Source organism: Gasterosteus aculeatus, chromosome 3 (genome assembly GCF_964276395.1).
Source record: "Gasterosteus aculeatus chromosome 3, fGasAcu3.hap1.1, whole genome shotgun sequence".
In the NCBI taxonomy this organism is placed as follows: domain Eukaryota; kingdom Metazoa; phylum Chordata; class Actinopteri; order Perciformes; family Gasterosteidae; genus Gasterosteus; species Gasterosteus aculeatus.
The window spans coordinates 1998363-2142541 of NC_135690.1; the positions used below are offsets into that span (position 1 = coordinate 1998363).

Below are 144179 nucleotides of genomic sequence, written 5' to 3' on the forward strand. Positions count from 1 at the left end.
CCGTAGGCCGCAGCCCCTCAGATGATGCGCAGCCCACTTGCTAGAAAGTGCTCGGCGAGTTCTCGAACCGGCAGAGATCCTCGCTGCGGGCAGCTTCACTCAGCAAATAGCTGTTGATATAGTACCGAGAGGGACAACATTATGGGATATATTGGTTTGGCTGTTTAATGTACTTTTGAGAACTGAGGTAACTATTTTGATTTGAAGTAAACTATGGTTCTATATTCAAAATGTTTCTGGTATTTTAAATGTAGTATTTTAACTATGAATGCATAATACCATCTGTAAAAGCATTCTAAGAACCACATGTTTAATTCAGTAAAAGTAAATGTATATTTGCCTATTAGGAGAAGTCACCCACACATCATTCACTCACTAATCGGCATATGTGAAAAGTAAGACGTGAAAAGAAAATGTCCCTCTCTCTTATCTGCCTACAACAAATGACTGCTGGCCACGCCGCCCTTCCCATCTGCTGCGCCGCACGCGTGTGTGTGTGTGTGTGTTTTCCCTTTTGTATTGCTTGCACTGTGTGTTAATGAGACACGAGATGAAGCCAAACCTATTCATCTCAATCCCATTGTTCAAAGCGCAACGTCTGAAGACTGCAGAGCTTCAGAGCTGCCAGGAACCCAGCGGACCCCCCGCTCACCTACTCGATCACTCTCCATGCAAAGGTTTAATTGGTGGGAGTGCGCGATTGAGAACGAGACAAGGAGACCGATTTAATTGGTGAACGTAGGGAAAGACGCCTCCTCCTTCTCTCGTCTACCCGCACGCGGAAACAGCGTTCATCAAGGAGGGGAGACGAGAACAAAAAAGATAAATTCGGCTCGTTCTCTCGGCACGTTGAGTTAAAAATGGCAGCCTGTCAGATAAGAAGGAAGAAGGTTGGGGACAAAAGAATGGGGAGGCCGGAGAGCGAAAAACACAAGCACCAATAGAGATAAGGAGGAGGGTGGCTGAGAGGAAGATGCCAAGGTTGATGTGGGAATAGGACGGATCAGACAAAAGAGGAGGACGTGGAAAAGCAGAAATGAGATGCACACTCGGGCAATAAAGACGCAAAGGTGCATGAAAGGAGGAGACTGGGGCGTCGTCGTGGGCAACCTGCATCCTTCATCCTCTAGCCCTCGTTTTTCCCTCCTGCTCGCTCTGCTACTTTCTCTCTAAATCCCCGTCAAACACACCGTGGATCTGCCTGTCACTCTCTACAAGATAAGCCCCGCCCCTTTTTATCAGGAGGTTATCACGGGGGGTGATGCCTAATTACTGAGCTGTCAATGATCTTCTTATATGATTTAAAAGGAGTGTGTATGGTTTGTGTGTATGCAGGGAACACCTCTAAGGTCTTTTCATTCAATTTTGCGTTGGAAGTTTAACTAAAAGTTAAAGTCCAGATGTGAAGGTAAAAGTCCACGCCAGCGTCAGTTTCACCACAGACGAAAGAGAAAACAAGTTCAGAGGCGGGACTTCTGCCTCCTCTCCTCAGAGGGCTGTGGGTCACTACCTGACGATGCCCCCGAGTCATGATGTAACTCAAGGAAACTGATTTTCCAAATAGAAGGTCATCTGTTTTCTATTATGCACTGAAATGAGGTTACATCGTGTCAACGCTTCTGCTACCGTGTCAGAGGATCAGATATTGACTCAAAAAAGGGTGATGTAAGGTGTGGAAACTGCCGTCCTGATGCTGCTGTTTAAAGTATCAAGGCAGGAACTATAATCAAGGCTTGTTTAAAGTCGTGCAGGACTTGGATGGCGTGATGTAATGTGCAGCAAAACCTGTGTGGTCTTGCTGATCAAGGGCTCGAACGCTTTTGAGGCTGTAATTCACTGTGACTAAACATGGATAAGTGTCCCACTGCTCCTCTCACTCAGGCCTCAAGGATTACTGACGCGGGGATTTAAAAACGACCACATTAATGTAAAAAGCTAAAAAACAAAGACTATAAATAACAATGATCCTGTTGCAATTCTGAGCGAAGGACCTCCGTACACGTACCTTTCTTCTAAAGTTTATATTTGTGTCTCTGTCTGGCAGCCATGGACTCGCCCCTGAACCTGACGGCCAGTGAAGTGAATCACCGCAGCGCTCTCATCTCCTGGCAACCGCCCATCGCAGAAATCGACAACTACATGCTAACCTACAGGTCTACCGACGGCAGCCGGAAGGTATGCAGCCCACACGGCTAAATACATCTATATATATGCATGTGTGTGTGTGTGTGTGTGTGTGTGTGTACGGTAATTCCATTATCACAGTTGTTTCTGCAGCCAAAATGTGTTTCCTTATCTCCATCTTCCCAGATCCTGCTGAAAATTCATGCTAACAAACATGTGCCAAGGAGATAAGATGCACTTTTCCACAGACCTGAATTGTGCAGATATGGAGGCAGATACTGAAACGTCTTCTTGATGTCTGCAAAAAGAAAATGTTCATTGTGATAGAGAAAATGAATACGGAAACACAACTCTATGACAAACGCTTTCAATGTGTTCCCGTTCAATCAAGTGATCCCTTAATATGGAGCGCACAAGCATTTTGGGACACGCAAACCCAAAGATTTAAACACACACACACACGGGAAGTGCGCAATGAAACTGCCTGTCTGATAGAGGTTTTACATAATGTGTCTCAGCAGAGACATTGCTTTTTATATTCTACTTTTTGATGTGACTGAGCTGCGGCAATAAGGCACGCATCATGCCTTTTTCCACCATTTCCCATGATGCATTGCAAAAGACTTCATCGATGCACACAGACTGTACCCATTAGTATCGAGTCACGATGTGATAAAGGAACAGTCTAAAAACACGCACACATCTGTACGCTGTGATGCTGGACCTCATGTGTCCCACACACACACAACCTGCAGTGTGGTTGACCATTGGGTGTCACTCATGCACAATGAATACAACAGTTATGTGTCCAATCGTCCCCTTTTCATTTCAATTGATCCAAGTGCAAACACAGTAACATTAAATCATTTATATAACATTTCTAGGACGCTGCATAAATGTGGATGTTAAGTGAAACAGAAATGTTTTTCTCTCCTTCAGCATACGTATCTGCATAACTGCAGAATTTCAATCTGTGCGCAACAGGGAGAATATTTGCATTTGATGCTGTTTGGTTTCATTTGGACCTTTTTAGCAATTACAACAACACACAGCTAATCCAAAGGCTTCATTTCACACCATATGAGCAGTAACTCTGTGCAGCGTTTGACACAAAGAAGAGCCACGGGCTTTACACATCCACACTCATTCGCTTTTGTCGCTCCAACTTCAAAAAATGCATTTAGCTTAAATCTAACAAACAAGGACAGATGTCTTTGGTCACTGAGCGACCAAACAAACTGCATCAAATGAAGCACATGGCGAAGCATGAAGAGTTAACCAGACATGTAATATCAGTCCCTTTAGATTTGGGCTTTGTGCTCTGCACGAGTACTGTTGGCTCACAGCTCCAAACAACGGTTTCTAAGATACGTTTTCTTCTCATAATATATGTACAACAATTTATATTCAAAAATATGAACTATGAGTTTCAAACATTTTTGAACACAAAATTGATTGAGATTCCATGTCACTGCTTTTAATTAAGTTCTTTCGCTAACAATTGCACACAGTAGTTTCGTTCGAATTGAATGCCTTGAAATCTGGAGGATCTCGCAAATCCAGTTGGAATTGGAAATACAATTAATTTCTCTTTGATCGTGTTCCTTTGGATCCAAATCTCCAAATCTCATTACTGTGAGCTGCCTCAACGTGTGCATATTTGAATAATGTTGCTGCAGAAGTAATTAGTCATATCCCTCATTATTGCTCAGAGCAAATATGATTGCTGGTGGTGGAAGATTGAGGTACTCATTTTCCGCTGGTTTTGCTCACTTGAGGTCTGTCGTCGGCGACAATATGTAGTTAACTCGGCTCTAATCTATCCACATATGGGCGATCCTCACAGATGTTCAGCCAGCTTCCCCTCTTACAGAGATAATAGACTTTTGTAAATTACACACATTAGCTCCAAGATGAATTTCCTATCTGAGTAACATTTACTTACCAGTTTGTGAATGCATCCATCACGGTTAGTTATGTCCGTGCCTGGAGCAATAAAGGTGTCTCCATTCAATGCTCAGACGGATAAATGCACCTCCAGCAAACATCCTGCCACTCACACCCGATCACTAGCAAGCGTATGAAGATATGCATTATAAAACAGGGTCCTTTCACTTTTGCAATATGGATCCTCGTCTTGACCCTGAAAACCTGGTGGGAATATGTGAGGTCCTCTGAGACAGAGAGACGCAGTTTACCAGCTGCAGCCACACTTAATTCACATAAATACATTGCCTAGAAATGTGTGTTTTGTACACGCTGAATATTTCATTTTCACTTTCTCATTTGAATGTCTATGCAATTTCAGGTGTAACACACACATGCACCAAAACACACAAATAGGCAAGTTCCTATTTGACGAATTGATCTTCTGTGGATTTATGTCTCATCCAAAGACTGAGGTCACAGAAAATACTCAGTCACACGTCTCGGCTTCCTGAGACCGGGTCAGTGAACCGCAAATTTAAAATAAACCGAGGGGAGTGGCTGTGACTTTGCAACCACAAACAGAAATGTTTGTTTCCTGTTTGCTTAGCAACTTCACGGCTTGGCTGTCGGATAAGAGTATTGTATCTCGCATCCCCTGACGAGTCGGCCACACTTGCCGTGTATTTCCGATGGCTCAGTTCATTTGCACATGCGACAACGTAGGCGGCCCTACTTGGAAAGAGAAACTCACTGCTGAGGTCCTTTTTATTTCTGTGTCATGCCAAACACACAGCAGTACAAAACACCACTATTCTCACGGCACAAACGCACATCAGTTCAAATAAACCAAACCAAATAAACCAAACACTAAACATAATTAAATAATATTGCTTTAACTGAACTGAAGATCTATTCAATTATTATTAGTGAAGAAACCGCTTTAAATGAATAAACTGTGCAGCATTTTTTGTGCAGTGTTATTATTTGCAAAATTGTCCTCGAAATGTGTAGAGGTATATTTTTTACTCTACAACTTCATCATTGCAGTTTTAAGATGAAGGTCATGTCATTTTTCCAGCCCCTCTACATCCACCCCACTTGTTGCCAGTGTGATGTGTTGTTGTGCGACGTGGTTTTCCTGAGCAACAATAGCTTGAAGGTTTCTGTGTTGCCGCAGGTCTTTTGAAAACTCACAAGCTCACTCTATTTTATCAGCGATAATTCGTTTTCCCCCCCTGAGGTTCATCCTGGTTACACATTAAATTAAATTTAAAAAATGTAAATTTATAAGAGCAATTTGTTCATATTGACTCTTTTAAGAGGCATGGGTGTGAATTTGTCGGTGTGCGTGCGCACTAGGAGCTGATCCTGGATGCGGAGGACACGTGGATTCGACTGGAGGGGCTGGCGGAGACCGCGGAGTACACCGTCAACCTGCAGGCTGCCAGGGGACTGGACACCAGCGCGGTGGTCTCCACCACCTTCACCACAGGTACGGCACGCACGACGCATTTGGATCCTTTCATTTGTGTTTGGAAAGAGATTCTTAAAGGGTTAGTCCCCCCCCCCCCCCCCCCTCTTTGCTTCACATTCACATTACTGACAACAAAACAAAGTTGTGCACAATAATGGGCCCTCAAAGTCAAGCACACTTTCCATCCCCCGTCCCCGTAGCGTGTTGAGGCAGACTGCTGCGGGGCGGCTGTCCACAATCCTTGAGGTACACAAGGTGCTCTAATCTCAAGTGTGTAATTAGATGGCGGATACGTCACTCACACAAGGGTTAGGGAGCGCCGCGAAGACGCTAATCACCTCGGATCTCATCTATAAAACATTGCAAAGGATTGTATAAACACAAGAATCAGCGGGGAAATGTGCCCACATGGATCAGCCTCAACGCCACATGAAGCGGCCAAAGCAGGAAGCAGGATGCAGGAAGTGAACCTGCGGACCAATCGTTCTTTACGAGGGGAAACTACTGGGAGGAAGATCAAAAAAAGGAATTTTCTGACAATCAAGGGGCTTGTGGGAGAGGTGGCCTCTGAATTCTATTAGAAGACGCTATCCAGTGTTGTCTTGGATTCCCATAGCTGTGTACCCCCCCCTCCCCCCGATGAAATGCTGAGTTGAACTTGATTCAAGAGTTGAGGTAGTTTCTATCTTCTATAATTGAAAGCTGATGGGTCCCATTTTACGTCACACATATGCGTCTTTGCATTATAATATAAAGTGCTGCAGTTCAACACACCTGTCACCCGACACCACATCATTTCAAACTGTATCCACGCATTTCACAGAAATCTCCCCGAACGGAAGTATTTGCATCAATCTAAGGGCAAAAAAAACAAAAGAACAGATCATGACTGGTCCTTCTCCACCTCCCCAGGGAGCCGTCTGTTTGCAACACCTCAGAATTGTGCCCAGCACCTGCTGAACGGAGAGGCGCTGAGCGGCGTCTACACCATTTACATCAACAGAGACGCCAGCCAGGGTGTGCAGGTGTATTGTGACATGACCACGGACGAAGGAGGCTGGATTGTAAGTCACTGTTGGGATGACGCTTTCTTTAACCAGCACATTTCTCATGATTGTAACTGTGTCTGTTCTGAGAATTTAGAATTTTCTCAGCTATTTTAGTCAATATCTGCGTTGTATCTTCATGATCTTGAGACGTCGTCGTGTTTTGGTGCGCAGGTATTTCAGCGTCGTCAGAACGGCCTCACAGACTTCTCCAGGAAGTGGAGCGACTATCGGGTCGGCTTCGGGAACCTGGAGGACGAATTCTGGCTCGGTAAGAGTTAAGATGAAGGTAGTTTCTCTTCTGAACCAAATACTTATTAATCCGTAGGTTTATTGGGAAATTCAGGGAGGGTCAGTTTTGCTTCTGCCTCATTTCAACTCCTTGTAAATATATTTCAGCTGCATTTTATGGGCTGCAGGCTGATATTCTGCTGCAACCTGGTAATCTGTTCTGTTTTGTGAAGGCTGTTTCACCCTTTTCATCCTCGTCACAATCGATAGAGGGTCGTAGCTTCCTCGTGCTTTCAATTGCTGTATCTTTTTTTATTTTTTATGGAGAGACAAGATGTTTCCAATACCAGCAGCGCAGGCTTTCTTGTAGAAGCGTGCCAGTAGATCTCCAGTTTTCTCATTTCAACCCCAGACTTCAAAAAAGGTCTATCCGATTCATTGCGGTATCCTCTGAAAGATGCTCCCTCCCTGGAATGACTCGCTAATTGTTTCTCGCGTCGCTCTGATTCAAAGACAAAACAGCAATCTCACTGTTATGATATCAGTTTCCCCTCCCCAAAATCTCATTAGGAAGAAAATAATTATATTCATTAGAAAATGTGTAAATGAGTCATGTTTCTTCATGGGCCAGTTTCGGAGTTAATGTGTTGGTGCAGATGAACCAAGGAAACCATGACATGAATATTTCAGGACCTTGAGAAGACTGATTTGCTAACTTTTTGAATAGAGAAATTAAAGAACAACACGGGGGGGGGGGGGTTATGTCATTGTATTATAACCACATCATAACATCTTACTTTGCATCTGACACATATTGGATCATAACACAAGAACGCTGTGTAAACCATTAGACTAAGCTCACTGTAATAAGCGGATTTTACATCCAACACCGTTTGCACATCTGTTGAGTGCAAACGGTGTTAAGCGCTGCCCCACAGGGCAGAGAAGGGATCCCGCTTTACCATAACGGGATAAAAAGGTTGGCTTTCTTTCTGCTGGTATACATTAATCATTGGTGTGCGGAGGAGGCAAAGCCCCTTATTGTATGTTAACGCCACACAGACCATACAGGAGAAGGTATATTCTATATGCAGTGAGCTATAAACTGAAAGGCAGTATTTTAGTGAGGCATCGCGGGTCAGCGTCTCGATTTATATCGGCTCTTTCCATATAATAAAATCCACGACATCTAGGACGTCCAAGCATATCTGGTTCAGCGAGTACAACATTTCATCTGACCCATTTCCATTGCAGCTGAATCAGCGATAACCCCCCCCTCACTGTTCTTGATGAGTACTGGTCTAGAGTACTAGTACTTCTTTCTCTGGGGTCTTTTTTTTTACTTTTCAGGGCCTTCTAGGTTGCACTCGGCCCCTCGTCTTTCTTCTACCCCGCACAGCACCGCGTCCTCTCAGTGCAGGAAAGCAGGTTAATGTAACCCCGGGGTGTGGAGCATCACAAGCTGCTCTCTGCTTCTGTGAGAGCTTCTCCTCGGGGTGCCAGATCATAGATAACATGCCAACAGGGAACACGCTAGTCTCAGAGGACGGACGCGTCAGTCTGTTGGTCTAGTGCTTGTACAGTTATACTTTTACCATTAATAACTGCTACATTCCTTTCAATTATCCCAGATTGCCCCGGACTAGTTCCACGAAGCTGAAGCAGCTAAATGGAGTTTCATTTTGGTATTTACGGGTCAAAAGGTCTTCTGTTAAAAAGACTTCTCATTAATTGCCTGATTTCATCAGAGTGCGGCAGAAGCATATTTAATTATGTGTCCTTTGCACACAAAAAAAGGCACATCCGTCTGGTTTCACAGTAGCCGAAGGATGTTAAGGAAGGAAAGGTTGTGCAAGACAACTAATACAATCACTTCCCTCATTTTCAGACTGCCGTTCTATTTCTATTCAGCGCTGTCAGCTTGTAATGATGAAGTTTTCGACACTGACAAACTTCCCAAACTGTTTTGTTTTTACACAAAGAAACCCGTTTCTAGCACATTCTGAGCCAAAGAATATTTGTTGACCCTAAAAAAAGGTTTACGATAACGGAATATGTCACTATTATTATTTTGCACCCATTCATTTTAGTTTGTAGTTGCAGAACAGAAAATATTTAATCTAAAAAAAAAAGAAAAAATAACTGCAGGTCTATCATCCATTAAGTGGTTTCCATTTGGAACAGATTACTATTCTCTGCAAAATGTGCCACAAAAGCTTTGTTGGTAAAGAGAACCGCAGCAGCTCATCACTCAAGCACCAGAAAAACACAGTGGCTCCCAACATTGTTTTGTGGTTCATATACAGTTGCAATCAAAATTATTCAACCCCCCATTGCACATTCGGTTTATTGGCAGAATATACAATTTCTCAGCTGTTTGCAATAAACAAATTACACAAGAATTGTTTAAGTAGTTTAATGAAACTAATATTACAAAAGGTTTTATCCAAATTCAACACAAAATGCTACTTTTAATGACTTTAATGAATTTACTGCAGTAAAGTCTCAAAGTGATGACTTCATGCCGAGCATCTTCAGTACTTGGTAGAGCAGCCTTTTGCTGTTATGACCTGCTGCAAACGTGATGCATAGCCAGACAGCAGCTTCTGACAGCGTTCCTGAGGAATCTGAGCCCATTCCTCGTGGGCAACGGCCTCCAGTTCAGTAATATTCTTTGGTGTGTGTTTTGTAACCGGCTTCTTCAAATCCCACCAGAGATTTTTGATGGGGTTCTGTGACGGCCACTCTAGAATCTTCCATTTCTTCTTCTGAATCTAAGCCTTGGTGGACTTTGACGTGTGCTTGGGATCATTGTCCTGTTGGAGGGTCCAATGACGCCCAAGTTTCAGCTTCATCACAGACGGCAAGCCGTTTTTTCCTAAGATTTCCTGATATTTGACTGAGTCCATCGTGGCCTCCACACGCTGCAGGTTTCCAGAGCATCACTGAGCCACCGCCATGCTTCACTGTAGGCAGCATATGCTTCATTCTTCTTCCTCCAGACATAGCGCTGATCCATAGGCCCGAATAGTTCCAGTTTTGTCTCATCGCTCCACAGAACAGAATTCCAAAACACTTTCAGCACTTTTCTTGTGCTGTTGGGTCAGTAGTGGTGTGCGTCTTGGAGTCCGGGCATGGAACCCTTCAGTGTTTAGTATGCGCCTTACTGTGCCAACTGAAACCTCAGCGCCTGCTGCCACCAAGTCTTGCTGCAGGTGTTTTGCAGTCACTCGAGGGTTTTTGACCAGTTGCCTCCTCAGGAATCTGGTGGCAGCCGCTGATAGCTTCCTCTTTCTGCCACGTCCAGGTAGCGTAGCCACCTTCAACTTTCAACTTGCCAACTATGCTTCCAACTGTATTTCTAGGGACATTCATTGCGTTTGCATCCTTTTCCTTGTTTGTGCAAGGCAATGATCTCTTCTCTGAACTTTTTGGACAATTCTTTTGACTTAGACATATTTCTAACATGCAATAAAACGTCACTCTGAACAAACCCGGAGCCAGACCAGGTGTTTATGTGTTCTATCTCAAGCACACGTGAACTAATTAGTAACCTTGATTAGTTGCACCCGTTGTGCTTGATACAGGGAGCTGAATCATTTCAAAGGCTGCTCTACTAAGCACTGAAGATGATGTCACGAAGGGGTTGAATCATTTTGAGACTGCAGTAAATTCATTAAAGTCATTAAAAGTAGCATTTTGTGTTGAATTTGGATAAAACCTTTGTAATATTAGTTTCTTTATTACAATTCTTGTGTAATTTGTTTTTGCAAACAACTGAGAAATTGTATATTTTGCAAATAAACCTAATGTGCAATAGGGGGGTTGAATAATTTAGATTGCAACTGTATACTGGTCTGTCAATAATGAAAATGAATAAATGAATATTAAATTATAGATAAGAGCTTGAAGGGATGTGGAATCACCAAATGAAAGCCATCGCGTTCGTCTACCAGCTCGGTTCCCCCGGCAGACCCCTGAACACTTTGGATACTACCACCGTTTTGAATGTGTCGTCTCTTCAAATGTCTTTTAGACTCTTGAATATCTGCGCAGCTTTGTTTTGTCCTGTCACCATTCATATCGTTTCTATATCTTAACCATTTGCAGTTGAACCGTTTTTAAAATGTATTTTCCCTAAATAAAGTAACTCGTGTTAGTTGGTGGCTGCAGTGTGAGAACACTCGTCCTTCAGTCCTCTTTCCATGGATTAGGTCATAGCCGATGGCGCTAACCACTGCCTCCGCACACATAACGGCAGTATATCCGAGCATGGAACCATAAACGGCGACATTAAATCCACTCTAACTGAAAAGAAGAGGCACTTGACTGGTCAGCACTAAAGAATATGGAAATGAAGCTTTCATTACTATGTGTTATAGTTGTGAAAACGGCCGTTTTTATTGCAGCTCAAGGGCAATCCGTTCTCCCTTCTCACTGACCTCGGCCAGTTTCCCGGCTGAACACAATGTCAGTTTGATGATATAATAACAGGGAGAGACCAGGGTGTCTGTGTGGGGATACGCCACCATTTGGCCCATACTTTTTTTTTGATTTTGCTTCTGTGTGTGTGAGAGAGAAAGGCTCGTAGTAAAATGTGACGGTAATACTGCTTGTTAATAGTGAAAGAGCGCAATAGTGTGTCGAAATGCATTTTTAATGGCTGCAGTTTAGAACGGAGCAGTCTGGTCCCATAAAATGAAAAGTGTGATTATGTGCTGATGAAACAGCAATATTATACAACGGTAATTCGAGATGACTGAGTGTGAAACACAGCTTTGTTACAACCGTTGCTTTTCCTCTGTCACCTTAAGTGCCTTCAGGTCTTTACGTGGATTTTATGTATCCTGGTTACTGGTTGCTTCCCTGCTCCCTCGGATTTCTACTTTCTACTCCTTATCAGTGCAGAGGAGGATTCAGATTGTCTTTCTCCTGTTTGGTACATGTGATGCTTCTGCTGGAGGTTAAGCAGAGAGAGAGAGAGACTCTTTTTGCAATCTGATAGCGACGGCAGTTCCGACCGCTCAGGTCGGTGTGGGGGGGTCTTATCGGCCGGCGTTGTTCAAACCAGCCTCACGTCTGCTGCCTTGGAGATAGAGAGCGAAGCGGCGCATCGCCGTGGCATTTGCAGAAGGGCCGGTGGTGGTGACTCTTGACAATTTCAGTCATGGTCATCCACGACAGCCAGCTGACAAAGACGTCCAACCAAGAGCTTTGACCTACAAAGCACACACTGTCTTATCAGTGTGGGGTTGCTAAAGTTTGCCATTTCTTCAATCACAATAGGGAGCGTGGGACATACTTGATATGCTCATACCTTCGGTTCTTAAATACAGCAGCAATACGAAGTGTGTTTTATCTCCCCAGGTCTGGACAACATCCAGAGGATTGCTTCTCAGGGCCGCTACGAGCTGAGAATTGACATGAAGGACGGACAGGAGTCGGTCTACGCCAACTATGACAAGTTCTCCATTGGAGATGCAAAAAATCACTACAAGCTACGGCTGGGAGAGTACAATGGCACCGCTGGTACGTGATGCATTACTTACATACTCCATTGTTTTGTATTTCACTCGGCTTTGGGGACGATGTCCTCGTGATGAACCCAAGGACATCAACATGCAAAGCCTTTCGCAGTATAAATGGCTTTCTGAAATAGACAATACACATTATATGATTTAATATGGCAAACGGGGTTCTCTCCCATCCCCCCCATCTTTTTATCATGGCGTCTGAACCTTCCCTCTGCGCTGCTCCACGGTCCCTCTTCTGTCCCCCTCCGTCTGTCAACAGGCCCATATGCCAGAATTACCTGTCATCCCCTCGTGTTTGTAATTATAATTTCTAAATCCAGAGAGCCTGTAGCAGGAGCCCCCCCCCCCCCCCCCCCCGCTCCTCCTCTGATATTCATCCGCCTCCCCGGCCGCTTCTGCCCCCTCATCACGCCGTTATTACGTTATTAACCGCGGCCACATGTAGGCGTCCCCCCCCGCGTGTGGCGATGTTTAAGGCTCTGCGTCCGTCGTCCTCTCTGTCTCCAGGTGACTCTCTGAGCTACCACCAGGGCCGGCCCTTCTCCACCAAGGACAGAGACAACGACATCGCCGTCACCAACTGCGCCTCGTCTTACAAAGGAGCGTGGTGGTACAAGAACTGCCACAGGGCCAACCTCAACGGCAAATACGGAGAGTCCAGACACAGCCAGGTCAGTGACCCGACGAATACACCAGCTCCATCAAGTGACCGAATTACAAAATAACATTATTACCGTAACCGTGACTTATTGTGCTTCTAAACCTGGGAGCTAAACTTCATCCCAGGTCTCAAAGAAAGTGTCTGTGTCAAAAAAGTTTTTTTTCCGATAGCGACCTGGCAGCTCACTTTTGCCTTTTTCATCCTCCAGGCCAGGCCAATATTTTTGGTTCAATTTGTCACGGTTGTGATATATTCTTATCTTAAATTCCAGCCGCCACCCTTTCAGAAATAAGTGAGAAAGTCTTTGGTTTTCACATTATTCAACGGCGTGTCGTCAAGTCACCTCACGCTGAATCTTCCACAGGAAGCAATTCATTGGTAGAAAGTTGTTCCATTGGAATTGGCTGACGCCCATTTATGGGGATTATTCAAAGTTTCGTTTCTGGACCAGACGCATTGAGTTCAATTGTGTTATAATGCAACGTTTGTGGTTCACCACACCAGCGTGGTTTTGGTGAACCAGGAGGAAACTCTGATGTTGTCTCCAAACCTCACGACACCACATCCAATCTGCCTCACTGCCCTCTGGGTGCAGCCTTTGACTCACTGCTGTCAATTGAACGGTGGCATTTTGGCATTCACCAAAATCCAAACACATTATGAATTGCAGCAGTGTGATTATTAAAGTTTATTAACGCTCCTCTGAAAGGTTACTCGCCGCAGACATCCAGCTCCGCACTCGTTACACTGATTAGCCTGATGGAGGAGCCGCACTGAAAGGTCGAAAATAAGGACCTGTAATGCTGCACCACTTTATCACTTTTAATCAAGTCTGAGGAGATGATGCATCTCAGTCTTGACTGATAAAAAGTGCCCGCATCATCTGTTGGGAACGACTCTCTTATCCAAACACTCCAGTTATATATATATATATATATATATATATATATATACTCCTATGACAGACAGGTGTGCGAGCAGCATGTGTCTTGACTATACTGGCACGCCGCGCTCGCACACTGACAGGTGTGCTTCTTTTGCACGCCGCGCGTTAGGTGGGAGCAAGTGTTGAGGGCTTGTCCGGCGCTTTTCCTCCAGCGCGCGATGTCGCTCTCCCCCGGCCTCTCGCGCTGCAAAGGCCTGATTAAGGGAGCGGAGGTGTTGTGCGGAGCCGCGATTAGGCTCGAGCCGCACAGAGAGCCCCGGGCGCTTCGCTCCGGCGCTCTCTGTGCGCGACACCGTCTTCTTTGTTGTCTGAGGACATGAAACGAGAACAGGTGTGAGCGGAGATGGAAGCGTAATGACACGCTCAGAGAAATGGCCTCTCGGTGTAAAGCTGCAAATGGGGAGAATTTGGCGGTGGCCGGGTTTAGCGGGGATGGAGGGAGGCCGCGATGACACTAAATTCATGATTGTGTTGCCTCTCAAGTCGGGATTATAACGGCTTCCCTCGGTCGTAATTAAAATATGCTTAACTGAATAACAACACTTCTATCGTCAGTCTCTGCATTTGCTTTTATGCCGTCTGTCTCTGATGCCCGTTCCTTGCCTTGTTGGTTCAAGGAGCTTCTGAAATCACACTTTTCCACTCTTACAGGGGATTAACTGGTACCACTGGAAAGGCCACGAGTTCTCTATTCCTTCTGTGGAGATGAAGATGAGGCCGTTCAACTTCCGCAGCATCAGCAGCAAGAGGAGGCGGTCCGCCCCTGTGTAAACACCCCGCCTCCTCCCGACCACCCAGGCTCCTGGGTAAATGGAGTTCGGACTGATGTTTGCCGATGTCTCTGCTCACTGTGTGCACCACTGAAGTGCTCTTCGATGCATTCGAGTGTTGCTGCAAAGAAACCGCGCGGTTATAAGCGAAAAGCTACTAATATTTTATTAATATTCGGTTGTACAAAAGAAAAAAGGAAATCTCATGACTATTGATGTACTACCAACACGTAGAAACCGTTGACGTGATCGTGGAATATGAGAGAGGGCGAAACGGTGTCCGAACTCTGTTTATCACGGCCTCAGCCAGGCTTTAGCTGTGTTTTCCTGCTGTACTTCTACCCAAACGATAGAGGACAATGTATGTAATTTATGAAACACTTTGAATGACAATGGTTCCATTTGCCGTAAAAAAAAGAGAAAAAAAATAGGAAAGGCAAAGCAAGAAGCTTTTGCTTTCTTTAAGTCTGTGATTTGCCGTTCCTGGAATGCAAGGAAATGCCTCAGAAATGCCCTTAATACTAAGATTATTTTAACCCTTTTGAAAAAATCAAAACACTTTTAACAAAAATATACTGTAAATGCCCTTAAAACCCTTAAGTGTAAGATAAATATATATTTTTATAGCTGATATTGTGAAAGATTCATCTATTTAATATAATTTGATGCATCGGTGTTTGAGCCTCTATTAAGTTAATCTAATCGTATAACATGATAACCCCCATGGACATAAGAGATAAGAATAATATCAAAAACTAAACTGAACATCCAGGATTAGTAGCAGGCAGTGCACCGGCAACAGCTTCATTACCATGTATTTAGTTTATTTATTTCATCTCTGTCTGTGTTACTGTTGACTACAGCATCCTTTGTGTTAATAAAGCAAAAGGATTTTTTTATGTTAAACTATTATTATTATTGATACCAACACTGAGAGAATTTGCACTACAAGTGGAAACACCGCAAAGCTATTCTGGTTCAAGTTATTTTTTTTTTAGTTCTTGGGCATTAAGATATTATTTCCTTGACCTTTTAGATGCTCCGATGCCTGCAGAGATGATGCAGACAGATGAAACATTTGAAGCTGAGGGAGGCCATTTAATTTCAGCATTACAGGGGAAAGATTCCACGATAACCTTTCAGCATATATTGTAATTCAAGCAGTACTTTAAGACTTAAGACTTTTTCTGAAAAAGACCAAAAAACACAATGATTTAAAATGCTGATTAAACCACGCTCCCCCTGCAGCTCCCCCTCTTATTTCTAAACTGTTGAATAGCGGAAACAAGAATTCTGGTGAACCTTTACTGTCGCTGCAAAGCTAGAGAGACTATTAGCAGTATCTACATCGTCTGAAACGCTTTCTTTTAGTCCATCTTCTTTATTCGGGGGTTGCTATGGAGTGCAGGTTGTCGCCACTGTTGCTGCAGGATAGGCCACTCGACGCTTTCCTCCGTAGGGACGTTCGCTTAAATCTGTATGCGCATAAACAGCCAATAGGATTTTGTATCTGAAACCTGTTATTATGGAGTTTTTTTCCCCAATGGTGCCATACATATTTCGGATACCCCAACTTTAACCAAAGATCTGCATAGTAAAGACTCACCCTGCAGTTTGAAAACTTGCCAGTTTGCTTTTTCAGATCTTCACTTTCCAGGGACTCCCGTGTCCCTTGCTGTTATTTCATGCAATGTTACTTCTATGCAAAAGAAAGTTGGGTGGACTTTAGCTTGGCGTCTCTCCCACTGGTTGCATGAAAGAAACTTAACAAAGACAGCAGAAGAGTCCGTGGAGTGGAGCCGAGTTCTTCTTCTGAACTCTTCTTTCACTTGCTTGGCTATTTAGGGTTCCCCAGTGAAACCACAGAAACAGCAGATCTGGCACCGAAAGTATTGCTTTTAGTGGGGTGGGTGCGATCTGCAGCATGCCCACCAAGCGTTTTGTTTTCATTCAGTGTTCACATTGTCACACAAAGCGTGCGGTCCATTACAGTCCTCGGGAAAGCAATGTAACCAATCCTGCAAGCGACATTTAGTTTTATTTAAACGTTCAATAATCTAATTTAAACAGCTGGAAATCTTACTCTTAAGGAGACTTTGTCAGGAAATCTGGCTTGTATCTGCATATTTTCAACTTTGCCCTCTATTAACTACTAATATACTCACATAGAAATAGAGTTGAAGACTTTTGATGTGTTACCCCTATTAGATGCAAACTAATTGGGTCTGCCCTCTGAAACATTTCCCTTTTAACTTCTTTTAACCATTTTTATGTTGAAGGTTGAATCGATCCCACTGCATGTTGACGAAATCACGATCAAGAGTCTAATAGTGAATAACACAAGTCATAAGAACAATTTAGTAGTGACACATTTTCTTTGCTGATCCGGGTAAAAGGTTCTCTTGAAATAGTTTGTACGGTAGCGTATGTAGATAATAGAGATTCATTAAGCATCCAAGCTGCATTGTACCCGCATGGGTAGACTAAAAGCAACATGACCTAAAATGTAATCTAGAAGAAAACGGTTTAAACGTGTGACCTTTCCCAGGTCTGATTTACGGTTTACTGTCAAGGTGACTGTTTCAGAGCCTCTCATGCAATCCATCTCCCACAGTGATTTATCGTAGAATAGTGAATTCTCCAAGTACTTATTTCATTAACTATTTAGATGAAGTTTGCCTCTGTGCATTTTGTAACAATGGACAAAGGTCACAAAGCTTTGCAGAAAAGTAACAGAATGTTGTTTTTATTTAGGGATTTATCTCATGGCAAACTATAAGATACTCTTATTAGAAGTGTTTTACATATATTTTTTTCCTTTTTCCTCGTTTATTACCTTTATCCTGTCAATCAATGGGAAACCCACTAAGGGAAATTGTTTGGTTCAAGTTGCATTACTATGGACAATTTAAATGATTTGTTTGGAGGGATTGTTTGAAAGGAGAATTTCCTCCATCTTTTTATTTTCTTACAGGAAACTAGTTCCTGCTAATTTAATTTATTCTACTTTATTAATTCTCCAATCATTTTTACTGATGCATCATTGTGTAAAAACACAATTAACTATGGTCCCCTGTAATTTCAAAGCGAACATGCTTTATTTCATGGGTTTACTTTTAAATGTGAATTAACTGATATACCAGCCTGCATGGGCATATCTGTTATATAAGCCAGACACTGAAACTGCATTGAATTAAAATCTTGCCATGAACATGTTGATAAAATCTTGACTGTGAGAAGTTCATTATGCTGAAACTAAGGAATTATTGCTGGATAGCCTTGGATATTACTGTCAAATGAAGCTCTAGTTTGACTTAAACATGTACTATATAGTTCCTTTTTTAATACATTTTCTACATATTAATAAAATATTCAAATCGTCCGATTTGGGCTTTTGCGTTTCTTCTTTGTATTTGAGTGTGTTCGTTACTCACAATTAAGGATCCTGCTCTGCACTCAAATTCTACGGCAGCTTATAATTCTGAATATCTTGTCAGACACCAGATGTCCTCAACTTTTCAACGTTTCTTCACCTCTAATTGGAGGCTATTAAAAACTGAGGTTTGGCCGGCAGCAGGGGTGAGTGAGAGCGCAGCCATCGAGGTCTGCCAGTGAGAAAAACCACACATGATAATTGATTTTTGAAGACTTGCCCACACACATTAAGTCACTTCCGTTTGGGTCAGACAAATCTTTGGTACATTATTGACTCAAAACTAAAACTTTGGGGAAAGGGGAAGCTGTCCTATTTCCACATTAACAAACAACACATCGTCCTTATTTCATCGAGCTTTTATCAGTTTGGCCTTCTCTTTTTGTCTCGTGGTCTTTGAAGAACAGAAACTCTCGTCTCGTCCTTAAATGATTGGTGAGTCATGGTTTATTCCAGAGCGCCTGTGAACCAGCCAGACACAGAATAATCGGCTCCATTTCAAAGGGCCGTGAGCTGCAGCGTCTTCCTGCAGACGGAGAAGGTATGTAGTGCCACGCATCACTCGTGTGAACAAATTATAGCAACAGTACAAAGATGCTATAGAAGCCGTTTATGTGCATTTACTTTATTTAATCGTTACTTTACGTTGAGCCTCGGGTGCTTTTGTCGTGTTTGTCACGTTGTGGATGGATGCCTCACCTTCTACTGCGAACCAGGTCTACCTACTAACCTAAAAAGACAATGTTCTTTATGCAAGAGCCCAAATTGAAGTGGATTAGAGCTTTAAGAATGATGAGCAAGATTTGAATTGGGAATAACACCTACTGGCTAAGTGAACGATAAACGGACTGTACTTGTAAAGTGCTTTTCTAGCCTTCCGGCCACTCAAAGCGCTTTAACACTTGACTTCATCACTCTCATATTCACACGTTGAGAGGAGCTGTCAAACACAGCGCATTCACGCAGTCACAGCTACAGATGCAATGTTGGGGTCAAATGTCTCGCCCAAGAGCACACTGACGGGTTAGCAGGGCCCGCGGTTGCACCAACAACCCTCTGATTGGAGAAACAGCTCTCCACTCTGAGCAGGAGGAGCGGGTGTGAGGTTAGCGTTTACACGCCGTCTGTGGGAAAAGCATCCGTGCTGACCGAGATCCTCATGGATTAACAATAGACTCCACAATCGAAGGAATTTTACACCAAATAGAAACCGAATTAGGTTGGTTTTCACCCGCAGGGTAAATGGAGTGTGTACGTGAGCACAATGTTGCACTGTCAGGAAAAAGAAACGTGCTCATACGTGGGGGAAAGTTAAGGTTGAGTTGCTGCTTCACTAATTAGACTGTTCACTAGAAAAGTTTCCATGAGAACATGAAGTTAGCTTATGTGTGTGAAAGTGGCTGGATTCAAACTGTCAAAGAATTACTTCCTAACGTCTATTCCTAACCACTATCCCTTGAGCTGTGTGGAAAACGGCAGGGGGACGAGGAAACATCGTTAGGAGAATTCACGAGGATGTAGGAAAGGAAACCGCGTTGTTTAGGGAATCCGACTCCGCTTTCACTGAGCTACGTAGTTAAGATTTAACGTCACTGACCGTTTCTCTGCTTATGGACAACAAAGAGCATCTTAGATTCCTTTGTCCGTGTGTTAGATTAAGGAGTTCTGCACACAAGATACAAAAACAGGTTCAAAGTATCACTTTATTAACAAGGTTGCACTATAAATGAGTTATGCTACTTGGTTACTTACATTAGATAAGCTTCTCCGTCATAATCGTTATTTTTCGTGAACGTCCAAATGATAAGTCACTTTTTAAATATTGCAAATGATCTTCTTTCCTTTCTTATGGTTCCTATGCTAAAGGAGCTAAGTGGCGAAGCGTTGAATCCAGCAGCTGTGTTCGGTGTTATTGCAGCAGAGAAGACTTTAACTGTAAAGTTGTTGTAAATGTAGTCTAACCCCAAAGTGAGCATCAGCTCCAACCCTAGACACAAAACAAAGCCATAAGTCAAGATTAAACAATGCTAATTATAACAGTATGACAGTATTGTTATGTAACCACCGGTAGGTACGGTGGGGCGGTTATCGTCCCGTAGGGATATTAATTATGACCCACAGATGACCAGTGTAAACAGACCAAAGCAACAATATTTATTTTCTTAAAATATCAAAAAGGTAACAATTCATTTTAATAATTCCCATCAGCTCTGGGAATGTCGTCAAAGAAGAAAATAAGTTTTAATAAACAAATTCAATTCTATTGGTGCCGTAGGCTGCAGCGGGCTAAGAAGGGAAAAGAGGGGGGACAAACTCTAGGACAAGGCCCTCACTCCCTCCAGCGCCGCATCCACACTCACGCAAAACAATGTAAATCAAAAACCAAAAACATGCAACTAAGAAAAAGGGGAGGAGAAAGTGAGGCCCAGTCCAACCAGCCCCACCACCATCCGGGTAGCCACGCCGCTGCCTGCCCCACGCACTCCTAAACACAAACAAATACAGTGTAGAAATTTCTGGGGGACAAATCATGATTTGTTCAAGACACAGAAAAACTAGCACAGCGTGATCCAACTGAACAGCAACAAAACAAAACCAAGCAAAACAGCAGCGCGTCACGGCCTGGGCTGCATTCTCTCCACCTGGGTCGGCTCCCACCCGATTTGGGCCTCCTTGAGGCACTGGGTCTGGGGCAAAAACCAGAGCGTCACTGAGGGAAAGTTTGTTCTTTCTAAAACACGGGTAAAAAAACTACGTACTAGCTCCAAACGGGTTGTCAAAACCAGACTCCGACACAGGAAGACATAGGGTGGCCATTCGTCCGGCTTTTAAATGCCCCGGCCGGCTGGACACTCATTTCTCCTCCTTTTGAGAAAATAACTGAAAAGGTCCGCCTTTTGACACATTACCTCGTTAGTCAAATAAGTAATTTCATTGGTTACATTTTCGGGGGGTGCTACCGGGCTGTGTCATCATTTCACAGTGTGAAAGGACAAACTACTACTGTATCCCACTGCTCATTTTAACAGACAGGACAGCTCTCACCTCACATGCTCAGCTCTGTGCGCGCGGCTGCCGTCAGAATGTCATACAGCTCAAAATAATTGAATTAGCATAAAAAATATTATTAGACCTATGTGCTCTGAATTGGGAGGGCACGTTGTCATGAGCTGTATCTTGTATATTTTTTATTAGCTATGTGGTATGTGTATGCACCTTTATGTAATCTGGTGGAAAAACATAGTAAAATTTAAAACCGGATCATACCAAACAAATATCTGCTTGCGTGTCCCCGTGTATGCAAAGTGTCCTCCTTTTTGACGTGAAGCAAATGGACACCCTAGTAAGACAGCATGGTCCTGTAGAGTCGTAAAATGGAGCCTTTATACCCAGACTAATTGGCGAACCAGGAAGTGGGAGGGGCTTAAACCTATGGTATCACGTGAGGGACATTTCCTCACTGGCTACAGTTCCATTAAACATATCATTAATTTGAGCATCTCTACTCATTCATGCACACTATGAACACACATTGTAGCCTCTGAACTGACTGCAAAAATATTTACTTACAAAACCCTGTTTCAGCAGTTTTGAGATTCATTGTTTAATTAAGGCATATTCTAATTATTCATTAATTATCCTTTCAAAAGTCCAGTCAGCAGATATTACTTGGTAAATAAATGAGGGCTTCGTGAATACATTAGAGTGAGACATAAATAAATGAGCAACACAGCACTCGTGGCGTAAAGGTCAGAGAGATGAGCTCGTGGTCAGACTTTGATAAAACACATGCAAAGATACGTCACAAAAGCAAATTTCACCTGTGTGTGAGCAGGCGTTCATTCCACATGATGCCAGCGGAAACACTGCAGTGAAAAGCGCTGATGGCGGCCAAACAGCTACGCAAACCACCAGAGGAGCCAAACCTCGGCTACGGCGTGAAGGAGAACCGTCGACAAACCAATGCGAGAAAGATACGTTAAAAGTAAAAGGACTGTACTTGTATAGTAAATGGACTGTACTTGTTTAGCGCTTTTCTAGTCTTCTGACCACTCAAAGCGCTTTAACACTACATGACATCATTCACCCATTCACACCCATTTATACCCTGATGACAGGAGAACCACACACAGTGACACCTGCCCATCAGTAACTAACATCCACACACTGTAGTCGCAGCTACAGGAGCAGTGTTGGGTTAAGCGTCTTGCCCAAGGACACATCGACATGCGGGTTAGCCGGGCCTGGGATGGAACCGACAACCCTCTGATCGGAGGACGACCGTGCTCCCCACTGCACAGTCGCCCACGGCCAGGTGAATTGTGTCGTTGTGTAAGTGCTCAACCTGCATCGCTGAAAGATTCTGAAGGAAATCCACAGGCTTTGCCGACTAAAAAGTCCCCTGCTCCGCACATTCCAGCTGTGTACTTTTTTCCTCTGTGCTAGAGCACTTTACCTCACGCTGCAGGGACCCTAACTGTTCCCTGATAAAAGACAAATGTTTCTCCTGCTACCTGTTCAGAAAATTTAATACTTACTTACTTTCTTTAATAGTTTTTTATGTATTATTGAATTGTGCGCATTAATCGCTGTTAATCACGTAATTAATTGATTAAACGTATTCTTGTGTCTTTGCACAGCACTAATATCATATAATTATTGTTATTCATATACAAAATATTATTCTGTACTTTTACTTCAGAAGGATTATAAATGCTTAATGTGATTCTTACTGGTACCGGGTGCAATGGTGACTATAGTATGTGTAACGTCTCGTTAGCCTCATGTATCTGACCGTGTGTGTGTGTGTGTGTGTGTGTGTTTGTCTTTCCCCTGATTGCACTCTGCATACCCACCTGCCCCCCGGCCGCCTCCAACTGCCTCATCACCCCACCCATATAGTTGTAGATTGTCGTTGTTCTTCTCTGTATGTGCCAATCCCACATGTCTCTTTAATCGGGTCCAGCGTACATCCAGGACATGGTCAAACCCGACATCCCAACCCGCACTCTCCGCTCTGCATCTGCAACACTGCTCGTCCCTCCCTCACTGAGAGCAAAACACTCGACTAGGTCTCGACTCTTTGCTGTCCTTGCACCGAAATGGTGGAACGAGCTCTCTGAAGACACCAGGACCGCAGAGAGCCTTCACATCTTCCGCCGCAAACTAAAGACACACCTCTTCCGACTCTACCTCGACTAAAAGACTAACAAATTGTAGCACTTAAATTGTACTTGTAACGTCACTCATCTATAGCAAATTGTAAATTGGCTTATTTGAGGAAATTGCACTTTCTTGTTTCTTGTTCTCCTGAGTTTGTACCCTATGGTTGAATGCACTTATTGTACGTCGCTTTGGATAAAAGCGTCCGCTAAATGACATGTAATGTAATGTAATGTAATGTAATGTAATGACGCAGGACTCCCTGTCAAAGTCGAGGCATTGATCTATGCCAATATAGTGGCCGAGATTCACTCAATAAAACATTTCAACGCAGTTAACGCAGGTTTGTTTGTACTACCGGTGTGTGTGTGTGTGTGTGTGTGTTGACCCCCGACCCCCCCACTTTACTCACCACTAAGTTAGCTGCTGGGCTTCTTCCATCTCAACAGCGACCCTGCGCGGCGTGCGGTCTGCAGAGGGAAAACGTCTTCAAACGCAGCCGTCAAATGACGGGGATTTGAGAACACAGCGAAGTGCACGAGCACAGCGGGAAGAGATGCTAGTTCAACATTCTCCACCTGGTGGAATTCTGCCTAATTCTGCCTCTCAGATCACCTCAGTGCCACATGTGCTTATTAAAAAGGTTTCGAATGATGTGTGCGTAGAGAGACGTAACGGGTCACAGTTCAGCCAGAGGGCCCAGCAACATGCAGTAATTAACCCTCATTGTGTTAATAATCCTGTGACAGGACCCCATCGTTTTGTAAAGATAAGCTTTTACAGCCTTGATGAGTCTGTGATTCTTTCTATTTGATAGTCCCATACTTTTTGTCTCTTGGATATAAGACTTCTCTCCCATATGCATCTAACTTGGGGCCTGGCCAGAATATATGTGTGTGATTGACAGCATCTTCTGCCAGACCAAGTTGGCTCCTATTTCTGGAGTTCTAAAGAATCGGGTAATTACTTTCTATTTAAACTCCCTCTAAGTGTTTGAGTTTGAAACTATAGGTGTGCCTCTGTGCACATTTCCTCCCAGGTAATTTCCGCCTCCCATCTCCGCTTAATTGTAGGCAATTATGTAGATGTTCAACGGCTAACTTATTGTTTTCTTATCTTCTTTAACCATCTGTATTTCTATTAAAAACCTTCCGATTGGGCGCACGATTTACAAACTTTTGCCACTCTTTGTCGTTAGAAAAGTTCTCAACTATTGGAAGAAATCTGTTTTAGGCAGATTAAAATCCTTTTTCAGCTGCTCAAACGTCTTGAGTTTGTCCTCATTAAATAGCTGGTGGAGGTAAATCAGTCCCACATCGGATCACTTTCTAAAGCCAGCAGTGTCACGATTGTTAGGTGAGAAGGTCTTGGTAGATCCAATGCTGGTTAATAATGAGATTCATTTTGGAAGTTCAAAACCTGACTGTGTTTCTTAGTCCACTGGTAGTTATTTTATGGGTCCATCCGAGCTGACGGATGACTGCAAACGTCTCTGGTTACCCGGCGGTTCTTTTGGGGTTTCGTGGAGACAATGTACACAACGGGTTCGGCAATCAATCTTTATTCGCAATGTGCCGGCAGTAATCGCACTTCCGGTGTCCAAACTCTTCGTCTGTCCTTTTGCTCGTCGCCTGCCGGATCTCCACTACTGCCAATGAAACAAGGAAACAAACAATCCATTCAATAGAATGCAGCTGAGACCAATTACACCTCCACCTGGACCCGTTCCCCCGAGCCGCTCCCCGACTGTCCCCGCTGCAGCCGAGCCCAACCACGCACCACCACCTCTTATCAAAGGTTTCATTTGTGCAGGCAAGAAGTAATATTTTAAGTTTGTACGTTTAAGACCTCCAAGGTTTTAGGTCTAATTTTAGGACGCTTTTTTTTTCCACATCTGAAAAACAAACCTTTTAATCGCGATTAAAACTGCACTATTCTGTGAATGTTTTATCAAAATTTACCAAAATTACTGCAATTAATTGCAATTGTATGCATACTATTTCGGAACTTGACACGTATGGACGTACTATACTAGACCTTGTCTTTGGTGCACGTTGACTTTGTTTTGACTACAGTATAATCTCACGTTTAATCATTGTGTGACGGCTCATTCCATTCATTTTGAAAATTGTGGTTTCATTACTCATGTTTACCCTCTGCTCACATTTCAATGAAGTGAATGTGCATTTTGTGTTGCTAAACTCAATTTAAAATCATTATTAATCGCTGTTCTCTCCTCACTGAAGCTATCTAGTGATGCCTCCACATCTCCACAGTATTGCGCGTGTAGCTGCTGAAGGGCTGCAGCTGATGAAAAGCGACGTTGTGAGCCATCGCCAGCCTTCCATGAGTCTCTTTACATCCCAGTGAACCCAGAACGCTAACAGGCCCTGGCAGTCCTCTGAATACCACGGAGGGGCAACGCAGATCTCCCAGTCAGAGCCGCCGTGTGATAGGGTTGTAAACACCGGGGCTTAATTGGGAAACTGGCCGGTGAACAGCTTGATTTTCATCAAGCAATTATTGATACTCAAAGCCCCATGAGCTGCAGGCTGAGAGCCTGCAGCTCATGGATCACCGAGGCACCGAGATTTAACTCTTCACAACCTCGGCAGAGTCGAATGCAAGTTAAGACTGACATGCTGGTTGTGCATCACGTTCTATACCTAATCTCTTTTTTCTGCTTGTCCAAATAAACAATTTGGACAATTTTCATGGACTATTTTGGAATTGTCTCCTGCACGAACATCAAGCAATCCTGGTATTTCTGATGAGGCTCAATCTGTTTTTATTCCTCTTTGTGGAAGTTTGCGTTTGTACAATTTATAATTTAGGGCAGAACCAATTGTTTCCACAGTTACCATTACCTGTCATTTCAAGCCGTGTGTTTTTCTCTAACTAGTCCTCATGCTGTTTTAATCGGCTCACAGGTGACTCATATTAGTTGATAAGTCACATTAACATAGTTGCTAAGTTAACACATTTGCTATCCCACTTGATTGCTCACATTGATCCAAAACATAGAAAATGGATATATAATAATAATCATAGTGTTAAAGTTATAAGTTACCCGTGGACAATCTTTCCATTTACTTCTCGGTTACTGCTGGTTACTAGTACACTCTGAATTGAGTGATTTACATAATAAACAAATGTGTTTTTTTTCTGCACTTTTTGTGAGAGTTTTCTCCAATTTGTTTTCCCTGCTCCCAAGAAATCCCCTTATGTTTTCTAGTCATGGCCCAATATGAAATGGCGTTTTTGCCAGTGTGCCATCCCCCTTTAACAACCCCGGTCTGCATCAGCTGAACGACACAAAAGAGCCCGAGAGCCATTCAGACATGAGATGACACACATACAGAACAAAAGTGTCTCTCAGGGCTGCAGTGACCTGAGGGACAAGCAGGCCGAGTGCCTGTTCTTTGTCAAAGCGCATGCTACACGCTCAAGACTCTGGATAGCAATTTTGTGCAGTAGTCCCAGCACTGCAGTGGGATTATAGATGGGAGATCCGGTAAGAAAGTAAGATCTCATTTTGCTAAAAGTGTGCACACAGTTTGAAATCAATGTCAATTGATTTATGCAATTTGAAATACATGAGTTTCAGGAACATCCGTCAAAAAAAAAAAGGCTTATCTCATCACCTTAACTCCAGTTACACAAACTGCAACTCTTAAAATGTTTTATGTGTAGTCGAGGCTGTTTTATGCATGTTAAAGGGTCACATAATTTAGGTTTCAAAATGTCTGTCAGTGAATGAAAAAGAAAATGACTATTTCCATACAAACAGGGGAAAGATTAGACATGTTCCCCTTTTCAGTGCACATGTATTTTAGAATGTGGAGTGCAGACCCTTTGTGAACTAACACAACCCAGTCAACTTCTGTTTTCCGCCTGTATCAGAAAAGGCTTGATTCATTAAACCGTTCAGAGGTGATTCCTCGTTCTGTCACATTGTAACTCAACAGAATACACCAACTCCCCTGAGAATCTCGACCGACGCCTCGGAAACTACCTTTGTGATGGTGCACAATGATTCTTTAGCGCAAGGAGGGAAATAAAATGGTGACATTGAGTCAACAGTATAAGAAAAAGAAAATATTTTATTAAACATTAAAGCATGTGAAAACTAAAATACAAGTAGGAGGCCGAAAATAAGCAAATAAGCATGTTATATATATATATACAGTATATAGCTGGGAGACTACTGAACAAAATAATACTGTGACACAGTGAGGTGATTAATGCAAGCAAAAGATTTCAATATTTTTCCATAATATTCGTTCCTGTAGCTACACATTTAAATCAAGACTGTGTTTTAGTCTGAATTATTATTTAAAACAGGGAACGGACAGTTGAGTGTTAAAGGAGATCCGTGCTACATAATAATTGGTGTGTGATTATCTTTAACAGACAGACTGCTGTCTCCTACCACCAGAAATGTCTCTTACGAGGCAGACGGTGACCGTACGTGACCACGGATTACCCAAGATGCACTTCCTTGTTTTGTTTTTTTAGACTTTTCTGTGAGTGTTTAAGTCATTTTTCGGTTTCCTATTTAGTTCCCTCAAATTGAAAAAGTCTGGCTAGCATGAGTGACTCCCCCCCACACAGCGGCCCTTTCAGCTTCTTCTGAGTTTGGAAGTACTGGCGAAAAAGAGGAATTTAAAAATTCCTCATTGACTCAAATTTAAGTACCATGGAAAAATACCTTCTTGCTGCGAGCATACCGATGTTGCCTTTATTCATTTAACACACTACACCAAAGTTCTGCTGTTCACAAACCAACAAAGACGTATTTAAAGTAGAATCTATCCCCAGAACACAGAATGTTTCATAAGAGAACTATGCCAAGATTATTACGTACTTCGCTGTGGAAATCGCTCAGAGTGACTTCATTACAGGAATGTGCAATTAAGTGCTCTGGTAAAAAGCCTTTTGTAAAAAGGTTTACGCACCAACCGATAGCTCTTCAATGAGAGCAAGAAGCAATGCCTTATATAGACTAATCATTGCTGTGTTCTTGCTTTCTGCCTGTTTAGACAGCGCTGGGCCCAAACATTTCACAGGGCTGAATCACACAAGGCTTGCCTGCAGGGGAAACTGCTTTTATTAGCAGCCTATTTCTGGACCCTTGTCAGATTCCGATACATACCAACCCTTTAGTCACTTTTCATTAGCGCTCACATTCAAGAAGTCACTGAGGCCACCATGTTAGCTTCATACACACTCGTATTTCAGTGTGTGTTGGCAGAACCAGTAGGTCGTGGTGATTTGTAGTGGCCTTTTGCACAGTCCACTAATTCTACAAGGCTTATTTTCATGCCACTGCTAATGTCACAGTCACTTTTCTGCTACGATGATTGTATGATCAGTGATCCAGTGTGAGCTCGCTGGCCTTTCCTGCAATTAGTTCAGCTACAGACCCGAGTCAGAGAAAGGGGTGTATTGTTAAAGCTCCCCCTCATAGGCGAGCACGACTTAGAATAAGGTTTCTATGAACCAGATGGAGGTCCCATTATAGCGCAGGTTTCCATGGAGGAAATGGGACGCATGTGAGGGTCACTGTTGTGTAATTTAAGTGTACGGTATACTTACAGAAAAGGGGAAATATAATAGGGTCCTTATAACGAAAGAACAAAATGTAGTCAGACCTAAAAAGCCCCATCATTGCATAATATGCAACAGTTTTTTTTGTTTTTTTAGATGAATGCTCACATCTTCTCACAGTAGAAATTCGATAAAACCTTTAGAATGATCCTTGCAGGTATCGATGAGTTGAATCCCATTTATCGCTGGTGCTCTGCTGGTTCTCTCCTCCCTGCTGGTAATGGAAGGGGAGGGACTCTGCTTTTCTTGGCCTCCGCTGCAGCCACCCGGTCAACATCATCTCCTGACTTAACTAGGCCATTAGCATGGCTAGCTTGCTAGCTAGGTAACGTAGCTTTGTTACATGCACAAACGTAATGTTGTCTGAACATATGTGTTTTCACGAGCAATGCAAAGGATTTTGAATTTTAAACAGGATCGACACATTTTTTTGATGGTTGCCATTGACTACTGCAAATATTTATTTCCCTAAATAAGGGTCCAATGGCTCAACATTCTATTCGTTTCTACGTGCAGTTGTGTATAAAAAAAAAAAGCAGCAGGTGTAATATATAGGGACACCAATTTAATATAAACTCCTGGAAAGACAAATTCCCATGGAGGAATGTGCTGCTTACGCTGAGGTCATTAATCAAACGTTGCTTGAGGTGACTGGACAGCGTAGCGCCTCAGCAGCGGCTGCGGTATAACTTCACGACAGGGCGCTACACGCCCCGCCGGTCCGACTGCGCCCTCCGCGCTCCGTGGGCGGGGGCGGGGGGGGGTTTCTGTTTGGCTAAGATGGCTCAGACACACCTGCACACATGGTGGAACTTGTCTCAGCAATTTTAATGAGACTAAATTGTAGCTGCGGTAGATGAGTAACAAATAGATTTAGGAAACATTAATTTCTTAATAGTAATCGTGTCATATCCCCGAAAAAATGTGAAAGAAACATGAGAGAAAATGAAACATTAAAAGGAATGTGTGACGTGCTCATATGCAGGCCAACATTAACCACTTTATAATTTAATATACGGACGTTGTGAGTAGACCACAGTATTCGAGTCACTGCACCCCCCCCCCCCCCCCCCCCTTTCAACACAGGAGAGTAAATAGACTTATAGACATGCTATTTAATGTTAGCAGAACACTTTTTTTCTTTATTTCTTACTTGAAAGAAAATCCTCTTTTGCTCGAGTGAACTAAAAGGGCGCTGAATGACCACCAGGCACAGCAACTGTGTGTGTCTGTGTGTGTGTGAACAGTTCACGTCACCTCACTCTTTCACATCTCTGGTACACCTGGTACACACACACACACACACACACACACACTCGTTAACAGCTTTCGTTTCTCCTTTTAATCTCTATTCTGGGACTCTGAGCTGGGTGGGGTTTTTGTTGCTGTAATTTTGTGTTGTTTGGTGCAGCTTTGCCTTCAACTTCAGATCAGCCTTTCTTTTATTATCCTAACATGGGGACTTTGTTTGGAGACACGTTTTATAAAGGCTTCTCGTGCTTCCATTTCGGGTTCAGCCTCCCCAAATATCCCTCGCCGTCTGACATCATTCGCTGCTCGTGTGAGTAACCCAGTAAAGCGACCGCAAGAAGCCAGTTTCCCATGCAGGAAGCACATAAGCAAAGACAGAGGGCCCATTCTTACACAAAGTGGGCAGGGTGCAGTGACGTTGTGACCAAAACACACACACTCACGGAGGAGGAGGAGGAGGAGGAGGAGGAGGAGGAGGAGGAGGAGGAGGAGGAGGAGGAGGAGGAGGAGGAGGAGGAGGAGGAGGAGGAGGGGAAACAAGCTCAGAGAGGGAAACAGGAACAGAAAGTAGAAGACATGTCAAGATGTCTGGGTGAGGGGACCAGAAATGAAAAGAAAGGAGCAGAAGCCAGATGCCAAAACAGAGACAACAGAAGTTTGAGCAGCTCACTGGATTAGACAAGAGGGGCGAGCTGACCTGCCACTTCACATGTGCCTGTGGGGTAAGTTGCCACTTTCAAAGACATCTCGAGTGGCAGCAGCTTGAAATCGTTTGAGACTGTTACAGTGGTTTGTATGAGCTGTGGACGCTTTTTTGTTGTTTGACCAGTGGAAAAACAGAGGTGAAAATGTTGCTGCTGTGGCTGTCTCGTAATGAAAAAGTGTTTTTTTTTGGCAGTAGTTAGATTCGACAGGATGCTTGACAAGTTCTGAAGATAAGCTGATGTATTTTCTCCCGCATTTGAGGGCTGCATAGTGTCACCACAACATCCTGTTCGCATTTTATTTTTAAAACAAATTATCGATTCAAATTTCGCTACATAAACGTTTCTGCATCTCTACATTCGCTCCATCAATCATTCCCCTCAAGTCTTTTTTTTTTTAACTCAAACGTTTAGCTGGTTTTGGTTTCCTCCCCCTGCTATTTACTGTAAGAATGTCCTCAACTTTTCACACAAGTCTGAACCGCCATGGGCTTGCAGACTTGCTGGCTGTGGAGAACTGACTGTCAGCAGGCCTGAAGCTACTCGAGCAAGACAGCTGCACTAGATAGCTGATGTTTTCTGCGAAAACACAGCACGGCTTTAACAGTTGGCAGGTGACTGACCCAAGTCAAACCGAAGGCGTCCAAGTGCGGTATTAATACAGACTGGTGACGGATCTGCTCTGACTGTGTGCTCGGGGCGATTCATTAAAGATTCCCGCATTGCCTTCTGTCACAATTTAGTCTTTTAGGTCGCACATGTTCACAAAGAAGCAGCAGGGGCCTAACTGAGTGCAATCAGAACAGTATTCTCAGCCCCTTCCTGGCTTTGTGTGACCCAGAAGTGGCCGTTTTCCTGTATATGAATGGCTCAGGAGAAAGTCAAATACCTGAGCAGAATCTTAGAATGGAATGTCATTGAGATGAAATGAGAGAAATGTGTTTTTTCGATACACGTTTGTCCATCGAAATGCTAAACCACAAACTAAACTGCTGCTCACAACTGCATGTTTATTGTAGAAACCCTCTGTTCTTCTCACACTACTAAAAATAGCCTGCCGAGAAAGAGATGTAATACATGAGGTCAGTTTGAAGTTTGAACACGTCAGTGTTAAACTGCCTGAGCAGCCAAATATTTTATTTTATTCCATTAAACATTTTTATTTATCATTAATTATTTATTTATATTTATTAATTATTCTTTTTATTCTTTTTGCTTTCTTTGTATTTCAGCTAATAATAATATTATAACATTAGACGTAAGATCGTTTTAAACGAACCCCAGAACAATCTTCAAACCTGCCCTTGGCTGTATTTATCGCACCACATGGAGACCGGTGGATTCCACACAATGGCCTCACCTCTGACGCCTCGTTAGTCACCTTTTCTATTGCTGCATCACACCTCGCAGCTTCCGTCAACGGTTCTTCTGCTCATCCCCGCAAAATCACGACAACGTGTATCGACGTGGCCGAGACCTCAGTGGAGTTTATAGACACGTTGACCTCCGCGACTCATCCGTGGGAGAAAAGGTATTGACTTCTTGTGGAATACGGGGATACCGGTGATTATTTGCATTTTTCGAAACTTTCTTTTACTAGCTAATTTGTTTACTTGGGTCACTCATCACACGTTTCTGCCGATTTTCTGAGAAGAGTCAACGAGTAACGAGTAAGTCCACGTAGACTACTTCTCGCATGGAGGAGATGCTTATCTGCAAAGCTCCAGTAAAACATTCAACCACTTTGCAATTTTGAAGTTGCAGGTTCGGCGTCATTTCCTGTTCATATGAAACCACAAGTATGTTGGTTACTTGCGTACTAGATGTAAAACAATACATATCAGTATACAGTGAGTGTGTAGGAAAACATGATTATCCGCTTTCTGATCGTCTTCTTCATCTTATGACCTCTCAGGGTTGCTTTGCATGTAAAAGGCAGCAAACAAAATGGGTTCGAAGAAAACTGACATACACATTGCAGCAAGTGCAGCTTCAAAATAGGAGATTTATCTGTGACATTTGTCTCGCTGGACTCTTGTCCACCGAGCTGTGAGAACTCGGCTTCCTGTTGAGCAAATGAACAGGAGGGAAGTTAACAGGAAGTGTGCGGGTGAAGCAATTGAACACATGAGACGCATCGCACGGCGACCGTCACGCCAAATCGATCAACGTGCAGGTGCATCTCTCGCTCTTTCTCTTTTTCTCTGCCGGGGAAGCGGCCAAATGTGAGATGAAAATCTTTCCTCCCTTCTGCATCTAGAATACAAAGAAGCTCAGCGGCCGATGGCTGCAGGGAATCCGACGTACTTCCGTCAAGTGGCGTCTGAAATCGTTTGAAAAAAACTAAAAAAAGTTCTCTAACTGTTTAAAGAAATACGTTGCCTGAAGGCCTCAGACAGCGGGACGGTTTTAGAGAGAAAAGAGAAGCGTATTTCTTTCTGAGACTGCTCCACCACTTGAAGCGCTGCCCCGTGGTTCGTCCTCCAGGAGAGCTATTAGGAGGAGACTTAATCCGAGGCCAGAAAGAAAATGTTACATTCATGAAGGTGTGGGCCAGACCTCCTCCAATGGGAGCCATTAGTTGGGTCTATTCAGATGAATCTCCAGCAGCAGGTCCCTCCGCATCAAACCTCTCTCCCTTCTCTTAGTTTCACCGACGCTCTCCGTCTCAGCGGGACTCTAAGAAAGATTGGTTACCGCTCGTCCTGTCCTCCCTCAGACACAATCTACCTCCTCCTCCTTCCTTTTGCCCTCTGTCTTTCTCTGTGGGATTTTAAGAGCGATCTGCCCTCTGTGCTGAAGTCCTCTTCTGCAGTATTAATGAAGGGAAAGACGAAAAGCTGAAGCTGACGCTGATATGATGGGGAGAGCAGGAGGGGAGACATTTAAGGTCGGGGACACAACCACAGGGAGAAGAAAGGGAGACGGAGGCGGAGCTGCTTCTGGAAACCACATCTTTGTCCTTGTTTACGTTTCTCTTTCTTTTCTTCCACAGACGGACGCATTATTCAACCACGTCTCTGCTAAATTAAGCAAAAAGCAAAAGGGCGAGAAGACAAGAGAAAGACTCCAGAAGACAAAGAGAAAGAAAACTGTCAAAGTTATTCCCAAAACTTTGAGGATTTTGTCTTTTTCACCCAGCATCAAGACCACCACGACTGGACGATTTCAAAGAAAATCCTGTCGTAACGAATGAATCGCTCGGTATTTGTTTGAATAATGCGTTGGCTTTGTAAGCAGCAAGCAGGGAGGCTCACGTGAAGTCACCCCGCGTGCTTCCAGTGTTTCCATTTAACATAAACAACACAAGCCTGGGTGCACACGCCGGCCTCATCACACAGCGCCACAGACTCTGATCGCTCGAAGAGGAAAAGAGAAGCACGCGAAAGTTCAACCTCACGTCGCCAGAAATATCTGCAGTGACAGATCTTGGGTCGGTGAGGTTTTGTCGAGAATAAAACGTCATTATTCATAAGTTGAGATCTGAAGGCAGAATCTTAATTAGCAGATGTATATCCTGCTGTCGAGTCGGCACATTTACTGAATTGCAGACTTCACAGCCGTGTAAAGGACTTACTTTCACTTCAATTAAAAGGAGTCGGCGCTCCATATCGCAAAGCCATGGGTGGGGGAACGGACAGCATCCAGGATTTCTTCCAACTACTTTGGGGCTTTGCGACAGAAAAACACAACCAGGGGGTGTACAACACCGTCTGCCTTGTGCTCCTCTTAACTCTTCCCCTACTCGTCCTCCTCACTACTTTGGTGGTGTGCTGCCACTGCTGCTGCTGTCGCCAAGCCAACAGCTGCTGCTGCTGCTGCTGCTGCTGCAAAGGCGCCATGGCAACCACGCGGTCAGAAACGAAGAAGAGAAAGAATTCTGCCGAGGATTTGTGGATCTCTGTCAAGAATGGGCCGATGACCCCTGACATGGTCGCCCTGCCATTGGTGTAGGAATTCCCTTTTTTTCGTACTATTTCTGGTCCCGGTTGGCGCAGTGGTGCAGTGATGGAGCATCGCCGACGTTTGAAGCTCAATGTAGCCTGGACTCAAAGGACATTGTTAAAACCAACCGAAGGACCTCACATTTTTAGCTGAAATGTGGAAGCAGTGTACAGATTGTTGTCATGGTGTGTTCATAATGCTGGAGAATGTTTACAACGTTTTGTTTTTGCTTTTAAGTGTCTGGTACATAAAAGAAGAAATATGCGGAGGCATAGACGTACCTGCGAGAGTGTGTGTGTGTGTGTGTGAGTAGGTTAGAGACAAAGAGTGTGTGTGAGGGAGAAGTACAGTGTTATTGAGAGGCCATTTGTTCTTAGTGCTCCCATGTGAAATTCACTGTGTCTGTACTTGAGAGAGAGAGAGACTATTTAAGGTGAGCCCGGCGTTCAGAGGGCTGTAATACTGCCTGCTTTCCCATCCAAGAGTCTCTCCTCTAAAAAGCTAATGATGCTGAACAAGTTTTGAAGAGACTGATTTTTTTTCAACCTTCCTAAATTCATACGTGATATGATGGAGTTTAAGCCATATGAGAGAAAGTTTTACTGTTTTTTTTAAATGTCACAGGATTCAGGTCAAACACGCTTTAAATGCACAAGACACAGTGTAACAAGAAAAACACAAAAGTAAAACTCAAATTGGCAGATATTTAATGCACTGAGACAACAACCATAGGCCATAATGTTTTAGGGGCTCTTACTATGTAAGGATTATACATAATACAACAATTTGCTATTAACATTACCATTAAACAATAGTGAAAGCAAAAAAACGCATGCTTTTTCAGTGTGATCCTAAATGTTCTGATGGACATTTCCTATTATTTCATCACTGTATGTAAATATATATTTTTGTTGAGTTGTTAATTTCACATGTAAATTGTTGGTAGATTTATTTAGGATTAAACTATATATACTGTATATCATATCATGGAGCACGTGACCACATGACTTTATTTCTGAAATTGTCCCTAAAGATTTTTTAATTCTTAAATGTTTGAACAGCACTGGCCCAGATGTGTTTAGATCAATCATGTCTGTACATTTAGCTGCATCTAATTAGATGAATTTGAAAAATTCAAACTGTTAAAATATGTGAATATACCTAAAAAAAATCTACTGCCAAAATAATAGCTATTTCTGACATTACACAACACATATTTGAATTAAGGAACGAGAAATTCCTGAAATAATTTGGGCTTCAAGTGAATTTCGCCTGATGGGTGATATTCTTTTTGAAGTGTATGACATCTCAAAGCCCAATTAAGCAGCAGCGTCTCAGCAGCATCATCGTGTTCAGGCAATAGCGCACACTGACACTAAGTTGATGTTCTTGCTCTCAAGGCGCTGCTGGGAAAACCGGCGCCAACTCATTTCATTACAGCTCAGACACAAACATCCCCGTGTGGAAAAGGGAGTTGCTCTCCCCCCCTCTCCCTCTCCCTCCCCCTCGCGCTTGATGTTCAGAGAGTGAAACAGTATTTGTTGAGATTGATTGGAAAGCTTGCCCTGCAAAATAAAAGCCCTGGTAAGCTGCAGTCTGGAGAAATGACATCATAGACATCAGAGGTCGACTGATCGCGTCACTGTGGTTCACATTTTGTTTATGGAGATTCTATTCATTGCTACAGACCGTGACAGGCCGTCTTAGAGTTAACGATACAAAGAAGCTACGGATAGAGGACAGGTACGATTGGGAAAATGACAGGGAGATAAATTCAGTCATTTTTTTATTTTTGTGGAATCTCATCTTTCTGTTTCTGGTCGGTGAGTTTTTTTAGTTTTGACAGAGTAATTATCTTTGTGTGTGAACATGTCATGTACTGTATTACACAGGTCTGTTCATTCATGGTTGGCTGCTAAGACACAACATAACGTGCTCACAAAAATGCTGTTTCCACCCAATACAGCACAATTAATTTTGAGCATACAGGAACAAAGCTCTTGGTCATTTTTGCCGACTTTTAACACTAAAATGTGATCGACTGTCTAAATTTGAAGGGGACAAAGGGGGCAGCAACAACAAAGAGCTGTATTTCTTTGTAGCACATCCACATACAGCATGACATCTGCCTAAAATAGTCCCTTTTACGCCACTTTTACTACAGCAAATTATGGAAATGAGAAGATAAAAGCTAGGGAGTAAGATTTCTTATGTTATAAACCGTGGAAATAAACAAAACCGAAAGCTGCAGAGGCAATGCAATTAATTAATGCACTTCTGCCTCTGGTGATCTCCACAAACATGTCGTTTTAATCATATCTCCGATGGCCTTAGCGGAGGAACCTTTGAAGCAAGTAATCAGTTTGGCTTGAGGAGCACTTATGCTCAGATGTGATGCATCTCATGGCTCCTCACTCTCGACCTGCGAGGCATATTTGTGTAAGTATAGCTTAACAGCACGTTAGTTACTTTCTTTAATACCTGCAGTATGAAAACAATATTTCCCGACCTGCCATCGTTTCTCTGTTGTATCCAACTCCCTGACAAATCGTTCTTCATCACTGATGTGCTTCGCCAATTAGGTGTGACGGGCTCAACACAACAATCAGTGTGTTGCCAGCGTATTTAACACCTTCGGTTAAGTGGTTCCCCAATATGGTCGAGTACTCAACCCAGATGACATCTGCTGGTACCCCCGTTGGCACATCTGTGACTGAGCATGAGAAGATGTCGCATGTCGCTTAAACCACGACGCTCCGCCGGCCGTCGATCAATTTGCTGTGAGAGAATAATTTAAGTAAAAAGCCACAACGCTACGCACAAATTCTCCCTCCGACACAATCCCAAACCTAAAACGTGTCTTCTAAGGCTGCGTGAAGATGTTCTACGCAGGGAGGAAAAGACTGGGCTATTAGAACATTGTACTGAAATAACAGTGTGCGTATATTGGTAAAGCAATGGAGAATGAAGCAACGAAAGTCTTTTTAATGACTTGATTTCACTGTCAGTGGCCGTTGGGGGAAATGGAGTGTTCACCAGTTCTTCCAGTTCCCTCCTCGCAGAGTCATGCGTCTTTTTGTTTAGTCTAGTTTTTGTTTAGATTCAAGGTTTCTGATCAACAAAAGCTTCAGAGCTTTTACCGTTTTTTTCACCTACAATCAGTGTTGGGCAAGTTACTGAAAATGAGTATTCAGTTACAGTTACTAGTTACTTCTTTTAAAGGTAATTGAATTACTTACCAGTTACCGTGTATCAAAAGTAATTAGTTACTCTGGAAAGTAACTTTTAAGTAATTTTTTTGTCTGCTTTTTAAATGTAATGAATATAAATAGTACTGAACAGTCAAACACAACAAACATATTTTTTAGACCTATTTATTGTAATCAACAGGCCTGAAAATCAAGCAATAGTACAAAAGTCCTTTTTAATACTTAACTTAATACAAAATAACAGTTTGAGGCATTTGCCTGTAAAATGGAGCCCTGGTTGTTTGCGTGGAGCGGCGCCAGCAGTGTGGCACATTGGATCGAGCACTCAGTGCTCGATTGTGTTTGACTGTCACTACGACGGAGTTCTGTGATTGACTGTTCATGCCTGCCGGTTGTGTGATTTGCGCGCCAGTAAATGACCTAACTTGTACTGCGTCCTCGTCTCCGTGCATTTGTATCGATTTAGATAACCCACGTATAGGATACGACTGTGACAGTGATCATACATGTAGCATAAAGCCGCAACATGCAGCATCCTGCGCTCTATTGTCATGAGCGATAATTTATTTTTAAAAAATACTTCGTTAAATGCTCGTTACCGCTAAAAGTAGTGGAGTTACTCCGAACACTGCCTACAATGTAAAATGTGGCTGCAACGAGAAGCTACATGAATAACCGGAATGGCTAGTGAGACTTATTGTTGCGCTGTGTTTAGTCGCTTATTTTCTGCCATAATGAAAAGAAATCCAGGTTAAAAAGAATCTCACTATAAAGTAGCCTTTGGCGTCTCTTTATTTGTTGTGTTGTCATTTGCTTTTTGAAAAACAGGGCCTCAAAATCTCCTCTCTCCCTCTGTGCGTCTCGTCTATCTGGTCCGTGCTTCTGTCTTTCCATTGACAGCTCACCCCTCACCCCTCACCCCCCCTCCTCCCACCTTACAACAAACACTCCCTTGTTTCAACATCACCAAGTTCTCGTATGGAAAAAGCCCTCCCACTGGACCCAAGGTGTAGGTCTTACTGAAGTCACACGGGCAGACAAACGGGTGTCGGCGAGCAGACGCTGTGCTGAGTCCTGAGTAGACGGGGAAGGAAAGAAAGAGGCTCTTTCTTCTTCTCTGTTTATGCTGCCGCCAAGCAAACCTCGCAGAGCAATGGCAGGAACCAATCTCCTTATATGGTAGTTTGCAATCACCGTGGCTGAAAAGGCCTTTTGCATCAATGAGCTTTTTGTAAGACGTTTCATTTCAAATAATAATAAAATAATTGTTGCCAAGTTTTCAGCCGAGCCCTTTTCACACTGCCATTTAATTTAGACAAATAAACCCTCAGAAACATTTACTTCTTCCTCTGGCCTTTGAATTACTGCAGTGTTTGTTTGAATAGATCACATCTTATAACTTATATATTTTGTGTGTGTTTGAATTGTGCAATGTGTTGTGAATATGAGACTTTTTTTAAGCCGCTGTGTAAAAATGCTTCTCCTGCAGCCAGTGAGCTGACCAAGTGCACAGATTTGAGAAACTGTTGTTGAGACCAGACGGCGGACAGTTCTCAGCCCATGAAAGTACAGCTGCTCAATTCAATATGATGAAAGCGTTGCGTTGTGGTTAAAACCTTATTTACTTTCCATGATTCATAAATCATTAATAATGTAAATTCTCACAGAGCAGATTCCATGTGAGGATGAACACCACGATGTTATAAAAAATAACAGAAAGAAGAAACTGAGTTGATTTTGTCTAGCGAGTGATGCAAGTAACACAAATTAACCTCATGGTGGTGTCATAATGTTCGTCATTAACTTAAATGCTCCTTTTGTCAACATTCATTCAATACCAATGATTTTGATGACCGGTTTTCTTCTTCCTTCTTCTTCCTCTAGTATTACCAGGTAGTGGACTTCTTTTTTTCAAATGTCCCCTCGACTATTGGATGGATTGCAATGAAATGTTGGTGTGCTTTTCCCCCACAATACCTCAAATAACTGCACATTCCTCATCTCTTTTTGCCACTATCAAGATAAAAATAGCAGCCAGCATGTCTGTAGAATACTTGTGTTATCTCAAGATGGATAAGTACAGTGATACAGTAGTAGTTTATATAAACCCTGTCACATGGCAGTAGTTCATCTGCCACTTCTGCAAAAAGAAATGCTTCTCACTTCTATTTGCTCAATCTGTATCCCTTAGTGCTATAAAGAATCACAATATGTCCATGTAACAAAACCTTTATTTATTTAGCCTTTGCGTGAATGTGTGGTACAAATATAAATGGGCAGCTATAACGTAACTATATAATTAGTAAAACAAAATAATTTCATGTATAGGTTTTTATATTCCTTAGTTTCCCATGAGCCACGAAGGTTTATGAAGACATTTTATTGAATGCAAAATCGAAGCAGCGGTTTGATTGATGTGCTCCATCCTTGTCTCATAAAACAACAGTTTTTAATAAATGTATAAAAATGTCATGACGTCATAAAGTCAAAGTCAACGCAGAATTAATAACAATCGTCTGCTTTCCAAATTGAAAACGAGGGTTTGTTCATTAAGCGCAAACGCACTTGATCCTTGTTGGCGCTTGATGCAGCCACGTCACATTGATTGATATCTGTTGTCAATATCTTATAAATGTAAAGCAGGAGCAACATGGTCATTCAGACAGACGTCCGTTATTATTCTCTGGCTCGTCCCGCGCAAACTAATGTGATGTGACAGCGGCGACCGAATGTGACGCAGGGAGCCAGCTTCGTAGTCAATAAACTCAGGGCCGTAACAAACTAAGTCCTCACACTTGACCTGAAAATAAAGTAACAAATATAATTAAAAAAAGACCCTAGGCTCTGCCCTGAGGTGTGAAAAGGAAGTAAGGGAGGAAAACTTTCATTCCATGCACACAAATCGAAGTGAATCTATTGATTTATAAAGCGTGTTACTATTGGAATCAGTGAAACAGAAGTATTTAAGAATAATTATTGCATTATAACTGATAAGGCTAAACTCCACTTCAAGATAACTCAAAGGCATTTTTTCTATTTGCCGCTTCGCCGGAACCACAAGGAGTTTCTGATTAATCTCACTGTTTACCAACAGATAATAAGTTACTATTGTATATCTGCTATTCTGTCTCTCCCCCACCAAAACAAGTGTACACATTGTCCAAGACTTGAGGGAACACGAAGGCCGCCGATGGCAGGTGAGCGGGAGTGGTGACGACTGGTGGGGTCGAAGTGGGAGGCGCTCTCTCATTTCGCGGCCCTGCTCTTCTTTCTGTCCGCCAGCGATCGGCTCCTCCTGCCGGACCGGGCTCCCACGGCTCGGATCTTCATCTCGGTGAAGTCCAGGGACACCAGGTGGCCCTTCCACGGTTTCCAATTCACTCCCTGACGGCAGGAAAGCCGATTAGGCGAGAGAGAAAGAGAGAGAAACCCAACGGATGGTTAGAGGGGGGGGGGATGTGGGCAAATGAGGGAGACAAGAAAAGAGATGCGAGACGGATTCAAAGAAAAGAAAGGCCGGCGGCAATGACAGGATGACAAAGCCTAATAAACCCCAGCCTGCGGCTTCATTTCATGTTAGCACAAACTTGTTTTGAGTGTTATTGCATTCTGCCGACAAACATTGCGGCAGACATCTGCAGCGGCAATATTATGGAAGAAATTGCGACGAAGAGCAAAGGAATCTCCTGGCATTTTCTTCAGTATCAGACTCCCTCAGACATAATAACTGTTGCTGTTACCCTATCAGCCTGGCAAAAACACTTGCGCTTCATAGCTGCTGTGAGAAATGGGTTTTCTTTTCAGTGCTGATGGATTGAGGCCATTTCTGCCTCATCTCGACAATTCAACAAAAAAAAAGTAAAAAACTTATTAGAGTGGGTTTTCTTTGATTGCTGACCAGTTCGCAGGCTTCTTTTTGGGGGTCTTTTAGCAGCGTGTGTTAAAAGAAGCCTAAATAACATGACGGTTGGTTGTTTTTTGTTGTGCATCACTTATGCACTAGAACATTGAGGACGGGAGAAGCAGCTTGTTGTGAAGGGCAGTCTTACAACTAACTGCGTTTTAGCCCAACGACAAAAAATAAAGTGAAGAAAACAGCGAAAATCCAACGACTGCTGAATTAATCCAGAACACTCAATTAAAATGGGATTTTCCACATTGACATTTTCAGCTGAGAGGGACTCAGAGAGAACATATCCGTTATGAGATGTACTTATTCACTGACAAAAGTCCACAGAATTGCTTGACTTAATGAAGCAGTTTCAAATTTGGCAGATTGAAGAATGATATCATTCGCCGGCAAAGATGGAGGGAAGATGTTTGACAGTCGACAGCATAATCTTTATAAGTTAGTGTAAGTATCTCACACAGAACACGGCCAGTTCCTCTTTAAGCCCTGGAGTGAGTGCGTGTAGAGAGTTTACTTATTCATGACTTTCTCAATACTATTTCATCAGGATGAATCGTGTTTAAAGGTTTGAGTTTTGATGCCCTTTGAGGTGTGAGTGTTAGTCTTCTTTTAACTGTGTTGAATCCACCGTCTGAACATGTGTCCTTGATGTGAAACCAGGGCCTCTGTGTTTGGAGTATTACCGCTGACATTATTATTTAATTCACTTAAAGTTAATTTTGTGCATGTCACCACAAACACCTGTGAGTTCTGGGAAAACCACTCTGCCAGCAATCCTTTTTTTGTATCATTAACTTTCTGATCTTCTTAATACTCTTTTTGAACCCACGTTGGAGGATCCACATCGACCATTTGGCAGGATGTCGGCTGACACTCACCACGCTGTGCCTGGTGTCGCCCCACTTTCCGTTGATGTTGGCGAGGTGACAGTTCTTGTACCACCAGGCGCCGTGGTGGTTCAGGGCGCAGTTACTCATGGTGACGTCGTTGTCTTTATCGACAGTAGTCCAGGCCTGGTCTTGGTGGTAGGTCATCGCATCGCCTGCGATCAGAATCACCGCGATCAACACTAACTTCACATGTTAGAAACTCTACAGTTTTCTTCTTCCAAGCGCTCACTGAGGGAAGCAATTCAAAAAAGCCAGAAATAGAGCAACACGCCGTACGTTGTCTGAGAACACCGTGTAATGTTTGTACCCGACGTCCCACTTGCTGTGCGTCCGTCTTCAAAGCCCACTAAAAACCTGGCTTCTTCTTTCTCTTCAAATCTCCAGCAAAAACTCCACCTACTGCTTTTCTATTAGCTTTTTAAGAACTCATGCTAATGGACGATGTCCCTGCCGCTTGAAACCCCACTGAGTCATTTGCATTATTTCACCCGCTATCGTCGCTTTGATTTGACGTGTCAGAGAGTATATACATTTGTAGACTACGCATTTGTAGCAGTTTGGAAAATATTCTCACCCGCTGTTCCGCTGTACGTGCCGATAGTGATTCTGAAATTCTGCTTGACCGGGGCAATCTTGAAGCTGTCGTACACGGCGTAGGCTCTCTCGGCACCGAGGCCCAGGTCAAACCTCAGCTCGTACTGAGTGGAAGTGTTGGTGAGCTTATATATCTTATCCAGACCTGAGGGAGCAGCCAGACAGAGAGCGTGAAAGCAAGAAGAAACAGTGCATTACTGTCCATGTGTGCGTGTGTCAAAGTCCGCAGAGAATCAGTGCTCACCGATCCAGAACTCATCTGTCATGTTGCCAAACCCTGCTATGTACTGTCTCCAGCGCTTCATAAAGTCCAGTTTGCCAGAATGACGTCGTTGGAGCACCTAAAGCCGCAAGGACAGCATGTTTAATGATGGCTGTTTGACACATATTTTTTTTATCTGTGGTTTCCATCTTCACCAACACGATTCAAGTGTCAACTACTGTCATTAACTGGATTGTCTAGCTGGGGGACATAGGGGATTTAAAAAGAATGGTCAAAAGACACTGTACAACTTATTTATATTTTTAAATTAACTGCTATAAATTCTTACTGCAGCATACTAGAAATGACCGTAAACACAATCATATTACAAAAACAGGCTTATTCCATAAACAAGATATGCGCAGTGTCATCCGTGATTCATACCAGCCAGCCGCCTCCATCCGTCTCCATGTCACAATAAGCTTCGATGGGTTTGGAGTCGTCATTGTTAATATAAACGGTGTAAATGCCGCTCTTCTTATTGCCGTTCTTCATGATCTGAGTGCAGTCCATGGGGAAAGGGTACAGGATGCCAACTAGGGAAGAGGTGTAACTGCATTATGGACATTTGTTTGATAGTCATGATGTGATGTTACAGCGCAGAATGAGCTGTCACTTAAACTGACATCATGGAACCATGAAAAAGAAAGGAAATCTGAGCAAAGAGCATCAGGCAGAGACGTCTGTGGTCACTCAGTTCACAGTGGTGCACGGACCTGTTCTGAAGGTGGTCTCCACCACCTTGCTCCTCTTGTTTCCCTTGTAGGCAACGATGGTAGCGACGTATCTCTTCGACATCTCCAAGCCCGAAAACGCATAACTGCTCTCGTGGGCACCAAGCTGCTTTTTAACCATCTGAAAAATGAAATAATAAAGTAGCGATGACATGGTTTTGAGTTTCAATTAGAGACAAGCTTTGTGTGGGCTCCTGACTCCTTAGAATAACATCCTTAAAGAGATCAGTCGCACAGAAGTAGCTTCATTTTCATCTCGACCACCAGGGGTCAGCATTTAACAGAACACCTCTGCTTTTCATTCATTTCAAGCAGCAAAGAAAACGTTTTTCAAATGACATTTCGATGCTTCAAGAGACAAAGACAGATCCCCGATGGCCACAGGGTGCTAAACGTAACTGCAATCTTATTCTCACCCCGAAACAGAATAAAAAATAAAAGTCAAATTCAGTTGTTCATGATGGAGCTTTCTTTGAAATTATTGCAAAACTATTTCTTACTGTACATATCTATTTATTCACTTATTACACTTTACATATGCACATCCTCTGCACTTTTTGCGATTTTGCACTTCTGGTTGAATGTTAAACTGCATTTCGTTGCCTCAGTACTTGTACCCTGTGCAATGACAATAAAGTTGAATCTAATCTAATCTAATTAAATGCGATAGGTTTGGATATTTGTCATCTATAATAATGGGAAAAAGACCTTGGTTGTCACACACATGAATAGATTTTATTTTGGATGTCTAAGTACCTCCATGTTTCCATCCTCATCTCTGTAGGTAAGAATATAGCCGTCGATGTCCGCAAGAGGAGGAACCCAGGTCAAAAAAGCAGACTCAAGCGTCACATCTGTTGCCTTCAGGTTCTTTGGAGAATCAATGTCTGTTGAGTGTAAATCAGAGTGGATGACAGCACTGGAACACGGAGAATATGCTCATTTAGACATCTTTACAACTCAGGTTTCTTTAATACAACTGGAGACAATGGTACATTTTTTATGAAAATAGTCGCTTAAAGAACTTTGAATCATTTTCAGAATAATTTCTTGCTTAAAAAACAAAAGCATATGACACACACTTAAAGGTGTGTCCGTTTCCTAAATCACACATACCATTGCAGTTGCTTATTCCTTTTCTCGCCCTCAAAGATAAGTGGAACATTAACGTATCCAACGCTTTGCTTCTCAGCATCTCTCCACTTGAAGCACCACACCGGAGCTGGCTACCAGCCACCTGCAAAGTGTGCAGATCAGCTGGCAGTCACTCATCTGCTTTGCTTTGGAGGTCTGAACAGAAACGCACATCTGTCTGACACAAAGAGGCCCGCCGCAACAGTGGGACCTTTAACCCCCCCAGCAGTGCACGGATCAGAGGAAGCGCATGTCACCACGACGTACAAAATCTGCTCAAGCAATCATCAAGTCAAAACACGTATGCATCATCTAAGATCCAGCAGGATTCATCGCATTCTCATTTTTACCAAGACGGTTTTTCTAGTAATTAATTGTAATGGGGGAAAAGTCCTGAATTTTGTAGTATCAACAGTGGGAACAGGAATGCTCAAACGGCCTGTGAACCACACTGGTGTCTGTTTGTTTTAACAGGCACATTAATGGTGCTTGTTACCAGGTCCAATAAAGTCCCAAATGTAATAACACAGGGTTTTATTTGTCCCAGATGACAGTGTCCGACACAATGGTCTTTCCTATCTGAACCCAGCAGCGTTGGTCCGTAGCCAAAGGCGGTTTCTAATGAGCTACGACAAGTTTATAATACAAAACACCACCATTTTCTGCCTAATTGAAAAGGATCCAGCTTTCACTTCGAGCTCCCAGGTGATTTTACACATCATCTGGCTCACACAAAGAAGCCCCCCTTTTAACCTGTTCACCAGGTGCTGCCGCTGCTGTACAAAGTCACCGGACAGACTCACTGGCCAGGCAAGGTCTGCGGGATGCATTTCCTTCATTTAGATCAAACTGATTTTGACTCGGACAGTTGAATAAATCACAGGTCAGAAGGCGAAATAATTAAAGGATTTCGGTTAATCAAAAGTCCTATTATCATCAAATGATTACTAAAGTTAAATGAGTTTTAATCAGCAGTTGTGTTGACTTCATTGATGTAGTATTAAAAGGCAGAAGTTACTGGTTTTCTAAAAATTCCGACAGGTCTCACACACGATGCGCTACAAGTAACTGTCTGTCCCGACAATACAGCATGCGTGTGTTTCCTGACTGCAGTTTTCTCCATTCATACAAAATGAAATACTTACAATATACCTACAACTGCAGAAAATCTGAAAACTAATTCAGCATTAATTCAAATCAAGAGATTTCTTATTAGCTCTAGAGGAGTGAAACCACAATAGTTCATTTCCTCTTATTCTAAAATGATACACTTTTCCCCCATCTTCACATAACTCCCGTTACTGCTTCTGTATTAACTAATAATACAAAATACGACACAGTGGTGGTGCTTCTGGACACTCAATCCAGAACTAAATATAATATAATAGATTTAGGGGACTGTTTAAAATGACAAATTTCCATTTCAAGAGTGCTTTATAACACCGTAGTGTATTAAACTGTGAACCTTTATTCAGATCTCTCTGCTGATTTTAAGTATCAGATGCAATATTTGTTCAAATCTTCCCAATAACTTGGTCTGAACTCACTGCCGAGATGCAGACATGCGGTACGCTTGTGGTAACCGTGGTGGGATCCCAGAGGCCTCTGTGCTCGATCTCTCATCAGAACTGTAGCTAAGCTTCTGCCCCTTGAAGACAACTTCAAGGCCAAGACAGCCTCCGTTAAGGGAAGAACCGAGTCGGGGGCAATACCTGTTTGGCAGATGTTGTGCACTGAGCACAGTGGGAGTACTGAGCGAGAGGAAGAGCATGATGTTAAATCTATCCTGCTTTTCTCTGGAGGAGAGAACCTGGCGAACCTGCATCCCCCAGGGAGGAGACGGACAAGCCAACTTCTTCCACACATCCTTCATCTGTGGGTCAACAACGTTGGGTTGTACAGCACGTTCAACTAAAATGATCCTATAATCGGATAAAGGAGGCCGAGATGAGCTCTTCCCAAACATGTGGGCTAAATGTCTGCACAACAGAGGGAAGAGTCTCCTCCAGAGCAGCAGCGACTCGTTATGGTCTCCTGGAAAGAATTTGCCCCGAGCGCCTTCTTATGCTCCGTGCATGAGTGGCTGAGGGGAGAGGGCAGGGTCGATGCAGGGCAAGCCGAGGGATTACACCTCTGAGCTGGAGCGTTATTGGGGAAAATGGATGTCTGGGCGGCTTTGACCTCCGTGACAAGCACATGGAGAAGTTTGCCATATGGGTGAAGATTTGACAGATATGGAGATTCGAAGAAACTTCTAAAATCAAAAGTGCTGATAAGTCCACCGTGTGAGTGGCGCTTTTTCCTTTACAAGAAACGGGACTAACTGTAAAAGGTATGACGTATTAGGATTTCAAATGAGGGGTGGCTAAAAATGTTTGGAGTTTAGCGGAAAATGGTAGAAACCTGTCTGCGCTTGTGTCGAGATCTTCTTGCTGGCTTTGTTTCCTTTAACGGCCCAGATGTGGACAGTGTAGAAAGCTCCGGGCCTCAAGCTGGTCAGCGTGTAGGAGGTTTTTTCAGGCCCCACTGGTGTCTCCCCACTGTACCCCTCTGAGGAGCCGTAGGTCAGGACGTAGCCGTCTATCTCAGCATGGGCTGGATCCCATGACACGCTGAAGCTGGACTCTGATTCATCTCGGGCCGAGAGGTTAGCGGGAGCATCCAGTGCTAGAAATAGAAGATATTGAGACACTAGTGATGCAAACTGCAGACCAAATAACAATATATGTATAACCTGGTCATACGATTGACTGAAGTTTTGTGGGTTCATTTATTTCTGATATGGATTTTATCATAAAAAACAGATGTCGGGTAAATCATTGGGGAAAGTTATGTTTTTCGTCGCACGTTTTGGCTGAAGCTTGTCAGATAATGAAGGCTTTGGATTTGACCAGAAAGTGTTAAGATCTGAAACCTGTCTCCGCTTGGGTTGAGCTCTTCCGGCTGGCTCTGCTCCCCTTGATGGCCCAAAGGTAGACAGTGTAGAGGACACCAGGCCTCAGGCCACTCAGCATGTAGGAAGTAGTGTCGGACCCAACTTTGATTTCCTCGCTTGAGCCCTCAGAAGAGCTGTAGGCAAGGACGTAGCTATCGATTTCTGCCAGGATGTGATCCCAGGACACCCTGAAGCTGGAATCGGTTTCTTCATGGGCCGTGATCTTAGGAGTGTCCATCTCTGTGTGGGTTAGTCGTGGTTAGTAAAGAAAAAAAAAGCTGTTGCATGATTCAATGTCAGCGCTTTGGCTACAGGACAAAGTTGTCTTTCACATGTTGCTCTCTATTGTTTGTATTCTCCAAAAGCAGGTAAGGAAAAGCCCACTTTTCTTTCCTTGGTCCATCTGCTTCACCATATTGCTCATGTTATCGGTAATTTAAGTGCAAAGATCCCCAGCTAGCAAAGTGAGTTTCAAGCCACTACGCACATTTGCATCCAAGCGCCATCCGGCTGAGTGATGTACGGGTGTATTTTGGAGCTAACAGGTTTGTTAAAACTTTTAGGCCTCTAAGCAATTCGGATATATGCCAGTTTGTAAGGCAAGTAGACAGCAACAGCTGCTAACCTTCAAAACAGCAGAGAGGAAGAGACAGGAAAACACAGGGGAAACCACATTTTTGGCTTTGCTGAAGAGGCAACATTGGCTCCTCTCAAACCTCTTCAAGGTAAACTAAAAGGCCTTCAAATAAGGTGCCCAGCCTAATGGGATTAAATATTATTTTTCGGTAAGAGTTTTCCATCTCTCAAGCTATATTCAGAAAATGTGGTATTGGTTGGGGTAAATTATGCCATTGTGATGATGTGTTCAAGCGTAATCCTATGAAAGTATTCAGCGAGGAACTTTAATAAATATAGCTGTTTGAAGCAGGAGTTTTTCAGTAATATAAATATATATTGGAGAGGGAACTAGTACCTGCTTAACTTTAATTGAGTATTGGTAACATTTGGCCGATGTATTCAATATTGAATATAGATATTTTTATAGTTCCTATTTTTAACCATTTATTGCTGCATTGGAATAATTTACACTTGAACTCTTGTTTAAAAAAATGCACAATAGAAATGGTTTTGGGAAAGAAGAAATGGTATCTAAACATCTCAAGTATTTAAATCTGCAACTGTGCTTAAACAAAGTGTTATTATTATTACTTAAATCTAACCTTTGTGGAATCTTTGCTGCATTCATCGGACACCAGTCCCTTCAAACTTCAAACGTTACTGCTGAAGCTTTAATTGTGGACACACGCAGGAGACCACATTTGCTGACGCCCTCTAACGAACCAGCGTTCCCATCGAAGTTTACCTGTGTGAGCCGTAGTTGAACTCTTCCCGCTGACGTTGTGGCCCTTGAAGGCCCAGATGTTTACAAAGTGGAGAACTCCAGGCTTCAGGCCAACCAGCTTGTACGAGCTGCTGTCCCGCCCCACTGGGATCTCGGCGCTGGAGCCCTCCGGAGTGGTGTAGCTCAACATGTAGCCATCTATTTCGGCCTGGACACGATCCCATGAAAGTGTGGCGGTGTCCTCTGTCACTTTTTTGGGGATCAGGTTGACAGGAGCGTCGATGTCTGAAGAGGAAGACGTTGAAGAAGGAATAAGTGAAGAGCTGACAAACGCTTAAGGACGTCTCGTTCTTTGCTGATCCTTCCGGTCAATTCACATTTGCCAAAGAAACTCTGGGGTTATACTCCCTGTCATTTGGAAATTGTGGGAAAAGCTTTGTGGGTAACATCACTTGACTTCCTCTTTTGCTTCTGTCACAACAATACAGCCAGAAGGCTCTGTTACTGTGGAGCAAAGAGGCTGTTATTTTTCTTTTTTAATAGTGAAGTGCAAGCTTGTCATCCCTTTTTCTATCTCAAGGACACCGCAGATGATGAATGAACAAATGTGTGAAAAGAAAAGCTCTGTGAGGCTCTTAAAAAGGACATCACAACCCAACCGATGGTCTGGTCCTCGTCACTGAGCTTCACAGGACGAGCTGCAGTGGGACGAGGACACAGAGGCTTAGCACAACCCAGGGTCTCTGTTTGAAATGTCAATGGGCTTGAGGGGTCATTTGGAAGACGCGGGCGGAGCAGTAGGTGGTGCATGTGTGTGGATGGGAAGAACAGAAAAAGAGTCACAGACGCACGGTAAGAGGATGCGAAGGGAAATGTAAACGCAAGTCATCATTTAGGGTTGTTCCCCCGGGGCAGCGGCTCGGTGGAGGTCAGCCTCGTGTCAGCGCGCAGTCTGCATCCGGGAAACGGATTGATGATGCAACCCGGAAGAAGAAAGGAACCACGCGGCAGCCTCCTCCCACACCACCTCTTTGTCCGTCTCCTCTTCTTGTCTCTTGTCTGTTCTTGGGGCTGCACTGCGTAACAGTCTAAAACCATAGACGGAAGTCCACCACAACTTACTATCTAACTAACTTACTATCCGTCAGCTGCAAGCTCTTTTCTTTTAGATAAAAAGTATATAGTATACGTTTTTTTCTGAATGTTGCGAATCAATTCATAATCTTGTAAGAGTGTTTACGTTTTCACAAACCGAGCCTCACCCTTCCCCACTGATCACAAAAACAGCAAACTATTTTATGTTATTATGAAAAAGTTAATGAATTAATGCTTTCAAAATCGCTCAAACAGCCCAAATGAACAATGAAAGTAAAAGCATCTGACTGCTCCAAAGTACGATCTGCTACTGAATTCCTGCTCAAATTTTGTTTGTAACCATTTGAATAAAGCTTCTATTGAACTTCAAAGGTTGCCCTCTCCGTATTTTGTTGCCCCCTGTAGTTCCTCCAGCTTTCATAAGCATTCCAGCTGCTGTCTGAAATGCCTGATATATTCGATGTGTTATTACATCTTTTTCTTTTTTTTTTCCAAGCACGACTGCGTTCTGAAGGGTCCCTTGGATTTGCTCTAAATTACAGTGTGTGATGGATTGAGTTTCTCCAGACGTTCTACCCCACTGGCTGCATAGCGACGGCGGCTACCGGGCTCCAGCACCCGAGCTGTGGCTTCGGCCGCTTGGAAAACAACTTATCCATTACGGCTGGCATGTTCAGCGAGGGGCATCGACCACGAGGCGCACAGTAACAGTCCGTCTTTCATCATTTACTGCTCCGCCGTTCAGCGGGGCCCGTGCAGTCCCAGGGTGGAGCCGACGGGGAAATGGGTGCCGCTAAGCGCCGGTCGTTTAGATGCTAGAAAGAAGCAGGTGTGACTCATTGTATTGTTGTGGAGTCTTCTTGTTACCAAAGTCTTTACGTGTTTATCCAGCAATCTATTTGTACCTGAAGCAGCTCCTAATTCATTAGGGTGGAATGGACTGTTTTGCCAAATCTGAGTGAAAGCGAAAGTAAAACCCTATTTGGCTGACAGGAAATGCATGAAATGAATCCCTGATCCGTCCGCTGTACTAGCTGGCGTGCAGGTTTCAGTTTAACTATTTTTTTGCTGCACCAATGCTTTTAAATCATCAGAAATTAGGATGCAAATAAGAGCTGTGTTACAAGTATGTTAGCGTGAATACGGCACAGATTGCAGATACTCCTCCAAATACCAGACATCAGTGCCATGCAGGTGAGGGTTCAATAAAACCATAATCAACTATGGTTTTATTTAGTTTGAACAAAGATATTCTGTCTTACTGGACGCTGTTGAATAATTGAACACCTCTGAGCTAGCCAGAGGGGGAGAGCAAGGGAACAAATCGACTACTGCGCGTCATATTTCCAATGACCCAATTATATTTCCAAGTAAGCCCACCCTAAGGGTCCAGCGATTAAGGGTAAACCCTGCACGTCACGAACAAACAGAAAACAGCATCTCTCCTCACACATGAACAGGTCAATGGTGCTGTCTCTAACCAATCCTCTATAATCAATATTATCTTTGTAAAATGTCCGTTCTCCCTTATCCCCTGTCTTCCACTGTACGGAGGTGATGGAGAGGGTTCCCCCACCGGGACACATGAGGGGCTCCAGTGTGACCAGATAACATGAAGACTAAACATCCCTCTCCTCCGCCAAAGCCCTGTCCATCTGCCTTTGGTTAAACAGGCCTTGGCGGTGACTTTATTGAATCTGAATCAGCGGTACAGCCGCTGTGGGTTTTGTTTTAACGCCTCGTAATCTCGTGGCGGGTCGGTGGATGGGGAACGTCTGCTCCAGAGGGACAGATCCATTTGACTGTGGTCGTAGTTTGAAACAGCCCACGCAGACGGCCAAAGAATGTCCGACCCACACAAAAACATTATGATCCTATTGTCTATTCTTATTATGTCTGCTCATTTCCCCGTCTCCTAATTTCTTACCTTATGGTGCTCTTTATTGCTGTTGCTCTCTTAAAAATGTCCTCGTTCGGATCCTTTTATCTCTCATTCCATATTATCCAATGAAAACAGCATGTTTGGTGAGATAATAGGTTTGTGTGGTCTCTGCCAGACATCATGAAACCGGCACATCCTCCCTGGCGAGCAGAGCTGGGGCGTATCCTCCTCAATCACCTTTAAGTCTTTACATGTAACACCTAAAATGAAGGATTGTCGCTGGTGGAGTGGAGACAAGCCGCTGTCTGTCTGCTGTAGATTAGCACATTTCCACACACACACACATGCAATTACTGCACGAGTAGGTGGCACACTCACACACAGAGGGATTAGCAGCGACAGAGACCTTTGAGTACCTGACTGGCTGCAGAGGATGATATTAAGTCTTTAAAATACTGTACCTGGCTTACACTGATGACTAAAAACCATTACACCGGCTGCCTCCGGGGCCTAACAAATGAAGAGCCATCAAACTGGAGACTGCTTTAGAACTGTGAGCTCAAACGGTGGATGACAGCGAGGGGGCCGAGGAAAGAAAAGGAAGGGAAATGAAAGGCAGGAAAGTAAAAAAAACAACAATGGCCAAATGAGCAGAATAATAGGAAAAATTGGTGACCTGTCATACCGTTGTGGACCATTCCTCAGTAACTGGAATAAAAACTTCAAAGCACCTAAATAACATCAACGGCTGTTTAAAGAGAAACCGTCCAAATAAATCCTCCTCCCGTCCAAACGTTAGACCAAATGCGTCAAACTCAATGCCACGCTGGTGTAATCCAACAATACCAGATGGCCTCAGGACATCATGGACCTTCTCACCTCAGACATCAGGGAGCATCTTCTAGTCGTATGACACCATTCATATCATGTTTCCTCTTAGTGAACAGGCCCAACACACAGCTATTACCACCGATCCAGTTTAATGGGCTGTAGATGTCAGTCTTACATCATCCTGCCGGCTGTATGTGCTGTTATCCAGCATGAGGGAGGTGATGACAGGTTGTAGCGTTACCGCATGTCACATATGTTTTTCCTGCTAGGTTCTGCCCATGGGTGAAATACTGGTGGCTTGAGGAGAGCTAACGACTGTTGTTTGTTGTTTGCATCTAATTCAAAACTAAGTGGAATCTGGACGTCCTGGCTGCTTCTTCGGTGCGTTCCACTCTCGCAATCTTTCATTTCATCCAATTCTGTGCAATTTCTATCCAGTGAGAAACTTGCTGAAAATTGTTCCCGTTTTGTGCTTGCTAATATCCTACACAATATGAGTAACACATGGGGTTAAATGGGTGCTTACGTTGATGCTTATGTGCTGACACTGACCTGTGGCAGCAGTGACAGAAGACGGTTTTCCCTCCGTGGTCCCTTTCATGGCCTGCACTGTTATCTGGTACTCTGTTCCTGGAAAAAGACCTGCACAAAGACATGTTTTGATCTCGAATATATTTCTGTTCCATTATTCCACGTTTTCTTGTCTGACTTTGCTAAATAATAGATGCTTTCATCTTTTCAAATCTAAAAAAAATATTTAGCTATCTGTGAGGGAAATTCACTATTCGGTTGACGGTAGCTGGTGTCCACATGAGGCTGTAATGATGAATTTGAAGGGCCTACAAGTCGAAATAGCAGGGAACCAATACTCTGATCTATGTCATAATGATATACAACATACATGTACAGTATGGTGTATGTATACAATTATTGAGTGTAGTGTTTAAGTAATGATTATAAAAGGTATCAATATACAAAGAAAGGTGTTTGGCAATTAAGGTATCAGACAGTCAGGATAATAACAAATACTAGTAAGCGAGTAAATAGAAACAATAACAGAAATAACATCAACAAAAAGGCAAAATATTAGTTTCTGAGTATTTTGAAGGATTGTGTATGAGAGGTAAATTAGTAAGGAATTAGGGGCAAAGGCGGCACATGGATGGCCTCCGATGCATGGCGAGCTCTGCTAACATCCAATACCGGATACTGGCGTTTTGCACAGAAAAACTGCAGTAGTAGCCTGACTAATCGTTGGATTGATGGACGGTAAAATAATCCATCATCATTGATCTGAGAAAACAGGACATTTACAAGACAAAACGTTTGGACGGTTATTTCCTGAGATGATGGAAAAAATTATAGCAGGTTCATCTGATATGAAAACGATCAATAGTTGCAGCACTGCAGTCCATGATCCCACTTACCAACAATGGTGTGTCTGGTGCGCGCCTCTTGGTTCCTCAGCACGTTCTGCTCCTCCTCTTGCCCGGAGGGATCGGTGTGCGTGAGCCTGAAATGATCCACTTCAGCTGACGGGTTCTTCCAGTCCAAGTGGATGGAGACGTCTGTCTGGCCAAGAACTCTGATGCCGTCGATGGCGGAGACTTCTGGGAAGTATTGGACAGCAAGGTGGAAATGAGAGCACAGACTTGACGCTTGAAAGCCTTAATTAAAGATCCTGTAATCACGAGCACCAGATGAAGAATCCCTTTCGCCGTGAAGTGTGACCTTCCTGAGAGGGAGGGGGGCGGCCCACTTCATGTTGAAATTATCTTTGCACCATAAGGAAAATATTACCAAACATGATATAATGCCGTATACTGTGGATGACATCTTCGCTTCAATCACATTTATTTAAAAAAAGATACCAGAACAGAACCACACCAAGTGTATACAAAGCAATTGTACCACAGCTTCTCTTGTCACAACATAAAAATGTGCACAAATTTAAAAGGTTTAAGGTTCAAAACACTAAAGGCTTTTTCATACACTTGATAAATAGATGGAATCAGTGTTACTGTGTGTGAAGATAGGTACCATTTAGTGTATTAACATAGCAAAGAGGAATGTCTGAATTTTTCTGCATATAATGAGAAAAGTACCAAACACATTAAACCAAAAAAATGGTACCTAATGAAAAAGATTTGCATATTTTTAAGCCAGCTATTGTTTTTTTTATCAAAGGTAAAAACGTAAACTTGTTTGAGGTTGAAAACCATGTGACCAGTCTGCCTGTGCTCCCAACACGACCATGGGAATACCAGTAACCAGGCTAACCACACAATCTCTCTCTCTTTCTGTCCGCCGGTTTAGTAATGTCTTTCTCTTCACATCTGTCTCTACCACATCCGTGAGCAGGTTTGTTTCCACTAAACACATCTGTTTAGCCATTTCCTTGTAATTACTTTTAAATGTAATGGTGAAAAACCCCAGCACTTAATGAAACACTAAGTAATGACAGGCCCTGACTTTTTTTGCATTTCCAAAAATACGACATTTCCGCTGGATTTAAAGTCCCTGCAAGTACCTTTTGCTGTGTATTTGACTCTTTCCTTGCATCTCTAAACCTGCACCATCTTCTTCTAAACATGTATGGGCCTTTTTCTGTCCTGCTAACAGCGGTTTGCTCTCACCTGTGGTGGCTTCAATCTTATCTGCTTCACTTTGGATGTCTTTGATGACAGCATGCACTTGGACAATATAAGTGACTCCAGCAGCCAATCCTGTGATGAGGTGGGAGTTCTCTGTGTTGGACACCCGAACCTTTGATGCAGTGGTTTTAGACAATGGTGTTAATAAAAATTAAAAAAAAAAAATATATATATATATATATATATATATATGGTTCTGTACGACTTCATTTATTCGGCATACCTATAGATATTCAAAAAAACTGATCAAAAAACATACAGACTGCTGGGTGCTGTCATCTTTTTTGGGATGGTATCTCAGAATGTAATACTCTGCCCCACGAACTGTTTCCCAGTTAACCAGGAGAGAGACATCGGTCTTCTGCACCAAGCGCAGACCCTGAGGACTGTGGACTGACAGAACAACAGGTAGACAAGGACAGAGAGAAAAAAAATAATAAACAGTGGTTGTAACATACTTTAATAAATCCCCAGAATCGATTTTAGGGAGGGATCAGATTCCATCATTTTATCTAAGGAGTCAAATAAACTGGAAATCTCGGGGCAGAATCATCGCTGTACGATTCTCTTAACCATCTGCCTTTGATAGGAGATTAAAAAAAATTTTGAGGCTAGTGGCATGGAATAAAACTGCCCAATAGTGGATGCACAGCAGGCTATATCCAAAACAATACTTGGTTCATTACCCGGGGAGCAGATTGACATCTATCGTCCAGGAGCTAAAATGGCAAGTAGCCACGTAAAACAAAGACTGTCTCTTCGTCTCCCAGCTCTTATTACCAATACTAACACCAAAAAAACACATGATGTATTTTTTTTCTCCTACCTCCCACTTTCCCTGCCTCTCTGACTTTTACTCTGACACGGCGCCACTGTTGATGTTGGACTCCCTTTAACAGCACCTACACACAAAGCCGCAGATCTGTTTCTAGCTGTGCTCGGCCTCTGCAGAGAGAACTCAGCTTGAAGAAACCTGGGCTTTGACTCTGAAGACTGTAGTTCAGGACATGGAATTGTTAGTGGGGCTTCTTTTGGTCGGCATGCAAAGCAAACGTTATGCTCTTGGTTACATGTAAAGGAGCAAGAGGTTTCCGTGTATAGATTATTATTTGAAAATTAATTCAGCTCAACTCTGTGCTGTTCATAAGCAGCTGAATCTTCAAGATATCCCTAGAAATAACTGTCACAATATGAATTCTTGGAATTAAACTCGCCATGCCTGACTGCTGCTGCTCACCTTTCTGCTTGCCTGGCCTTAAATTGGAATAAAATGCAATTTGGTCTTTTGTTGCTAAGGCATATAGAGTAATAGCAGTGCATTCAGCAGGAAAGGCATGATTCTTCTGGGAGGATAAATAGCCTGATGGCTGTTCTTTATATTCCTGTGGAATTACAGTGTGTGACCTGATGTCAGAGGTTACTCCACTGAAAAGGCCCCATCAGCTGCTCTACCTGAAATAACTGTCGGAAAGATGCTTTGAATTCCTAAGTAGGTCACTGCGGCTGTCACGACAACTGCTTAGTTGGTTTAGTCACAGACACTTGCATCAATGAACTGACCATTTATTAAGACTGAACATTTTCAGAAAAGACTTTGTGCTGAGGGAGCTCTTAAGGTTGCAATCATCATATCTTTAAACCATATCTAAACTATACTATTTCTACAGAACTGTATCACTGTTAGTTATTTAGAAATGTATAACGGTTAAGCAGATTGGATTTCATAATTGATTTAAAAGGATTCCTATTTAATTCTATATTTGCGGCATAGAGAGAGTGGCTGCTGTCAACCTTGCACACCTGTTTGAATTTACTGTGTTTACTGCATCCGACTCTTAAAACGAAACATTGCCATCATTTAAGAAAAGAGGTGTGAATACTGGGTCAAATGAATGACGGCTAAATTGTAAATTGGTTTTGGGGGTCCTGGTTTTGTGCGTGCTGACTCACTGTCACAGCTGGAACTAGTAAGGCTTGAAAATACCTACTGTGACCGGTTGCAATATCTGCAGTAAAAAAAAGGGTCTTTTTCAACGTAGATGAGACAAAAATGCTGCAGCAGGAGTGGAAAAAATGATAGCATACAAGCTGGTAGGAGCATGAATTAATTGCTGCAAGTTTTAAGAATTCATACAGGCAGATCTTAAAAGTTTTTACTAAATGGTGTAGGAAGAAGATTTATATTAAGGCAAACATGGCTTCAACAGTTATATTTTTAATGGTTCCAGAGGTCCTTGGAGCCTACGGGTTTTCCGTGAGATTCACAGCTTAATATAACAGCAGAGCCACCGAGTTGACTCAAGCAGAGAAATGTGATCTCAATTCTCACGAGAAAAGCAGATTAAAAATGAAGAGTTTATAAAGAGATCAAAACGAGTTGCTATGCTGCCCCTCAAATATATAACTCACACATAAGTATATAGTTCATCAGAACCTATTCATCTCTTAGGAATAGAAACTTAGGAAATGTTGCTGGTAGCTGCTATAACAAAAAAAAACAAAGTGACAAAACCTGTATGAACCCAACAATGCGGATTCAGTCCACTTTAAGGCCTGAATATACATAAAATAAAACTATTTTTTTATTATTCCATTATGAAATCAATCAATTAATTCCTTTAAATGAAATTAGTTAGCAAAAGTGACAGGAATGAAGTGAATCTATGTGAGTGAGTCAACTTAACTAAAGTTAAGGAAGCTATTATGGATTAGCTGTGTTGTACCATTCTGTTTAATTTAGCCATGATTTGTTGCAGCCCATACATACCGCTGTAAATGCTTTGTGATTGGTATTAAACAGGAGTCAGTGATGAACATAATCAACGTGTTTTGAGGCTTTCCAGCTTGGTCGCAAATAGGACAAATTGTGACCCAGCCAGGAAGCTCGCCAGCATGACTTTCAGTTTGAAAGATAGGCTGCTCATTTTTCACCACGTAATTAATCAGTATTGAATTTGATTACACGCAAACCCTGATTAGTGAAATGGAAGTAAAAGGCACACAACAGAGAAAATGTAAGCTAAAGTTAAATATGTTGCAAATTACTGTTGTAGCAGCGAGGAACCAGCGGAAGGAATCACATGTTGTTTCAGATAACAGTTCTGGATAACAACTCCACTCCAAGGAAGATCATTTCCAAATGTGTCCCCTATGCAGACATCCTAGAGGAAATTTAATGCGTTGGTCTCATCAACATCAGAAGAGAAAGTGGTATTCGCAAAAGATATGGAGGTATCTTTACCTGCTTGACTAGCAGATCTGATAGGAGCAAAAGCTCCTGGCACAGATTCCTGTGTAAAGACGATGGTTCTTCTGCAGAAGGGAACCGGTAAGGTCTGACAGTGGCGTACGTTTTGTTGGAGCAAACAAAGAAAAGAGGTAAACTCTTCGGCTGCCTTCAACCACAACAAGTTGCAAGGTGCCCTCGCACAGGATGGAGTACATAGAACTGTAATACTCCAGCGACGTCCTATCACGGCGGCGTATGGGAGTGCCTGATACGCTCAGTAATGGGGGTCTTCAATTCTGTCCTCTATCAACAGTCCCCTGATGATGAGCGGTTGCAAAGTGTGAGGTTGAAGCTGTTCTGTGTAGTAGTCTTATTACTAATGTTTCTGAAGAGAGAGACGACTTGGATGCTCTCACACCTAATCACATCCTTCTGATAAAGGTCAAACCTATTTCAACACCTGGACTTTTGAGAACAAAGATATTCATAGATCAAAAGGAAATGGAAGCAGGTACGATACATTGCCGACCTCATCTGCGTTGCAGGAAACACAGAGATGGTCCAGAATAAGAAGAAGCCGCACGCTGAGACACATCGTGGTGATTGCAGCTGTGCTGCTTCCAGACACGCTTGGATGACGGCCAATATTTCGGAGGTCCAATCAGATACTAAAGGCCTTGTGCAAACTTCTCTTCTTCAGACCAAACACAGTGTAGTGGACAGCCCTGTCCCAGAGGCCTGACTGCTGCTCGGGGATTAGGACTAGAACTCTGTCAACAAAATCATCAAGGACGTTTGAGTCAAGTTAAAATCTAGGACAGATTGGCTGCTGTGAATAAGTAATTTTGAATTTTTACTCCATTATCATTTATTTTGTGATTGTGTTTATATTTTGCATAACAAGGGGGCGGACTGTTGGAGCTGTTTTATGTTATTATTTTATTAGCTTTCATTATTTTGTTATTTGATGTTACAGTATTTATTTTGTTGACACTCGGAGGGGCACGTGTCAGGGTGGAGGCATTTAGGTAGTAGGTGTAGGGGCACGTGTCAGGGTGGAGGCATTTAGGTAGGAGGTGTAGGGGCACGTCTCAGGGTGGAGGCATTTAGGTAGGAGGTGTAGGGGCACATGTCAGGGTGGAGGCATTTAGGTACGTGTCAGGGTGGAGGCATTTAGGTAGTAGGTGTAGGGGCACGTGTCAGGGTGGAGGCATTTAGGTAGGAGGTGTAGGGTCACGTCTCAGGGTGGAGGCATTTAGGTAGGAGGTGTAGGGGCACATGTCAGGGTGGAGGCATTTAGGTACGTGTCAGGGTAGAGGCATTTAGGTAGGAGGTGTAGGGTCACGTCTCAGGGTTGAGGCATTTAGGTAGGAGGTGTAGGGGCACATGTCAGGGTGGAGGCATTTAGGTAGGAGGTGTAGTGTCACGTGTCAGGATGGTGGCATTTAGGTAGTAGGTGTAGGGGCACGTGTCAGGGTGGAGGCATTTAGGTAGGAGGTGTAGGGTCACGTCTCAGGGTGGAGGCATTTAGGTAGGAGGTGTAGTGTCACGTGTCAGGATGGTGGCATTTAGGTAGTAGGTGTAGGGGCACGTGTCAGGGTGGAGGCATTTAGGTAGTAGGTGTAGGGGCACGTGTCAGGGTGGAGGCATTTAGGTAGGAGGTGTAGGGTCACGTCTCAGGGTGGAGGCATTTAGGTAGGAGGTGTAGGGGCACATGTCAGGGTGGAGGCATTTAGGTACGTGTCAGGGTAGAGGCATTTAGGTAGGAGGTGTAGGGTCACGTCTCAGGGTTGAGGCATTTAGGTAGGAGGTGTAGGGGCACATGTCAGGGTGGAGGCATTTAGGTAGGAGGTGTAGTGTCACGTGTCAGGATGGTGGCATTTAGGTAGTAGGTGTAGGGGCACGTGTCAGGGTGGAGGCATTTAGGTAGGAGGTGTAGGGTCACGTCTCAGGGTGGAGGCATTTAGGTAGGAGGTGTAGGGTCACGTCTCAGGGTTGAGGCATTTAGGTAGGAGGTGTAGGGGCACATGTCAGGGTGGAGGCATTTAGGTAGGAGGTGTAGGGTCACGTGTCAGGATGGTGGCATTTAGGTAGTAGGTGTAGGGGCACGTGTCAGGGTGGAGGCATTTAGGTAGGAGGTGTAGGGTCACGTCTCAGGGTGGAGGCATTTAGGTAGGAGGTGTAGGGTCACGTCTCAGGGTTGAGGCATTTAGGTAGGAGGTGTAGGGGCACATGTCAGGGTGGAGGCATTTAGGTAGTAGGTGTAGGGTCACGTGTCAGGGTGGAGGCATTTAGGTAGGAGGTGTAGGGGCACATGTCAGGGTGGAGGCATTTAGGTAGTAGGTGTAGGGTCACGTGTCAGGGTGGAGGCATTTAGGTAGGAAGTGTAGGGTCACGTCTCAGGGTTGAGGCATTTAGGTAGGAGGTGTAGGGTCACATGTCAGGGTGGAGGCATTTAGGTACGTGTCAGGGTGGAGGCATTTAGGTAGTAGGTGTAGGGGCACGTGTCAGGGTGGAGGCATTTAGGTAGGAGGTGTAAGGGCACGTGTCAGGGTGGAGGCATTTAGGTAGAAGGTGTAGGGGCACGTGTCAGGGTGGAGGCATTTAGGTAGGAGGTGTAGGGGCACGTCTCAGGGTGGAGGCATTTAGGTAGGAGGTGTAGGGACACGTGTCAAGGTGGAGGCATTTAGGTACGTGTCAGGGTGGAGGCATTTAGGTAGTAGGTGTAGGGTTACGTGTCAGGGTGGAGGCATTTAGGTAGTAGGTGTGGGGGCACGTGTCAGGGTGGAGGCATTTAGGTAGGAGGTGTAGGGACACGTGTCAGGGTGGAGGCATTTAGGTAGGAGGTGTAGGGGCACGTGTCAGGGTGGAGGCATTTAGGTAGGAGGTGTAGGGGCACGTGTCAGGGTGGAGGCATTTAGGTAGGAGGTGTGTCAAGGGATACACACGGAATGAATATGGTACATTGTTTTCTACCAGAGAAAAAGAGTAGAGCACAAGAAATATTTGCTTTTTGAAAATCAACCATAACTTATCATATCATAACATATAACTGAGTTACAAACCGACTGAAAAAGTGCAAAGTGGTCTTTTCATGTAAATTTTGATTATATCTTTTGACAATTAGCCACTACAGGGACATTACTTGCGTCCCTTTACCATTTAAGTTAACACACCCTAAACCACCCAGCTATCGTACCAAACGTACACTGTGACTTTAATGTCAACACGTGATTTAATAGCTTACCTGATGAACAGTCAACGCCGTAAAAGCCCTCTTCGCAGATGCACTGGCCGTCCACACACTGGCCGTTTCCGACGCAGTCCTTGGGACACCTTTGGACGCCGCAAGCCTCGCCGGAAAAGTGCGGGAAACACACACATCTGCCGTCCACACATTGTCCCTTGTCATTGCAGTTGTCCGGGCACGTCTGCTGGCTGCAGTCGTCTCCCGTGAAGCCCTGCTGGCACACGCACTTCCCATTCACGCATCGGCCGTTGTCATTGCACTCATCAGGGCAGGACGAGACGGAACAATCGGGGCCTTCCCAGCCGGGGTTACAGAGGCAGCTGCAGGCGTCGGGTTGGTAGGCGCCGTGGCCACTGCAGCTTGTGTCCACGCCTTGATGGAGAGCAGGGTGAACAAGGGTTGTTGTTACCGTATAAGCCTTCTATAGAGCCCGTTTTAGCCACTCATTTAAAAAAGAACACATTTTTACATTGAGTAACTAATTACTTGAATGCATTCTAAGTATGAAACATTCTGCATAATACTTGTTGTTAAGTATATTAGTATATCTTAATACATTATTTACTTTTACTTAAGTAAATTCCTCAGTGTAGGGCATTTTACTCTGTGGTATTGTTTTGTAGAACTTCTTCCGCCTCCGCAGATGAATTGTGGTTCAATTATATTACATTGTGCCGCAGTTTACCTGCAGCCCCACCGCTTCCACAACATCCCTGAGTGCACTGGGTCTTTAAGTAGTTGACTTCTTCCTCCAGCCCGTTGACTCTGTACAACAGCGACTTGAAGCTTTCAGACTCCTCGCAGTCACACTTCGGGGTCTGCAGCCGGATGTTGTGTTGGAAGGTGATGCTGTTCTCACCACTCATCGTGGTCTCTGTCTGCAGACCTGCAGAATAAAACAGGAATTACACTTTTTTTTAAATCTCTAGATGTACTGCTATAATGCTCACACGTGATTTCTTTATATTTAGTATAACATTCATTTCCATTTCAAAAATAGAAATAAGCACTACACACTGTGAGAAAATATGTTCATGATGACTAATATTATTGTACAAATAACAATCTTTTTTTTATCAAAACCAGTTAAATACGTCAACTCTTGTTGTTCCAGTTTGAATTAAATCTGTATACACTACTCAGACACTTCACATCTCAGTTGCCTTCTGTCTTGCTCTAATTCTTATTTTTGTTCATGACCTGTTTCGTCCTGGTTTGGCAGGAGCTCAAGTTTACAACCAGAGCTCCCGGGGATGTCGATTTTATAGACATTGCTGAAGGTGCCTCCCTGCTGTGGGGCCGATGGGTCCGGGTGGTTGGAGGCGGAGCTGAGCGGTGACACCGTGCAGAGCAGCACTAGTGGGCACAGGACCCTCCACAGGAGTCTCACGGTCATTGCTAAAGGACGACAGAAGTGATTGAAATAATTGTCACATTTTCGGACACCTCGGACACCATAACTTCTGTATAACAACTTTTCTGATTTGTATTGGACAGCATCACTGGGTATATATGGCGCTGATTGCAAGGCCATCTAGCTTCTAGCCAAAAAATAAAAAAAATAAAAAAATGCAATGTTTCCATGAAATATTAAAAAGGAAAAGGGTTTTGGGCAGCAGAATAGAAGACAAAAGCAATAAAAGAAGAGTTACTGGTACGTGGTATGCTAAATGGCAATGGCATTGCTCCCCACATGAACAGATTCTCCAAAATGTAGCATTATTGAATTTGTTGGTTGTGTTTCATCTTGCACAGTATAAACATTGATATCAAGCTTTTACATTTCGTAGAGATTGGATCTTTGGCAGGAACCATGCGTGACTGTAGATGTTTGTCGTCGTGGCCGACTGGACTTTAGTCCCCAGGTTGACAGAGTGTTACGTTTTACTTTCCAGTCAGCGTAGAGAGAGACGATGACAGAAATACTGATACAACACTGTGCAAGTTACATTACATTCAGTGTGGCAAACTACTGTATATTCAATCTCAGGGAACCTGGACCATAGTATCGACGCGTTTAGTTCAGTCAGGCGTTTCAGAGCTTCAGAAGTCCTTACTGATGATGTCATTGTGTCACTGCAAAACTCCAAAGTTGTTACCATACACAGTGTGTAACCAAAGATAGAAACCGCAAGGTTTCATCCCAGAATTGATTTGCATGACCTTGTGATTATTTTCACAGTCTTTCTTATTTTGAGCAAATTGTTCAGTGCAGAAACAATACAAGTTAAATAGAATATGTAAAATAGTTATAGTTGCAACTTTGAGAAATGCAAAATTGACCAATTGGAAACTAAAATATTTGCTTGTGGAGACCGATGGATCAAGGACAGATGGGAAAGTAGACATTGTGCAGAGAGGAAAACAGATCCTGAAAATCCCTCCGGACACCATGTGATCTTTCGTCAGAACATTCAAATGTCGACAAGTAGTGCTAAAATCTGCCAAGACCCCCATTGATGCCATTATCAGATTAACAGAGATCTTAAGGAAATACCTTTCAAGTATATTCAGCTTCTTTTTTAATAGCAAAAGTGGAAAAGAAACTTTATTGGACCTTTTTTTTCAATTCAGTAAACTTTGGCCAATGAATCCTCACCTTGATGATTTACAACTAGAGTACTAGAGCATAACTAGAGTCGTTCAAGGATTCAAACGTCTCCAGTCCTTTGGATGCATGTGTCATTATCCTGGCCATTTTCTATCCTCACTCAACACAGCTAACCTCAGTTATTATTGGCTGTCTATTTGATCACCGCTGGTCAAAAGCTTGAGGTTGGAGAACGATGCCTGTGCAAAAAATCACAGCTATGACATCACTGGGTAACTGCTTTTTTTCAACCTGTGTTGTGGCCAAATCGTTATTGGGTCTTTTATCAATGGCCAAGACTTTGGAGGGGACACTAGAGATGAGGGATAAAAGACATTAGGAGAGGGAGGGAGACAAGTGGAAAGTAGTGGAGATACAGATGAAAAGACTGAGAGGTCTTAAAAAGGTCTGAGGGAGATTAAGTGAGTGGGAGTGAATAGGTGAGAGAGGGATGATAGAGAGACTGCGTTTGAGTCAGCGACAGTCCAGGAGCTGGCCACATTATAGACAGTAAAGTACAGCCGTGTGGAATGGAACTGAGCACTGGCACAAAGAGATGCTTAACCAGCATGTTTATAGCTCCCTGTCAGGGGTTTTATTTAAGGATTGCCATTTGCGGGCCTTTTTTTTGTATTTCTCAAGGAGAAGATAGGCCTGTGACCTTCGAAGCATAGCAGTGGGCCACTAATGAGAGCTGAGAGACAGATGAGAGACTAATGGAGAGAGGAAATGAGAGGACTAGAGAAGGAAGTGGGGCAGTCACATATCAGTTACTTCCAGAAAAATGAATTGATGGATGATTGACATAACATCTGTAATGTGCTGCAGCAATACTGAGTTAAGATGGATCTCAAACAAACTGGTAGCCCAACATCGTCGTTATTGATTTGGCACAGAAAGCAACAACGGGCAAATAGATGGATGGATGGGTGGGTCGACAGATTAATTAGAGAAACGATGGATGGAATGGAAAGAATGAGGTATATCACGTTATATATATATCAATGCTATGCATTGAATAGGCTACTCTCAGCACGCCGGCTTTTCACATCGCATTCCAACCTGACTTTCAAACCATCTCAAGTAAGATTCAACATGTGCATAAACACAGTTAAAAAAAGATTCTTCCTGACAATAACTTCTGTGTCGAAGGCTGAGCTTCGTCGACGGGCCTGTAAAATGTTTGCTGACAACCCGTGATGTGTGCTCACTCTTTTACACGGGAGAAGGAAGCGTGTGGGACTCAGTACATGTGTGTACAATATGTGTGCAAATGAGCATTTACGGCTTACAGAGTCGCAGCCATAAAGAATATTGTGTGGATGCAGGAAGCTGTAGCTGTGGTTATGTGTGTTGCTGGTGATGCCCAGGTCGATGCGCTTAACGTTGGGTTGAGATATGCAGGGAATGGGAATGGAATAATACAAGTGGAACGGAGACAAAAAGCTGCGGCGAAAAAACTTGTAGTGGGAAAACAGACTTTGGTCAGTCCTTAGACATTTGGCCTGTCCTCTCTAGGCAGCCATCAAGCCTCGGTCGAAGGCAAACTGTTTCGCCAGGTTTCACAAATCGCATTGGACCGAAGCAACAAGCCGGAGAGTTTTAAAAATGGAGAGTTTTGAAAAATCAGCAGCAGCTTGGTCAAGCCTTTTTTGTGCGGGGGCACATTTGTGGACATTACCTTCCTCCTCCTTCCTCCACGGCAGCGTGGAGACAAAACGGGAGGGGAAACTAAAATGAATAAAAACGAAGCTGAAAGCAATCATCGTCTGGGAGCAGAGCTCGTGTCTTGACAATTTAGTCTGCCTCCCGCTGCCCTGCAGACCACAAGTAGCCATCGATAAGGCGCTCGCTTCATCACAACCATAGAGGCTTCACTCCCCTCAGCAGGGCTGGCAGATGAAAACCTAACCAACTGGAAAGAAAGAAAAATAACACAACCTGAGCATTAAAGAAAACCTAAGCCTTAATTCTAGACGGAGAAATAATAAAAAAAAAGTGCACCCCGGGGACATTTTCAATCAGTGAAAGTAAATGAAATAAACTGTGTGGGTTTGAGTTGTGAGTTTTCTGTGGAAGCAGAACCGTTACGCAATCTGATCACTCTTTTACAAGCCACCCACTCAGAATTATGTCTCACTCTCTTCTTTCTCTTCCTCTCTTGCTCTCTCTCTCTATCATTTTGCATGGCTGAGGGCCCACATCTGCAGCTCATTTTGCAAGAGCTTCTGTCTATTCCCTGAGCCAGCACAGTGGCATTAAAGGTAAATCTACTGCATCGACAGCCCTGGTAGAACATCTATCACCTCGGCACAAAGTCATTATGAATGTTATTATCATGGAGAAAAGTGTATGGAGGAAGCTTTGTTGACAGATAACATAATCTGCAATACATTGTGGAACTGAGTACAAAAAATCATAAATAAAAACTCACTTTTGCATAAACGAAAGGCTGTCAAAGTTGGAAATAAAATAAATGAGATCATTTGCACAAAATTGTTGGAAGATTTATGGGATTAATCCAAATTTCCCAACCAAAATAATGAGTAAAAGAAAATGCACATTTTTATTAAGTATACGGAGGAAGTGAATTCACAAAGTAAAAGTAGCAACGTGACACAATGCAAATATGACACTTCAAATCAAAACAACCGCCCCCAAAAGAATTCACAAAAGGGAAAGTGGTCGTCATGAAGACAAAAGGTAGTGGGGCTTAAATGCTGGCTGGTTTAATCCATTGCAAACGATCATATCTTAAAATAACTAAACCCACTAATACATTGACTGGAGAAACAGTACAAAATGTTCCAATTGTATGAGGTGGAATATAACTAAAGGTACCATAATATACAAATTATACTAAAATGCACACTAGTGCAGTAACAATATTGAACAATATTCAGAAGTTTCAAATGTTTTTGGAGAATGAAATAATACGTATTCAATGTTTCAAAACCCCTCCGATATGAATGTTCATCAGTGATGAAGAGTTGCACAATGTTCTTATTGATTAAGCGCTGGCATGCAAACCCAAACTAGCACAGGAGGAGCGTCAGTCCAGGGACGATTCCTCGCGTCAAGTTTAACTTTAGACTTGTAACTGACAAAACATTGGGTTAAAAGTCTTACCTGATTTTAGAAAAAAAAGATGAGACCTGGATAAGGAAAAAGAGTGAGGGAGATAAAACTAACGGCGTGCAGATATATAGAATCACAATCAGAGAAAGTGGCCAAAGTGCAGATGTTCGTCCCATTAGAATGACGTAGAAATAAACCAAAGCACGAGGAAATAACTTTAAAATAACAGGACAAATTGAGTCCCGTGCATAAAGCATTGGAATGTCGCCTTACCTTTGAGGGCTTTCTTTAACTTCCTCCTCCTTCACCGTCTCTGACGGACTGAAGTGGCACCAAGCCTCTCCCTTTGCCACCTGTTGATTCAAGGACCTTCTACTCTGCCTGTAACTTTGGCTTTCTCCCTCTCTTCACTTTCTAAAATCTCTCCCAAACCCCCTGCAGGCCAATGGGCAGTTAGTTTGGGAGTGTCTCCTCCTGAAGTGATTGCATGAAAGGGCAGAGGGAGCGAGAGGAGGAGGGAGATAATGAGCAGCGTTTAACACTCTTTTTTTCTCCTGTTGTCCCCACTGTTACTTTGCTTCTTCATCAGCACGTTTGTTTCTAACTAAATGCATCTTTAATAATAGTAATGCTATTTTGCCCTGCAGGCATGTGGTTGGTATGCTGTAACGGGGGAAGGTTGAAATGAATCTCTTAAGCAGAAGGAGTATAAGGACTTTAAGCACAGTTTCTGGATTAAGGTTGGACTCAAGGGGGAAAGATCCAAGCCAAGAAAAACTTAAGAGTCGGTTTAGGATGGAGGGACGACCACTGGGGCGAGGTTAGATTTTTTTTAAAAGTACATTTTACAGGTTGGTTTTATGTCGAGCGTCTATACTCTAAAACAGCGGTTCCCAAACTCAAGAATGCCGCGGCCCAATTTGAAATCTGAAAATCTTTTGCGGCCCACCCAAACCTTTAATCATAACTCTGATCAAAGCATAAACTAGGGATGATTAAATGACCTTCAGAATTTAACCGATTAAAAATGTATTAACCGACAATGTACGTTTTGTATACCATTTTCTCCGGAGCTCATATATATTTACTTTAATGCTACAGGAGGGCGCACCATTTGAGATTATGTTATATTCATTTCAAACTTTTCAAAATTGAAAATTAAAAACATTTTATTTCTTTATTGTAAATTACCTCTTGCGGCCCACCTGCAGTACCTTCTACCTAAAATAACTCAAGTGCAACACACAACGGAACACATACATCCGTTGTTGCCACGTGACCGTCACCACGCACTCCAAGTGTCAGGGTTACCTTCTGCTGACAGCGGCTATTTGTCTATAAATATATAAGTGAGGTTCCCAGTGTCGTTGAGCTGAAGCCGAGGAGCCAGGTGAAGCTGTTTGAACAACATGTTGGACAATGATTGTTTTTTTGGTCTTTCTTTTCACCCAAATTGCCGATGAGACGCTCTGCAGGATATCACAGCACTCAGCACAGGAAAACAATTAGCACTCATGAAACCCAAGAAGACCGAGCTGCATCGGTGGAGCTGCGCTGCCGAGAGTCAACTGCCTCACTGAAAGAAACACGTGGGCATCTTGGAAAATATTCTTGTTGTACGTGTGTTGAAAGATATTTAATGTCGGTTCCCAACCAGCACGGAGGAATGCAGTAACACACAAACACACAAACGAACACATTCTGCCCCATCACTCAGTCACAAATGTCAGCGAGCTTTGATTAAGTTCATATTTCAGCTGACGACTCCTCCACAACTGCATTTACCGATCCGGTACATGAAAAAAATCGTTTTACTTTGGACGTTAGTTATTTGGTTGCAAATATGAACCAATCGTACTCCTATTCTTTCTGTGAAGTCACACCTACGGTAGCTGCTGTATAGTTACCCTGAATGAAACTGGAAAAAAATAAATGTAGTCGGTCAACAACCTCCACGTCCCTTAATCCATCCATCACCCCTTCCTCATTCCAACATTACAAATGTGTTGATCATTCCTAACAAAGCGAGAGGAATCCCGAGCGTCAGTGAATACAAACGCTACCCAGAATGTCTTTTTACTATGACGAGCTGGATGAGGGGCGATGACATTCACAGCACACTTCAGGGGACAATGACTTGTTGGGAAACATTGCCCATATTAGCAGCAGATGTGAAGTAGCTCCCACAGAACTCACAGCAGGGTGAATTTTATATTACTTTCCTTTGATGCAATGCATGTCTGCACTCTGTTTCCCCTCGTTATCCCCGTTTTTTTTTTTCCTGAGAAGAGGTAGAAGGTCAACCTTCCGTGATCTCTATCTGGTTTGCTCATAGCGATGTGTCCAGACCTTGACCATGTATCAGCAGCCTCTTACTCTATGCGACGGAGGCCTTATTTTATCATCACACTTGCTGTCACATGCTGCATGAAAACAAATCCTATCAATGAATGAGCACTCCCAGAAAACCGGTAGATACCGACAGATTTACAATTCGCAAATTGAGGAAAATGTCTGGATATTAATGGTGGGCTGCTCAGTTAAACCAGTGGAAACTATTGGCTCTTCTACTTTGCAGGCAGGTTGGGATCTGGTTAGTAAGATTGGTCATGGCAAGTGGTTCACATCTTTCTCACGTTCCAAAACCGGGTTGTTCTTCATATAATCACCAGGATTGGAATGTTTCATTGAAAGTGGAGGATGTCACTCAATCTTTCCTTTATTGGGCGATTAGGGATTATTAAATACAAAGTCATGCAGACTGCAAAACATCTTACAGTTACTTTCATCCATTAATGTGCTATAAATCACAAATGACTAATAAATCAAACACAACATTGTTACGTCAGAGTAGGGAAATTGCACAGATTTTTGCCAGAACTAATAAAATGGTGAGCACTGCAGAGATAACTCAAACTTCAATCCCGCCATGTGGTCTTCTGCAGCTTTTGGATTTGCGTTTGAATGCTTGCTAAATAGAGTAAAGTGATTTAAAGTCCACTCTTATGCCTGCTGAAGCTCTTTATTATTGTCCCGTTCTAACTGCCAGCTAAGCTCTCATATATTTGTAGTCAGGACCGCATTTGAGAACCTGCAAGCATTGTTCATGAAAACAATATCCTGCCAAAATCAACACAATAGTTTGAACGTGTCATTACCCGAGCCAACTGCTGCAATATTTATTACTGTGTGCCTTTTATAACGAATGCTTTACTGTTTGAACCCTAACCTTAAGAATAAAGGTTTTACTCATAAATAGCTGCAATTACTGCAAGGGACTCCAACATCTGCACCTGCCACACAAAACACAAAGTTTCACTTCTGCAAACTGCATTAGAAATTGTACTCAATGTGGTGGGTGAGGAAAAAGTAAATTTTCTATTTTGATATATCTGATACTTATCAGATTAGATTCAATGATTGAAAACATTCTAATGTCCGTATGGTAAATATAAAGCTACAACCACAACAGTAGGAAACAGCTAGCCTATGCTAAGCTAAGCTAACAATCTCCTGTGTGTGGCTTCATATTTAATGTGCAGATGCGAGACTGATATTGATCCTGTCATCTTTCCCTCGGGAAGAAAATCAATCAGCACACGTCATTCAAATGTCACTTTTTTTCCTTTAAATTCACCTTTAAGTTTAAAACTCTGCAAAGCCATCATGACAACATTTGGCCCGTATCAGATGGGCTCTCCAGCCACAAACTCCACTTACGAGTGTCTGAGGCTACCGACCACAAGATAAATGATTGTGCAATTATAATTACTGCATATCTGCCTCTGCCCTCTACAACCACTTTCAGTAACCGTCATTGGATCGTTTCAAATAAATACACAAAAAACCCATTAACTCCCCTCTTTGAACCACGGCGTGTATTTAATCACCCACGGCTAACTGTGGTAGGGGAACATAAACCTCACTGATTGTGGGTTTCCTCGTGGATCTGGAAACTGTTGATTGAGAGGGCTGATGTGATCTACACTCTGATGGGCTTTGTGCAAAAATGGCAACTGACAGATGCATCCAAATAGTACTTGATGATATCTAACACATGAAATATGTTTAAAGACGGACTAAATGTGTGGCTTGTCTGGGGGTTATTAGACTACATTAGAACAGCACGTAGTGTTTCCATTTTTGTCCAAACACTTAAAACATGTTTTCTCATTGTTTACGTAGAAATAAGCAGATTGCAGCAGAGGAACACAAGGCTGGCTTCATGTTTGCACATGTGAAATGTCTCTGAGGTTTTTGTGTGTGACCTTGATGGAAAGCAGATTAGATTAGAAGACGCTGTGTAGATAAAGCCTAAATCATTTAAGGAAAGGTTTGGTGTGTTCCTTTTAAAGCCCGTGTATGTGTGTGTGTGTATGTAGCTTCCTTTGATGGGTACCACATACAAAAAAAACTAGTGGGCACACAAAAGCCCTCACTCACGCACACATGTTAATAAACTATAACATGTTGCCCGGTCTCCAGTTGTCTTTAATGCACAGTTTTATGTTAGTTTGTCAACCGCTAGGTAAGAGGCAACACATGTTGCAGGAAATGTTTTACGTCCAACTCGGGATTGTCTGCTGATGTTGTTGGACTACCGTGAGCGGCCGACGCATCCTGCTCTCACATTTCCAAACATTATCTTTAACGTGGCTTCCATTTGGTTGCCAGCCAACGATAAGGACCAACATAAAAGCTCTGACAGCGAAGCGAAACAACGGCAGGGGTCTCGACTCTGTGACGTCATGAGTGCGGCGCACATCTGCCTCACAACTGTGTGCCCTACGTCTTTTTGTCCAAATGCCACACAAAAGGAGAAAAGGGAAACGGAGCCTGCCACCGTGATGGCGACGAATGGGTTCTTATTCATTAGCGAGTGAGTTGATTGGAGGAGACAAGGCGAGTCTGACAGATGAGCTGCTGTCAACAGCTGTTACAGAGCTTAGTGCGCGAGCTGATGTGGATACCAGTCCTCGGGGTTGGGTTGTCCTGTCAGGAGACGCCGCGGGGAGGCCTGACCCTGCGGGACACCGACCGACGCGACCCGACGCCGCTCACGCCTTTTGATCTCAGGGATTGGAGGGTGGTTTGTTTTTTGCCTCAGGGAAGAGAAACGAGGTCTAACAGGACTTTTAAAAGCACACGAGCTGAAGCAGGTGAAGCTCAGCGACCTTTGCGGCTGATGAACAAACAGATTCCTCGGGTAGAAGTGACTCTCCGTGGACTTCAAACAAATCCTGTATTATTCACTATTTTTGGACTATTTTATTATTCGTTTTAATTGACAGTAAAGGAAAAGTTAACACACCCAGTCAGTGGTGGTCAAGACGTTTAGGGTCTCCACAGGAAGCCGGGGGACATACGATTTGAACCCAAACGTGGAAAAGGTGGCATCATATAAATCAACACTGCCTCAAACTCTGACAAGGAGGATGTACTTGGGCTTCGTAAAACGGCACCAGGAGTTACCCTTCATCTGATTCGCTCGGGTCAAGAAAGATTTAAGCTACACTTCCTTGGTAGCATTGGTGGTCCGGCAACTAAGTATAATCCCAGATGTGCCTACACCCCCCCCCCCCCCCCCTCCCTTGGCTCTCTCTCTCTTTGTTTACCTTCCAAAGTCACTGGACTCATTTCAGTTCAGATCTTATCTTCTTTATTCTTGTGCCGCTTGACAATAACATCAACACCTTTTCATGACGCCACACAGTATTTTATGTATGGGCTGTAGTTTTGCAAATGCGTCTTCATATTCTCTGAAGTGGAGAAAAACAGGCTGACAAACAAACCGATTCCGCTTTATGAGGTTATGCATCAAACAATTAGGGGAGCAGCTCTTGAATCTGAGAGGAAGGTTGTTGGTTTTCTGAAATATTCCCCTCAGCAGAGTGAATGCGGCGTATCTGCAGATGGGACTCATTTCTTTTTTACTTGACCCAAAAGACTCAGTTCTAGTTCTTACTATATTGTGATGGATAATGCTGAGTCTACCATATATCTGCCAGTACGAGGAAGTACTGCAAAACAATTGCGCATACACCTGTTGCCCACACTGGTGCTTTAAAAATTGAATGTGTTTGATGGGCACAATTTTGCAAATGTCAAAAATAAGAAGAATTGCTATTTGTGCATTTTATGGGGCATCATACATTATAAATGGAAGCTTTAAAAGTCAGATCGATTTATCAAGTGGTCTCATTATTGCAGTCAGAGAAAAGGGGAACTCTGGGGTGTGGTTGTACTTATATATATGTATATATATTTGAAACGGTTATTATCTTACCAGTTTTGTATTAAACATATTGTACATGTATCTACATCTTATACTTGAAATCTACTTTATAATGATATTATTGACTATTAAATAAGTACAAATAGTTAAATTGGTACCTTTAACTACAATACAAACTCTAACTAGACTGTGATATTATTAATTTCTCCTGTAGTATCCATTAATCAAACTGTTACATAACCCCAAGGCGTTGTTTTGCCCTGTTTTGTGTGCGATTAGATGTGAACATTAAGGATGCGAGTCTACCTACCTGCTCGCACGCACGCCCAAAATCTGTCCACGCTTTCTTTGTCCCTGTCTTTCTCTCTCTTCTCAGGGAATGCTAAACATTCCTGAGCTCTGCAAAGCGGAGGCCCCGCAGTCAGAGAGGTCACGACCTCCCACTAAATCAGCTGCATCGGCTTCAGAAGGATGCTGATTGCTAAAAGGCGTGTCAGTGAGGTGTCGTAATGGCCAGAGACTGCTGATTCAGCGCCCTTAAGGCCAAAAAATTAATTAATACCAAGAGTTTTGAATGTTGGACAAAAGTCTGACGCTGCAAGTGTGTGAAGTTACGTAGAAAGTCTGGCTGCTCAGTTCCTCCTGAAGCGCGCATATACAACTTTAAATTACAGTTGCATGACTGCACGACTTTTCCATGCTCCAAAAACTCGTCTGAATGGCTCACTTTGTCAATCATTTCATTAAATCACCTTTAAATACTGTAACATGTGCCTGCTTCTTTTCAGTTGGCAAAGGAGTTTGTGAGAGGCGTCCAGAATAAGACAATGGTCCAGTTGAAGACTTGCAAACTGTGTCTCCGCTTGTGAAGTTTACGACCTGTCGAGGACAGAGGGAGAGTTGTATATTTTACCCACAGAAATACAGGAAACGTCTCACGGTAATGTTTTTTTCCCTCTCTGCAGCAGGTACCGTAGGCATCTGAGTATGCTTTCTTTGTGTAATGATTATTATAGAAAGAGTGGAATATTTCAAATGGGCTCTGGTCACTTAACCGCATTTGTATAGACTGGTGTGTAGAGACATAACACCTTGTGGATATTAAGTTACTAAGATGTTTGAAATAGGTCCTCAGTGAGCTAAAGTAAAGAAACATTGTAAAAAAAAAAAAAGAAACAAAGCGCAAACCCTTTTCTTTTTGATTGATCCAACAGACTAGAGTTGGCTCACTTGTAGTTTATTCGGGACTACGTCTGCTTTGATTATGATACATTCAATTCATTTGTCCAAATGAGCTTAATAGAAAGGTAAGAAAATGTGTATTAACATATTTGATGTTATGTATGTAGATGACTTGTATGAACTTAAAAATGTGCAGATCATTGCAGCAAAGATAAGATACATTTCTTTGAGATTCATAACTTCCAGTACTTATATGATATGATGTGATTTTATGGCTTAGCTGATAAGATGCATTTTGTTTTGGCAGCTAGAGATGACTGCACTCATTATTCGAACTACCAGAGGCGGTGATTGCTGAGGTCCCGTCTCATCCATCTAACGCCATTATTAGATGACAATAAGGTCACTATAGCGCATTGTGTATTTTCAACTTCTACATAAAATAAGATAATATAATCCTTTATTTGTCTCCCAGCGAAAAAAAACTACATCGAAACAGTTATTCATTGCAGTAACAAAAAAACAAAAATCCACAATAACTGGAACTAAGATGAAACTAGACAAACTGGATGAATATTATATATACATTAATCTTAAATAATGCATACAGATATTATCCATCCATCCATCCATTGTCAAACCGCTTATCCTGCACACAGGGTCGCGGGGGGGCTGGAGTCCATCCCAGCCAACTTCGGGCGATAGACAGGGTACATCCTGGATTGGTCGCCAGCCAATCGCAGGGCTACACAGAGACATACAACCATTCACACTCACATTCACACATCTACGGGCAATTTAAAGTCACCAATTAACCTGATCCCCAGAGCATGTCTTTGGACTGTGGGAGGAAGCCGGAGAACCCGGAGAGAACCCACGCAGACACGGGGAGAACATGCAGACTCCACACAGAAAGGCCACTGGGTGGAATCGAACCCAGGACCTTCTTGCTGTGAGGCGACAGTGCTAACCACCACGCCACCGTGCCGCCTACAGATATTATATACAGTGTAAATACATAGATGATACTTCAAGTCGTATATACTCTGTCTCAGTTGCACATTTTTGACCCTGCATGTCCGTATTGTTGACTGCAGTTGTTTTCATGGAGAAGGCCACTTTTCTGCATTGCCAATGAGTAATCTTCACTTATCTGAGAAACACCTCAGTTCTATATTGCGCGGATTTGGCCCCGAATCTCCCAAGTCTTTGCTTTGATCCAGGCTGAGGTCTTGATCCTCTGTGAGGCATTAACTCCACTGCTGTTAAGTCACCTGTCTACATGACACCTTTATTTTCAAATGCTCCTTTGATGCCAGCTGATAAAAAAAAAGTGATATTCTATTTGTATTATCCACTCATACGGTCTGAGAGTCCAAGAAGTTATTTGAGTGCTTCCTCTTCACTGGTCCCTTAACGCAGAGCAATCCCAGCCACACACAGCGGATCAAAAGCCTTTTCATTCATGAGCCAGTGTACGTCACTAATCACCTCCTTCTTCACACGTTCAAACAGTTACAAACTCAAATCAACATCTGATGGCAGACTGTTTAAAACTCTGTAAAAACGGTATTTTGACGAACCAATGCAAAGCTTTAATCTCGGCACGTGTCATACATTGTACACTGCATGGAAACAAAGAAGGTCAGCTTTCAGGTCCTCGCGTCTTTTACATCTCTCTGCCAGGGGGGTAAAATGCATGGAAGAGGCAATGGTTTTGCCCTCTTGGTGGTATTGCCACTTTAGGTGTTTAAGGCCAAAACCAACTGAGGGCCAAAAAACAGCTGAATGATGAGATACTGCTGCTGTTAAATGGCGATGCTGTGTTTACCAAAAAGGCACTTTTTGTCTTGCTTGACATTAATGATCAAAACAATGTTACCAACCAACCCTGAACATATAAGAAGAGTTGATGCTGTATATGTAACATCAGTTTTACAAATACCTCTATTATAAGAGCTACACTGGAGCAATCAGTCATTTTCATTTAACACAAGCCTTTACAGATTTTCCACCCTGCTTCATGATGTTACTCTTTATAGAGGAAGCAAAGCCTGCTGTGCGTCATGTGCTTGTATTTATCCAAGAATGCATCCCAAATTATAGGAATTGTTTAAAACAACTTAAATTGAATCCTGAATCTGTAATTGTTAAATGTATTTTGTATAATAAACCTGGTAAAACCATCCCCTGCTGATCCCGTGAATAAGTACACTGTTTCATACATGTACGTCCTTCATTCAATACAGCTCCATTGTTAGTGGTTTCAGGGGAGAAGTGATGTGTCTGGTGTTTCAGAGGATTGGAGAATAGGATTTGACTCCACATGTTTAGACACTTCTTTGGAGACAATATGACCTGAAGCTCATAGAACGACACTGCTCCCTGCTGGTTCGTTAGTAGTATTACCGGGGTCTTAAACTACAAGTCCCAAGCACGACTAAACTCCTCCCGCTGTGGTCAAAGATGCAATTGAGTCGCGTTGGTTTGCCATCACTGATCTGATCACCAAATTTAATTTAGTCATCAATAACCACATTGCAAAACACTTTGTGCCGCAGTAGATCTCCTCTACAATAAGCTTCTCCTTTCCCACTCCCGCCCGACAGGCGGCGACATTTCTCCGGTGGCGCCGTCCTCCTTCGGTGCTTCTGTGTGACAGACTCGGTCAATATGGCGGCGCACAGGGTGGCTTGTTTAGGTTTAAATGCCCTTTATTCTACTGTCTGCGCCCCAAAGCAGGTAACTTACCACATGCAATCCAATATCAGGGGTTATAAATACGACTCTATCACACAAGTATGAGGTTGAGAAAGCAAACGTTTCAGTATTAGCTAACGTTAGTGCTGCTAGCTTTCTGTTGTTAGTTTCGAAGCTAATGCTAACTTCACGCCTTGTATGACGTTAATTATACGATAAGTTACCTACCTGTGTTGCTAGCGTAATAGCTAATAGCAAAGGGAGCTATCTGACAGATCCATGTAAAAGGGTAAAAATGTCCGTCCGTTGAAGGTGAGCGAATGAAGCAGATGTGATCGCGCCGCTGGGCACATCTGTATTGCTTTAGTTTAACAAACTACCTGCAAAACATGTTTGCTTTGAGATGTCCGCACCTAAAGACGAGAGGGAAACGTGTTCACGGGGAAACACGTCCGAGTGGGAAAACCTTTAACACAGGGACACGATATCAGCAGCTACGACAGGGTTCTGTTTTTTATAAGAGAACGTTTTTGTTTTTTAACTGTTCATCCTACATCAAATATTCAAACCAGAGTCCTGTTTCCGGTAACACTTAAAACGGGTTAATAGAATATAGAATTTTCCACTGACAACACAAGCTGATATAGTATGATTATTGTGAATGCCATCTGACTTCACTGTTCAGTGTTTCCAAATGCACAAACTAATGGCAGTGGTATTGAGTCATCTTATATCGTATATTAGTCATTTTATTATTTATTTATTTATTTATGAGTGCACCTGTTTGGCTCCATTGATATTGATTACATATGTTGCCACGATAGCTACAGTGAGTTGAAACCGATGACAATTAGAGACTATCGCTGTCTTTGTTTCTTTGGTTTAAATCGACAACTTTGTAGAACTAAGTTTCTCCATTAAAGATTTGCGAAAACGCCCCAGAAAAAATGCTGCATTTACCAGTTGCTTGCTTATACGTTTTGAAATAAGTACTTCATTTGATTAACGGGGGGGCGACCCTAGTTACGAGGGGATATTGAGTGAGTCCAAAAACCCACGTTGACTCTTTGCTTGGCCGTTGTCCATAACAGTGTTTATGAATCCAAATGATCAGCTTTGTGATCACAATAACATTTGTATACAAACATCTTCAACGCTACTTGCAGGCCCTGAGGAGCTGTTGGGGGGCGGTGGAGCAGGCGAGGAGTTACTACGTCGACTGGAGGATGCTTAGGGACGTGAAGAGAAGACAGATGGCTTTTGACTATGCTGATGAGAGGTTACGGATCAATGCACTGAGGAAGAACACCATCCTGCCCAAAGAGCTTCAGGTACGGTGCAATATGTCTTTTCAAAATGCCACTTACGGTCCGTATTTTTTTAGTACTGAGCAATAATACACCAGTATAATGTATAAGCTTTTACCATAATCAAATATGTAGTAATCATTAAATTCATTAAAACCCAAATCCACTGCGGTTCCAAATGATTTCAAATACAAAAAAACAAAACACTGAATTCCTATGCATTTAACAAAAAATTTTTGCAGGAGGTGGCCGATAAAGAAATTGCAGCATTACCAAGAGACAGCTGTCCTGTGAGAATACGCAACAGGTGTGTGATGACATCAAGACCTCGGGGGGTGAAGCGGAGATGGCGACTGAGCCGAATTGTCTTCCGCCACTTGGCTGACCACAACCAGATGTCCGGGATTCTGAGGGCAAGGTGGTGATTGGGGATCCATTGGACACTACAGTCGACTTGGAATACAGAAAAAAGCTGTGTCAGTGGTTAGTGTCATAAGCAGCAAATCACCTTTTTTAAATATGTGTTAATGTTTAAAGTATCCCCTGAGAGTACTGCTGCATATTTTCTGTATATTCTGATAAGATAATAAATCAAATCCTTTGGCAGATTATTTGCTTTGTTTGTGTCGTGGCTCTTCTAAATATGAAAACAACTAAAGACATAATATTTAAAGAGAAAAATATTCCGTGACTTCTCGGAGGAGTGAATGTTGATGTGACTTGAAAACTCAATGGATGAATAAATATTGTTGTACGTATCTAACGTCTCCCCTGTTTTGTTTTACATTATTGTATGCAGTTAATGAAGAGATTAGACGTGTTATTGCTCTAAAAACAGTCAAGTAAAACCATATTTTTTACTGGGTGGGTTTTCTGTTTAGGTGTTGACTAAGGAGTCCCCTAAAACCAAAGCTGTGCGTCCCAAAACATTGCAGTTGTTTTTCATAGCTTAACTTAATGATTAATAATTGTATCTATACTAATGAAATGAGAAAAGCTGAATAAGGTTGCAATATTACATGTTGGACCTTAAACCGGCAATATAGACATCATATTCTACTAATACACATTGAATCATCCATTTCAGAGTAAAGTGAGTTAAATGAGTTGATGTTACGATGTTTAGTCCGAAAGTCACAACAACAACATATTGCTATGCAATTAACTACCTAAAAGAACATTTAGAGGGCAATGTGTTTCTATTTGTATATTTGATGCTAACACTTTGGTCCACAGCGTGGCGCTAGTGCGCCCGCGGGTCCACTTGACAACCGCCACGAATCCCAACGAAGAAGAACCGTATCCGGTGACGGCTGAAGTACTGCAGCAGACCAGCAACGTTAACGCTCAACTCATTTCTGTACTTAGTGAATTAAACTATCCAAGGCCAAATGGATATAACTGAACAGGTAAACGGAACGGTTTTATTGTTTGTAGTGTATAGAACAGGAATAAACAACGGCTTGTATTTATTTATTTAGCTAACGTCATTAGCCGAACTGAGATGTGACATGGTTCTACCCTAAGCAATGCTACGTTCATGTCAGTTATTGTGGCGAATTAGGAAAAAAACGCTAACCACCAAGTGAAATTGTTAATATTTTAACCGCAAAATAAACGTTTATTGAAGGCATTCTTGGCAAAGAAATATACATTCCTAGTCCTATCAGACTGTGTGTGTCTGTAGCTAGCTAACGTTAGCTAGCAGTAAGCTAGCCTTTGAATGGAGTTTACCCGAACATTCTGGCAAAGTGACGTCACCATAACTAACTTGACTTCATGGGAAGATAATCATGTGTCCCCCACGGCATCGAGGTGCTTTCAAGGCATCTCTCAAGTGCAGTGACGGGTGATCGGTGCTCTTCTAGAAAACACGAGGCTAACAAATAAATAATGCATATTTCCTCTGGTAGGTTAATATTGAATTATGAAAGCTTGAATGCAGTTGTCCCAAGTTACAGGGTGATTTGCATTAGATAAAAACATACTAATAACTTTTGTTGGGCTGGAACAAACACTACTTTTCATTTTAGCTGTTAAAAGGTAAACTAGTTCATTAATACCCAGATCTGACCATAAAAGTGAAGTAATTGTTAGCTCCTACCAGTAACAACAAATATACCCTAAATATTCTAAATTTAAAAAAGCGACGTTCAAGCAACACTTGTGCAACCATTTATGAAGGAAATATTTACTCTTTTGAACTTCTGATGAGTTGATCAACTAATGGAGAATGAGCACATTTTACACATTGTTTAAAACATGTTCTGTAAAATGGTCTTTAATTAGTCCATTTTATGCAAGTTTACTTTCTCAGTGGGTCTAATTCTTTCTCCAACACAGATCGCGCAGTTAGAGGCAGATTTTGTGGAGCTGGGGTCACTCTTGGAGAAGTCAGAAAGAAAAAGAGTGCAGGAGGTGCTAAAGCGGGAGCAGAAGACGGTGGAGAAGGAGCTCGCAGTTAAACGACAACAAAAAGAGAAACAAGCCAGGAGAGAGGCCGACCCATCTGCTGCCTCTAAAGCAGCATACACAGTCAAGATCAACAACTACGGTATGGTGGTGACGTTGTATAGTAGGACTGCCAGTCATATGTAAGAATATACAGCTTTTTAGATATCTGCAAGCGCTGAAAAACCTTTTCTCTCTTCTACGCAGCCTGGGACCAGTCGGAGAAATTCATCAAAATATACCTTACATTGAAAGATGTGCATACAATTGCATCAGAAAATGTTGAGGTCAACTTTACAGAAAGGTACGATGATATTTAGCAGATATACATGATTCATGTGACCCCACTCATACCATTAATTTAATTGTGTTTGCTCACCCTCCCTTTTGCAGGTCTTTTTCTGTGTTGGTGAAGGATCTTGATGGGAAAAACCATCAGATGACAATCCTCAACCTGTTATATCCAATCAATGAAAAGGAGAGTTATAAAAAGGTGAACAAAGCTTATTCGTCCAAATTGCACTAATGTGGGATTTGTTCTGTCAAAAGGTTGAAGCCTTAAATATGTCGGGTTAGTTACAAAATTGAAGCCATAACTTTATTTTAAACCAATTACTAAAGCTTGAGTGAGTATTCCTCTTAACTTTTGAACCATTTTCATACCTGCAAACTTGTTGCTTTTCGGCTAAATTTGCTGTTGTGAAATCAAAATATGTCATCCGCGTGAATCGTGTAGATCCAAAGAGGTTTTTTGGGGCGGTCAACTGGCTAGCCAGCGTTTCTGAGTGAGACAAGCAGAAACGGTGATTTTGATGTTATCTTTGCGTCTTCATTTCCACCACAGCTTTTCATCCTTTCACTCCAAATTGAAGTGTGTGTGTTATCACACTTCAATTTTGTCTGGTACCTTTTTTTGTTTGGATCAAAAATATTCAAATGATGACTCCTTCCATTATGGTTGGAGTCCATTGAGCAGTTTGTGACCACTAAAGGGCAGACCGGCAGAGAGGATACTTCAAGGAAAACAACCAGTAAAGTTCTTTGATTTAGTCCACATTGATTCATTAAGTGACAATGGCTAAGTGCCATTGCTAAATTTTCTCTTGCCTTGCTAACTGCTGGATTCAGGCTCAGTGTTTTATCCATCTCTCCTCCCATCAACAGATAAAAACAGACATGGTCCTGATCATGTGCAAGAAGCAGACAACGAAGAAGTGGGACTGTCTAACAACGGTGGAAAAGCAGTTAAAAGACAAAGAGTAAGTTCAGATAAATAAGGAATCAGGAAACATTTATTACCAAAATATGTCAAACATACAAGGAATTTGTCTTGGCGGTTGGTGCGCGACAGTAGACAGTGTGACAATAGACCACAAGACAGCAGTGCACAAGTAATAAAATAAAGTAAAATGAAAAGGAAGTACATTTCACAAAGGAGGGATTTTCCACAGAATGAATTGGTACACGGTGAAGTGCCCTATGCCTACTGAAGCCAATGTGCTTTATAACTAATCAAGCCAGTATTCTCATACACTTCTGGCCAATCAATCCCTCCAAGCAGCGAGTTGCGAGATTGCAGTACCGTGTCTGTGCAGCAGGTGTCGCTGTGCAGCTGTACTAGTTACCACAGAATCCCAGCTGTTCGGGTACACAACAAACACTCAAACAGTTATTGACCTATTGTCTCAACAGTAAACCCAGCGTTGAGGAGAATGCCGACCCCAGCGATGGTCTGATGACCATGTTAAAGAAGATTTACTCTGATGGAGATGACGAGATGAAGAGAACCATCAACAAAGCCTGGTCAGAGTCGCAGGAGAAGAAAATTCGAGGAGAGGACATGATGGACCTCTAGACTCCACTTGCTGCGTGTCCTCAGCCTCAACAAGTGAGAGCTGACAGGGATGCATTTCACCCGACTTTCATATTAAATGTTACAAGTCCAATATGTAAATCATATTCTCACAAAATCTTGAATTTCAGTGTACAGCTCATGATACATAGTGGGGATTAATATCTAAATCTGGGATGGTTTAATTCTGGCCCTGCTTTTATAAATAAATAATGCAGAAAGCAATGCATAAATACTATTGAACGCCTGTACAAACATAAGGACAGTGTCCACCTGATGACAAAAACAAAAGTGCAGCATTTATCTTTGTTGAGTAATGTCACATGACTGTGTTAAAAGACCAAAATGCAGTTGTTTCTCTTGAGTTTAGGTCTGTTAGGAAGTCCTTGTTAAAAACAGGCTGCTGTTGATTAAATACATCAGACGTGTTCTGTAAAGTCACATCTTCGTTTTGTCCTGTTGCAGCTGAACTGAGCTGAAGATGTGTACATTTGCCAACGGCATGAAGTAAGACAACCAGTAAGACTCCTTTTGCTCTCTTCGTAGCAGTTTGACATTCCACAAACGGCTCTAGTTACAGCTGCAAAGAGAGTCCTGCTCATGCCTCAGTCCAGTGTCTAAACGGACATTACTACGTAGCTCTGTATGTATTTACTCATTCCTGTTCTATAGTGAAATGCTGTAAAACACTTTGCATTTTCTTTGTATTGACATCTGACCACTATATTTCCAGTAGCACTGTTCCAATTGCCTCTTTCCCTCCAGCATTGGTGAATTTCTATAATGTGTGTTTCAATTCTGCCGATTATTTTTACCTCTGCTTCTGTTTTACATGTATTGTTGCCCGCTCTCAGGTTGTTCATGAAGTTCTCCCAAATATAAATCTTGATTTGAGTCTGCCTTGCCTCGGTTCATCTTCTGCTTTTCAGTGTTTAAACCTATCAGACTTGTTTGTTTCAGTATTCATGCTCCCATTTTGTCTTGAAGACGTACAATTTGCGTTGGCACAATTTAAATATGACTTTGTGTCTTATTTCAAGACGGGGGCGACTTTCTGTGCGATGTTCAAGAGACAAACACGGTCTCTTAGGTCATCAGTTTTGGGGTTAATGGCGGGAGAACGGTGAATAAAGGGTTCTGGAGAATGAATACAATCCTCGTTCTGCAGAGCTCCAGATTTTGTCCGCCAGGTGGCAGCTCCGACGTTCAGATCACATGGTGGACACGAGGTGTCACGCGCGCGCATGCGGCGTAAATCCAACCCAAGATTTATGGGAAATGCGTGCTTTTATTTTGTAGCATTCCGGGGATTTCGGCAGAAAATAATAAACGAATTGTTTCGCTTGAGCGTTTTTTTCTAAATTGTATGACTTCGCCACATTTTTGAGAATTCATTTTCAACATGTGTACATCACGTGGTGAGTGCGCAGAGGTTATCTCAATCCTAAGAAATGTATGACTCACGTGCACGAGCTCCGTCACGATGAACGAAATGAAACATTCTATACGTCCTTAATAAAGTGATGGCGCTCCATCTGGGCAACACTGATCATTGTCTCTGTTAAAAGTGACGAGCATCGATAGCCCCCCCCCGGGTTACAGCGTGGCATTGGCCTCCAGGCAGCTACACGAGGGACAGAATAAGAATCAATGGCATCTTGTTTCTTCTTCCGCTTTTTATTCCATTTTCCAGATACGTTTATTGTTTTGATCTTTCTTTCTTTTTATTTTATTGGTGCCCATTATCCACTTGTACAGATTTTATCTGACCAGGTCGTCTGGACTTTCTCCGCCAGTGCGCCACCTCTCCCCCGCCCCGCCCCCGCTCCCGTGACGTCACCGCTCGCCTATAAAGCCCGCACAGCCCAGCCACGGCAGATGGACGGAGTCGGACGAGTCGGACGCACTAGACCAGCCAACTGAGAGAATACGCGAAGACAAAAAAAAAAAAAAAAGGATAATTCTATCTATTTAAATCCACGCACACGCGCACACTCTCTCAGACACTCACGTCGGGCTGATTGTCCTCCGCGCCGTGTTCGATGGATACCGGTTGTTTCACCGCGGCGCAGCGCCTTTCGTGCCACGCCATGAATGCGGATTTATTTAAGCCTGCTCCGGAACGCGGACCCCAGCAGTCCTCCGCCCCGGTGAAAACCGGCAGGAATAAACCCGAACAGCCCAAAGCGGAGCTGGCTCAGGTGGTGACAGACTCCAAAACGGGACGGTGCTACAGTAAAGGGAAGCTTTTGGGAAAGGTACGGACGTTTTTACGTTTTGGCGCTTGTCTCTGCCCTCCGGGGTGCTGTCATCCGAGGTCTGCGGTGTACGTGAACCAGACGCCGGTTGAGCGCTTTACTGGCTGTGATCTGCCGTGATACTAAATGCGGGAATGTGACCTCGTGGTGGCTGTGAGCAATCTCTCTCTCTCTCTCCCTCTCTCTGTCTCTCTCTCCCCCCCGCTGAGCGCGTCATTCCTGAATGAATCAGGCGCAAGGTGTGCCCGTTCTCCGGAGCGCACACACGATTGGCAACACCTTTTTCTGAAAGTCCAAGACGCATCTGCTCTCCAAAAGAAACCTGCTTTTTAATCCACGGTGGTGTTTCCTGGCTCATCCACCTCCACCATGGCCGCTGTAACGCTGCGTGACAGCACATGTATGTGCGCCGTGTGAGCGCGCAGGCTGCATCAACATGTTGCCGGGCATCGATAACGCTGCGTCAGGCTGCCGGCCAAGTTTCTTTTCTGTTTTTTTGTTGTTGTTGTTTGTTGTTCCGATGGCTGCCGCAGAGCTGGAAACGTCTCTTAGTCAGTTCCAGGGTTAACGATTGCTGCGTCTGCCTCAACCCCGCATGTCCTCAAGCATCTCTTTTGTCTGGATTGCCTCTAAATGCGCTCAAATCGACGCAATGTTACGACTTGATGATCTGTGGGGGGGGGTTGGAAACCACCAAAGACGCCTGTCAATTTATCATCCTGATTTATGAAACCATGTATCTGAATACACTTCATCTCGGCTCTGCTATTCCCCCTCTAATTGATTACCTTTTGCCTGCACACCAACCTTTTTTATTGGCTAAATCATTTGATGGCAGTGCAGCCATCGATCCTCTGATCAAAGACATGCCATTGAGGCCGACTGGTGTATATTTATGGCCGGTGCAGGTTTTTCAACCTGCTGCTTCTCCTTCTGACCGCCGTTCCTGTCTCCCCTCAGGGCGGCTTCGCTCGATGCTACGAGATGACGGACCTCTCCAGCAACAAGATGTATGCCGTGAAGGTGATTCCACAGAGCCGAGTGTCCAAGCCCCACCAACGGGACAAGGTACGTGACTGGGAGCTTGTTTCCGTCTGGCGGAGAGAGGCCCGGGCGATAACCTGCATTGAAATGTGTGTGTGTGTGTGTGTGTGTGTGTGTGCGCAAACTGACTCCTTGTCTGATCGCAAAACAGATCACGAACGAGATCGAGCTCCACAAAACCCTGTCGCACAAGCATGTGGTGAAATTCTCCCATCATTTCGAAGACCAAGAGAACATCTACATCTTCCTCGAGCTCTGCAGTCGTAAGGTGAGGCGTCAGGAATTTAGACTGTACAGTGTACGGGTTTCTGTTTGCTCATACGCACCTGTATTTATAACGCTCCTCTGTGGCACAACAGAGACTAACACACACACACACACACTGGAGGAACTACACAAAGCCAGTACCCTCATGACTATTGAAGGGTCCGGGGCGCCCACCCGATCACAGAAGCAGCTAACTTGTGTGTGTGTGTGCCACTGGCGGTTGTGATGTGCAGCGGCGTTGTGTAATCCCCCTGACGGATGCGGGGTCGACGGCTCACCCGATGCTCTCTCTCCCCCCCCCCCTCCCTGCAGTCGCTGGCGCACATTTGGAAGGCGAGACACACGCTCACGGAGCCAGAAGTGCGATATTACCTCCGACACATCATATCCGGCCTCAAGTACATCCACAGCAGAGGGATCCTGCACCGAGACCTCAAGCTGGGTATGTGTATGTATGTATGTATGGCGTACGCGCACAACAAGCATCCCAGGAATCTGCTGTGACTTTCGGGGGGGGGGAGGGTGGCGGCACATGTTAGCTGCGGAATGCTGACCGGGCGAAATGTTTCTGTCCCCTTTCAGGCAACTTCTTTGTCAACGAGAACATGGAGCTGCGGCTGGGAGACTTTGGCCTCGCCGCCAAGCTGGAGACGGTCGAGCTGAGGAAAAAGTGCGTATGTTTGTGTTGATGTTATAGAACTTTGTTGTTTTCCAGCAGAAGGTTGACGAGGGTCATTTTCTTCCCAAATATAAGTTTGGCGGGGGGGTAAATGTTGATTTAACTGAAGATCCAGAAGCCCCTTTTCTAGATTTGCGCAATCTGCACCATTACGTCAGCGGCAACATTCCCCCAACCACATCTTTCCCTTTAAGTACCCAACTAAACTGGTTTCCAAGTGGCAGTTGAATGTAGAGCAGAGTTTCAATACCAGTTTCACGCCTTCCTGTGGAATGGAAGAAAAAAAAAAAAAAAAAGAATCCCTCAACCACGACTTCCTTGTGTGCATGTGCAGAGCAGAAGGCTCCGAATCAGTAAACGTCTCCTGTGCTTGGTTTTCTCAGAACGATCTGCGGGACTCCAAACTACTTGGCCCCCGAGGTGCTCAACAGGCAGGGCCACGGCACGGAGTCCGACGTCTGGTCCCTGGGATGCGTCATGTGAGTCATTTTCTGTTTTATTTATATATTTATTTACAGTTTTTTAGTATTTATTTCTTTCAGTGTGAATGATTATCTTGAGTTGACCTTGCCGTATCCCGTTCAGGTACACCCTGATGTGCGGCAGCCCTCCTTTTGAGACCCTCGACCTGAAGGAGACCTACAAGTGTATAAAAGACGTCCGGTACAACCTGCCGGCGTCGCTGCCCCCCGCTGCACAGAAACTCATCTCCGGCATCCTGCAGAAAAACCCCAGCGACAGACTTTCGCTGGATCAAATCCTCAACCACGAGTTCTTCACCAAAGTAGGCAAAAGTCCTGTTTTATTTAGAGATTTTTTGAGTTTTCATCCACTGTATAAACGTAATGCCCCCTTCTCTTTTTGGGACGATGGTGCTTGACACTCGGTTGTCGCTGCCGGATGTGTCTCTGTTACATTGTTCTCATGCTGCTTTTCTTCCTCCTCCCCAGGGTTTCACCCCCGATAAGCTTCCACCCAGCAGCTGTGTGATGGTGCCGGAGCTCCACCCCCCCAGCCCTGCAAAGAAATTCTTTACTAAAATGGCAAAGAGCTTCTTTGGCAAGAAGAAAGCCAAAGGTAATGTGACGCAGCCGTCAAGTGACTTCATACAATCGTTTATTGAGTCGTCCCTGAGTAGTGTACGGTCCTTTCCGTCGACGCGACAATCTGGGAATGTTGTCATGTTTCCGTCTACGCCAAGACGCTGTAGGTGTTCATACGGAATATTTGTTGTGACAACAATGCGAAAACCTTGTGTTTGCAGTGGAGAAGATCCCATGCGAGGAAAAAGATGACAAAGATATTTCCAAGCTTGTGTCGGGCATCGTTAAATGTTCCATCAACCGGCAAATCAGCTACAAGACGGTGGGAGCCAACGAGGTACAAATTATTTCTCTTTTCCGTCCTGCGTTGGCATGAGAAATGTCTGCTGTGGTTACTTTGAAGACAAATTGGTCAATGCATTCTCTGCAAAATCCCCCCATGATCTTACTACAAACTATCCGGTATTCTAGTCTGGTTGCCGTTTAAAAAAATCCCAATGGGGAAATTCATTGAAACCAGGTTGCAGTTGAGGAGCATGTGCTGATTAACAGACAACCCAGATATGTAATAGTTGTCCTTCTCTGATTGAAATCAGTCTGCTTTTCTGCCATGGAATGAATGTAATCTTTATATATATTTCTATTTTTCTGCTGCCCAGGTGCCCCCTCCAATGGCCCCGGTCGTCGGCTCTGCGCCACTGGAACAAACTCCTGCTGAGGAGGAATCCAGGAAGTCAATCTCTCGTTCCTTCAAGGGAACAACGGCCAGCAGCACAGAACGTAGGAACACACACACACACACACACACACAATACTAAGTGCATGTTTCAATGCATTTTGGTTTGCTTTTTTTCCTAATCCACATTTTAAAAGTACATTATTATTTATTTTTTTCTCTCCAGCATGTGAGGACGTGCTGACCCCTGCAGCGGTGTCTGAATCGGCCTTGAAAGTCCTCAACAGCTGCCTGGCCAACATGCCTGCAGGTAGGACCTTGTGGCACAATAATCCCGATGCTAGTTTGGAAAATCTGCTCAATGTCGACCCGGCATGACAATAAATCTTTGCATCTGGCATTGGGCTGCAGCGCTATCGAAACCGTACGCCAACAAATGATGCTTCTTCCAACATGAACTATGCTTGACTTCCTGTTGCTATAAATTACACATGAGGCAGATCATTCAAGTTTAATTCAGCAGATCTTTTCTGAGCCTCACGAGGTTCTCACATCCCCTCAACCTGCTGACTCATGTCGCTTAGAGCCCCTTTAAGCTTATAGTTTTTGTAACATTATGTATACCTTTTTTTCTTTTGGTTGTGAAATGCTGACTTTTAGACTTTGAAAATTTAAACCTAAACTTTTTCTTGGAGCTTAACTTTGGATAGATATTAGTATGCTGTGGAAATTCTTCTATTGTCTAACATCTTTATCTTTCTCCAGCCACTAGAAACCCGCCTTGTTTGTCCAGCCCCCAGTCCTTCCTGTGGGTGACCAAGTGGGTCGACTACTCGAATAAATATGGTTTCGGCTACCAGCTCTCGAACCAAAGCATCGGCGTGCTCTTCAATGAGGGCACGCGTCTGAGCCTCTGTGATCAACGCAAGTACGTACTCGTAACCACTGAACACTTTAAGGTTATTCTTTCCCAAGATACTCGCTGGTTTTGATGGGACATTAATTAAAAGCTAATGTTTCTTGTTATCTATCAAATGTTAACACTTCACTCTCCATCTTAACAGGACCGTCCACTACCGCTTTCCCAACAACAAACACTTCACATTCGCTGCCAACTCTCTACCTGAGCAGCTTCGTGGCCAGAAACAGATTGTGGACCTCATGGCCAACTACATGGAGCAAAACCTTATGGAGGTATGAGCCAAGCGGTTGGTTATTAGCTTGAGGATTTCAGTGTTTTGTGACTAAAAGGATACTAAATGACTTCTCAGAATTTTTTTTAATTGTTTGAGGAATTTCTCTCTACACTCAATCAGCTGTTGGATATTCTAAGCGGTCTACGGTGTCTAATGAGACACCCTGTGGTCCAAACTAAATATTTTCTGTTCGCTTCAGGGTGGAGATCTTCATTGTGAGGATCAAGTATCCGGGTGTCCTCCTCTGCTGCTCCAGTGGGTGAAGACGGACCATGCTCTGGTCATGCTCTTCAACAACGGCACATTACAGGTTTGGGGAAAAACCTCATTAATTCTAATCCCAGACAATAGATTTCAAGTGACCCCTGTGTTGGGACTGTAGGCTCCTTGCATTCATACCGTTTTTAATCCCTTCCAGGTCAACTTCTACGCCGACCACACAAAGATCATCCTGTGCAAGTCATCGGACTCTTATTTACTCACCTACATCAGCCGGGAGCGCGTCTCGTGCACGTACCTCCTCAGCATGCTGAATGAGATGGGCTGCACCTCTGAGCTGAGACACCGGCTGCGATACGTGGTCCAGCTTCTCCAACACCATGCTGATGAGTGAGGATGCAGCTCGGTGCCTCCCAGGATGCCGTCACGCAATCTGACATTGTACAACACCTCCTCCAGGCAGTCTGACTGGTTGCTTTTTAAAATGTGTCATGGCGTTGCTGGGACGAGTGGACTCGTGACTGCTGGAGGATCTGCCGCGCGGTTTTGTGCCTGTCCAGTTTATGCCTCGACTGTATTGATGCCTAATAGACTCCTACCTGGCCTGAAATGGATCCCTCACAGGCAGATGCCTAAATTAACACCCAAATACTTCCCCTTACTCACTCAAAACCAATGCTTCATTGCTGGATCTTTCAAAGCAGCCAATAGACCCCGGAGTGGTCAGGTTCCCCGATGGCTGGCAGTCCGGGCATGGTTTCTCAAAGGTATCCAAACACTAAAACACCCTTATTCGCTTACAACCTTGAAGATGGATTTTTTTTTTTTGGGGGGCTCCGTAAGTGTTAAAGCAGCAAGGCCATTCATGCCGTTTGCTTCCATTGGAACCGATTATGCAGCAGAATGCTTTGGTAGGTGCTGCAGTTTGATTGGGAGAGACCTCCTACCCTCGGTTGGATTCTGGCCTGTCTGGACTATGGTGCACACATCGGTTTTCATTTTATTCAATAAGGAATTCAGTCAACTACAGGATCACACTGATCTTGACCTGGCGTGCACAAGTAACATTCCTGGCCTTATTCGATGATGGTGATGCTAAAGGTTCGGAAAAAGGGTTGTCTCCTCTTCCGATCCAACATCCCTGTGTCTTTGTTTTTGTTTTTTTTATAGTTGGAAACAAATTTCACTTATGTGGTACACAGCATACTAAAGGGGCTATGGGAGCAACACAATTGCACATTTTCTTTTTTCTTTTTTTTCTTCTTTTTTTTTGTATTTGGAAAGTGAAACCTTTTACAACCACTTATATTTTATTAGTTTTTAACTAGATACCAAAAGGCATTCATTTTTAAAAATTAATTTTAGAATCACAATACAGTAGTTGAGTGTGTGTGTGCGCCACACATGCTGGTAAACAACCGTTGGTTTGATAATGTGGGAGAGGGAGGGAGGGGGGTAAAAGTGCCTTTCTTGGGGATGTCTGTATAGTGCAATAACAACCCTTTGTGAATGTCAAGCTGGATACAAAGATAAGAGAGATGCGTTTTAGAGGTGGGATTTACTTTTGTACTTTGAGCAAAGTTTAGAAGTAGTTCCAATAGCACTACACTCTCACTACCTGGTATAAGCTTTTAGAACAACTGGCATCATAAGTATATATCCCAGTAATATCTACTTAGGAAAAAAGAACATTGTAATCTGTTGTACTGTAATCCTTATCGGTTTACATTGCTTTCTCGACCCAGAGTTGTATCCTAAAAACTGTGACCTGGAATGCAAGTATTACGTACATGTGTTTTCAAAAAACCCAACATTGTGAAAGCCATCTGCCAATTCTAAAGAGTCTTTATTTTTTGGCACATACTGTCCTATTTATTTTATTTATACTTGTTTTTTTATTTATTGTGAAAATGTTACGGTCTTGACTCGAGGAAATGTTCAATTCCGATCACCTTTTTGTATGTAACATATTTGGGGGGGAAATGGGACAAAAATAAAGTTGATTTAAAATGAACCCCGTATTGGCCGTATTCTTGCTCAGTGTAATATTTCTACCATAGTTTTAATTCCCCAGATTGATGTTCCCGTATTTGTCATTTGAATGGAGCTGACACTGACCGATGTGCTAGAAGCGTCGTCCTATTGGCCGTTTCTCTGAGCACCTTTAGACACGTTCTTCTGTTTACAGCTGGCGATCGGCCCCTAGTTGTCATTACTGAAGATTCAGAGTTGTTCCCAGACTTGTCAAGTAGCTTTACCTTTTTATCTGATGTGACCGCGTCAACTCAACATGGCAGGAAGCACAAGAATGACAGAGGTGTTGATGCCAACTAACCAGAGCAAACTTGGGCCTTTTTCTTCTTCTTCTCTGCATGCTTCAGTCTGGGGCTGACTCGCATACCTTGAATCTCCAAAAATTCAAAACCAACCGACCTCTGAAGGGCTGTCCAACCATAATCCCCGTCAGGAAACGCAGCTTTGGTACTGGTTGTTTTTTGGTCATTTTACCGTGTATACAGAAGGTAATGGCCGGCCGTATGGTGACAGGAATCCGTCGCAATTACAAATGGCTCTTGCTGTGAGTCGAAGGCCGAAATCTGATTTTGAATCTTTAATTGTTATGCGAGACGTTCCCCTCCCTCTACTCACTCCTCTTGCCTCATAGGTGTATATTGGAATCTGTCAAAAGTATGTTTCAATCCAAGAACGTTGACCCACTGAAGTGAGCTGATGCAAAACGACAAGTGTGTGTGTTCTACCAAGTTGTGCCCATGTAAGAGGTCGAGTTTCCGTTTTAAAGACAAATGAACCGTTATCTCTTAAGTCACTGACTATCTGCTCACGGCGGCGGACGCAGATGCACGTGGGAAAGCTCGCTGTATTCTGATCGTGTTCATTGGCCTGCCTTGTTATCACCTTTTTAACTGTACTACGTGTTTCTCAGAACCTGGTTTGTGGTTCTCAGCAACCTTTAAAATGTATCAACATGGAGATAATTTCGGATGCCAAGGCAGAAGTCTTCATGTCCAAGAATTTTAAGGATTAACAATCCGTGAATGGTACATCCTGTGTTCTCTTTATGACGGCTCTGACATTTGTCGCCTTTTCCAGGAAGAACACACACATTTGCAGAAAGTAGTGTGTTTTATGCATCAAGCAAACATATGAACTGAGCAGCGTACGACGTCTAAACAAAAAGATACTGAAAATAATAAAGCTGATATTTGTTATTGGAATGGCCTGTATCCTGGAAATATGGTGAATAATTACAATAAGCTCTTTAGATACTGTAAAATGCTTTCAGCGTTAAGTCATTTGCTCACCGGTGTACCTGCGGTACCTCGATGGCTGCGTGCCAACACGCTTCAGCAATGTGCTTTGTCAGCTCTTCCTTTTCCCCCCCTTTTAGTCTGATCAGATTATATGGAAAATCACGATTAACACATTTGAATGGGTCATCAATCCGAACTGATTGATCGATTCCACTTCAGCTTTCAAAATTTGTTTGTCTAAATTGGGTCACTTTGACTTGGGGCCAATGAGAGCGAGACTGGGACGGGACGTGTCCGGATGGGCCTGGTGACGCTCCATGGCTCTGTTTGAGTAGAATAGTGGATGATACAGATGTCTGGGAACAAGTATGAAGCTCTTGGTGAGGTCACCCGCCCACTCCCACGTCTGAAAGGATTTCCTGCGGAAGGATAAGTGTGTAACTCCTGTAAAATCGGGACAAGAACATATAATAATAATGAGTCCGCTTTCATTTTCTTCGTCTGATCCATTGGTTATTATTTTAATTTCCAAAGTTATGCTAATACGAATGAGTCACAACCTACTTGTGTTTGGATGACAGTCAAGGCCTTCTGAATGGCAATGGGAGAATATCCCTTTGTAGAACTAAATGTGGACAAACAGCCTTCTCCATAACCAGCCTTCAACTCAGGGACACAACACAGAAATCACATTATTTCCAACTGGTACATGAAAAATTGGTCACAGCCGTAAAACTCAAAGTTTCATGCCCTGTATTGAAAACATGTTACAAAAATAAATTCAATTCGATTTAAAAGCCATTACACTGATTAGTCTCATAAATCTGCTCCAAAGTCTTTCTCCCTTGAATGGATAAAGATCCGCATGGGTTTGTTTCCAGCCCCCCAGTATCCTCTAAACTCTCCACTGGATTGTGTTGGTTTTCCTGATGACTCACTTGTATAAAATATTCTTCCAAAAGTATGGGTGAGTCTGTGAGGCAGACATTTCCACACTGGTTTTCTTTTTTAAAGTTCCTTAAACAGAGTGTTTGGGATGATGGTCCCGTGTGGATTGCCAACTTTGTGAAGTGTACTCACATTTACTGGAAAAATAACAACCCTGAATACTGCTGCGGTCTGTGTAATCTTTGAAGACGGGAGTGTGAGGTAAAGCCAAGTGGGCGTCATGGAAAGGGGGAGGTTGAAAGAGGGGACATCCTTCTCTTTCTTCTAGGACTGTTCCACTGACCCGTGGCCACATCTTTTTCTGGCTGTGTTTGTGTTGGCCGTCGGGTATCCTCCATGAGGGATCTTCCATGAGGGATCCTCCATGAGGGATCCTCCATGAGGGATCCTCCATGCTGGATCCTCCATGAGGGATCCTCCATGAGGGATCCTCCGTGAGGGATCCTCCATGAGGGATCCTCCATGCTGGATCCTCCATGAGGGATCCTCCATGAGGGATCCTCCGTGAGGGATCTTCCATGAGGGACCCTCCATGCGGGATCCTGCTGCTGATGTCCCATTCCCGCCTGCTGAGAGGTGCATCACACACTTGCACGTCACACACACATCCGACAGGATATGTGTGTTTCCCCTTACGACACTCCTTCTGGCTCCCATTAAAAGCACGAAGGGGGAATGCCGCCTACTCTTGTTCTGACAGAAAGGTTCTGATCACGGAGACACAATGAATAGAAGGTTAAGGTTTCAATCCTCGGCCCTTTTAAGAAAAAACAAACAGATCTACAGCCTTTCTCAGACTTTGTTATTACATATTTCATTGTCATTTTGATATCTTAACAGGTGTCCAAGTCGTATCATATGTACAGATCTACGCGTCTCACCGACTCCTCTTTAGCATATTTTTCTTGCTTTTCTGCGGTGTCTTTCTTTGTTGTTTCAGCTGGGCTCATTATTCACCCTCGCTAATGATTAGACTCAATATTTCCTGCTGCGCCAATAGAACATGAAACAGCTCTAAAAACCAAAGCCAATGCATCAGGAAGTCAAACATCTGGAGGGAGACAGATGAGGGGGACAGGGAGAGGAAGGATTCTGCCAGACGTCTTACTGATGTGGTACAATTTAGTAACTTCTGTTTCCTCAAGAGCTCCCCCCCCCCTCCAGTGTGTGTGTGAATGTGTGTGTGTGAGTGAGGGCATTGTTATACTCTTTCCTCACGTGGAGTCCAGCCAAGGCCTCAAGCCACGGCCTCGTGTGAGTGTGTGCGGGTTGGTTTTTGCTTTTCAAGGGTTTCTTACACGTGTTTCCCTTCTCACGACTCTGCGTTGAGAACTGATGCGTCCTAATGCCTTGTTCAGATGTACACATTCATTCCCCACGTGTATCCGTTGTGTTTACGGCTTTCCCATTCACATCTTTAACAAAAGGATGTTTCCCTCAGGGGGGGATCATCTCTTCGCACAAAAATAATTCCAGTTTTTTTTTACAGTGTCCCCCACAACCTTTTTTATTCATCCTTTGATTCCTTCTTTTAGTGTTTTTTACCAGAATCATTTCTAAAGTATCCTCAGCCCCTTTAATTATGCTTTCTTCAAGGTAAATATTTTGACTAGCGCTCTAGATCAGGGTTCAGCTTCCATTTTATGTGGAAAGTGCCTTCAAGATTTACGCCTCAACGATACAAACAATGAGTTTTTAAATGAATGGGCCCCTCATTATAAATTTGAGTATTTTTACAATGTGATATTTGCACCGTTACCACAGAATCAAAGTACTAAAAGTCTTTGCTGAACCGTGTGGTTGCCCGACTGATAACCACATAATGCAGAATTCTAGGTCTGGCTTTTGTTATAAAACACCTCAAGTCAATTAAAACCAAATTATTCAAAGGCGTTCATTCACAGCTTAGCTTAAAATCATTTTTAAAAAGTCACTGAAGCACTCAGGTATCTGTAAATGTCAAATACCTGTGCAGAGCGCACAGTCACACCGGAACACGGCACAAAAGTCGTAACAGATGGGAAGCAACTATTTACTCCTTTGATATCTGATACGAGGGAGCTGCTTGTGATAACATAACTGTTAGCTGAAGCTGTGGCTGTCCGTCACTTTCTGTGTGTGTGTGCGTGGGCAGGCCGGAGATACACACTTAAACGCACAATAATCTCATGGGTGGAAACACAGAAAAACTATTTATAGAGTTGAAAAGTCATGGGTGAGGGGGGGGAGGGCATTGGGTGTGCGGTACTTTGTGGAAACATGAGCTATGATTATTTAGCATCCTGTTGTAAACCACACACAAACACACACAAACAGCATACGCACTTTCCTGTTTGTCAGGTGCAGAGGAAGCCATAGTTCTAAATAAAACACCTCTTTTTTTTCCACGGGTTATTTATGAACATCGTTTTCAGTTTGAATATCAGTGTCACGCGGGTGTGCGTCTCACACCAGATTTACCCGAGTTTGGGTTAACAACTCTTCTGAATTCACATGGATCAGAACCAAACATTCAAATACGTTTAAATATATATATTTTTATTTATACTTCAATGCAGGATGCACTGACTACACCGTTTGTATTGCCAGTGGACTGTAATTTCTTTATCAGGTTTTCAGCTTCCCATGAGACAGCGTTTTTCATCTTTTTGGTAGCAGCACGTCCACACCCTTGAATAATGTGAAGACACCTTGTGTGAGAGACTGTTAATCCACTAATGTCTTTGCTAAGAAGAGACTGCTGACGAGACAGGAACCCACAGAGCCTGTAAACAGATGGCCAGAAGACAGCGATGGTCTCCAGATTAAGGTTAAAGAGGATTTCTAGAGGGGTTTTTACAGAGCTTGCACTGTACACTGATGATTAACTATCCATCCATCCATCCATCCATTGTCAAACCGCTTATCCTGCACACAGGGTCGCGGGGGGGCTGGAGTCCATCCCAGCCAACTTCGGGCGATATGATTAACTATCTTAGACAATTGAAATCAATCATCGGGTATGAGCTCAAACAAGAATTCTTCTTCTTTTAAAAGCATCATCTCAACAAGATAGTTAGTAGATGTGTGACTTTATCACAATGATATATTCGTGATCCTCAGCACACGTGCTCGGTCAGCAGTTGTCATCGCCGTCATGCCCAAAGAAAGTGAAGTTGAGCATATGAGAAGCAAAATGAAGCGCTGAGGTCAACGCTCATGTGACAGGAAGCGTGACGGGACGGACAGCTCATCCCCCGCTCGAGTGAGGTCATTGAGAATGGACGGATCATACGCTCCTCCACTCACATGCAGGCCGCTCGAGGTCATTAATGGGCCACGTCCCCGACCCGAATAAATGTAGGAACAAAGTCATCAAATGAGGAAGAAAGGCAGCAATTGTCCGCTTTAGCCTGACTTCCTGCAGATGTAATCTGTTGCTTAATATTTTTTTTTAACTTTTTTAATATTTAAAATTTTTAACTTTATTCCCTTGTTTTATACTAACTAGCCTTATTCTACTAACCCATTGCATTAGCATTTCATTTTACTTTATTTTATTACTTGTGCACTGCTGTCTTGTCTGTCTACTGTCGCGCACCAACCGCCAAGACAAATTCCTTGTATGTTTGGCATATTTTGGTAATAAATGCTTCCTGATTCCTGATCATTAATCATGGACTTCAAGGTCTGACAAAAGAAAAATTAAGGTAATTTGGAAGACGTTTTTTTTCGTCCCAGATGAAAATTGAATGTGTTCATTACACATATGAACTCAGAAAAGTTCAATCAATTTTCTTTAACTGTCTTTAACTTAAGTTTATTGAGATTGCTCCAACAAAGGAAGCCCAACTCTCTTTTGCTTTGAGCTCCTTTTTCTTCACCACGCGTTGTTGTGGAGATGCCCTTGTGAGTTGCCATGTGCTGTCGCGTTTTAATCATTGTAATTTTTGCATTCCATGTTATAGTAGCTTGATGAAATGATCCCTTCAGCACTCCTTAGCTACACGAGTCAACAACTCTTGTATTGTTCTGTTACACTGGAAGATCAAAATTGAACTTCCTTGTTTAGTTTCATTTAGCTTCAGTGTGGAAAATCCCATGTGATTCCTTGGTTCAAATCAGGTGGTACAGTCACATGGGAAGCATGTTGGCTTGAAAATGTGGTTTATAAACATTTTCCAACGGCAGTGTGGTAAGATGACCAGCATGTGGTAAAAGTGGGGAATACACACATTGGATTTTTTTTGCCACGAATTAGCAAATCAAATTCTCAATTTCAACGTCCGTATGGGCGTAATTAAGCGTTTGATCCAGCAGCTCACACAATCATAAAGTCAAATTCACTGGCCCAATCTGTTTCAACCAAACAATTCTCCTTTTCACAGGCCTTTTTTTTCAGAGTCTAGTTTCTCTGTTTGACAATCAAGACACTGAAAAGCCTCCTACTACAAGTATGTTTGCGCTACAACTCTGTGTGCCGCAGAATAAGAGCTTGTTGTAGGACGACGCACTCCGGGCCCTCACACGCATCTCAATGGGACACTTTGTGTTGTGTCCATTTCCATGTGGGGGCTGTCTGAAAGTTTTATTACCTCCTAACGCAAAGCCCAGGCTTGGTAGCTAAAAATACAACGGGCAAGAGTGAAAAATGAAAAAGAAAAGAAAATACTGCTAAAGAGGAGGATACGAGATCAGAAATGATGTAAGATGATTAACCGAGACATAAATATGATTAATAACTTTTCATTGTTTCCATCCCCGTTTCTCTTCCCCTCCGTCTTGTCCTTTCATCACTTCTCGTTCTGCGACACAAACCCAAACAAACTAAAGAGAGATTCCAGACCAGACCAGACTGATAAGAGGGGAATTCCCACGCTGTGGATTTCAACGACGCACATTTGTACGCACACACACACACACACACACACACACACACACACACACACACACACACACACACTTGTGCAAAGAGAAAAATGCACCATGACTGAGATGAAAAGCACATGTTAAGTATCTAAGTTCAGCAGAGACTTACTTTCTCAATAACTTTGGAAACGTGGGGGGGGGGGATGTTTGATTTACAAGGCGGGAAGTACCTGCAGTGTACAAGTAGTTACAGAGAAGAGACGACTTCTAAAAATCCCCCCTTTTTCATGAATTCTTTAAAGATGAATCAACTCAGTCAGGTCAGTGTTGTGATGAGTTTTTCCCGTATCTTTGCTCCTGGGACAGATGATGTATGTGTACTGATTGCAAAGCCCTTTGAGGCAAAATAGATGGAATTGAATGAATAGATTGTCGGGCTGATCCAACCAACGGCCGTTGCTCAATGGATCACCGGCAGAATCCCTGTTTCTTTTTGGTACGGCGTGCGTACGTTTACAGGTGTGTGGAAAAAACAGGAAGTAAAGTGATACGACGGGTGAGACAATAAAACACGAAGTAAAGTGATACGACGGGTGAGAAAATAAAACAGGAAGTGAACAACGTGACACAGAGCTACATGCTAATTAGCTTGTTCACCACAATGTGGCTCTTTTCTATTACCGTTAAGTTGTTGAGAGTTGTTGAAAGGCACATGTGACAGAATTGAATGCAGGAAGAGAATAGAATGGAAGAGGGGACCTCCTTCTCTTTCTTCTAGGACTGTTCCACTGACCCGTGGCCACATCTTTTTCTGGCTGTGTTTGTGTTGGCCGTCGGGTATCCTCCATGCAGGATCCTCCATGCAGGATCTTCCATGAGGGATCCTCCATGAGGGATCCTCCATGCAGGATCCTCCATGAAGGATCCTCCATGAGGGATCCTCCATGAGGGATCCTCCATGAAGGATCCTCCATGAGGGATCTTCCATGAGGGATCCTCCATGAGGGATCCTCCATGCGGGATCCTCCATGAGGGATCTTCCATGAAGGATCCTCCATGAGGGATCTTCCATGAAGGATCCTCCATGAGGGATCTTCCATGAGGGATCCTCCATGCTGAATCTTCCATGTAAGTCATTTAGTAATATGGTTAACAGATGTCACGTAAGAAAGCGGAGGAGGCAAAACAATAGGTCTTTTAATCAGCAAAAAACGCCCAGCTACCGAGCTCTGGATCTCCCCACCGCGGCCTCCACTGCTTTTCATACCGGCCTTTGATGTGTTTCAATAAACTGCGGGGCTCTCCCGCAGGGGCCACCAGAACCCCCCCCCCGCCTTGTGTATTCATAATCAACCTTTCAATAAAAGAGATCCTAGAAGACCAGGCTTCACAACTGAGAATGTGTGTGTGTGTGTTGGCGTGTGGTTGAAAGCCCCAAAGGTTTCTATGCCTGAAGGTGCGGGGTTTACCTCTTTTCCTGTAATCTTTTCGTTTACGGGAGAGCGTTTCCCTGTTTCAACCAGCGGAATAAACACTGCAAGATTATGGTAGGAAGTAGCTTTCAAAAAAAAAAGTCCAATCGAAACCGCTCCTCAGATATGCCTTATCTGAATGTCATATATAAAATACAGCCTACTCTGAATAGCTTTTGGCAGGAGTGTATTTCAAGATATCTGACACATAAGGCTGGTATTTCAACCATAAATGTCTGCTGATGTTGTTTGCCCACGACACTTCACATCCGCTGATATTGTGAATCTTGTTCACTGAATCAGTTAAGTGCTAGTTTTCATCATCTCTGATAAAGCCTTTAAAATATATACTACGCTTCATTTATTTTACTGTCCTTTTTCAGATTACAGCGATTGGGGGAATGCATAGAGGGAAGCGAAAGAATAGAGTTGGTCACACAGTAAAACTGTGAAAGTTCTATAGAAAGTGTCTCAGCAGACCTAAATTACCCAAATCTGCAAACACTGAAACCGCACTATTCTCAATAAATACCCTCACACAACATTCCTTGGAAGCTTTCATTAGTTATACTGTTAAGACGATTAGTATTTTAAAATTGGCTTCATATACTTACTAGGTGTAGCTCCCTTGGCAACGTATTCTCATAAAAAGGTTCGTAAGATATATTACAAAAAGTCCTAATTTGTTGATCGTTTTTGTAACACGTTTCAATTTCCCACTCGCTTCACATAAAATATTTTTAGTTTAGGTGACAAAACTAGTCAGGTTCAGGGGGGAAATTGTGGTTTGTGTAAAAATAACCACAAAAGTGTGCTGTCAAGTAAGTGCGGAAGTTGGGTGACAAAAAAAAAAATCAATGTATTGATCACACGCAGCCGTCTCCTGGACAGAATTGCAATGAATCACTCATATTCATTTCCCAGAGGGTGAGCTCTGTAGCTGTGGTTCTGAGTGTAGGTTCAGGGAGCAGGTCTGTATCAGTCTGTGTCAAGCTGCACCTTTTTCCTGTCAGCAGTCAGCCGAGAAGCTGCAGAAGCTCCAACAAATCACATGTGATGAAACTAAAAGACTGATCTGTCTTCTCCTCTGCTTTGAATCTTTCCATATGTTATATAATATTTGTGTCTGTTTGAAATATTCATACGCCTGGTTCACGCGTGTGTGTGTGTGTGTGTCTGCTCTCGGGACATTAATGAATCTTTTATCAGCAGCGCGGAGGTTTAAAGGAACTCCTGTGGAATTTATTGCTCCACATGGGGTCAGCTCAGTCTGACTTTATCACATGCCACACCTGTATAAATCACACATCTTTACTGTTACAGCATGATTACACGCACGCACCTACACACACACACACACACACACACACACACACACACACACACACACACACACACACAGGCTGTCTGAACTTACCACAGCTGAGCCTGAGAATGACGCTAAGGTAACAGACAGCTAACAGCCTCGTTGCTCATGTCAGTGCGAAAGCTTTCCATGCACTTTCACAAGCAAATAGTGTGTGAGTTGTCATCACCTTTACGTGTATCTGCCATCTGCTTAATAATCATGCCGGGGTTCCAGCCTGCAGCACGTTGTGTCACCGTTTATCTTCTTTTTTGTTTGCTGACGCTGAAGTTGGTTGCAGTGTCAGCATGTGAACGTCACCCGTTCAACAGGTGAGGAAGTGCTGATTTGGCCTCTAAACTAAAGTAATAATGTCAGCTTTATTTCTGCTTCCGGACGTCTGGTTCAGGTCAACGTCAGCAGTTGGTCTGTTGTCGTGCCCACTGACTATTAAACCGTTGACCAATCAGAGACTGTGCAGTGGACCGTGAGTTTCGAATGTAAAACTGGCACGGTGCCCCCACAATGCAGCCCACGTGTCACGTGGAAAATATCCGTGCTGTTTGACAGCGTGATCCGGGGGAAATAACTGTCACCTCCCACCCACAAACACACACACACACTGAAATAAGGCATTAGCACGTTACACAACGCGTTGCCATGGTAATGAGACAACCCATAATCACTGCGTGATTGTGTCTTTGGGTGAGTCACTCGATGGTAATCTTCGTGTCCTCTGTGTGCTTGTTTCTCTTACTTCAGCTGTTGTCCTGTGGCTTTGTGTTAAGTCGGCAACGATATTCATGGGAAGCATTTGATGAATTTAATGGCCAAAGTTATTTGTTCTGTACGTGGATACATCACGATGACCACATTTCTCCCACTCAGCTCATGGATTTGGGTGTGTGTCACAGAGAAAATGGCATGGTTATTTTGTGCCCTATTGTTTTCGCCAGGGACCACCTGCTCCTCTCTCGCTCGCTCTCTATTTGTTTTTTTTTCCCTCTGATGATTTTCCAGAAAGTAGGTCCCCACTTTCATCCTGAGCATCCTCCTCCTTTGCTGAGTCTGGTTTGGTCTCAGGTGCAAAGCTAGAAATCAGAATGTCTACTACTCCAACATACAAACAACAAGCTGGTGTGAACAAAGACAGAATGTGTGATCTGTTCCTCCTTCTACCAGGAATAGCAAACAGCTTGGTCACAGCTGATTGAATGACAACATTTGCACAGATTATTAGTTAGAAATCAACTTGCTGCGAGCCATTCAAAATAACGCTTAGAAGTTATACATATGTCTACGTACTTCTTGTATTTTGAGGCATGAGTTAAAATGACAGAAAATCCTGCTCACTTACAGTGAGTGACATTAGCAAAACAAATAGTCACATTAGCATTACTTGAAATAAAACAAAATGGGTTGCAGTAGTTACCACGCACTGTTTGTGTATATCATACAGTGATATGATGCTGCTATGATATGGCACATGGATTCCTCACGAAATGAGTAAACTTCTTTATCTGTGTCTTATCTGGTCAATGATTGACACTTTGAAAAAAAACATTTGAATGTGGTATTAGTTTAAAAGAATAATGTTTGTTATATTCAAAGCATCCACAGTCCTCACAGGGCACTGCACCCCATACTGCGTTATTATTGAAGAGGGGGGGGGTTGTGTTATCCGTTTGTTTGTGTTTAACACTTCCTGGGTGAATCATGGGCCTCACGCAGGGCTGGTGATCTGTGGCGGACTGGTGTGAACTCTTCACGGAGACTCTCTCAGGCGGCTCCGTCCGTTTATTGCGGGGGTCCGAGGTGGAGACGAGACCTTATGGTTATGTCTATAAATGGCATTTCTGGCTCAGCTCCAAATCTCAGCTACAGCCAAAGGCAAGGCAACACATTGGGGAGAGCAAATGGATCACATTAAACCCATGAGTGAGGTTTGGAAGTGGAAATCTTAAACTCCAGCTGCTGCAGTCGCCTCGTCAATGACTGACTCTGGAAAAACAACACTGCAAGTGCACATGTTTTTATGAGGGAACAAAGTGGCATTGCCAGTTTTATGGACACCATCTCTATCGTGTGTTGCTCGAAACATCTTCTTTTTCTGGACGACATTAAGTTGGAAAACAATCATTAGGTTCAGACAAAAAGAAACCCAAGTTCTGGTAAGTTTTAGACAGTTATTGTGTCCACTAAACATTTGCGGTCTTTGTCAATATATGATACTCCCTCACCAGCTATGACTGTTGCCTTAGTTACATGGATGTGTTTAATTTGCGTGGCCACCATAAAAAAGGATCCTCACTTCCTTTCTAATGGTTTTGTTGTCATATTTTGTCAAGCCGGAACATCAAGTTAAAGTCTACATAAAACCAATGATTTGTTTTTTACTTTTACTTAATTTTTTTAGAGTGTGGCCTGATACTGGGCTGCATAAAATTCATCCACGCACAATAAAACCTTGGAATTCAAAATGTTTTATTATGAAACTTTGCAGTTGCGTTTTTACTTTATGGGAAATCAGCTTCACTAACTGATGAAGTGTCAATCAATACAGGTGCTGTAGGGTCCATGGTTAATACCAGTGGTAAGAAGTCATTTTTAAGCAAAGGTTACATAATGATAGTAATGCACAGAAACACAGTTTACCACTGAGAGTTAGCGCTTGTTACTCTGAGGTGCATCTTGTATTACCGAGTGAATGACATTTGTTATGAAACAGGAATTAGGACAAGAAGCTAAACTGAATCAGGTAAAAGACTTTTGCATAGAAAGCATGACAGATATAATATTGACCTTACTGCAGAAAAAGGAAAAGATGAATGTGAAAAGTCCTTCATCAACATCTGCTTGTTCTCCCCACACAGCTCGTTCATAAAAATAGACTAAAGGAAAAGGACAATTCTGATCTGGTTGCCATGGCAGCGGTAACTTGGTCAGTAGGCAAGTGTGCAGGATGACTCAACATTTCATAGGGATTGTACGTCGATGTTTCCATGCACTGATGCTTATATTGTTATATGTGCAATACATTTGTACCCTGAATTGAACATCACAACACGACTGATATGTTTAGCACTTTTTAACAGTGAACAAACAGGGAATGAAAAAACATGGTGAACACATTTTGCGTTAGTCACGTTATGCACCGGAAGTAATGGCCGTCATAATGGTTGCACAGAGTTCACATCAAGATGATCATACTGAATGAACAGTTACTTATCTTCAGTTGTGGTTGTTCACTATCCCCATATTCCTTCTTTTGAAATTGGACAGACAATATTTTAGCACACACGTTCAGCTAATGTCTTTGCATTTGTGGAATGTATAAATAATCTCAGTCCCGCCCAGCGCATTAAGGTTAATTCATTATGAATCAGCAGTTGTATTTTCTATTCTTAAACTGTATAATCTATATGCCTGAGTGATCAAACCATTCCTCACCTTTATGACCCCAGTGGAGCACAGAGCTAAACGTTTAATCCATAACCTTATTTCAGACATTGTGAGTGTATTTAGAAATTTGTATCTAGCGTGCACTCGGAAAGTACAGAAGGATTCCAGACGTTCCGCTTTTACTTTGTGTCCTGCATTTGACGGGTGTTGCTGTTTGACATAATTAAATGTCGTCCGGTATGCAACAATCCCCACTCACATCGACCTCTTTCTTGTGCTTTTTAATGTGTCAGCTCTATTTTTGGTCTCATCAAACGTTTGAATTAAGCTGTTTAGTTTGTGAATGCTATTTTAACTTTAGTCTGCCATTGTGTCATAAGTTGTTAGCATATAGCATATGTTAGCATATAGTGTGTTTTCAGAGCACAAAACCAGCCACCATCTTAAGCTGAGAACAGTGGGAGTGAAGAAAGGCAACAAAGTTGTGGGCTGGAAAACAATAACAATGTTATGTAAAGAAGCTACAATGTTCCATAGAGCTCAGAGGAAATAGAGTCGGATGATAATTCCCTGCAGCTTCTTACTTTAAACACCTCAACATTATGATTTTCAGCAATAGTGACAATGAAAATATCATCATCAAGGAGTTTGAATTCCAAATGCTAAAGAAATACAAATAAAATCTTTTTAGGTAAATTTCAAATTGAATGTTGTGGAGGGGATTTTGTTGGCATTCGAGTGCGGAGGAAGGCTCAAGAGGGAAGTCCCAGTGGAGTTGAATGTCACGGCTTGTCACATGCAGTTCTACTTTTTCTGCAGTGTGAGGGACCTCAGGTGGCTCAGCACCGACGTGTTATTGCTATGGAGCTGTTTACACTGCGTACTCTCACAGTGGTGTTTGCTCTCGAGGACCCGGGAAGGAAATTAGCATGCAACGTATGTTCATTTGGCGTGTAATCAATGCACGCTCCGGAATGAATCATGACTGCTTCTTCACATTCCTGCACCTCGTCAGCCTCCATGCAGATATCTTTTCCGAGTTGCTTCTTATTCCTGAATGAACAGATGCTGCCAGAGACCCTCCTTGTTTTTGTCTCATCCTGCGGGTTAGAAATAAAAGAAGGACGCTTACGCATGTTTGTTCCTCAAACTGAACTGTCAGCATTTCTTCAAAGTGAGGTCAATTAGAACAAATTGAATATTAGGTGAGGCCCTTTTGGTGATTCTGGTCTCCAGTGTTCAAACAGTACACTTTACATGCAAGCAGCTGACCATCCATGCACACGGGCCCCGACAGGTCTCGTTCCTGGAGGTGCTGCTGTAATGAATAAAACTGGGGGCAATTTGCACCATTTCTATTTCTCGTCCTCTCGTCCTTTTCTTTGTCTCGCCGGGCCTCTCTTTCTGTCTTTCTGTTTCTTCTGCTCCACTTTGCTTCTTCTTCCATCTTCATTGTTGTATCTACGTAATCGTTCCCTCTTTCCGCCCCTGCTTCGACCTTTATTCCACCCTCACTTGTTCTTTCACTCAGGGAGTTTATCTCTCTCCCTTTCCCTCCCTCTCTCTCCCTCTCTCTTAATTTATCTCCATCCCCTCATCCCCCCTTCTTCAAACCAAGCGGAGAATAGAGCGTTCTCTCATGGAGTAGAAGCTGCAGTGGAATACCAAATAGAGGGCAAGACATAGAGACAGTGAAATAGAGAGAGAGAGAAATGATGTCACGGCTCAGACGTGATCTGCCTGCATAACAGTGTTACCGCCACACCTGTCGGCCGCTCATAATCCTCTGGTTAATACATCAGCTCTTTTTTAAATTTTTTGATTCCTTTATGCCTTAGATTCCTAAATAATTCCCACTGTGTGGAAAATAAGCTGAAACGGAACATGATAATTATGACATTATTGATATTTAATTAAAACATCTTTAATGAAACAAACCGTCATTGCAGGGATTCCAAGTCTGTGTGAGATGCTGTGAATTCTTGTGCTCGGATTTTGTGTAAGAGAGAGAAGTTTAGCGCGTTGGCCTGCAGCATAACCTGTTTATGAGATGGCCTTGTGTGAATGTGTCTATGAAATGTGAAACTGGAGACATCAGCCAACATTCCCCAAAGTCTCAAACTCAGATTAGGCCTTTGTCACACATTCCATCTCTTCGCTATTGCAATCATTTTAACATGCTACTGCTAATGATTACCTGCCTGCACTGAGTCATTTTTATTCATAGAGCCCAAAATCTCAGAGCACAGAGAATGAATGTTTAACAATCTGTAAAGCACCCTGAGTTAGAAGAAAAACTCCCAAAACACTTTGAAAGGAAATTGAATATACATTCATGGAACCAGTGATTCCTCTGTCATGCTAAACCGACATTCAGACAAGTCTAAAGACATGTTTACAATATGGAGAAACATAAAACCGAGCTGGCAAGGACTGAAAAACAGTCTCAACAGATGGGAGACGGAACCAGAGGCTAAGCTGGTTACAAATGCTGCTAAACTGGAGGTTAAACTGACCAAGCAGCAACAAAGGCTCTAACACCAAAATCATTTCAAAGTGAAACGCCGGAAAGAGAAACAGAGTAAAGAGAGAGAAGAGTGAAGAATTAAAAGTGTGTCACATGGCCGATGTTAGATTAGTGAGCACATGTAAGATTAGACCGCCACAAGAAGCATGCACAGTGCAGCGACATGAAGCAATTTAGCGGAAGAGCGCGGCGACAACTGGGGCCGTTGTGATTTCAAAAGACTACATTTTTTAACTATAGATGGCTGCGCTTCAAGCCGTAAAGCATTCGGAAAGCCAGACTAAGCTTTGCAAAGGGGGGGATGCAAAGGAGCGGCTCAAGCAGCAGCAGTTGCGTGTGCCATGCGTTAATATTCATATGACCCCAAGCAGATTGGGTGTAGAGGTCCTTTTAGCAAAGTGTTTATTATTGTCACGGCAAAAAGAAAGAACAAAAAAAAAAAAAAGAATCCGTAAAAGAGCAGACTGCAAAGCCGCAGCAGGAGCAGCAGCTCTGGGCCATTGTACCTCAGCAGGTGGGTTCAAGCAAAGCTGCCCCCCCCCTTACTCACCCCTCCACCCTGACTCCACACGCACGTATACATGTGTATTTGCATGGATACTGGGTCACTTCACACATTGTGTACGGTACATGTGACCAGTGAACAGGTGTAAACAGTAAAGTTCATACCTGCAGAAACAAAACCCTTCCTTAGTTAAAAAACACAAACAGCTTTGAGGAAAGCCGCCAACGTTGACTTGACACATGACCGCCAACGCTGACTCGACACATGACCTTAAGCCCCGCCGTCTGCCCCTATTTCAGCCCCACAAAACCCTAACCGCCACTGCTCCCCCTCCCACTCCTCCTGTCCTCGCTAAATGACTACATGTACTCCGGTGATCGCCACAGCGAGAAAAAAAAAACCCTGAGCCCAGCAACCGTCTCCTCCTCCTCCTCCTCCTCCTTTCTGCTGAGTGATCCGGGGCCCCTCGGCTCAGCACAAAGACACGGCTGCTCGTCTGTCAACCGGAGGCGCAGGACAGAGCGAGGGCCCCCACTGACTCCCATTCAGCTCCAGTGAATGACGTTATTGAAATCACAGTCCTGCCTGTGTGCATATGTGCAGGCCATAGGGCTGACACCTGTCCGCTTAGCATGCCGGTCCGACGAAACGAGTTGGTGGGGGAGTTTACGGGGTTTTGTGTGTGTGTGTGGGGGGGAGAGGGAGGGGGCGGTTTGAGGAATGTGTGTTGATGCACAACCAAACCAGCTGTTTTCACTGAGGAGTTTGCACACGTAAACAAATAATCTATTGTTCCACGATGGCTGCAAAAATCACTACGCAAACTTTTTTGAATTTACTTCAAGCGCTTTTTTTGATATACAAAATTTGAAAAGGGACCAATAAAACAAGCACGTCAGACCAGTCCAGCATGTGTACGGTGGTGTGTCATTGTGTTGTACAGGTAAGTATGAAAATGTTCTGCAGAATTCCAGGATCAATAATATTTATACCTTATTGTTGCGTGTGTGCCGACTGAAGCAGTCCTGTGGTGTATGTACCGGTGTTTTTGGGGAGGGTCGGGGCGGGGGGGATTTATTAATTGTCACTTTCTTCCCTGCAATTAGAGAAACGTCTGTCGTTTCCTCGCTGTTCAATACCAAAGGATTTATGTGTGATTATTGTCTCTGGATGCCGTGTGCTTATGTGAGTATTCGCCCATCCTGCCAGACTTTAAAAAGGGAATTTTGAGCAATACTTGTGGATAAGAAACCACCTGTTTAAATAAAAAAACATTCCTAAGGGGAAAATTTCCGTTTTCAATGCCAACCGAATCTTCAAAGGACGCATTAATCATGACACACATCCCCTTTATCGCCGTGTGGTCCACTGATGATACACCCGCCTCATGGGGTTCACTTAGGATCAAGGCCAATCAATATGTAGTGTCTGTCTGATAGACATTGGTAGAACACATCTGACTAAAGAATTGACCAAAACAAGTCGGCTTCCCACACTTATGCGAAGGGAAAGCTGCATGAAGTGACGTGTGTGTACAGGTAGGTACTGTACATAGATGTATATAAAAGGGGCAGCGGTTTAAATATTTTCTTCGTCCAATTATTCAAGCTAAATCTGAAATGAACCAGACATCAGCAAATAGGACAAAATAAGACGTTTAAGAACCAGAAGGGAGCAGCAGTCCAGGATTAAATTAAGATATGGCTTCACAGAGCGTCTCGTCGCGGGAATTTAGTGTTGTTATTCCGGTCATGAATGATTATAATACACAGAATTAGACCTGAGTCTTTGCTGCTTGGGAGTGTGCGTCAAAATATACCGAAGGTCAATATAACCTGTGAACGTGGAATGTAGAAAGTGTTCTTTGTGTTCTTTGTGTTTCTGTTTCCAATTTTTATCTTTTATCTGAAGTTATGAGGAGAAGATGCTTTCGTGATTTCTTTCGTGAATTGCACAAATAATTTATTTTAAATAATTTAAGTACACAGAAACTTTGAGGAGGGGAAGATCTTGTTTGGTTTCAGGTAAGCGATTCATCTAATACATTTGAAAAATACCTTTAATAACAGTAGTATTAAAAGTTACAAAAAGAGAACTTCATCAAACAAATGAACGCTGTCACATGTTGTTCACGTTTAGTTTTGTTTTGAGTCAATGTCTGGGTCGAACCTGACCACACACTGACTTTTCATGCATACGTTTTAAAAATCCACAGAAGGAAGTGGGAAAAAACGGTGATCTGAAAGCAACCAAACTACAATAACCACAGTTTGGCTGCAGTCTGATGCAAAAAAAAAGCTCACATTCCTCACTATTTGATCTCTTCCTCCCTCCCTCCCTCTTTCCAACATGCACAGACATGTCCCGACCGGCAGGAAGGGAAGTCCCTGCACATGGCTGGGCAGGACGGTGCATCCTGAATCACAATGCTGACCCTGTATGTGCAAGGCACACAACATGTGAGTTACAAGTGATGCTGATGGGGGAGGGAGGGCAAGACTAATCGGGTCAAAACAGTAGCCTGATTAGAGAGAGAGAGACAGAGAGACAGAGACACAATGATGGGTCAGAGGCCGGCAGATGGACGGACAAACAGAAGTATTTATGAATATGGATGTGTCTACATGAATGCGAGATGAGGCGCGAGCTGTTGCCTGCTTGCACGTGCGCGTTTTGCACGCCTTGTGACAGGATTCAACTGGCAGCGCAAACAGTCGCATCGTATCTTGTGATAACTTTTAATAAAACAACGCGATGAGGTCCAGGTGTGTCTCCTGGCCCACCTGGACCTCACCTCCCCCCGAGGGAGTGGGTGGAAGGCTTGTGGCTGGAGCGTCCGCTCCCTCCGCTACTCCTCACCAACGTCCATATAAATTTGCTCATGCTTCGTTTCTTCCTTCTGGGGAATGTTTGACCTTCGACCGTCTCCCTGCACACACACACACACACACACACACACACACACACACACACACACACACACACCACCTCCCTATATCCTGGACAGCTGTCAGCAGGGACCTGGCCAAAGAGAAAGACCCATCTGTCGCCTTTCTTCAAAGGTCAGGGCCGGGCTGTCTGTGTCTGTGTGTGTGTGTGTGTGTGTGTGTGTGTGTGTGTGTGTGTGTGTGTGTGTGCGTGTGTGTGTGTAAGGGGAGGAGGAGGGGAGCTCTCTCTCACACTGTTAATCCCCGCTGTTGTTCTCTCTCGCGCTCTCTGGCACACTTCTGAGGAATACAGCTGCTTTAAATGCAGACGCGCCTCGTGTCCATGTCTGCTGTGTTCAGCGTGTGCATGTTTGGCCTCTCTTGTTTGAAGGTGAGGGTTCCCTTGTGTGTGTGTGTGTGTGTGTGTGTGTGTGTGTGTGTGTGTGTGTGTGTGTGTGTGTGTGTGTGTGTGTGTGTGTGTGTGTGTGTGTGTGTGCATCACACATACGGCGCGTTCATTCGTGCTGGTGCATATTCAGCCCTTTGTCACTCTGATGGCTTTTTGTGCCTTTCACATGGAGCGGCACAGGCAGATTTATTTAGACTCCCCTTTATTTCGGTCAGGAGCCCTAATTACTAATCACACTAATTACATGCATCAGTTAAAAGACTCCTCATTTTTTGTTTTATTGTAGGATAAATCAATAATTCATTATGGTAATGAGAGTAAATATATTATGAGAAGCGCAGATCTATTTTGAAGTTGTAGGTTTCATGTTATTCAGGTTGATACTACGCTGTAACTGTAAACAAAGTAAAACACGTTCTATCAGCTTTGAATAGTACACAGTAAACAGTACATGTTTATTTTCAGGCTAAATCGAATGTTCTCTTCTCCAGTTTGCTGTAGTAAAATTATTTATACTCTGCTCATTCTTTTTAGCCCACATTCAACCTATTACAACTGTTAAAACTGTTGGAGCGGATTCTAAATAGCAAAACAAAACTGGGCTCTGTCGAATGAATAAAATCGTTAAGTACGTTAGGATAATCATAACATAGGATGTGTATTTCTGTTTGGTTATATCATGGGCATCATCTGTCTCCAAATATCTGGGGAAGTTCTGTTTCTTCAAGTGTTTTCCTTTTAGAGGGGAAATAAATTGGAAATCACCTCCTTGTTTTTGCTATTTTACAGCATAAATGTGCAAACATCCCCCTGAAATTACAATGTATGCAATAATATAACCTCACTGTGGCAGATTTGTAGGCATCAGATCTATTCAAGGCAGCAGATACACACTTTAAATGTACTTGTTGTGTGAGGAAGAGCTCTCGGCAGGCCAATAAAACATTCTGACAGGTATAAACTAGTTTACCTTGTGATTTAGACCAATACATTAATGTTATATAAAGAGATTTAGGGAGAAAAAACAAGCCGTCCTCTGTGTCAGAAGCCAATACGTTAGCTGTTGTTTCTCTGCCTGTTACACTTGAATACACTTTTGGAAATGAAGACAGTGTAGAAGCATGGATGCATGTATGGTTAGCAGTAGTTCAGTACACCATCACACCAATTATTATTATCTCATTGCAAATGCAACGTGTTTCTCCCAAGGTGCATATAAAATTCTCTTTTTGTCCGTCTAACCCTCATTACATCAACAAAAGCTGAAAAAAAAGAGGATTACGATTACTAGTTAATACGTATTTCCCCAAAAAACAGTTTGTATATGATACAAACATCTGTTATCATGTTACTGAAGTTCTAAACTACGTCCATAACAACCGATTCATCTCTTTCCGCTCATTGTCAACAGGTTTTGTTCATTTCCAATGAAACATCAGAGCTCTACAGCGTATGTACTTTGTTTGCTTCGTACACATCAGCCACACACTCCTCACAAATGCTCACCCATGACTTCCTCGTTGGCATTTTTCGGGCGCCATGAAATCAGCCGTCATCATCTAATCAGCTGGTCGCCTCCATCGAATAGCACGGCGACACAATTAACCTCGTTATAATCACCCTGTCGTCATGCTGCTTTGTCTTTGGTACGTTTCTGCCGCTGAATACGTCACTGGACGCAATTCATTTTGGACTGTGTTTCTGCATCCAGTTACTGTTCAGACAGGACTTTTAACATTACGTTTAGACATGTTTGTTTTTTTAATCACTGGGGAATTCGTGCAAGAATATGAGGCATGCGAAACGTTAATCACTGACGCACCCAAAACCACAGCAGTGCCGTCTGTGTCCGGTTACACAGCAGACGTTGCGACATTGGACTACTCACACTCGGAACGACAAGGAAACTACAGCCTAATATTGTATGGAGAAGAGAGTCAGTCTGTCGCCATCCAGGTGGTCAAACAAAGACAGAATAATCCATGAAATTGTAGCAAATCTTTTTGCACACTTTTTAATGTTTCCACCTCTTTTTTTCAAAATAAGAACCATGTCACGTTAGCCTCCTCAGCAGATGACCCATGATGACCCATGTAGAAAATATTGCAATGGAGGGGTTGTCTTGTAATCCACAATGTGATCCTCCATTGGCCCTTATCGTAATATGCTGCTGGTTGGCTCCTTTACTCACACAGACATTTTCATGTTCATTTTTTAATCGGCCAAGAGAGAGAAATCCCTTTTAGGCCGAGGACTAACTGGTGCGCTACACAACCTAACCTGTGATCCCACAAATTGAATACTGGCCATTTTGATAGGATTAACACACACTCTCACCTTTTACTCTTGTGTTTTGGGTCTTTAGAAAGGTTCAAAACTTCAACGTGCTTCCAAAGCACAACAGGCCTGATGACATGTGGCGGTGATTAATCATCGGCACACCGCTGATTACGTGATAGGGTTTCGAGAAGGAAAGGCTAAATATTTCCCCTGATGCCGAGAGGTCAAGCTACAGAGGAAGGAGGTTTAAATATCTGCACATGTTGTCAAGCACATGCGATTTAGAACCATTCGTGATTCATCTGGTTCAAGTTTTACCTCAGAACAAAAGGGGGCTGAGGCCTGCGCACAAACACACACACACACACACGCACGCACACACACACACACACGCACACGCGCGCACACACGCATGCTTTTTACCGGAAGTGGTTTCCACAGACGCCTTAGCTGATAAAAAGAATAAATGAATGCGATGATGGAGGGGGAGGAAAGGGAGGGAGAGGAAAGGGAGGAAAAGAAGAGCAGTGGAATGGGGGGGTAGCGAGGGAGACAGAGGGAAAGGAAAAGAGACAGAACGAGACAGAGACGGATGTGAGGGAACTTGCCAGCAGGAAAGGAGAGGCAGGGGAGGGAGTGATGCAGGCGATTAGCCGTGGGTGGTCTCAGAAATGCTGGGTAGTTGTCATTGCACCTTTGGTGAAAGTGCGTGTGTGAAAGGAGGGAGAGTGGTAGTGTGTGTATGTGTGTGTGTGTGTGTGTGTGTGTAGCATCGTCTTCTGTGTCTGCGTCATTACCTTAATTAGACTGCAGAAGGGAGATGCAAGGAAACCCCATCTCTTTCTTCCCCCTCGCTCTCTTCCTCCCCCTCCTCCTCTTTATCTATTTGTCTCTTTCGTTCTATATCTACATCTCTCTGTTTGAGTCTTGCATACTCACATATTTCACGTCATAGGAAGCAATTCTTGTAATAGGTGCGTTGTTTTACCCAGATTGTCTTCTTCTTTTCCAGCCCCCTTTTTCTGTCATTCTTTTTCTATAAAATGCACTCGTGTCATACTGTAAGGCCTCGGCCTAATATGCAAAAAACACCCCGAGCTAAATACGCAAAAACATGAGTACATTGATCGGCTGGGATTTTACAGTCTGCTGTAAACACGAGTAGGAAGTCACCAGCAGCGCTGCTGCGGTCGCATTTAGCAAACTTACAAGCCGTGTGCGTGTTTGTGTGTCAGTCTATTGAACGTCACTATAAAACACGTGTCATTCAAGTATTGCCCCTGTAAAAACTCGGGTGAAGCCCGACCTTTGACACCCTCTTTAGCAATTATTACCATATTACAGTCAAGGCTTGTCAACAGACAAGCTGATCTTTACTGTGAACGGATGTTTACTCCAAATGTTGACTGAAGTTGCTAAACGGTGTTTTTGTCGTTGCCACCTATCTGAACACACTGAGGTTAGAGGCTATAGAACTAAATGAATAAAATGCAGAACTTCCCATTCAGCTACTGTGACACCCTCTCTGGGGACCCCTCACTGAATCACATGAATCACCTTTATGTCACCTGATTGTGCGCCAGGTTGTGAGCCTTTTGGCAAGTGCAGACCAGCTTTTACTGTGCACCCCAATGATATAGTGCAACGTTGAGCTGTGACATCTCCTCCCTCTGCAGAGCTCTGGGCTTCAAAACAACAGTCCACAAACCAAACAGACAGAGTCCACTTCTCATTTAGCCTCATGGCCATGAGAAGCTAAACCAGAGGAAAATATATTAGTGTGTTTGAATCTTTACAATTGCTTTGAGTTCATTCTAACATTAAGTTAAACATAACGCATGACCTTTAAATATGTTATAAGGAAACTAATACTCACAGCGATAGCACGTTGCCTCAAACCACGGAGCTAGCACAAAACAACAGTTATTAAAAGCCTGACCTCGAAAAACATGAATGTCAAGAATGCATGTCTTTGATACCTGGGAGCAGATCAACAAGCTGAATGTACCGACATTAAATGCAATACCTTGTGAGGTTTTGATGGTAAGTATGTTGATGAACTACCATCCATTTAAAATCTTACTTTTGATCACCTGACCAATGTACTAAATCCACTCTCCTTTTAGATTAGTTTGTCTCTCCACTAATTTAGGACTGAAATGTTCTTAATGCTCCTCAGTGTTTACTGGCTTGATACAAACGTCTTCTGTCAGCTGTTTGGTGCCTGAGCGGTGGTTCGTCAGAGAGGTTTCTCTGTGCAACGGTGGCCTGCTGCGTCTAGAATTAAAAAGAAGGGGTAATAGGAAAACATAAATATATTTATTTATGAATTCATAGCTAATCAACTCTTTTCAAACATCTTCAAAACTTGTCTAACCTAAAGTAAGAAGACAAACGTGGGGAGAGATTGCAAAAGTGATAGAAGTGTATGACCTTCCAACATCCTGTCACTTCACCGCAGCAGCAGCGCAGTTTGCCTCCAACAAACAGAACCTTTTTGCTGTGGAAAATGTCTGACGTAACCACAGCGCTTCGTCGCTCATCAAATCCTCTTTTGTAGTGTTGGTTTGTGGAGTGGTGACCTTTTAAATAGTGATATTCAACTATTTTGTTATCACCTCTTGCTTCAAAACCTCTCTCACTTTCAGTTGTTCTCACTGTTTGAGAAAACATTTCTGTCTGCGGTCGTAACACAGTGGGCCATTGGTTCAAAACTGGCTAAATAAATCCACGGTGTGACACGTCATCCGGCCCACCGCACGGTTCTTCATCACCATCCGCGTTTCTCACAGCGCGTAATGGAATGTGTTGATGAAATGGACTTTGTCGAAGCTGAGGCACTGGAATTTACAGTGGGTTTGAAAAACATGGTTCTCTCTTTCTTTCTCTCTGAGGAGACGGACAGGGAAATAAAAGCTGAGGTTGCAAGCAGTCTGTTTGGTTTAGTGTGGCTGGGGTGTTGCCGGGCAAATGAGAGACCAGCAGATGGCTGGAATGTGGAAAATGCCAAAGATCAGAGGCCAAAAGAGATACAATGAGATTAGAAGGGAAACAGAGAGCAGCCGCCCAAAACTGAGCTGTAAACATCCCTGTGAGCTTTGAGGTGTGTTTGTTAGAAAAGTAGATTTTAAAAGATGTTGCGTGCGGAGCAGTTTAGTTTTGTTGATTTGATTCTTTGATGGATTTCACAGTAGGAAGTAACGTTTGTTTTTTCGGAACGATACTGTAAAATGCAAGTGTGGTTGAGTATACACAGACATGTATGGTATATTATTGATAAACAAGTGTATTCCAATCGATTCCAAACAGTCTCTGAGACATACAAAATACATTGAAATGGGAATGGTATTTTAAAAAGGGAAACTAATCTTTCATCTGGCAGTAATCACAGAGACTCAAAACAAGAGTCCTGCACGGCCTACAAATCCACCCCAACTTTATTTCATTAAATATCTTATAATGACACTCACATACTAAGTCCTTTAAACCAAGAGTTGCAAAGAGTAGGAACATTTTACTCTGCTATTATATTCCTAAAATATTTTTGTACACACACAAGGTGCATGTCTGCATATGGAGGGACACATGTGCTGTATCACCATTTTTGCACAAGTGTTTTTCAAAATATGGAGAGATTGAAGCATTACAGCTCATGTGCACTGAAGAGACAACACTTGCAGTACAGAACGGATGGAGATGCCTTTACATTATATTACATTACATGTCATTTAGCTGACGCTTTTGTGCAAAGCGACTTACAATAAGTGCATTCAACCATAGGGTACAAACTCAGAAGAACAAGAAACAAGAAAGTGCATTTTCCTCAAATAAGCCAATTTAAAAATTGCTATAAATGAGTGGAGCTATAAGTACAATTTAAGTGCTACAATTTGTTAGTCTTTAGTCGAGGTAGAGTCGGAAGAGGTGTGTCTTTAGTTTGCGGCGGAAGATGTGAAGGCTCTCTGCGGTCCTGATGTCTTCAGAGAGCTCGTTCCACCATTTCGGAGCAAGGACAGCAAAGAGTCGTGATCTAGTCGAGTGTTTTGCTCTCAGTGAGGGAGGGACGAGTAGTTTAGCAGATGCAGAGCGGAGAGTGCGGGTCAGGATGTCGGGTTTGACCATGTCCTGGATGTACGCTGGACCCGATCCATTCACAGCATGGTACGTGAGCACCAGTGTTTAGAACTGGATGCGGGCAGCCACCGGTACGAGTGAAGAGAGCGGAGGAATGGAGTAGTGTGGGAGAATTTCGGAAGGTTAAAGACCAGTCGAGCTGCTGCATTCTGGATGAGTTGCAAAGGTCGAATGGCGGTAGCAGGGAGACCTGCAGGAGGGAGTTGCAGTAGTCCAGGCGGGAGATGACAAGAGCCTGAAGGACCTGAGCAGCCTTCTGAGTGAGAAGAGGACGTATTCTCCTGATGTTGTAGAGCGTGTATCTACAGGATCGTGTTGTCGCAGTGATGTTGGGAGTCAGGGAGAGTTGGCTGTCGAGTGTGACGCCGAGGTTCCTAGCGGTTAAAGTGGGCGTTAGCACGGAGTTGCCAAAGTTGACCGTCAGGTCCTGGGTCTTTCCCGGAAAGAGAAGTAGTTCAGTCTTGTCTGGGTTGATTTTCAGATGGTGAGCGGACATCCACTGAGAGATGTCAGTCAGACAGGCAGAGATCTGTGCCGCCACCTGAGTGTCTGAGTGAGGGAAGGAGAGAATTAGTTGGGTGTCATCTGCATAGCTGTGGTAGGAGAAGCCATGTGAGCGAATGACAGCTCCGAGAGAGTTGGTGTAAACCGAGAAGAGGAGGGGACCCAGGACGGAACCCTGAGGAACTCCAGTAGTAAGAGGACAAGGTTCCCATACACAGATCCTCGCCAGGTTACCCGGTAGGTGCGGCCATCGAGGTAGGACGAGAGAAGGGCAGAGCCTGAGACACCAAATTCCTGAAGGGAGGAAATAAGGGTCTGTGGTTGATTGTGTCAAATGCAGCAGAGAGGTCCAGAAGGATGAGGACAGGAGAGAGAGGCGGCTCTAGCAGTGTGGAGTTTCTTTGTGACAGCAAGGAGAGCAGTCTCTGTGGAATGGCCTTGAAGCCTGACTGGTGGGGGTCAAGGAGGTTGTCACGGTGGAGATAGGAGGAGAGTTGGTTAAAGATCGCACGTTCAAGGGTTTTGGACAAAAAGGGAAGAAGAGAGACCGGTCTGTAGTTGTTTTCTTCAGAAGGGTTGAGGGTAGATTTCTTCAGGAGAGGATTAACTCTTGCCTCCTTCAGAGAATTGGGAAAACAGCTACGTTACCTTTACAGCTATGCTACCTTGGATTAGCTAACAGCAGAGCACAACAGGCACACTCACGTCTTACATGTCACAGTCTCATGTAATTATGTCCAATCATCATTCACTGTATCTGCACAGTACACTATCACAATGAAGAATGATAATTGATCAATATTTGATCAAGTACCTTATATAATTGAAGCAAAAGGAATTTTGAAAAAAACATGAATTAAATTATGATACTAACTGTCTCTTTGCAACAACGTTTCAAATACATCCTACAAACTTGGGGTATCACGTTTCTAGGCCATGTTTTTATGATTCTCACCGGCGGCCCACAGGGCGGCCATCATTCCTCCCCTGACGCACTGCAGGAAGAGATAGAAAATTGTAGAGAGTTAAATGTAAACAAAGAAGGGGGATGAGCTTGGGTAGCTCTGTGGTTTAAGGCAACGTGCTCCTGCTGTTTGTATTGGTTTCCCAATAAAATATTTCAATGTTTGGAATTAACTAAAAAGGTCAGGGTTTGTTTTCAGCATCCACTGTAAAGATTAAAATACATAACATAACTGTAATGTTTTGCCAGACATGGTGACCTTTTTTTTCTGGTTTTGCTTCTCATGGCCATGAGTCATTCATAACAAACTCATTTGCGGTGGCATTAATGTGTATGAGAAGTGGACATAGTCTGTTTGGTTTGTGCCCTCCTTCATGCAGCACGATGTCATCGGGGTACAACCCTCTTGCCAAGAGGCTCACTATCTGGCGCACAATCATACAACAAAAGGATAACAATGATTGATGAGAATGGTTTACTGTCCACAGTGAGGGTGACCCAGTAGCCGACTTTATGGGTGAGAATTACTGAAATATCTTTTAAAAAGACAATGAACAACTGTTTTTAATTGGAAAAAGCTCTATTATACTCTTCTATCCATCCATTCAAGCGTACCCAAAAAGTCAGACCAAGCGCTTCCAGGAGCACATGAGCAGAACCTCTTTGCTCGTTCCAACTGCTGAAATGTTACAAATCACTTGAATAAAACCCACATTGAAAGAGTAAAATTCCCAAACTCCACAACAACGAGTAGGTATGTGTCAATCACAAGGTAGCCACACCGTGCTATATGGAAATAATTTAGGGGAAATATTCAAAATGTGAAGAAAGGAGATTCAAACAGATGGTACATTATGAAACTAGTATTTATTGACTAAACCATTTTTGGCAGCAACGTTTCCATGGCAGCATGGTCTATCCCCATAGCATCTGAAAAAGGCCTGTAATACAACTGATAAGGGCAGAAAATCAAATCTGTGTATGCTGCATTATATAATCCCAGTTTAGAGTAAAAATAAATCAACATTTCCCCAGAAACAAATGTTTTTCAACAAAGGATTTGGCATTAATGTGTTCTAACACCAGATTTTGAAACGTTTTAATCTCACAATAAGTGAATAACATACAAAAACTCTAATGTCATTGGACCAAATCTGTGGCTTTTGTTAAGCACAGATTAAACTTTTGTCTAGCATCTACTCACACAAACAGTATCTATCTATGTCAGTTACAGGACATGCAGTGACTTCATGGTGCTGTTGAAAGTTGTTGTTGAAAAGGTTTGAGGTTTAGCGTGAGGCCATAAATTGCTACTTGAAGCTAGTGATTTCTGTCTAGAAAGAAAAGGTTATCGGCTGATGCTTCCTCTGTATTTTGTGTTACCAGAGACGTATGTGTAGCCATTTTGTTAATTCTGTTTCTAGACGTAGACAGACAGGCCTAGTTTTGCTATATTTTATTTATTCAGGTAAACCGTAGGTCATAGCCTCCGAACTCAAGAGTACAAGCTTCTGTTATAAATTAAGATTGGAGTAAGAATCTGACAATAATAATTAGTGAAAATTGCCATCAGTTCTTGCATGAAACCTGACTGTTGTGTGTTTGTCCGCCACGCCTTCCCTAGACGAACACAAAACGTAACAGTGCATGTTACAGAGGGGGTGAGAGAGAAAGAGTGTGTGTGTGTGTGTGTGTGTGTGTGTGTGTGTGTGTGTGTGTGCACACATTCAATGGGGCCGGACCTACTTTGCATTGAACCACTATGTTTACTGTGTAAAGATAATGCAATGCAGTTTATATAAAATGGATAAATTAACCAATCTAACATCTCTAATACTGTTATGATGAAAGATAAACTAATTCTAATCGGTGAATTTAAATCTAAATAAGGAAAAAAGCAATTTGAGGACTGAAATATCAAGACACAGCGGTTAACACCAATAAGCCGTGAAATTCTCAGAAATTTACAGACAGCAAAGCACTGGCTTCCTGTTTGCTTTTTACTGCTGCAGTACTCCTGCATCCTGTCGCTGCAGCCTAAACAGATGTTCATTTGATGGAACTTCTTCAGACACTGTCAATACTGTATGCTAATGCAGAGTCTCAAGCACGGCTATCAAGTACTTAATCAGCCGTGATCCACTCACATTTTGAAGAAGCATTTCTACATGTTGGATGGAAATAATAGTTTCATACTAAGTGACTTCTCTCAATTGTTAAGTGAAGACAAATCCAACAAGTTTAATTTATGTGAAGATATTAGTTTAATGGTTAACTGGTTCTAGGCAACTTAAAGCCTTGGATAATATGCAACATTACAGAACTCCAAAACTTATTTTGCAACTCATAGATAACAGGAACAATACGTCGTACTGTGAGCATTATCATTTCTCTTTTGTGTCACATGATGTAATCAATCTGCTGTGTGACCTCATGTATGGTCTCGGTATCACCCGACATGTGCTGCATGATAGTATTACTCGGCTAACGGCGGAAAAGACCATAATGCCACAACAAAACACACAGACACACATACACACACACACACACACGTTGTCCCTGTGGAAATTCTTCACGGAGCAATTCAAGTCGCGACTGCAAATGAAACCTTTGTGAGTAAATACTGCTCAGAGGGACCACAGTGATGGTGGCGTCTGCTAAACGGTTAAGCTTAACAAAGGTTGCGTTCCCCTGTATTGTGATACATTCAAGCTCTACACAGTAAAAATGAATTAAAATCAGAAAACTAGTGTGAAGGTCGCCATGTTGGCAATAGTGGCGGCGTCTCCCTTCAGGCCTCCTCCATTTAAAGAAATATAAGTACACAAACACGTTAGTGGACGAATGGCATTGATGCTTTAGTCGCAGATCCATGATAATGCGACGTAGCGGAAAACAAAACGAGTGCAAGGAAGAGAGCAAGATGACGTTAGCTTTGGGCCGTTAGCTTTGGGCCGTTAGCGGTGGGCCGTTAGCTATGCTGCTGACTGGCTACTATCAAAATAACCATATAATCACTCCTTCCAGCATAATCTTGTAGATCAATGTAGTTTTTGAAACTATTTTTTTAATCAAAGAACATAAATGCAGAAACACGCAGAAACATTTTTTTTTCATTTCTATAATCTGTGATTATGCATGACAACAATGTGTATAGTTGACATTGACTTCGAGCATGTTGAAATTATACTTTGGGACCATTTTGCAAGATGTCATTCTGGCATTATGCTTTCAATTAAAGTTCTCAGAGACAAATTGACAGGACAAATCCTTTTTCAAACATTGGCCAAAGACGTGCCCTCGGAGCATCTCTAATCGTTTTTCTACAGCTGATAGAAGATGTATCCCACCCATTAGTTATGGATGACTCCCTGTATTGTCTTTTTATAGGCACAACCACTCTATGCACTTACCTGTTACTCACGCTGTCTGTTCACCTACTGTACGCACATCTGCCCTCTTACATAAAAAATGGATCTTCAGTCACTTAGAAATCACACAACTCTACAACCTCACTTCATGAGTCCATGCACCAGAATGCTACATGCAAACTGAGCAGAAATGTATATTTGTGCCAATGTACAAGTGCGTATTTTGACGGCCGTGATAAAAATCCTTGACAAAAATGCCTTTCTTTTACCTCCTTTTGCTATTTTTTACTGCAACCTCGGCAGCACTTAATCTCTGGGAGTACTGAGACGATCTCTGAGTGTGTGGATCTCTTGCCTGCTGTATATCTCAGAATAGAACAATGCATAACTAAAAAATAGGACATTGACACAGGATGTGAATAGATTAAAAGCAAAGAGGATAAGGCATACATGACAGACAGAAGTCCACATAAAAGGGTTGGAAACAGTAACGCTCCACTGATTGCATCACCACAATGCACAGTAAGTCTGCAGATTTAGCTGCAGGCGTAATCGCATCTGGATTTACCAAGCTGCCATTTTACCATAAATAGAACTGCTGCCGTTCTTAACTTCAGGCCATTTCAACCTGCCAATACAGCAAAATCCTGTTTTTGATATGATAATAAGTTGAAGCTTTGATCACATTTGATCAATATGTAAAAAGCGTCAGGCAGACGGTCCAGACACTTTATTGCACACATTTTAATGCTTGCGTCCAAATAATATGAAAGTATTAACTCCTGAAAGCAAAACAAGGAGGGATCGGGATGTTTACACAAGAGAATACCGTGACAATCTTTTCTCCCAATGATGAAAGTTAAGAGCAAATGTAGAAACTGTCCCCTCAGTAGGCTGTATATGCCTCTCCAGCTGCTTTAAAAAAAATCATGACTAATGTATTAGATACTCATTTTCATTTAAAACAGTGTTTTTATATTGAATGATAAAGGCTTTTCTAACTGCATTTGTTAATCTGTATGGTCGTCCAATGGAAACCAGGAACTGTTAATGAATATTATTTTCCTGAGAGTGATTAAGCAGGCAAAGCACTGTGTTATGTAGGCCAGTTACACCAGCCACATTCATTAGACACTCATTAAAACACATGCAGAGAAGAAGCAGAAGGCACAGGGAGATTGTAACTGGTGATGTAATGGTATCTGTATAGAGTGCACGTTCCAGGCTGGTTGCTCCCCAGCTGAATCAGGCCGATCAGCCACATCTTACAGTAGACGGTCACAGCTGTCATTGTTTGGCCCTCTCAGGATCGCGATCACTGAAGCGAATAGAACATTTTTGAAACAAGAGCTGCAAGAGGATGCGAACCAAGTGTTGGGTTTTGTACACTAGAGTGTTGATGGTCCCCAGTGCATCAGTGTGTCGTCATCGCATCAGAACCACCTGATAAACAGATCCATTGCAGATCAATAGAGGCGGGAGTGAGACAGAGAGGAGATAGATTGGGGGCGAGTGGGGGGGGACAGTACCTGCACTCACTGAAGACACTAAAGCAGACAGGACATAGCTTGAACACTGCTGCTCCCTAGTGGATGGAAAAAACATGTCTTTCTGTAGACAGTTGTCATTCATTACATTACATTACAGGTCATTTAGCTGACGCTTTTATCCAAAGCGACTTAAATTACATTTTTAACCCGTGGCTTTTTACATTTTTGACCGGGGAGCAATTAGGGGTTAGGTGTCTTGCTCAGAGAGACTTCAACATGGAACATGGCGCAGCCGGGACTCATTCACATTTTAAATGACGACTAGAAGTAGAAAGCCTGAAGGAGTGAATAAAAACTAAGTGTGTGTCTTTTCTTTTAAGGTATAACATGATTGAAGCTCCTAACAGTTATTTATAAAAAACTTACTTTCTTCTTATTTTCATTCACAAATTTTGTATATTAATGAAAAAATAATGAGATTTTAGTATAGTGAACAAATTGCAATGCATACAAAACCAATCAGCATTCTACAGACAACAGAAAAGAGTTCACAGAACTGACTTTGGCTTGAAGTTCAGGACTTCAGGACTTGTTTGAGGCCAAAAAGATGAATTAAATTTCTGGAGGGGTGAATAACCCATATGAGATGGTTACTGTGGTATTAGTCATTAACGCATTATTTTTGTGTATTTTTCTCGAACAAAGAGGCCATTTATTGTTTAAGACATGTTATTTGATCAAACCATTGGCAGTGCCTCCGCGGCCCACTCGTTGGGCCCCGTGGTTGAGATTAGTTGCAGAAGGCACACGCTAAAAGGGCATAAATTATAACCCTTGCACAGATGATCTGAAGATAAACGTCTGCTATACGGATTTGACGCATGACTATTTGCACTATGATGAAGTGACACAACCTTGCCAAACAAACCAATTTCCTGGCAACAGGATGCAGAATGAGTCAGAGAGATACTTGAGGTGTGACGGGGCCTTTTATTCTACCAACTTCTGCCACGTGGGACACATATTTTAACAAAAAACACCTCTAGGCCGGATACACACTCATATTCAATATTTTTATTTTATAATATATAATAACACTATAGGGTAGGGTGCTGTAAATACAGACTATGAACACTAATGTAGAGTATGCACAAATTGTTAGTTCTCCCTAATCATGTAAGGAAGGTATGTTTTAGAATCACAAACCTGAATGCAATGTGGTCACGGTTTAAATAACTGTGCAACAAGTACCTGCTTTTGCGTCTAAGAACGGCTTTTGTGTGTCATGACATCTTTTTGCGCGTGTTTAACACGTCTTCATGGCCCTGCTTCATCCTGGAGTCCCGCACTTCACTCTTCTGGTCCCGGGGAAGTTGGGCCAATAGATGCTAACAGATCTGAGCATGACAGAAGAGGATTTCCCAGAGAGCTGAAAAGGTTTCTGCAGGTCAGCTGATGTGTGCTTTGGCAACCAAGATGTAAACCTCAGGCCCCCTGCTCGATCGTCACATCTAGAGGTTCCTCTTTTTTACTTTATTATTTATAATAAACGGTGGCCCCACAGAAGGAAATTGGCTCCTCATCTAAAACTGAATACATTTGAAACACAAGCTGAGAATAGCCTTCCACACAAGGAATGTCCTGAACAAACAGTAATGACTTCAGGAGAAGGCGACTTTTTAATAGCAAGATGGTAAAAATCCACCCTTTGCAGGATTTGATGCTTTGGCGCCCTCAAGGGATATTTTTACTACGGGACACTTTGGCATACAGCAATGCACAGCGAATATTGAATAACACCCAGTGTGATCGGGGTAAGTGCAACAGAGTCTCAAAAACACCATTTTCACGCTGGTTAGAAAATGTAGAAATATATGTCATTCACATTAAATTCAGTATTGGCCATTTTTTAAGTAAGTTTAAGTAAATATTTTAATGCTTTGTAAGTGGCCGCAGTTACTTTATGGTTTTGATTTCTTGATTTTTTTGTTGTCTTGGAATCCTGCAATAAAATTAAGAAATAGGGAACAACACACTTATTTACATTCTAATATATTTACATGAATTTCTATGCGATACATTAACATTCACTCCACTGAAAACCAGTACTTTGTGCAGATAACGCTCTTTCACTAGTCACCACAGGTAAAAACAAATGACTGAAGGACTTTAATTGTGTTTTATTGCATTGTTAATAGTGTTACTATACATATTTAATAGTCTTAAGTGATTCTATCACTGCCAAAACCGTCCCAGTTTGAGAACGCCTGTTCATATATCTATCAGAGTGCGCTAATTTGCCGTGTCCCATGTCCAAACGATACCACATTCGACACTGCACACGCTCGTGTGTTGATCAATGTTTCTCCAGATTTTTCACAGGACAAACATTCAACCTTAAACCTTCAACATTCATGAGAATTCCTTTGCAAGCTGTGGTTCCAACACAGGTAACACCCTGAAAATGTCTGTCGCAGGCGTCTGGGACCTGGATGTGGACTTGCCCCCTTGCGTTTGCACACACGCTGTGTCCAGCACAACAGCCGTTAGGGTCGAATAGCACGTCTTTTACGAGAGGTAAGTGCTTTACATGCTGCGCCAAAGAGTTTTGTGCCACCAACAAAAAGTTTGCATGGTCTATTCAAGCCGGGGCTCCCACAAACGCATGCACAGCCTCAATCAACTCCATAAGCAGACACACATGCACGGACAGACACACGGACCTCCCTCCAACTGAAAGCCCATGGCTTCTCTCCTCTGAGGGGCAATTAATACTTTGTAGCTGTGCCAACAGACAGCCCCTCTTTGAAAGTGTCAGTCTGAAAGGAACCAGCAAACAATGACTTGAAGAAAGCCTCGGCTTTTAAAGTAGCAATATGAAAATATTCTTTTGAAGAAAACCGTCATGTTGAATATTAGATGTTCGCCTCGCGGCACATCTACGAACCAGGCAACAAGTTAACACATGTTGTTGATATGTTTGATTTAATACGAACTTGTTTCTTAATGTGACTCATTCTAGTAACCGGTCCAAGGATGAACAATAAAACGTTTCTTTGGTTAAAAGATACGACACCATTGCAGTAATTGGAAGTAAATGGGGGGGGGGGGGGAGGATTCTTTTCACTGTTCACCGTATTTGTCACTAAACAAATGCGACACAGACACAAAAGCAGACACAAACAAGGCGCACACACAAACAAGGCACACGCACGGCGCACTCACAAAGAGGGAAGTGAATGCTTGCTGAAAGCTAAATTGAAACATCTTGCAGTCATGATGCCACGACTCGCCATTGTTTCCGGGCCCAAAGAGTTGTAGTGAGAGAATGGGAGAAGCGAGAGGAGGTGAAGGAACAAGGGGAGAAAGGAGGACCTTGCCACCCATTGGCAGGAGAAAGCGAGAGGAGACTGATATTAGGCGGTCTGTTTTGAAAAACTGGTGGACACCCCTTCGCGTACACGCTCTCCTTCAACCCCCCGGACTCTCCCCCCCCCCCCCCCCCCTCCTGCATCCCCCCTCCCTGGGAAAACAGGGACAACAAATTAGCCTTCTTTTCTCGGCGAGGCCTGGGGAGGAGGACACTTGGACAGCCCTCAGAGTGTCCGCCTGCAGTTCCCATGGACCCCTCTTGCCCCTTCCCCTTTCAGCCGGCGAGGAAGCAGTCATTGTGCCAGCACCTGTCTCTGAGGAAATTGGTAAAAGTGATGGCTTTGTTAGCCGTCCCCATGGCAACCTAGGAGAAAAGAGCGGGGCCAGCTAGCAGGGACTGGGGGAGAGGTTGGGGGGGGGGGGGAGTGGGAGAGGGAGGGAGTTAAGGGGTTTGACAATGGAGTAGCAGTTGCGTCGCTTTGGCTTTGCCAGAGATCTATACGCGAGGATGCTGTGACTTGCTGTGACTTGCTGTGCGTGTGTGTTTGGGGGGCCGGGGGGGGGGATTATGTGTGTGTGTGTGTAAATGCAGAACTTGTAAGTAGCAACCAGCGTATAGGAATGTCCATCGTCCGTCTCTCTCTCATCCCACCACTGTGACATCCACCAGCGAAGCAGGGCGGGAGTTTGAATGGTTTGAAAGCAACAGGGTCAGTCGCATCATGTCCAGAGAATATCTCCCCCTCAGAGCAGCGCACACACACAATTTTAATGATCAACCCGCAGGTTTCCTCGTTGCGGCCCAACAACTCGCATTTTACGGGAGTCCAACTGGAGTTAAAGATTTATGTTTAAATGTCGGATTGTGCCGAATGACAAAAACTAAGGGTAACAAAAAGATTTAGTTGCACCAGACTCTGATTCATGTGATCACTTTCTCACACAATGCACAATAAGTGCTGAATAGGAGAAACTGACGCAACCGTCATCCACAATGTCGTCCTCTAGCGGAGCTGCATCAGTGATTCAACTAAAAGGTTATTTGACATGTCTGTAATCGGACATCAAAAAAGACGTGGTGCTTGCAAGATGACTCAAACGTTTTGTTGGCCATTCTAGCGCTGAGCATCACTTTGCCCCACAGCCACATGCAGCGTGCAGGACGCATCGGTTCATGGCCAGCAGGTGGTGCTCATTCACTTTCTGTAGCCCGAGAAGAATATCAGAGGAGCCCAACGGCAGGTTTATGTCCACATCTTTAACAGTACACCCTAAGGGTTTGCTAATTACTTATTCGTCTATTAATTTGCATGATGAAAAGTAAATAATAAAAAAAGGAAATTAATATCTCATTATGTTTCATTTTCTTGGCAGCTCTAAAAATGAGCCAAAAATCCTTTTTCTACACTTTAATCCGACTTAATATCCACAGAGCACCTCGCGGGTAATAAGATATGATTGAAGACATCTTCTCTGTTCAAACACAGTTTCAGATGAAAACAAGAAGATAAACAACTATATGAGTTGTCAAGGCCAAGAAACAGCTCTCATTCACATGACCACAATGGGGATTTTAAATCCCCCACATGAATAAAGATCTGAGGCTTTTCATAAGTGTCTCATGTCCAACGGAGGCGGAATGTTTTGATCTCTGTGCTGTTGGGGAGAAGAGAAGAATTAGAACACATTGGGACGAGTGGCATTGGTTATGCTCACAGTGGTAAAACTGAAATTTGTGTCCATGAATGACAGTCACACAGTGTGATTTTATAAGATAAGTTTCTCTCATTGTATGTCAAGTGTTTTGAGTCAAACACCTCACCTTCCTCATATGATTAATTTAATATAACTCCATAGTTATCGCTTCATTGGCCGTACAATCGATGTTGTCTTACAGTTATATATGTGAGAACATACTGAATTGCCAGCTGGTTTTGTTGGAGTGCCTTATGTTTGGAAACCTGACTACTTGTGTGGTAAATGTACAAATGTGATATAAAGTATCATCATGTAGACACCTTGGAGCCAAACATATAGTGAAATTCTATGCTCAGCCTGTTCCATGTATCTTCAGGATGCATCCCAGGCCTTCACAGGAGGAATCTGAGGCACGGAATTAAAGTGATAAGAAAGAAATGGTTGACCCAAAAATATCTTTCCTTTTAAAAAAAAAAAATTTTTAGGAACTCTAAAATCCTCCAGAATAAAAATATTCCAAAAACTGTTATTAGGGGTGGACATTTATTTTGAGAGTAAAAAGGGTTTGGAACCTCTGTTCTAGGCTTTACAACACGTGTGGAATTTTAAAACAGTAGCTCAGTTGTTCATATGTGGAAAGTGTGGCACAGTATGTCTTTTAATACTTTTATACACAGGATGAGCATCACTGCTTCAACACGTTCTCACTACCAACATTTCCATTTCATCTCCTCCAGACTATTAAACTAAACCTGACGGTCGGCTTTGCAAACAACTGGGTCTGTGTACGGCAGCTTCTGTCCGTCTCTGTGAGTGTCATTCAGAACAGCATCTGTGCATATTGCCACGGGGGGACGAAGTGAATGGGCTGGTTTTCCAAATGCCTCTAGGAGTGTCTTCGCTGCTGTCCAGCGGCTGTGATTTATCTCCTCTCCGATGTGAGGCTGCACAACCTTCACCGAAACCAAATACTCTCAACATCTGGAGCAGGAGGCTTCATCTGTGTGGCTGCGTGCGTAATTATGCACGCATCTTCTTCTTTTTGATACAGAAGCCCCCGAAATGATACGCACCCTCCCACTCCAAAAATACTTCACATTAAACAGTAAATCATTGACTCTAGATGTTATTCTTTCCACCATGAGCGGTCTCGCTGTCTTTAAAGTACACCGATTTTGAGAGTCCTTGTGTGTTAGACAAACAGATACAGAGAGAAAGACTTGTTCTATGATATTTTGAGGAGAAGTGATTCCGACACCGCCTCCCGACCACAAGTAACCTGAACAAAGCCCGATGCTGTTCCTCGTTTTTGCATCCGTCAGTCACTGTTGCCATGAAGCCGCTCTGAGAGGCTTTACCTTTTGGCACAATGGTGCTTGCAGCTAAAAGCTAATGTGAGCATGCTCATACGTTGATGGGGAGCAGGTATGATGTTCACCATGTTCATTACCTTAGTTTTTAAAGGGATTTTGTCACAAACTGCAGTGGACTATTGGAAATGTCTGAAGTGATGAGGACATGACAGAAAAAGTCAGTGGATTGCCGCCTGCCGTCAAACAGCTCAATGGTTATTCAGATATTTCAGTCTGAGCCAGACGCCAGAGGCCTAACTGACCAAACAACAGACATTGTCATCCAGTTATTATTTAAAAAAAAAGAAGATCTTAACAGATATATACGAGCCACGGATGTATTTGAGGTGACAGAGCAGACTTGAATACTCCAAAATAAAGTTAAAACACAAATAAAGTTGAACTCGTAAAATAAAACAGCTGACCCTGAGCTAGACAATGACCAATTACAATTTACACCAACAATAACAATTACCACAAGTACAAGTATGTTATAATTTGTATCATCATTTGGGTGTCCTTGACCACACAACGTGTGTGTGTGCTGTTTGCTTAATGGAGTCTAAATGCTGTTTCCATGTATTTTGTAGTTGCTGGTGTTACAAGCCTTTAGGGAAATATCGCAGAGATTAGCGAAATGCTGGAAAGACATAGTGTGCTTTTGGTTTACTGAGGAGCTTCGCTGTAATCGGTGCTGACTTATTGTGGTTTTGATCACATGAGTCTGAAAAAGAAGCCGAAAAGAAGAAAAAAAAGAAGATGCACATGGCCAGTGTCTACTTCTCTTGGTTCTTCGAAGTGCTTGACAAACATATTTGTTCAATTTAATTCAGCATGTTGGATGATAGTCGAATGGCCGCGCGTCATTGAGTCTTTATTTGTTATTGGAAGTTGTGACACGTTCAGACATTTAGCTCTGAACACTTTTGTAACAACCAAGTGACTTTCACCTGCCCATGAAGACATGCGATGAGGTCAAAGGCCGCGTGACAAGTGCATAATAACTGTGAGCTCAGAATTTTTCAAAGCAATTTTTAATCTTAACAATAAGGCTCAAGCTCACGTTTCACTGATTCCGTTAATCCCAAATGAGTGTGACAGAAACAGATGTCGGCAGCGGTGTACTAATTACACTTGACTTCATGTGAAAAGTCAGTGGTGCTTTCAATGACCTGCCAGTCAGAGAGCTTAGATCCAATACGCTTCATCACAATACAGCATCTGTAGGCCAATCAGTTCAGGGACAAGGCACATCGTTTCTGGCTTTATTAACCAGCGAGTGGATTACACAAATAAACATGTTATCATATCTGAGAAAATACCACAGTAGAACATGTGCTTTTCTCTCTGCTGCTTTACTTTGCTCAGCACTCTGTTGTCAACATTCCCAAACAGCTTGGATCATATAAATTTCCCTTTTTTTCTCATTTCTCTATGTCTGTCTTTCTCTGTTTTCCCAAACAATTTAGAAGCATGGGTGTTCCTCTCTCTCTCTCTCTCTGTCTTTCAATTCAACCCCCCTCCTTAAACTCAGACATCACTGGCATACACGCACACGCACACGCCAGCAGACAAACACCTTAACCTCAAACCTCATTCTAGGTGCAGACAGGACCACACATACTGCCTCTCACACAAAATGTTTGGAATGTCATAAACATTTATTTCGGATGAAAGGAAGATTTCGTGATTTTGTCACGGGCATGCGTGTCTATGTGTGTGTGTGTGTGTGTGTGTGTGTGTGTGTGTGTGTATATAGGAAAGTGTAAATACACATGTAGGCCATCAGATAGAAAGAGATCAAAGATGGCCAAATATTTGGGGGTCGTATTTATCTGATAAATCCACTGAGGAAAAGCTTCCATGAACAATATAACCTCCATGTGTCACATCAGATTGTGAATGACAGCAGGTGAGATAAAATCCCAGGTCATTCCTTTTAATTAGAATAAAGCATAGAAACGTGCTTTCCCCGAATCAAAGACAGGTTTAATGTGACCGTTAACTGTGATTAACTGTTGACACACACAAAGCCCGTCTCGTGGTCTGTCTGTGTCTGTCTGTGGTCACGTTCCTTCTTACAGACTGTCCACCGACTGGGAGGTCCCTCAACCACACGGGGCAAACATGCACACGCACACACGCACGCACACACACACACACACACACACACAGAGAGACAGACAGAGACGGGGACGCTGTTGGAAATGTTTGTCCGTGGGATGGGATTCCTTTCTTCTACTTGTATCTTTTCTTTTCTTTATTTCTCATATCCTAAATTGTATTGTGTTCCTCATTCTGTGTCTATTTGTCTTTCCCTACTATAAACTTTACCCATTGTGAAATATATGAGTAAAGCAACCACACGTACATCTGCATTAAGCATATAACAACCAGCCATATGTCATACTGTTTATATACACATCCCTCAGTATAACATTCACAGCTATTTATGCAATGAATGGGGTGAGATGTTGTTTTTTTTAACACCACTCTCTTGCACCAGAGCCTACACTCACCTTTACTCGCGCCTTTGGATTATACGAATGTACTGTCCTAGAACACAAGGCGACTCTCAATTCTTTCTCGAGAAAACAATGGTATGATATTTGAGTGAATGGAATACAGACAGGTAACAAACTGGCAACGAGCACAAGCGAACCCGGAGGAAGTCAAACACACACGAGGTCAGACGGACAAGCCGGCTGCTTTGCGGCAGGGAGTTGCCCAGCTTTTGCCTCTCTGACTTTTCAAAACCCAGCCCAGATATTTCCTGGTTCTGACACCCGCCCGGCCCCTCAGAGAAACAAAGAGGAATTACTCCAACTGTGCTCAAATCTAAAAAATAATGAATTTCAAGGTCTGGTGACGCAGACTGTCAAAGTGTTGGAAGGGGAATAAAGCATTTATTTGTGAAAGCCCTTGAAAAACATGCTTTGCATCACAGTTGTTTGGGTCGATGACACTTAACACTTTGCAGCTGGTTTCGAGAAGTGACGTTGAACAATCCGTTCGGTTTTGGGGCTTTTGTTCTGATAAGACAGCACCCTGTACTTTGTCGATAAATACATTCCCTGTATTAACAAGCATTCACATGAACCAGGACAAACTAATTATGTTTAGCATTGTTAAGCAGCGGTGCAGTGAGACATCTTCATCTGTGACTCGTGTGTGTCCATCTCTGACTTTGGGTTCGAGCGGCCTGTTTTTGTTTCCACGGCAGCGGTGAAGGCCCCACAGTGCACTGGTCCTGGAAGTGGCGCAAACACAAACCACAGTTCAAGTAATTGTGTATGTGTGTGTGTGTGTGTGTGTGTGTGTGCAGATGCGAATGTGCAAGACCAGATTTGAGTGTGTGTGATCTGCACTGCCCACCTCTAAACTCAAAGAGAGGCTTCGCACACTCACAAAGACACACACACACACACACACGCAGACTCTCGCCTTGGCCGTGCTCTCTCCCTCCCTGGGTGGTCTGTGCTGCAACTGTTTATGATCTAAACCAAGCTAATCCAACTGGCTTGTTTCAGTGAATTGAGAATGATTTAGGAGACGCTGCAGCGGGGGCCAAGGAGGGTGGAGGCGATCTCAGGGCTCCATTTCAAGTCACTCTCTGATGAGACCTGCACACTTGTCTCTGCGTCTGCTCTCGCGCTTTTCTCCATCTGTTTCCATCCCAGAGATGTGGCTTTCTGTGTTTCTGTCTGTATTCGGGCCCCCCCCCAACCCCTTCCTCCCCCCAACACTCATTGCTGAGACGGATGTCTTCAATTGAGACATTAGCTGCGCTTTGATGATATGCAAAACACACCGGCTCAGTGGATTGTCAATTGCCTTGGAAGGCTCTCACCCTCTATGTCAACTTTTAATTTTTTCGTCTCAATTTCCTACAGAAAAGCGTGAAAAAAAAATCTTTATTACGATCAATTCTCTTCTTATAGTGAACATGCCACGTGCATGATATGACGTCATAAAGAGGATAACACCAAGCTTGTTCTGCAGTGGCCTTTTCTTTCTCGTAAAAAGAAAAAAAATACCTTTTTGCATCTTTCGCAGACGGGTTTGCGTCTTCGCATGTGAGCTTTCTGTGACACCGGTAGACTGTGGCCCAGTTCTCCAGTTACGTTATGTGGAATGTCCTGCACACGTCAGCTCTTGGAGGTAAACCTGACAAGCAGTAATCTCCAGGAGTGTTAGTTGGTTTTAGGTTGACATTTATTGGAGCGTCACAGATCCCGTTTTTGTACAGAGAGAGGGATCCACCTGCACCCTGACAGCACTGCAGGTAAAGAGATATCTGCACGCCCATTAAGACACATTGACTTGTGAGTAGGCCTTCTCTCCTAAAAGAACTCAAGCTGAGCATGTCTAATCAATGTATTACTTAACTAGCAATAAGGAAGACTTAAATCTGAGGGAAGTATGAGCACAAAACCTTTCCACTGACATCTTACAATGAAAACACTTCTTTCTTTTTTCCTTGTCCTTTCATCACTCCTCGCCCAGCTGTTTCCCTCCTTCCCCGGCCTGTCTCACCTCTGACTCCTTCCTTTTCATTACTTAGAGACGCCCTTTTCCAAGAACCTGTCTTTTACAACCTTTTTTACTCTATTTTCTGTTCTTTCTCCAACATTTTAACACTCTCGGCTTAATAGCCTTCCTCTATTATTTAATTTAATTATTCTGGCATTCTGACTGAGCTGCTTGTTTGACTCCTCTCTTTATTTCTTTCTACTTTCTTTCACTCGTTCTTCTGTCTTTTGCGCAAGCACCAACGAGCAGTCAAGCTCATCTCCTGGCCAGAGCAAACAAAACCTAAGCCACATTCCCCGGACTCAATTCGCTGTTACGTCTCAGCTCTGTGAATTGGGAGCGATTCACAGAGCAAGCTTGAAGTCTGGGGGAGCCGGGTGGCTTCTGGCCGCTAATCGGCTCACACCACTCTGTTCTGTACTTAAGGAATAGATTGTACAATATTGGCAAGAGGACAAATGAATGTGTGTTTAAGGCTTTTAATAGTATTCATTCAGCTGCAACAACTGCTCAATCAAACGTGATTAATCAAAATGTATACAAGATGAATAAAAGCGACCTTTGCCTAAAAGTTGCCAATAACTATGTTGAGTCAACACATATTTTCTACTATTATGAATATAATTAGCATTATTAATCATAGTAGTAGTACTGCTGTTGTATTTGTTGTGGTTATGGTTACCTTCTTGGGTAGTGAAGGAAGGAAGTGAATAGAAGCTACACGGATGAAACACCATCTATATACATATTCTTTTGATGCTAAAATGCATTTTACGTTCACATTTACGTTCACTAGAAAGTATTACACTAATAGATATATATCGAATAACTAAATAACTTAGAACTAACTAACACTAATAAAAAAGAAATGTTCCCTGCTGCCGAATAGTAAGTCGCTATTATAATATGCGGGAACCACCTCACGGAGGAACTAGTTTTCTACACGGACGCATTTCACTGAAACCACCTAAGTGTCATCATGCGATGCTAGCTGCTAGCTCATGTTACGTGAGTTCTGCCTCAAACCTGAACGATTAATTTAACTCGCCGTCCACCGACGCTTATCCGAGGGAGGGTTTGCTGCTCTAAGCACGTGTCCAGCTGCTCGTTAGCGGTCGCGGCAGCATCGTTATCGTTTGCTGCCCTGTGCTAATCGTTAGCTAAGCGCTAACAACAGTGGGAACAGCCAACTTTCCGTGCGTCTCACCTCGGCTGTCATCTCAAGCGGCCGCTGATCAGAAAGGAGCGTTGACAGGTAACGTTACATTTAGACTCAATCCCTTTCGACCCCCGAGCGAGTCTTTGTTAATACCCTTTAGTAGATACACATGGAAGTATGCGTTGACAATACGCTGCCAGTGTCCCGCTAGTTGTATGTAGATAAGTGCGCCCCGTCGGTGCTGTGATGAAAACCGATTGCCCTGTGATGCAAAACATGTACTTGCACAGTACAACGTGCCGTGAACAGTTTGTTGTAGTAGTGTATCAAAATGTGTTATGACTGTGTCCTAAATACGATCGCATTATTAAATAATGAAATAAATAAATTGCCTCACATATGTTTGTATTTTGATTGTGAATGTAGAGAAAAAAGAAAGAACACATTGAGTGTGCCATCGCAATTTAGCTTTAGCGCCAAGTCACCAAGAAAGTTGCCCCATCAAAAGTTTCCCAGGGGCAATTGGTGATTATTGATTGACATATTGATCACAGTTTACACAAGTATGGCTGTTAATCCATCCGTTTGCCTGCTCTTAGCCATCCCCAGCAAACATCATGGAGCTCCAGGCGGTGCTGATGGCGGCTGGTGGAGGTTCTCGCATGCCGGATCTTACGTACAACACTCCCAAGCCAATGCTGCCTGTTGGCAACAAGCCCCTCATGTGGCACCCGCTGAACCTGCTGGAGAGGGTGGGCTTTGAAGGTGAGGGTTGGTAACACGTCTTCTACCAAAGCAACTTCCTCTAATATCCCGATCACTGCTACACCGGCCCAAGTTACTCATTTATTTACAACGAGACCTTGTCGAGCCTGACATTGTGAACACCACACGTTGCATTGACTGTCTCACAGACTTTACGTTTTTGTAGAGCGTCGACGATGCAGAGAACATCGGGAAAACCGCTGCATGCCAGAATTATGGTTTCGGTGATAGACGCTTCCTTCTTTTTTGAAGTAGGACGCGCGTGCAATTATCCTGATATACTGATGATTGACGTCTGGTTAGAATTAACCTAATTAATTGTTTGAGCGAGGATCAGCCTTTGAGGAACTGAGATAGCCTGACATCAATCATCGGGATAATTTGAGCTGGCGAATAGGACGTTTGATCGACTTGGTTGAACCACATACGAGGAACAAAACATGTGAAACCCTTATTTTAGCAAAAACAAACTTCAGCAAGTTTGTTTTCATTACATTTATAAAAATAACATCTACATACAGTATCACTCATGTTGTTTGATTCATTAAATACACTGCTTTCCCTACCGTTATACGTGGGGGCGCACCAGCAGACGGAGCGTGCCTCTGCACACAATGAAACAAAGCTGGGGAAACACCGATATACATGCTCCTGATTCTTAACTATTTTATAGGTCAAATTACGGGTTTAAAACACCGAGTAAAAACGGCTGCCCCTCTTTAAATATTTAAATGATTAGCAAATGTTGCACGTTTATTATAGCTATTAAAGTTCGAGAGCAATGAAGGAATAACAAAATGTAATGCTACAGCCTATAACTGATCTGTTGTGATTGATGTTCTGCTTCAACATTTGGACTGTAAATTATGAGATCACAAAATGGGTTAAAAGATACTGAAGTCAAACACTTCATAAAAAAGAACTTCCCTGGCCATTAAACAAGTTTGCCACGCTGCTGCTTTTTCCAGTCATAATTTAACCAGCTTGTCATCACATCATCAGCCGGTGTCAGGTGGGCATTTCCTGTCTCCGTTTGTTTGCCCCTTGTGCTGCATCATGCTGTAGGTCCTGAAACTCTGAGCTTATAAAGGGATTTGGTGCAGTATGCTGTTCTTGCCAGTAAACAGGGCTGTTTGTTATAAAAGCCTGTTGGTCCTCGCTACCCTAAATAAAACTAGCTTTCTATACATAATTGTCCTGTGTGGCCGGCTGTTTACTGTGTGCAGCCCGCGAGCCAAAGCCCTGCGAATCGGTTTTTACTAGGCTGACACAGCTAAAGTGCAGAAATGCCCGGTCGAAAGCAGTTACAGAAAATGCACATTAAACCACACAGAATCTGCAATGTTCCAAATCCATTCATGTTACCACCAAATGTATTAATACAAGGGAGAAGTGGTCTTAACCCTTTTCTGAAGATGTGTACTTTAAAGCTAAATATATATTCAGTGAGAAAAAGATCAGCTCAAGTGGGATGATGCAAAGTTTATAAGCAAGAGGAACAACCATGTAGCGCTGTGCGGTTATCTACTGAGGCGTAACACAGACTGTGACCTGTGCTTCCAGAGGTGATAGTAATCACCACCAAAGAGGTCCAAAAGATGATGAGCACGGACCCGAAGATGAAGGATGTGAAGATGAAACTGGATGTGGTTTGCATCCAGGAAGACGGAGACATGGGCACTGCAGACGCTCTCCGACACATCCAGCAGAAAATCAAGGTGTGTGTATCTTTGTGTACATAGACAATAACCGCTACAGAGTGTAGCACCGTAGCTCTCTTTACTAGTCTTTCAAAGTTTATTTCTTCCCCTCACGTTACAGATTGGTGACATTTTTCAAATTCAAAATCAGTACTTTTTTCTTTTTATTCAGCTAATGTTCGGGATGAAAATGACAAACATCATGTTTTCCCCACTTGTCCTGATGAATTTCCCCATTTCAACAAATTCATGTTGTGTTTGTTGAAATGCGGTAAAATAAAACAGACTATTTTGAATGAATGACAACGGAGATGGCAGTTCATTATATGTTGTTTACTCATTCCGATCTTAATTTGATCAGAAAAAACGGCGTAGGTTGTTAATAATGGGCAACGAGTGAGTAATGCGGCATTGTGTGGTGGAAGGGAAGAGCCAACACTTTTATTACACACTCAACAATGCCGTTGTTTTGTTAGCCGGTTTTCTTCTGCAATGTCGGCCCCCTCAAAAAAAAAAGAAGAAATGTGAGCGGGAAGTTTGGGGGGGGAGAATGCCAAAGCATGTGGGGGAGGTTTAGGTGGGCGTTGTGCGTGCTGCTGGGTGACCGCTGATCCGTGCCTCTCCCTCCCCCGACCGGTCAAGGCTGCTAAGGTGCCTCATTTCACCTTTTTTTAAATTTTTTTTTTAAATACACACAAACATGCACGGACACACGCGTTTACACATGCCGACATGGCATCCGTGACCCCCCCGCCCCCGTCCCTCACCCTCCTCCTCAACCCCGTTTTCCAGACCCCCCCTCTCTGTATCCGGCCCGTTGATCCTTCATCCAAGTCTCTCTAAGCAGATGAGGTCATGGTTAAGACTCAAGCTCGCCGTGCTGCCAGTTTACCCAGCGCACATCCTGTAGTCATGCACATCTGTGCAGCAGTTGTGTTTGGGTTTTTTGGGCTAAATGGCATCGCTCTTTATATGCCATGGTTCTGACTGACCCCCCCTCGCCCGAGACCACAAAGATGTCTTTGCTTTGTATGAGGTTTTGTGTTGACGGATTTTTAAAGCAATTGCCCTCGTTTAGTATCGGTTGACTATCGTTGAGGTTACAGAACGCTGTACTAAATGTTGAGGAAATAAAAAGGGGGGCCAATAAAATCTACCCTCAACGGCGGTGATGCTCTTTTAGAATGAAAAATGAATTCAACCTGCGCAGTCTTCAATAAAGTGCACCTTTTTGGATGCTTTCTCTATTGGATAATCTCATCGGAAAGGAGCTTGAAATGACTCACTCAATAGGCGAGCTTTTATGGGTACTTTCAGACTCTTACACGCAGTGCAATGTGCACTAAACCATGAAGGCTTAATAATATAGACCGAGTTCCAATTCTCTCTAAAACAATGACAAAGAAAGCGGGCAATAGCATGTTGTACTGTTATTAGAGTTGGGCAAAGATGAAAAAAATGGAACTTGATTAATCACATTATTGTTTTGTGATTAACAGCAAAATTCAATAATCCATTAAAAACGTATTGCACGCTTTTATTTTAAAGTGTTGTCAGAACAATATAACAGGCACTCTCAAAGCAACAGCGAGTTAACCGTATATAGATTATTATTTTTTTTTTTTATAGAACAGGTAACAGAAGAAACATTAGTCTTTTATCAGGGAACAGCGTAATGCAGCATGTGTTCAGTAGGAAAGGTCCCTGTTAGTCACTTTCATTGGTCCAACACAAAAAAAATGACTTTTCAGTCTGTAAACACTGTATTTCCTTTTGAAGGAAAGAAGAAAAAAAGACTTTAAGTGATGCACATTTTCTGACTCCTCTGCACCAGGCCAGTTGCTAAGAAACGCAAGTCATTTACGTTTTCGGATGATGAAGAACCTCTCCACCTTTCACAGGGAACAGATGTTGTACTTCAGACGGCCACGAGAGCCGGCGTGTCGACAGTGAGAGCAGTCGGTGCTCCTTGTAACGCTGTCATACAACTCGTGTCTTCTCCTCACGGCCCTGTGTGTTTGGGGGGGGGGGGCTCGTACGCGCCTCATTCGGCGCCATTCTAAGGGCGCTTCATTCTTCTTGCGTTGGTTCGTCAACAATTCTCCCGGACGCGCGCCGCATCCAACGTAGTCTGCGTATGTCTTCCTCCACTGGTTGCTCGGGTAGCTAGTGGGCTGCATCTGCGCTGTGTAAGTGGTACTTCACGCTCGTAGTACTTCGGGCTAGAAGTACTTCATGCTTTTAGTGATAAGATGCTTCTGGTTTGCAGGGGTTACAAATAGCTTTGCTTTTATCGACTATGCCGTCTGGTCGCTTTAAGATGAAAATGTTCTTTTAAAAGAGCATTTTCTCGTATAATGTGCGCGGCGGTGTTCTAATTCCTAATGCAATAAAAAAGAAAAGAAATGCTGTTATCGCACAATAAAATCATTGTTGGCGTTCACGCATTCATAACCCGTTAAAACAACCGGCCCTAATTATTCACTTGGGTCATTTAAAACAGTTCTCTGCAGAAAGATCCCAAAAACGACGACAACCACAAAAAAATAATAATAAAAGTCTACAAACTCTGAAATATGTTTCCTGATTCTGACTGAAGCGTGACACGTTAGGCGACACTTGAAGGCAGCAAGCGTCTCATTTCAGTCTTCCCAGCAAAATGGAAAAGAATTTATCAAACACTTAAAATGCTAAATTTGTTGTGACAAGTGACTTTAATCTTTTTTTTCCTCTGGCATTCGAATGAGTCTGTACAGATATTTATTATTCCGCTTGCCCAAGGGTTGTCAGAGAGGTGCATGGATAGTCTAACCGCACACACACGCGCACACACACTTAAACAGGACTAGCTGCAGCATGCTCTCATGGAGGACAGTCAGGTCCCTAATCCGTTGAGCAGTGGGCTCGATTAGAGGCATTGAGTTACACACACTCGCACACTGCAGGGCGATGAGTGAGGAACTGTAACCACGGCTTGCCAAATCCCAGCACGGAGATCACTCAAACTGTCAAACCGGTGCATGAGTACAGTAATGACACACACAGTCACTCATCTCTTCACGCTGACACACTCCCGTGAGGGGATTTGGTGTAACCCATCAAACGAAATACTTACAGGAATCGCTGTGGGGGAGCGCGGGACGTCATTCCTCTTCGTTATTGAAAAGGGGGATTACAAACGGCGTATTTTATTTTGTTCCCTCTTCAAACTGCAAGGTTACACACAAAGTTGAGGGATGTGCCAGATTATTACTTTTAGGTCTTTCGCAATAAGCCCGAGCAGTGAAAGGAGTACTTGGCGTGCACTTTCTGCTTTGTCTGCTCAAAGCCTCTTTGACATTTGTATTATCGTTCAGGCTCAATCACCTGGCAGCGATCGAGTGTGCGCAGGCTAAAGGAAGCATGTATACATTGGTGCTCCGCATTCAAAGGCTCACCTTCGGTCGACATGTGTTAGTCAGCGGGTAAGACCGACCAGGACAAAAGGTGAGGAGAGAAAGGCGAGCGAGAGACGAGGTTCATGTTAAAAGCGGCCCGCTCGACACAAAGGATCAGACGCTGGTGCAAATGCACTGCTTTTAATATTTGCCAAGGACGTGGAACGAGGAGAGCGGCTGCGCGAGGTTGCTGGCTGCCGTCTCGGAAAAGAGATG

At 43.1% G+C, this 144179-nt stretch overlaps 7 protein-coding genes across 16 annotated transcripts in view; 6 read left to right on the plus strand and 1 right to left on the minus strand.

The window, feature by feature from the left end:
• tnr (tenascin R (restrictin, janusin)) overlaps positions 1–18097 on the plus strand; it is a 115378-nt gene extending 97281 nt beyond the window's left edge. For all 8 annotated transcript variants that reach the window (XM_040170698.2, XM_078098633.1, XM_078098636.1 and 5 more), the window contains 7 exons: positions 2045–2175; positions 5413–5545; positions 6440–6591; positions 6748–6844; positions 12172–12333; positions 12846–13009; positions 14597–18097. In XM_040170698.2, coding sequence (XP_040026632.2) covers positions 2045–2175; positions 5413–5545; positions 6440–6591; positions 6748–6844; positions 12172–12333; positions 12846–13009; positions 14597–14716 — 959 coding nt within the window. In that variant the 3' untranslated portion in view covers positions 14717–18097. The remainder of the gene's footprint in view (positions 1–2044; positions 2176–5412; positions 5546–6439; positions 6592–6747; positions 6845–12171; positions 12334–12845; positions 13010–14596) is intronic.
• A 16248-nt stretch (positions 18098–34345) lies between these two features.
• kiaa0040 (KIAA0040 ortholog) lies at positions 34346–35816 on the plus strand. Its single transcript, XM_040171796.2, has one exon. It carries the CDS (start codon positions 34498–34500, stop codon positions 34828–34830), a length of 333 nt encoding a protein of 110 aa, XP_040027730.1. The 5' UTR covers positions 34346–34497; the 3' UTR covers positions 34831–35816.
• A 4427-nt stretch (positions 35817–40243) lies between these two features.
• On the minus strand, positions 40244–68921 carry tnn (tenascin N). Of its 3 annotated transcripts, XM_040172010.2 has the most exons (19): positions 68714–68831; positions 68492–68517; positions 63973–64170; positions 63458–63658; positions 62770–63144; positions 56553–56686; positions 56276–56405; positions 55067–55249; positions 54192–54281; positions 49853–50116; positions 48469–48729; positions 47958–48221; positions 45177–45307; positions 44403–44541; positions 44071–44222; positions 43669–43765; positions 43405–43569; positions 42819–42982; positions 40244–41414 (listed from the first exon to the last, which is right to left on the minus strand). In XM_040172010.2, the coding sequence occupies exons 3-19, from the start codon at positions 64166–64168 to the stop codon at positions 41277–41279; spliced, it is 3084 nt and encodes a 1027-aa protein (XP_040027944.2). In that variant the 5' UTR covers positions 64169–64170; positions 68492–68517; positions 68714–68831; the 3' UTR covers positions 40244–41276. The 3 variants fall into 3 exon arrangements, with proteins under 3 accessions (XP_040027944.2, XP_040027945.2, XP_040027946.2); XM_040172011.2 differs by lacking the exon at positions 68492–68517 and having other exon boundaries at positions 68714–68921; XM_040172012.2 differs by lacking the exon at positions 68492–68517 and having other exon boundaries at positions 55067–55246; positions 68714–68875.
• Positions 68922–78310: 9389 nt separating this feature from the next.
• On the plus strand, positions 78311–80622 carry mrps14 (mitochondrial ribosomal protein S14). The gene is made up of 3 exons (XM_040170979.2): positions 78311–78599; positions 79724–79888; positions 80107–80622. Exons 1-3 carry the CDS (start codon positions 78531–78533, stop codon positions 80287–80289), a joined length of 417 nt encoding a protein of 138 aa, XP_040026913.1. The 5' UTR covers positions 78311–78530; the 3' UTR covers positions 80290–80622.
• Positions 80623–81081: 459 nt separating this feature from the next.
• cacybp (calcyclin binding protein) lies at positions 81082–85061 on the plus strand. Its single transcript, XM_040170977.2, has 6 exons — positions 81082–81273; positions 82208–82418; positions 82523–82619; positions 82709–82808; positions 83480–83574; positions 84008–85061. The coding sequence occupies exons 1-6, from the start codon at positions 81256–81258 to the stop codon at positions 84168–84170; spliced, it is 684 nt and encodes a 227-aa protein (XP_040026911.1). The 5' UTR covers positions 81082–81255; the 3' UTR covers positions 84171–85061.
• Positions 85062–86034: 973 nt separating this feature from the next.
• plk3 (polo-like kinase 3 (Drosophila)) lies at positions 86035–93563 on the plus strand. The gene is made up of 15 exons (XM_040170976.2): positions 86035–86425; positions 87386–87493; positions 87621–87737; positions 88049–88178; positions 88319–88406; positions 88799–88894; positions 89001–89199; positions 89366–89492; positions 89680–89795; positions 90118–90238; positions 90361–90444; positions 90900–91062; positions 91199–91328; positions 91530–91640; positions 91749–93563. The coding sequence occupies exons 1-15, from the start codon at positions 86210–86212 to the stop codon at positions 91941–91943; spliced, it is 2001 nt and encodes a 666-aa protein (XP_040026910.1). The 5' UTR covers positions 86035–86209; the 3' UTR covers positions 91944–93563.
• Positions 93564–137838: 44275 nt separating this feature from the next.
• eif2b3 (eukaryotic translation initiation factor 2B, subunit 3 gamma) overlaps positions 137839–144179 on the plus strand; it is a 22453-nt gene continuing 16112 nt past the window's right edge. Inside the window, 3 exon segments of the mRNA XM_040171545.2 lie at positions 137839–138157; positions 138661–138826; positions 140390–140544. Coding sequence (XP_040027479.2) covers positions 138679–138826; positions 140390–140544 — 303 coding nt within the window. The 5' untranslated portion in view covers positions 137839–138157; positions 138661–138678.

Coding starts and splice junctions, on each gene's coding strand:
- kiaa0040 (XM_040171796.2), top strand. CDS start 34,498: ATGGGTGGGGGAACGGACAGCATCCAGGATTTCTTCCAACTACTTTGG.
- tnn (XM_040172011.2), bottom strand. CDS start 64,168: ATGACCGTGAGACTCCTGTGGAGGGTCCTGTGCCCACTAGTGCTGCTC. Junction 56,406..56,552: donor ATGACAGCACCCAGCAGTCT/GTATGTTTTTTG, acceptor ACTGCATCAAAG/GTTCGGGTGTCCAACACAGA. Junction 42,983..43,404: donor CACGTACAGCGGAACAGCGG/GTGAGAATATTT, acceptor TTCTGATCGCAG/GCGATGCGATGACCTACCAC.
- mrps14 (XM_040170979.2), top strand. CDS start 78,531: ATGGCGGCGCACAGGGTGGCTTGTTTAGGTTTAAATGCCCTTTATTCT. Junction 78,600..79,723: donor CTGTCTGCGCCCCAAAGCAG/GTAACTTACCAC, acceptor CGCTACTTGCAG/GCCCTGAGGAGCTGTTGGGG. Junction 79,889..80,106: donor TCCTGCCCAAAGAGCTTCAG/GTACGGTGCAAT, acceptor AAATTTTTGCAG/GAGGTGGCCGATAAAGAAAT.
- cacybp (XM_040170977.2), top strand. Junction 82,419..82,522: donor AGTCAAGATCAACAACTACG/GTATGGTGGTGA, acceptor TCTTCTACGCAG/CCTGGGACCAGTCGGAGAAA. Junction 83,575..84,007: donor AAGCAGTTAAAAGACAAAGA/GTAAGTTCAGAT, acceptor TTGTCTCAACAG/TAAACCCAGCGTTGAGGAGA.
- plk3 (XM_040170976.2), top strand. CDS start 86,210: ATGGATACCGGTTGTTTCACCGCGGCGCAGCGCCTTTCGTGCCACGCC. Junction 88,179..88,318: donor GCACCGAGACCTCAAGCTGG/GTATGTGTATGT, acceptor GTCCCCTTTCAG/GCAACTTCTTTGTCAACGAG. Junction 89,200..89,365: donor ACCACGAGTTCTTCACCAAA/GTAGGCAAAAGT, acceptor CCTCCTCCCCAG/GGTTTCACCCCCGATAAGCT.